Consider the following 121,896-nt stretch of genomic DNA (forward strand, 5'->3'; position numbering starts at 1 on the left):
ACGTTTTAAGAGGTTCTCTCTGCGCACCGGGAGAGCAACTAGCGTGACACGCAATCATTACGTACTGATTCAAAACGACAGTGAGAAAATAGCTTCTTTTACCATCCAAAATATTCCTAAACGTGTTCTTGATAAAAACAGATTCAAAAGTTCTCATCTGAGTGGAGGAGTGATTGATTGCTTTTTTTTTAATTCTCTATTTTCGGATTACAGTCTGACAGCTGAGAACATTACTCCAGAACCCCGCCCCAGCATTCATTTTCATGATAGTGTTAGTTTTGTACTTAAAAAATAAAAATACGGGTCCGTCGGTCGAGGCGACACAGCACGCAAAGGCGCTTACTGCCAACCCCAAAACCCTGAGTTGGATCCCTGGAGTCGAGGGAGAAAACGGACGCGCTCGAAAATTGTTCTCTGATTTCCACAAGGACGCCTCCGTGATATGCGCTCTCCTCCTCCATAAAAGAGTAAATAAATAAAGTAATGTAATTTTAAGACTTCAAATGAGAATTTTTAGCAAACTTGAATGCCTAAAGTGCACATCTCCCTCCAACTGTAAACGGTCATCTTCTCCGGAACCAGAGAGGAATCGCTGCAACTGGAAAACACCCGCGTCTTTGGCGGTTTTTGGAAAAATCTGGAAAAAAATTAAGATTCTTTAACTACATTTTAAATTTAAATACATTTTTCTTTATGTAGATAAAAACAAAAGTAGGCTTCCCGTCTTTCCAAAGGGCTTGAAACAAAGTCCTTTGGTTTTAAACAGAGTTCTCCTGGAATGATCACAAGGCTGAAAACTATGAACTAGGAAAGCAATTAAAATAATGCCCTACTGGCTATTTTTTAAGTATAAAGCTAAGATGACAACTAAGTAAAAGTTGAGAACCTAGAGGGCAAGCTTCCACACACACAAACTTTAAACACCTAACATTTCCGTAAAGTGACCAAAAGTATATAGTTTCAGATAAATGCATGTTCAGAAGGTTTCAACGATTACTTTCCTTTCATTCTAAATGGCAGTAAATTATGAAAACGAATCCATCTTCCCTTTAGTAATTGATGTTCTTCAAAATATAATAAATCCTCTGGTCTTTTAGCAAATTGATTATTCATATACAGTTTGCAATTTTTTTCCTCTGGTTTTAATTCTCAAGCCTCCAAACTATTCTAAACCAGAGACCAGAATATTGTTTATTGTTAGTGGGTTGTGTTCCCTCTCTGTCTTTTGCAAACTCAGTTTTAGTTAAAGGAGCAGAGCCACCTACCGACATTTAGCTGCAGCTACAACACTTCCCCGTGTGGGTAGACAGCATCCTTTGTATATTTTATTTTATTTTGAGAGATGCCTTTCATGTAGTCTAGGCTGGCTTTGAACTCCCTGTGTAACAGAGGACAGCCTTTACCGGCAGAGCCTTCTGCCCCTACTTCCCAAGTGCTGGGGTTACAGGCATGCATACCATGTACATGCATACCTTGCCTTTGAGCACATTATGATTCTATAAGCATAAAGCTAGCATTAGTCACAGCCTGAGTTATTCACTGTCAAAATTGATTTTTTTTAAAAAAGCATCTCTATTTTCTCAGTTGAGGAAACTGAGGCAGGTGGATTGCCATAAGCTTGGACTACAATTTGAGGGTGTTAAAAAAAAAAAAAAAAAGCCCACAAACAAACCCAATAAATAATGAAAGCAAGAAGAGACCTTAAACTATAAGTTCCCACTGGGGAGGCTAAAGCAGGAGGATCCAGAATTTGAGGCCAGTGCTCTACATTTTGATACCCAACTAAAAAACCACCACAACAGTACAAGCCCCCTGCAATCATGTTTCCTCCAGTCACCCTTCCACAATACGATATAATCCTGGGAAATTATTCCACCTGGGGAAGATAACTCTTAGGGTTCCACTGCTGCTCACTGACACCCCTGTCCCTTTTTTGAGGTGGCTGAGCAACAGCAGATTCTGACCAAACGTTGTCATTTTGAGCAAAGAGTCTTATGGGCTGCAGTTATTATGTCCATTAATCTGCACATGGGTTTGCTGGCATTGCCACTGCTTCCAGAGGAAAGAAAGGGGCATTTGAATTGAAAATGGCCTTGGTGCTCGTCACTAAACGTGTCAGCCAGTGTAGACCAATGCTGCATTCCATATAACACTGATGTTTACAAAAGCACTCATGGGTGGAAAGCATGGGCAGTGACTTATGTGGATCAGGGGGTCAGGGTGCATGCCACCAAGTCTTATGACCTAAGTTCAGTCCTTGGGACCCATACGTTGGAAGGAGAGAACTGACTCCCTCAAATTGTAAACTCACAGAGAGAGACTAAATGACTAAAATAAATAAATACTTGTGATTTTTAGAAAAAGGGAAACCAGGCACTCTAGCCGTATCCTACTGATAGTCAGTACACCCATCTTGCTTTATTAAGTAAATCAGAAGCTCTTTGAAGTTGACCCCCCCCCCCCCCCCCCCCCGGTCCCAAACTCTCAGCAGCCTGGCTGCCTCATACTGGTAAACACTAGGATTCAATCATCTGGGCTCGAGGGACCATTCTTCATGGCTTTACCAAGTATTTGTGGCTGGTAACAGGAAGTGGACGGGGTAGCTGGAGAACAAGCCTTTGAATGATGTGCAGGTGCTTCATATGGCGGAGTGAGCATGCCCACTTAAGAATTCAGGAAGAAGCCATGCGGGGTGTGGTGGTGGTGGCCATTCTTGTGATCCCAGAACCCAGAAAGCCAAAGTAAGAGAATTGCTTCATGGTTTAGGCTGAGCTACACTGTGGGTTCTGGGCTAGCAAGGGGTGCATAAGGGAGATCCTATCCCCCACCTCCACCCCAAAAAAGCAAATAAAATTTGAGACTAATAAGCCTAGATTCTGGCCCTACCGACACCTGACGAACAGTGAATGCCCACACCCACAGAACATCAGAAGAGAAGGTCATATCCTGGGAACCAAGGGAACTAGGAAACCCAGATGACTGTCCAGTGCCTAAGGCCACATTGTCATGTGTGGGAGAGCTGAGGTCCACTTAGACTTTCAAATGAGCACACGTTCTCTAAAGATAGACTAATTTGCAAATCTTCACTCAGGCACATGATCTCTATGATGTCAGAAGCTTTCTGCTAAAAAGGCAATTCTTCTGCTATCTCAAAAAGGTGTGGAGCTGAGACTATAGGTCCTTAGGACTCACTCCTTCAGCCTAGCACGTAGGAAGCCTTGAGTTCAGCCCTAGATTTACATAACAAAGAAAGACTGACCTGGGTTGGAGAATTAGTTCAAGGGTTAAGAGCACTGGCTTACGGAGGGCCTGGGTTCAGTTGCTAACATCTGCATGGTGGCTCACAAACATCTGTAACTCCTGTTCTTCTGATTTTGATGAGCATGTGGCTACAGACATACATGCAGAGTAAACATTTATACACATAAAATAAATACATTAAAAAAAGAAGGGGGGTGGTGGCACACACCATTAATCCCAGCACTTGAGAGGCAGAGGGAAGAGAATCTTCAAGTCGAGGCCAGCCTGGTCCACAGAGCTAGTTCCAGAGCAGCCAGGGCTACACAGAGAAACCCTGTCTTGAAAAACAAACCAAAACAAACAAACAAACAAAACCCATATGTGTGTGTGTGTGTGTGTGTGTGTGTGTATCCTAGGGCTTCCTTCTTTCATATATATATATATATATATGAAGGAAGGAAGAAAGGCCTAGAATACTAGTGTGAAATAGTCACTTGCCAACATTTCAAAAACCTGGGAAAAGAGGAAGTCATTTATCTTTAACATATCTGACAATATCAGTAGGCTTCTGGGCTCTCCACGAATGTCTGGTTTCTGCAGCCGAGAAGTCCTTGGTTACACTGCAGTGGACAGTTGTGCTCAAATGTAGCAGCCTAAAGGAAGGGCTTCAGTGCTCCCATTGAACCATCGAGGACCATGCACTCTGTCTTTTCCCAGCCTCCTCATAATCCATTTTGGTTTGCTTTGAGTAAATCAAAGTGTTCAGAAACGATACCATCTCTGGATGCATGAGTTGGCAAATGTAACCATGCACTCCATTCATCCTGTGTCTCTCACATACATTCAAATTAGCTGATTTTAAACTAGCAGTGACTTTATCACTTTCCTGTCCTCGGTCATGTGTATATATACTCTCTGTATAAGCTCCAAACATACATATATACATATATGTATGTATATATGTGTGTGTATATACATATATATGTGTGTATGTATATATATGGTATGATATGATATATACTATTATGCAGTATGATGCTGTAAGTAGATGTAGACCAGGCTGACCTTGAACTCACACAGATCCACCTGCCTCTGCCTCCTGAGTGCTGGGATTAAAGGCGTGTGCCACCACCACCCTGTTGTATGTGGATTTTTCTATATGGTCCTACTTCATGATGCAATATATATATCTATATCTATCTATGCATACACACACACAATAAAATGCATATATAATGTATATGTATCATGACAATAGCCTCCTATAGTCTTTTTCAAGACAGGGTTTATCTGTGTTGCTTTGGAGCCGGTCCTGGAACTAGCTTTGTAGACCAGGCTGGCTTCGAACTCACTTAGATCCGCCTGCCTCTGCCCCCTGAGTGTTGGGATCAAAGGTGTGAGGCCTGCTCCTATTTATTTTTGATACTGGTGACTGTCATGTAAAAGGCACCCCATACGTGTTTTCTTGAGACAATGATGTCCATGGTGATGATAATGAAGTTGATGACAAATGTAATTTTATGGTTCTAACTCTAGACTTTATGTGGTTGACTTCTCCTAGCCAGGGCTAATGAATTTGCCAATCTGTGCTTCAGGGTCCCTTTGTGGGCTCAGGAAGAAGGTTAAAATGCTAATTCCTTGGACTTGTCCATGGCAGAAACATCTGCTTTCAGGCTTTCTTTTCTTTCTTTGGGTTCTAGAGCTATGGATTGAAGCTAGAGCCAAGAACATAGCAGCTGCAAGCCTACTGCTGAGCTAACTCCCTATAGCAGGCACCCTCCACCTAGCGACTCAGACACTGCCGAGTTTGGGAGCATAATCACCTATTTAACACTTTATAAGTAAACGGGGATATTGTTTTACAGGCGCACACATCATAAAGCAACTGCTTGCAAGTTATCATTGTGTGAGAAAGGTATCAGAATCAATCAAAAATATTGTTTTCAAATGATCTGGGTGAAAAGCCATGAGCAATAGGTATGTGTCTGCACAACCCCACAGATGTGTGTGGGGAAATGCAAACGCTACAGGCCAGGTGTGGAAATAATGCCAGAGTCCTCTGTACAAAGACAACGATCTATGTTTTAGAAGATTTGGGATAGAAAGAAACTCCTTTTCTTTCTTTTGTTCGGAGGCAGGGTCTCTCTACATAGCCCTGGCTGTCCTGGAACACACTGTAGACCAGGCCTGTGTCAAACTCCCAGAGATCCACCTGCCTCTGTGTTCTTTGTTCTGGGTTCAAAGGCATGTGCCACCACACCCAGCTAAAAAAGGAACTCTTTTATCTCAACTAGAATGTTGGAAGATAAACTGGAACTCGGCTTGGGATGCTAAGTATATCTGTGACTCTAAGCAGAGAGTAGCTGGGCCACGCCGCTCAGATCTTTGGCTTCTGTTCTCTGGAAGAGTTCAAGTGTCAATAGGAGCATCATTAGCTGCTCACAGGACAGATGAGCATCGAGGGTGGGAATGCCGGCACAGGCTCAAAAGGAAAACGGAGAAATTAAAAGCAGAGAAATAAAATAAAACAACCCAGAAGCTGCAACAGCAGCTGGAGAGCTGGCTCAGCAGCTAAGAATGCGTGCTGCTCTTAGGGAGGGCTAGACTCTGGCTCCCAGAACCCACGCCACACAGGTCATAACTGTCCGTAAATCCAGCTCTGGGGCTTCGGAGGCCTCTGGCCTCTGCAGCACTGGCACTCATGTGCACATCCCCACACGCAGACACACACTCATACACACAAAATAATAAAATATTTAATGCTGGTAGCAGCACATAAGCTGCTTAGAGACGCGACAGGAAGTGTGAGGTCTGGGACATACTGAGCATTGAGCAAGCACTGGTGTTTAATTTGTTTTTAAATTTAGTTTTAGTGCATAAAATTGCCTGCATGTATGTCTGTTTGATACAAGTGTGCCTGGTCCCTGGGAGGTCAGAAGAGAGCATCAGATCCCCTGGAACTGGAGTTATAGCACAACTGGGAGCCATTGTATGGGTGCAGGGAATCAAAGACAGGTCCTGTCCAAGGGCAGCCAGTACTCTTGACCTCTGGCCATCTTTTTAGCCTCGGAAAACAATGTTTTTTTTTTTTTTGTTTTTTGGTTGGTTGGTTTGTTTGTTTTTGTCTTTTGGTGCCTGTTTCAAGACAGGGTTTATGTAGCTCTGCTGTCCTGAAACTCGCTTTGTAGGCCAGACTGGCATTGAACTCACAGAGATCCTCCTGCTTTGCCTCCCCAGTGCTGGGATTAAAGGCGTGCATCACCATCGCCTGGGAAAGCATGTTACTGTTGTTCGTTTTTGAGACAGGGTCTTTTTAGCCCAGGCTGGCTTAGAATTCATTGCATAATAAAGACATCCCTCAAACATGAACATTCCTCCTGCCTCAGCTTCCTGAGTGGCCACCTGTGTGCCACCATACCTGGCTTTGACTAGTCCTGTTTTGATCACCCATCAAACACAGATCAGAAATATAGAAGAATGAAGAGAAATAAATACTTTGCTACAAGATGGTTCAGCGGGTAAAGGTGCCTGATGAAAAGCCAGATAACCCGAGTCCTATTCCCAGGACCCGCCTGGTTGAAGGGAAAGAATGGCCTCCTGTAAATTGTCCTTGGAACTGCACTCACCCATCTTGCCATGTGTGTACTCACACACATGCACACAGTATAAATAAAAATGTTTTTGGACTAATCTTGTTACGTACTATGGTTACAGTGAATATTTTGCATGCATGCCTGTGTACCACGGGCATGCCTGGTGCTGGAGAAGGCCAGGAAAAGGGTATTGTTACATATGGCTGTGAACTGCCATGTGGGTGCTAGGAGCTGAACTCGGGTCCTTCTGCAACAGCAGCAAATGCTCTTAAAAGCCGAGCCACCTCTGTAGCCCCTTAATGGAGTTCTTAAGACTAGATATAGGGCCAGGACTTGGAAAAGAGTGAAGCCTCTCCTCCCAGCTAAGGAATGACAATATGGAAGTAATTAGTAGGTGTGGTGACATATTACTTACAATTTATTAAAGGTCATCTGAGGATTCAGAAAGCAAAGTCAGCCTCAAGTTGTAGAGATCAGGCTGTGGTGGCACACACTGGCGGTGTGTGTGTGTGTGTGTGTGTGTGTGTGTGTGTATGTGCGCGCGCACGCGTGCGTTGCGTGTGTCTCCAGAGACCAGAAAGGGTATTCGATTTTCCCAGGAGCTGGAGTCACCAGTCATGAGACATCACTTGTGTGCTGAGAACCCAACTCCAGTGCCCTGGAAGAACTTCGAGTGCCCTTAACCCCGGAGTCATCTCTCCAGCACTCTTTACTGAGTATTTTTATTTCAAGTTTCCTCTTGGAGGAAACCATAATCAGTGGTATTGATAAAGGTTGCACTTGGTTTCCTTCAACTGTTTTCACCTATAAACTATCAGTATCATAAACTATAAGTATCATACTGGCTGCAAGGGAGCAGATGGAGCAGATCATGCATGGGCTTCCTGGAGGGGGAGGGAGACAAGGGAACACTCTAACCAGGGGCTTTTTGATCTTGCCTGCAAGGCTTGAAGGAAGAGTGGAGATGAAGTTTCTGATTTTGTAAAGACAGGAGGGGACAGCACATGAGCCCCACGCTTTTGCCAGAAGCATTTTCTCTGCTCTTCCCAAATGACAAAGGATTAAGATGTAGACTGAGTTTCTGTTTCACCTCTGCCCTTCAGTCCCAAATAAACACACAGAGGCTTACACTTATAATGAACTGTTTGGCCAATGGCTCAGGCTTCTTACTGGCTAGCTCTCTCTTACCAATTAACCCATTTCTATTAGTCTAAGTACTTCCACGTGGTCTTGGCTTACTCCAAAATGCCCAGACCTGTTATTCCTTTGGTGGCTATGTGTTGTCTGTCTGGCGAATCCTCTCTGCCTCCTCACCCCAGAATTCTCCTCGTCTGGTAGCCCCACCCATTTCCCATCATCTCCTCTTTTCTGTCTAAATAAAAAGGAAAGTTTTAACTTTAACATTAAGATGAGGGGGATTCAGCCTAGACACAGGGATGCGGGGGTGGAGAGATGCCTTGGTCCTGCCTCAAGGAGATGATGGGACAGACATAGACTTCCTAGGGGAGGCCTTACCCTCTCTGAGATGAGGGGGATTAAAGTGACAATTTTTAACATAATTCTTCCTAATCCAGAAGAGACAAAGAGATACATTTTTCAGAGACTCATGGGGCTGGATGGCGGTGGTGCACGCCTTTAATCCCAGTACTCAGGAGACAGAGGCAAGGGGAATCTCTGTGAGTTCAATGCCAGCCTGATCTACAGAGTGAGACCCAGGACAGAAAGTAGTGTCACATGGATTATATGGTCCATCCACTGTCCCTAAGTGTCACCACTGTTTGTTTGACCGTTATGGTTTGTTAAGATGCTACCTCACTTCTTTCCCAGAATAGACTAAACCATCTTTTGGCACAAGCGCAGATGACTACTAATCCATCAGTTACTACATAAGACTTTCTAGGAACCACTGCCTGACCGCCCCACCAAGCTGGCCACTTAGGGACTCCAGTACCTCCTCACCTGTCCCTTCAAAGAGGAGTGAGGGGGGAGGGAAACACACCCCTCCAAGGGGAAGTAGAGGCGGGTGGGTTTTGGTGTGCCTGTGAACAATTATGCACATTCATAAAAAGGCCTTCTGTCTGTCATCACCTGGGCAAGGGGATAGAACACTCACCTGAGCCATCCCTCTTCCTCAAGATGTTTCCCCATCCCAAACGCTGAGAAGCATAAATAAAGACCACTGGGAATGGCTTCGCAGACTGACCTTTAACCTGAAATGAAAATAAAGCTTGGAGAATGCCATCCTGACTGCAGGCTCTGGCGGAGCAGCTCCTTCCCTTACCTGTTGACAAGCGCCTGCCAGACCTCACAGTTACCTTTGATTTAGCCGTAATGGCATCCCCACACATAGCAGAGCTCTGTCCTGTAATCCTCCCGAAGCTTAAGTCAACTTTATGGTAACCCGAGAGCCATTTCCTCCTTTGAAATGATGTCACTGTCTGTTAACACATACTAGAGTGACCACTGAATTCACTCTTTGGACAACAGAGCCGTAGATCACACTTAGAGCCAGAGCTGGCTAAAAGTAAATGCTATGTGAGTTTTCAAGATGCAAAAGGAAGTTTGGATCCCATACAGCAATACACCCCTAAAAGGTATCTCAACAGATGTTTGCAAAGAGCCCAGAGGACTTATGAATCAGAGATCTGCGAGTTTTGTTTTAGTTGGGAAAATAAAAAGTCCTGTTTTTTTCTAATGGAGTTTTGTTGATGTGTGCTGAAGGGGATAGGGTATGGGTGTGCATGCATTGGGATTCTCTCCATTTAGCCTGGGCTGGCCTCAAATTTGAAATTATCCTTTTGCCCTATCTCCCAAATGCTGGGATTATAGGTGTACACCCACCATACACAGCTTCTAATTGATTTTTTTTGTTTTATTTTGTTTTTGTTTGTTGGTTTTTTTGAGACAGGGTTTCTTTGTGTAATGGCCCTAGCTGTCCTGGAACTAGCTCTGTAGACCGGGCTGGCCTCAAATTCACAAAGATCTGCCTGCCTCTGCCTCCAGAGTGCTGAGATTAAAGGCGTGTGCCGCCGCCACCACCCAGATTCTAATTGATTTTAAATTATGCATTTTTCTCAATTCAGTGACTTCTCCCCTGAAACTGGCTTGTATCCATAAAAGTTAGGGTTAACGTAGGTTTTAGCATTCCTGCAAGCCCATCCCTTAGGAGACAAAGGAAGGGTCAGGAACTCAGCTACATCCCCAGTGAGTTCAAAGGCAGCCCTGAGAGCTGAAACCTGCATTGGGGGTGGGGCATTCTAATTGTTTTTCCTAATTGTGATTCTGGAATGAACTTAATAAATTGTACAGTAATCTGTGTGTATGCAGGATCTTCAAAACCAGCAGCAGACATCCTTAATCCCAGCACTCAGGTTGCTGAGGCAGGAGGACTTTGAGTTCAGCCTCTCTAACCCAAATGTAGGAGCTGGCTTGCTCCTGGTGGAGATGACCAAAAGAGCACCGGACTTTGGGTGACTTCACCAAAGACCGCTTATGTTCTCCAAAGAGCAGGCAGTCTCAAGCGTGGAAAGGGCTCTGATAAAGTGTGGGGAATCTTGGTTGCCAGGCAGACAGAGCTTAGTGAGAAGTTTATCATAAAGGGATGGGGTGGGGGGCAGAGAGGTAAGGAGACACAGACACACAGAGACAGAAAAGAGGGAGACAGGAAAAGTCCTGTCTGCTTGGGGGAACAGCAGGACAGAGAGAGGGAAAGAGATCAGAAGTAGGCGCAGGTCTGTCTTTTAAAGGGTCCTTTGCACCTGCCTGCAGACTAGTACTCCTGGAACCCTGGGCTGACCAGGGTACTGCCTGAGTGCACTCTGCCAGGAGGCAGGGGCAGGCCAGCGTAATGCCTGAAACCTTACCAAAGAAAATACCTTCCTGGAGGTGAGCACGAGGTGTCAGGAATGCTTTCTAAACTGTGAAGAGTGGACACATTTAGGACACAAAACATAACCAGGAGACCTGGTGTGTCTGATATGGTGTTCAGGGTTCCTATAACGTCACCAGGGACTGGGCTGTGTCTGGATGCTAGGTATCTCAATTCTTGGTTGCTCAAGTAGATTGAGCTCAGTGCAGTGGTGGTGTAGCCACTGTGCATCTCTCATGGGGCTGACGTGGTGGGTGCTACACCATCCACACTGCCGACCGGATTGTCCTGTTCTGCAGTGCTATTCAACCAACAACGAGCCAAGGCTCCAGGCTGTGGCCCCTTCTGCTCTATTTCTTTCTTAAATGATTTATTTTCATGTGTGTGTGTGTGTGTGTGTGTGTGTGTGTGTGTGTAAGGATGTCAGAACCCCTGAAACTGAAACTACAAACAGTTGTGAGCTGCCATGTGGGTACTGGGAATTGAACTCAGGTCCTCTGGAAGAGCAGCCGGTGCTCCTAACCTCTGAGCCATCTCTCCAGCCCTCTTCTCGATTTCCCATGACCAGATGCTTCCCAGATCGACTCAAACCTTAATGTGCTGTTTCCCACAGCTGCTCCTTGCTTGCTTTTCATTTTGTTTTTTTGTTTTGTTTCTTATTCCACGGGTTCTCACTCTGTAGCCCTGGCTGTCCTGGAACGCTCAATGTAGACCAGGCTAGCCTTGAACTCACAGAGATCTGCCTGACTCTGACTACAGAGTTCTCGGACAGCTCTGCTTGTCTCTAAACTCAGCCAAAGCCTGCCTTTGTCACCTCCAGGCCATCAGTTCCAGTTAAGGTCAAGGGCATATGCGCATTATATACGCATATGCTCTATTTCCCTTCTTCCTCTGGCTTTCCTTCCTTATAGATGTCACTTGCATGTTCAGTTTTGAATTGTTCATTGCGAATATACATAAAAATATAATTGAGGTAGGAGTGGTGAAATAAACCATATTCCTAGCACTTGGGAAGTAAAAGATGAAAGATTATCCTCAGCTACATAGCAAGTTTAAGGCCAGCTTGGGTTACAGGAGGCTGGATCTCAAAAAGCAAAACAAAGATTGATTTGTGTGTCGTTATACCCTATGGCTTTGCTAAATGTTCTTGTCTATCAGAACACAACTGTGAGTTCTTTGGAATTTTCCCCACAGGCAATAATGTCTACAAAGAACAATTTTTTAAAAATTATTTATTTATATTTTACGTATGAGTAGCCTGCAGGCCAGAAGAAGTCATCGGATCCTATTATAGATGGTCGTGAGTCACCAAATTGCTAGAAAGTTCACTCAGGTCCTCTGGAAGAGCAGCCAGTGCTCTTAACTGCTCAGCCATCTCTCCAGCCCACACAGTACAATTTTTATTTGTCTTTCCCAGTATGTATGCAGTTCATTTCTCTATCGTTCTATCTATCTATCTATCTATCTATCTATCTATCTATCTAATCTATCTATCCATCTATCTATCTAGGGGCTTTGTTTGGAGATGAGGATGGTATCTTATACAGTAGTACAGACCTCGGCTCACTATGTAGCTGACACTGAACTCACAACAATGCTCCTGCCTCAGCCTCCTAAATGCTGAGATTACAGGCATCTGCCATCTCCTTGGTCATGCCTGGCTCTTCTTTCCCTTGTCTAATTATACTGCATTGGCTCTCTAGTTTAATATTGAATGGGGAGGGGAAGTGGATAGCATTTTCCCCCTCTGATCTTAGAGGGAAGAATGGCAGACTCAATACTACTTGAGGAAGGGTGCTGGCTATGTGCCCCATAGAGGGCCTGGGGATACAGCTCAGTTAGTGGAGCTATGCGTGAAGCTCTGGTTTGATTCCATCACCATAGGAAACCGGCCATGGTACTACTAAGATGAATATGAACACACCATAGAGGATGCTCACCAAAACAGGTGGTAATGGATAGTGAGCCCTGTCTGTTGAACACTGATGATCAAGAGTACAGTGCCATGAGAGACAGATGCACGAGGACTAGGGAGGGCTTCCTCTGCATACCTGTCACCAACAGTAGCAAATCATTTGCAGACATTAACCTCTACAAGGAGCAGATTCAGTCAGTGAAAGACTGATGGGGTACCAATTTGTGAACAAGGACTTTTGACACAAAGTAAGCCCACGAACTGGCCAAGCATTCTGAGATGCCATCCTCTTAGTCAAGACAAGATCGCGTGTGCAGACGCTTTTTACAGACTGATAAGGGAGATGAGCCAGTACCAAATGCAAATGATCCGCATCAGTGATGGTGGCACTCAAGGCTGTGTGAGGATGCTCTGTGTGATAGAATGACATATATAGGGAGCTTTCTCATCAGAAAGGAGACACCAGTCCTGGAACTCACTGTGTAGACTAGGCTGACCTTGAACTCATAGAGATCCTCCTGCCTCTGCATACTGAGTGCAGTGCTGGTGTTAAAGGCATGCACTACCACTGCCTAGCTTTAACTTTTAAATTTAATTAATTTATTTTTTATCTCCCGTGTATGAATGCTTGCCTACATATATTTATGTGTGCCACATGCATGCCCAATGTTAGCAAAGGCCAGAAAAGGGCATCAGGCCCCCTGGAATTGGAATTACCAATGGTTGTGAGACACTGTATGGGCACTAGACATTGAACTCATGTTTTCTGTAAAAGCAGCACATGCTCTTACCCACAGAACCATCTCTATAGCCTCCACTTTATTTCAATCACGTGTCTATATGCGTGGCTGTGTGTGGCTGTGTGAGTGCAAACACCCGAGGACATCAAATCACCAGGAGCAGGAGTTACAGGCAGCTGTGACCTGATTGACCGAGGTGCTGAGGACCAAACTGGGGTCCTTCAGAAAAGCAGTGCATACTCTTAACCTCGGAGCCATTTCTCCAGCCCCTCTACATATTCTCTAAAGCATTCCAGTAACAAGGGATCTTTTAGAAACCCATGTGCTGGGAGGGCCCTAAAGGACTTTCAGTGTATTTGAAACACAATAGATACGGAAATTCTGGGGATATCAGAGGATGCCTCCAGGGAAGGCAGCATTTGATCTGGCAGCCACTAAAAAAAAAAGATGATTCATTTAGATTAGTGGTTCTCAGCCTTCCTAATGCTGTGACCCTTTAATACAGTTCCTCCTGTTGTGATGTCCCCCGACCATAAAATTATTTTCTTTGCTACTTCATAACTGTAATTTTGCTATTGTTATGGACTGTAATGTAAATATCTGACGTGATGTAAACATCTCTTATATGTGACCCCTGGGAAAGAGTCATTTGACCCTCAAAAGGGTCGCCACCCACAGGTTGAGAACCGATTTTGACCAAATAGATAATAAGGACATCGTAAAAAGAGATGACAACCAGTAGGGGCAATGAATTTTTGTCTAGATGAATAGAAATGGCAGATACGGTTGGAAACGGGGAGGCTATTCTACCTTGTAAAGTAGTCAGGGTCTTTCTGTTCAGCCATGGGTCTGTGTCAATGTGTTTGGCATCTGACAGGGCCCACACAGAGATGATATCCTGCATTGTAGAAATCCACATTTCTTTCTTTTTTAGGCTTATTGAGGTTTCTGCACCATTTCAACAAGGGTGGGCAGTGATCCGTGCACAAAGCAGGCAGGCGAGAGACTGATCACCCTGGGAAGCGCTCTGTTTATCCACAAACACCTCCCACATGCTGCAGAGCTGGAAAAGGAGAGCCAGGTGACTTGTCAGGAGGGCCACAGCTGCCTGCTGGCGATGGTGCTCTCCAGCCTCTCACCCGCCTTTGTTCTTTTCCACGGTGTTTCTGCCACTCTGGCTCTGCTCCATTCTGTGTGAGTTCGTGTCAAGGTGTCACTTTGGGCAAATGTTTGCACCCTACCCAATAATCCAGGCAGTTTCAAATCCAGGAAGATAAATAGGGTTAACAGATGTGCTGGCCGGTTTTATGTCAGCTTCCCACAAGCTAGAGTCATCTGAGAAAAGGGAACTTCAACTGAGAAAATGGGATGTAAGCAGACAAGTCTGTAGGGTAGCAGTTCTGAACCAGTAGGTCTCGACCCTTTCACAGGGACTGAATATCAGATACCCTGCATATCAGATATTTATATTATGGTTCGTACCAGTAGCAAAATTACAGTTATGAAGTGGTAAAGCAATAGTTTTATGGTTGGGGTCACCACAACACGAGGAACTGTATTAAAAGAGTCGCAACACCAGGAAGGTTGAAAATCACTGTTATAGGCCGTTTTCTTAACTAGTGATCAGTGTGTGGGAGGGCCTAGTGTTCTTTCCGTTCTAAGAATAAAAGCTGGAGAAGGGGGTTAGGGGTGGGGCTGGTCCCGTGTGAGGGTTCCAAGTGAGTGGGGTCCCGAGTGGGAGAGCATTGCAGGTTCCATAGCAGGTGAGGGTGATCGAGGCGGAAGGGAAGCTTAAATGAGGAGTTTATTTAGAAAGGGGAGTGAGGGAGAGGGGAAGAGACAGAGGCACCGGGAACAGAAGAGGAGAAAAGAAGGGGGTAGCTGGAGGCCAACTGAAAGCAGGAGAGAGCGGGGTCTGACTTTTAAAGGGTCCTTCGCACCTGCCTGCAGACTAGTACTCATGGAAGCCTGGGCTGACCGGAGTGCTTTCTGCCAGGTGACAGGGGCAGGCCAGCGTAAAGCCTGAGTCCTTACACCCAGCCCTTTGTGGGTGGTGCTATCCCTGGTACTTTAAACATTGTTTCAAAACAGTTGTATTATATATATCTCCTTGTAGGAGGCTATGGTCTTCAAAAACTGAGCCTAATAATAGTCATCACTAATTACAAAGTTTCTGTGGATTCCTTTCTTTTATTTCAGGGGAATTCCTCAGGATTGTTTTTGTTATTTTACTCTTGTGAAAATATAGACTCAGAGAAGGTAGATACATTTCCTACCAATAACAAATCCTGGTGCGGCTGACTTGAGTCAGGCTAGAAGCAAAGTTAATTCACTGTGTGCACTGGTCTTTGTTTTGTCTTTTCTGCACACTTGCAAGTGGGTTTTATCGTCCTTTTCCCTGCACATATTCCAGAAAGATGTTCTCCAATCTCTGAAGCTATTTTACATAAAAGTGGTGAAAATACTACTCTTTCCTTTTATTTAACAACTTATTAATTGCATTCACTTATTTTATCGTTGATCCTGGTGGTTGTGGGTTTCCTGAAAAAGCAGACTGATCAAGCCATGGGAGCAAGCAAGCGAGCAGCACCCCTCCATGGCTTCTGCATCAGCTCCTGCCTCCAGGTTTCTTCCATTCTTGAGTTCATGTCTTGACTTCCTTGCTGGTCAACTGTGAATCATAAACCAGAACCCTTTCCTCCCCAGGATGCTTTGGTCAGTATGTTTCATTCTAGCAATAGTAACCCTGACTAAGATACATGCCTTGATGTTGTGGTTTCTGGCTGTCATTCAAAGGGACACAGAAGAGCTGGGAATGTAGCTAGCTCAGTGATGGAGCACTTACCTAGCATGTATGAGGCCTGGGTTTGACCTGAGCAATAGAAAAAATAAGCCCCAAATACCAAAAGTACTATGGACATCCTTTTTTTCACTTAACCCAGTATACCTCACAATTTCATACCCAATTAAAAAAAAAAAAAAAAAGGTTTTGTGACCTGTCCAGATGGCTTAGCAGGGAAAGGTGCTTGCCACCAAGTCTTCCATATTGAATTTGATTCCCCAAGCTCACATGGTGGAAAGAAAAGACAAACAGCCCTCTGACCTCCATACACTGGCCATAGCATGTGCACACTTGCACACTCAGCTCCCAATGCAATTTAAAATTAACGTAAAAAGTGTTTCCATGGAGGCCGGGGAGATGGCTCAGTTGTTGAGAGCACTGGCTGCTCTTCTAGAGGACCTCGGTTCAATTCCCAGCACCCACAGAGCAGCTCATAGATGCCTGTAACTCCAGTTTCAGGAGGTCTGACACTTTCACAGACACACATGAGGCAAAACATAAATGCACATGAAATAGTAATAAATTATTTTAAAAAGTGGCTTCTATGGTGGCTACTTGCATTATACCTAATATTAGGACTATCTTCATGAACATAAAATAAAATGGTATATGGAGGAAAGAAATAGAATGGAGACTTGAATATTTTACATATCTAATTAACACTTATTCAGATCGTCAAAGAATTGCTTCTTTTGAAAGTACGATTATGGTCTAGAGATGGCTTAGGGATTAAGAGCACTTGCTGCTCTTGCAGAGTTTGGTTCCTGGTACCCACGGAGTGGCTCACAACCACCTGTAAGGCCTCTCTTCCGTCTCCGTGTGCACTGCATGTACTTGGTGCATATTCATTTAGCCAAAACACATAACATAAAAATAAATACATCTTTGAAAAACAATACCATACCTTTGACATGACATTTCTGAGGCTGAGTATGGTAGCACACATCTTTAATCCCAGCACTTGGGAGGCAGAGGCAGGTGGATCTCTGTGAGTTGCAGGCCAGCCAGGGATTCTTAAAGAGAGAAACCTTGTTCCAAAATAAAAAGTAAAAGAATTGGGTGCTAAGATAGCTCAGGGAGTAGAGGGACTTGCCCAGCAAACCTGGCCACAAGCTCTGGGAATACAGCGCCTGTACTCTAGAAGGGCAATGGGCAGTTTTACACCACTGAGCCCCCCCTCCAGCCCCAAGTTTTCCCTCTTTTAATGTTTCCAATAAATGTCCCCATAACACACCCTGAGTCTTATAAACACAGGAAATTTAGCGACACTCTTTGGCTCACATGCTATTGAAGCTATCAGGCAGGCCTGTTGATCTCAGGCCTGAATCTGTCCTTGAGCTGATTTGTAGATTTCCCACCACCTGTGCTCATCTGTCTCTAGTTCTGAGTTCCAGCTCTAGATCCACACATGTGTGGGGTTAACATAGGTCACAGCCTTGCTGCAAAAGTAAGCACCCTTCACCCAAGGGGAAAAAAAAACTTTGTAGGCAATGTAGCCCTTTCTTCATTTAGCACTTCTGGAAGATTTTGAATGCTTTACTTACATTGTCAAGTCAAAATTTGACCAGTGGCACAATTTTCATATTCCCTAAATTCACTTAGACGTGCAACATGCTTGTCTAGAATGCACAAAACTCTGGGTTCAATCTCCAGCATAATACTCTTTCTCCCTCCCACAGTGTGTGTGTGGGGGGTAAAATGAGTCCTCACTGATGATCTAATATGCTGAAGCACTGAGTTATGACAGATTTGCCATCTGCTTTGCCCAAAGTCACTCAACAAGTGACTCTGTTTCATGCTTTGTGCAGAGTGTCAGCAATCCTTCAGATGAGAAAACCAAGGTCAGAGAACTCATTCCCCAAGGTCTTACAGCTAGGAAGCAGATCAACCCTGACAAAGAATTCTACATATTCAACCTTGTCTTTCTGGCTTGTCCTCATTTTGCAATTTGTCTGGGATCTATAGTGTCTTCACTGCAAAAGAAAATGTTTATCCCATCCTTGGTGAGGGTTGCCTTTGCTAAAGCATACCATTGTTCTCATAACTTAAAGCTGAAAAAGAGGGAGAGGATATGTCATGTCAGGGAGAGCTTGACTTCTTCTTTATTATGTAGCTCTGGCTGTCCTGGAAATCACTATGTAGACCAGCCAGGCCTCAAAGGCAGAGATCTACCTGTTTGTCTCAAGTGCTGGGATTAAAAGTTTGTGCTGATACTCCCAGACAAATTTGGCATTTTAACATTGTCATACGATGTTTTAATAAGTATCTGACTATTGAAATACACATACACACACACACACACACACACACACACACACACGATGGCTCAACAGGCAACATGGGTTGACACTTGCCTCAAAAGCCTAAGGACCTGAAGTTTGATTCCTGGAACCCACACAAAGGTGAAAGGTGAGAACTGAGTAGAAAGGGTTATACCCACATACGATGTACAAATGGACACACGATAATAAAGAAATAATTTAAAAAAATAAAATGAGATTTAAAAAATAAATTTAAAAAAGATCTAAGCACAGATATACACTATAACTATCTCCAGCACGTGGGGATAGACAGGAGGGCTGAATGGAGTCTGGGGCCAGCCTGATATACACTGTGAGTTCAAGGCAAGAGAGCTACATAAAGAGGCCCTATCTAAAATCCAAGCAAAATAACAACAGAAGAACCTTCAGTATTGGGTTAGCATCAAATTCTAAAATGAGAAGTATTAGATCTGTGCACCATCCGCCTACGCTAGTTTTTGTTAAGGATCGCTCCAGCCTGCACAACTAACTGACTTTCCTCCTCAGTCCACTTCTGCTCTTAGGTAACACAAACCCATCCAGAAAAATAAAAGGCACTGTTCTAAACAGCTGCCTATTTAAACTGACACACCAATAGGGTGAGACCCAGCTTTTCCCCTAAAGAGATAATTAAACAACTGGGCTGTTTGGGTTTGTGTCCAGAGTCAGCTGTCCCCTTGATCTGTACTCCAGCGATGGTGCATGATGGGCCTCAGAGGTCATGGGAGAAGAGGGCCAGGGCAAGAGAGAAATTTCAGTCCACCTTGAAGTGCCAAGTGTTTGTTTTCCCCCAGTCGGCTCATCTGACTTCCTCTCTAGTGAAAACCTACCCTCTGTATTCCTTCCTGAAAGTTCCACGGCATTCTTCAGCTGCCCTTCCCCAAACTTCTTTCAGGGAGCTTCCAAAGGCTTCTCTCTGTGTCTTGAAGTCTGTTGAATTCTGACACACAATGTAGAGGATCTTTGTTGTTGTTTTGCTTTTTCCCAAGATACCTCCCCCCACACGCTTATTGTTTCAATGTAGCAACATGTATTTTCTGTAGCCACAGGGACTTGACTTTGGCCACCCTTCAGGGATATGCCCTGATCTAAACACAGCATCTTTATGTGATGAAGAAATAACATTCACTAAAAGTCACAAGGTTTTCTTTTAACTCTTCAGCCACAACTTCCCTTTTTGTTCCTTGCCCTGTGGATAGCACCAAGAATAGAAGATCTAGAAGATTCCACATATGCATAAGAGCCCTTTATCTGATTTAGGAGGTCCTTAGAGATTTCTATTAGGTTCTTTTGTTGTTGTTGTTGTTGTTTCAAGACAGGGTTTCTGTGTGTAGTTTTGGCTGTCCTGGAACTAGCTCTGTAGACCAGGCTGGCCTCTAACTCACAGAGATCTGCCTGCCTCTACCTCCCAAGTTTTTTTTTTTTTTTTGCCCTCTTACCACTGAAAATGCAGTAAGAAATTCTCTTCATGTGGCTTGGGTACCACCCCTAAAATGCTACTACCCTCAGGCCTCCATTAGTTTCAAAGTGACTGAACTGGAGATAAGCCTGAGGGAGCAGAGCCACTATCCTAGGAATTCTGACGACACCCTTACTGATATAAATCAAAAGCACTTTTATCCTGATTAATAAGTCAGAAATCCAGGAAGTGAGCAAGGCTGTCACTAACAAAGAGCTGCAGAAGCTCCTGTTGGTTCTGAGCAGCTCGTGTTGGTTCTGTGAGACTCCAGGCTTCTGTTCCCCAACTAGTGTAATCATAAACCAAACAGAACAGTTACCATTGCATTTTTGTTTGTTTTTGATTTTTCCAGACAGGCTTTCTCTATGTAACAGTTCCAGCTGTCCTGGAACTCACTTTGTAGATTAGGTTGGCCTTGAACTCAGAGCCATCTGCCTGCCTCTGCCTCCTGAGTGCTGGGACTAAAGGCGTGTGCCACCACGCCCGGCTTCTTAATAATTTTTACATCTATTTTTTTAAATCTTATTTTAGTGTATGAGTTTCTTGCTGCTTCTGTCCACTCATCACCGTGGCCTTCCATGGCTGTGTAGCTCAGTCCAGCTGACCATCACCACACACACACACACACACACACACATACACACACACACACCTCTTTCCCAAAGGCTTCCTGGTTAGATGTCACTCCCTCAAGGAGGTCTCCCTTCTTCATACTATTTTATATAAAATACTTATTTTTCTTCCCAGCACTAGTTATGCTTGGTGTCAATTTCCTCTATTTCTTTAACTGTTAGTGTCTGTCACCTTGCCTCTAGCATGGTGACCAGTGGGTAACAGGTTCCAGCAGAGGAATGAACAGAGACAAGCCCCTTTGTCTCTGAAGAGGGCATTATTGAACAACATTGAACTTATGTGTGCAGAGCTTGATTCCACTGGGAAATTCAAGGTGACTTGTAAAATTATAGACCACACAAAGAAGACAAATAAGTGAGAACAGGTAAAGACAGGAGCTGTGAAGCTGGCTGAAGAGGGCTGGCTGAAGAGGGATCACTGATCTCCATGGTTGAGGGCTGGCCAGCCTGCTAGGTGCCTGTTTCCAGCAGTCAGCAACTTAGAGAACAGTGAAACAGAAAGACACAGGAGGCTGTGTAACTTATTTTTTTCTCCCATGCTTTGTGGGTTTGTAGGGTCTATGAAATTAAAGCCAAATCTGCTGGATCTGGAGAAAGTTAATTCTTAAGAAAAATTTAGTGTGGAATTTTTGGAGACATGGTCTCACTTGGTAGCTCGAGGCTGGCCTCGAACTTTCTACGACAGCCCAGGCTAACCTGTAACTTGGAGAGATTTTCCTATTCCTGCCTGCCCAGTGCTGGAATTACTGGACTGAGTCACCATGCCTGAATCCTTTCTTTAAGAAAATATGTTTAGTTATCATACAAAATAATGCCTTTCATTGTGATGTATTCCTATATGGGTCACACGTGTGCGTGTGCGCGCGTGCACGCGCGCGCGCGCGCGCTCGCACACACACGATATTGCCCCCATCTGTTGCCCTTTTGCTTCTTTCCCTTTCCTGAATAGTCCTACATTCCATTATTCTTTCATGTTCCCCTTAGCATGGATCTGAATATTTTTACTTCTGTGTTAAAATTTTTCCCCCTGAAAATCTATTATGGTCGACCTAGGAAAATAACATCAAAGAAAGGGACAGGGGTCTTCTTGTTCTTTAGAAGTTTGTGTCACAGAGGAAACAGGGCCCAGCTATTTATGAGTGCCCCAATGCACTCATAAATAGCTGGACCCTTCTGGGCCCTTCTGGGCCCATGCTGCTTTTTCCTACCAGACCATTAAACCAACTACTCAAGGAGACAGAGTTAACTTGCAAGCAGGCTGGGCCAAGAAAATGAGGGCCCAGCTAAGGGCCTATGGCTATTCTACCAAACCCACCTTTCTAGATAATCAGGTGCTGGAATTCAGGCCTCGGAGCACCCCACAACCTTTGCTTATCAGTTAGAATCCGGTTCAAATGAATATCAAAGGCAGCCCCCAGGGGAGGTGAATGATTCAGCAGGGCGGCTCACCTGCTGAGACGTGAGGGGCAGGCCTCTCTCTCCTCCTGGCGCTCAGATTCCCTCCCTCAGGCATGCAATCCACCCTACAACCGGTCCCTCTGCTCCCTGCCCCCCCCCCCAACACCCGCTCCTGAGTTTGAATCCCTCTGGGTTAGCCCTACACTCAGCCTTATTCCCCGTACAGCTTTTACTTTTCTCACTGTTATTACATCATCATCATCATTATTATTTAAGACTGAGTCTCACGTAGCACAGGGTACACGATCAGGACCTTCCAGTAAAGTCTATTTTATCAAGGGTGATGTTCTGCTAACCCTCCCCGGACCTGCTGCCCTGTTTTCTGATCTCACTGTGACAGGCTTGACCTTGCCATGTCCAACGGAGGGGCCCTTGAATTCGGGATCCTCCTGGCCCCTTTGCTCCAGTGCTGGGATGCACCCGGCCTGCACCTGGTAGGCAGGGAGTTTTCAGGGGACTGGCCCAAGCCTGGCAGCTGGGGTATAATTTCAGCAAGAGCTCCATTCTAAAGGCGTGTGGTGGGATAAGCCTCCCTGCCCGCACCCTAGCTTGTCCTGGAACGCACTCTGTAGACCAGGCCGGCCTCAAACTCACAGAGAACCTGCCTCTGCCTCCCGAGTGCTGGGATCAAAGGCGTACACCACCACCGCCCATCTGTGGTCTGTGTTTTCTAATTCGTAACACAAGACCTCCCTATTTAGACCTGAATCCTTGACTTTCTGCCTCTTGCCTCCCACCTTGGGAATCACAGGTGTGCCCTGAGACTCACTGCTGGAGCCATTGCCATATACATAGGAGGCTGGTTTGGGCAGAAAAAAATAAATTTGATGGCTCTGAGACTCGAGTACCCAGGGTAGCTGAGGGACAGTGTGGAGAACATACACACTCACTCTTTAATAGTTAAAGCATGTAGCCTCGTTTTGTAAAGTTCATTTTGTAAAGTGAAATGTTTAAGGAAGAGCAGATGCCCAAGAGTCATTACTCCCCAGGTGTGGCGGCTTGTGCCTATGGCCCTAACTTTCCAGAGTCGTCTAAGCAGTAGATCAGCCACACAATGGAGACCAGCCTGGGATACATATTGAGATCCTGTCTCAAACTAACTAATGAAAAAAAAAAAAATTGAATAACCTCTGCATAATTAGAAGAAAATCTACAGTGTCTGTGAGCAAGTAGCCTAAGATGGTGGTGCTGGGTACCTGAAACAATCTGGGCTCGTTTTATCTGCGAACAGTAGGAATTGGGACAGGGTCTAAGCAAGTAGATCCACCCGGATGTGGGGTCACATGCCTGCAACATCAGGGCAAGAGTAACTGCCGTGAGTTCAAAGGCAGCCTTTACATAGTGAGTTCAAGGACAGTTAAGGCATATTGAGACTTGTCTTGAGAGAGAGAGAGAGAGAGAGAGAGAGAGAGAGAGAAGGCTGGAGAGGTAGCTCAGTGGGTCACAGCTCTTAGTGTTTCCTGTTCTTCCAGTAGACCTGAGTTCAGTTCCTAGCTTCCCGTTGGGCAGTTCAGAACTGCCTGTAACTCCAGCTCCAAGGGGGTTCAGTGCCCTCTTCTGGCCTCTTGAGGCATACACAAGGGAGACGCAAAGACGCACACATATATAAATAAATCAGGAACAAAAGAAACGGGAGTGGGGCCAGGCCAGTTCTGAGCCTGGTTAAGGCTAGCACTGGGTCCTGGGAGAAGACAGTGAGTGGTATCCGTGAATCATGAAATTGATAGGCATGCATCTACTCTGTCACCCTCGGAGACAGCATGGAAAACGTGCTCCTTACTCTCCCATGCTGATAATGATGTATAGAAATATGTCGGTGGCAAGTAGCAGAAGACTCAACCTAAACTAACTTACACAAAAAAAAAGAACTTACCCCAGTATCTGACCAGGATCTCAGTGCGTCCAGCACCTTCCGCCAGGACTCTGTTGCAGCCTTGCTTGGGATTTTGTTAGAAGTACAAATCCTCAGGACAGGTCCCTGATCCCTCAGCTGAGGGCAGAGCCTAGCAAACTCCTCCACACCCAGCTGGTGACACACTGTCATTCACGCCTGGACCAGTCAAATCCCACCTGGTATGGTCAGGGTGGTGGTGTTAATTGCACTACCTAACCCTATAAGCACTATGCCACGATGGAAAGATGTTGTGGATAGTGGAGAGATGACCATGATGGACATTGCCCTTAGTGATTAAGATGTTTAGCTCAGGGGCTGGAGAGATGGATGGCTAGCGTTTAATAGCACTGGCTGCTCTTGCAGAGAAGCTGGTTCAGTTCCCAGCACCCACATGGTGGTTCACAGCCATTGTAACTCCAGTTCTCGGGGATCTGACACCCTCTTCTGACCTCTGCAGGCATGCACATGGTATATAGACACGCATGCAGGCAAGGCAAAACACTCACATGAAAATAAAATCAGTCTTTTTAAAAAAAATGCTTAAAGAGGCTACCATAATTATATGTTTCCCTAAACGTAGTACATTATTACTAAGCACTGGGATGAAGGGAGGGAGGGAGGGGAGAAGGGAGGAAGAGGAAGGAAAGAGTTGGGATGGAATGGTGAGATCTTTGATATAATGTAATATATGTGCAGTTATTTGACGTTAACCAATAACACAATTGCACTCAAGATTTTGTTGAGAATGTAAAAAAAGAACAAGTTTTGTCTGTTTATTTTAATGTTTTGTTTTTGTTTTTGTTTTTCGAGACAGGGTTTCTCTGTGGCTTTGGAGGCTGTCCTGGAACTAGCTCTTGTAGACCAGGCTGGTCTCGAACTCACAGAGATCCACCTGCCTCTGCCTCCACAGTGCTGGGATTAAAGGCATGAGCCACCAACGCCCGGCTTATTTTAATGTGTTAATAAATAAAGAAGGAATCTCTGAAAGTGAAAGACCAAATATGCACACATACACATATATGCACACATATTTAATGTCTGAGACATACAGTATTAAATGTTTCCTAATAAAGTGAATAAGTAAAGGACATGGGTCTTTGCAATTTTTCTTGCAATTTTCTTAGTATTATTGTCACCTTTTGGCATTATGTTTGATATTGCTGAAACAGAGTGGAGACACCAGTTAAGACCAACCTCAAATACTTTTTTCTTGTTGTTCCTCTTCCTCCCCTTTGTTTTTTGTAAGCCAGGCCATCCTGGAACTCACTAAGTGACCCAGGCTTGTCCTAAACTCATGACAGTTCACCTGCCTCTGCCTCCCAAGCACTGGGATTACAGGTGTGAGCTACCACCCCTGGCTTTGTATGGCAATGTAGCAGAGCAGATCTGGAGTTTCCTGTCTGCTTGTCAAAATGGAGATTTAATCAGGCGTAATTATGTCCTGAAAGACTGGACCATGGCAGATACCACTAAGGTCTGGTGATTGCAGACTTCAGCATGCAGAAGAATTCCTGCAAAATCTCATTGATTTCCAGTTGGTGCACGCCTTTATTCCAAGCACTCAGGAAGGAGGCAGAAGCAGGTGGATCTATGAGTTAGATGCCAGCCTGGTCTACAGAAGAAGTTCCAGAAGAGCCAGGGCTACATAGAGAAACCTTGTCTCAAAAAACAACAAACAAAAAGCTAATTTCCACTCCTTCCCCCCAGGCCTTCTGCATCAAATTCTGGTTTGGACCATCTGGGCTGGGGCAGAGTCTATGTTCTCTGCTGTCGCTGAAGGAGTGCAGAGCACGTGTTAAGATCCTCACCTCCAAAGTTTCCGTGACTCGGTGTCTTTTCCTCAGCCTTCTGTGTTCTGAGGTGCAAGCAGGCAGGCTGACCCCAAAGTGACTGGCTGGCCTGTCAACACCACCCGGGGAAGATGTTCCTCTCTGTACCTTATTCCAATGTGATGGCATAAAGGGAGATGCTCTCCCAGATTACACATCCAGAGCCAGGGTGAGCACGCAGAGAATGAAGGTGTGACTTACTGATCACCTTGTCCTTTCAACATCTAAATGGCCTGACCCAGCGCTGACCCTGGACACATGGCCCAAAAAGCATTGGAAAGAATTTAGGAAAGTTGACAGAGGAATCAGGAGGCAAAATAAGCTCGGCTAATATATTGAGTAATTGCTGGACTGAGTAAGGTCTCTTAGGTGCTTTCAGCTCTCTGTGGCATAAACTCTCTGTGTTATCTCTGCCATCAGCAGCAGCAAGGGGTCCTTACTGACCACCCACACGACACATGGGGAGGGGGGATGGTACTGACAGCTATCATTGCCCATTCCATTTCCAAGCTTTTAGGCAGAAAGACCTTATCCATCTATCCTCAAGGGCATCACAACGACATTTTAATATCTTCACGAAATGGCTTTTCTCCTCCATTGCAATCCTTCTGATCGGTTTCTGTTAATGTGGACTTTATTGGTTTATGTTAATGTAGAATTAGGTACTTGCAGGTTTTTGTGATTTCAGTTCATAAAGGGCCATATCATGCCTGTCTTTGCACAGGGGAATAGATTGTCACTGTGAGACCACATCTAGGAAGGCAGTTGCTAGGTTAAAGATGAACTATTGTCATTTGAGCAGATGTCGCCGACCACCTTCAAGGTGACGTCAGTTAAGACACCTAACGAAGATGTGTGGGGAGGCAATAGTCGTTTCAATACTGAAAACTATATATCAGGAAGTAGGTGTAACTTGGATTGGATACTTTATTTGGGACAGTTTCACATAGTCCAGGCTGACCTGGGACTCACTTCATAGCTGAGGGTATTCTTGAATTCTTGAGTCTCTTGCCTCTCCCTCTCAAGTGCTGGGATTACACATGTGCACCACCATACCTAGCTTCTTTGGTTGGATAGCTTTTCTAAGTTTTATTTTAAGTGTATGTGTGTGTTAAGTCTTTGTTCACCTGTTCCCCTGTGTGGTCAGAGAACAACTTTCAAAGTCGGTTCTCCCACCATAGGACTTCTGGGTGTCAAACTATGGTTCTCAGGCAAGTGCCTTTACCCAGAATCATCTCACTGGCCCTATGACCAGATATCTTAACAGCATAACTATCAGGCAGGGGGAGTAAGCTAAACCTAAGGACACAGCAGTCTGCATTAGTAGAACAGGAAGATATTTGGTTCATTTGTGTGTCTGTCTTAATGTCCATGTTGAGCTGGAGAGGTGGCTCAATGGTTGAGAGTATTTGTCGCTTTTGCAGAGGACCTGGGTTCAGTTCCAGCACCTACATGGTGGCTCACAATCATCCATAACTCTGGCTCCAAGGGAATCTGACACACTCTTCTGGCCGCTTTGGGACTCAGGCATACAATGCAGTACACATTCATACATGCAGGTAAATCAGTCATACACTTAAAATGTGTTTAAAATGATAATGTCCATGTTTTCTCTATGCTGAGACATACTAATGATGGGGCATTTATTTATTATTTTGCAATACCTGGTATTGAATTGAAGGTCTCGTGCATACTAAGCAAGAACTCCACAACTAAACTTAATCCCTCAGCACTCTTTAATTTTTGTTGTGTTTTGTTTTTCGAGACAGGGTTTCCTTATATCCTGTGCTAGAACTCACTCTGCAGCCCAGGCTATCCTCGAACTCACAGAGATGCACCTGCTTCTGCCTCCCAAGTGCAGCGGATAAACGTGTACACCACACCACTTGGCTACTTTTGATTTTAAGGCAGGATTTCTCTCTCTGAACTCATAGTGGGGCCCAGACTGCCCTTGAACTTGTGATCCTCCAGCTTGGGTCTCTTTCTATCACAGGCTTACCTAACCAGGTCTGGCTCTGACACAGATAGTCTGTGAGATTAGTTATACTCAGCTGTGGATGGCAAGTGACCCTGAGCTAGACATCTATTGTGGCTAATTCAGTCTAATTAGGTGAAGGGATGTCCAGTTAGCTGGTCATATATTATTTTGGGGTTTGTCTCTGAAGGTGTACCCAGATAGAGTAGCATTTCCCACTGCAGATTAAGAGGATTCCCCAGTGTGAGCTTTAAATACATTTTATTATAGTCTGTTATTCTTATCTATTTTATTGTTAGGAGCTGTCTTTAATCACACACGGTGCTCCATTTATAGATAATATTTTTATCATAGGTGTGTATTTGGGGTATGGTGCTCACTAATTCAGGCCTCCTTTGGGGACTTGGAATGTACCCGCTAGACACTGTATTGAACAATGAAGGGAGAGGCTCTGCATTCTTATGCCTCCTTAACAAATTTCAGGGGCATTTGATAGTATTTTCTCCTGCGTAGTGAGCCCCCACCTGCCCTGCATAGTTCAAGATCCTGGACAACTCTGGACCTCAACTCCCTCCTCTAAGAACAGTAGAGGGCGACCGTGAGGACACCGTTTCGATTTTAAGAATGCTGAGTTGTAGAAGCGTCCTCAGAGTAGATTATTATTCTAGGGTTGGGGACAGAGAACGGTGACCGCAGACAGCAGGCCAATATCGTGAGCCTCAGGTAGCTATGGAGTAGAGGTCACTTGGCTGCTCCTGGAGAAACCTGTTCTTCGGGGACCCTCGGGGGGCTATGCTTCAGGACCGGGAAAAGACAGAGGCTGCGTGCTCCCAGTGCAGCAGCATCGCGTGGGGACAGACAGCTCTGAACTGTCATTTCCAGAGCCGCCTCCTTGAACATAAACGACCCGCTGCGGCGGATAGTACAGCATCCTTACTAGCTAGCATAGCACCTCCTAGAGATACGGCAGTCTCACAGGGGCCGTTAGTAGGTCGCTTCCTCCTGCGCTGCTGCAGGGCCCTGACCATTTGGGAAATGCAGTTTGGTAGGAGCCCCCCCCCCCCCCCCCCCGCCGCTCTAGGAGAGGCGTGGTACTTAGTAATGTGGCCTGGCTGTTTGTGTTTCTGGCGTTTGGGGAAAGGCTGCTCCTAATTAAAGGCGTAAATGCTTTAATCCCTGGCCTAGGGGCTTCCCATGGCGCATTAGCTCTGTTAGGAAGGAAGTGGATTGTAATCCCTTTAATAGAAGCCTAGGGGAACTGGGGCTTCTGAGTTGGGAGAATTCCCTCCTGTGATCCAACAATATTAACAGGCTGAATTTGCATAGATAGAAATGTGGGGGCCTGGCTCTCCCTTCGGGCTGAGTGGGGTTGAAACGTGATTCACACTAAGAAGGGCTTTTTGGGGGGGGGCATTCTGCAGCAATAATTAAACTCCTGCAGCATACTGGACCCGGAGTGAAGTAGCTAAATGCACATCACCTCCTTTGCTTTTGACAGTCAAACGCGTAAGTGTGTGTTTGGACAAGTGTTTAATCAATGTGGAGGCGCTTGTTGTCACTGGAGGAAAGAGGGGAGGACTGAAGAACAAATGATGTTCCTGAGACCCTTGGTTGTTCCCACCATCCTGTCCATGCAGCTTCCGTTGTCCCCATTCCCTATACCAGCCCCTATTTTGCAACTTTTTAAAAAATCGTTTAATTTGGCACAACCATGCTTCTACGGTTCTATTGTTTACTAATGTTTTTCTTTATTTAATATGTCTTACCCTACACTACACATAACTCTGGGTGGAGGAGGTGCACACCTTTAATCTCAGCACATGGAAGACAGAGGCAGGTGGATGTCTGTGAGTTCGAGGCCAGCCTGGTCTACAGCAGGAATTCCAGGATAGCCAGGGCTACAAAGAAGAAGAAAGCTATATAACGATGGGGACTGTGGGAAGAGAGAGAGGTGAGCACTGTGGAGATGACTCAGTTAGTTGATACACTGTTTACCACACTAGCACGAGGTCCTGAGTTCAGATTCCCCCACACCCACATAACCCCCACCCCACATGGTGGAACACATCTGTGCACTCCATGCTATGGAGGCAGAGAGAGGTGGATCCCTCCAGCTCACTGGCCAACTAGCCTGCCCAAGTTAGGTGAAACCTTATCTCAAAAGCTAAGGTGGGAAGTGATGTTGACCTCTAGCTTTCTACATGCATACAAGCATGCTTGTGCAGACACACACACACACACACACACACACACACACAGAGAGAGAGAGAGAGAGAGAGAGAGAGAACACACACACAAAGAGAGAGAGAGACAATACACAAAGGAGCATGTTCATTGCACTGTAAAAAGTTAAATGTGGTGCAATGTGATGGTTTGTGTTGTAGTCTGTGGTGGGGAACACTGTGAACCACACAGGATTTCAGTCTCCAGTAAAGGATTCTGGAGTGGGGTACCGCCAGGCTTCACTCCCAAGTGCCAAATAAATAGATTTACATCCTGTCCCTGTGCACTTGGCAATCTCATTTGTCTTCTTGTGGCTAGTTTTTGAACTTAGCATAGTGTTTTCAAGCTTCTTCCTCTGTGTAGCAGGGGTTAGAACTTTCTGAATAATTTTGCACAGTATGCCTACACCACATTTGGGTGACCCCTTCAGCTGCTGGTGGCCTTTTAGGCATCATGAATTCTGCTGCTATGAGCAGTGGCATCTAGTGTCTCTGAGTCTCTGTTTTGATTTATGACTAAATGTGAAATTTCCAAATCACATGTTCCCTCTCCCTGTGTTTTTTTTAAACAATTATTTATTCATATTTGTATGTGCTTGTGGTGGTCAGTGGGTGCCTTTCAGGAGTTGGCTCTCTTTCCATCATGCAAATCCCAGGTTCAAACACAGGTGGCACCACTTGCTACAAGACCCCCCCCCCCCTCCCAGCCATCTTGTGTGCCCCTGTGGTTAACTTTTGAGAAACTTCCAACCTGTTTTCACTGGATGCACCATTTTACGTTACCACCAACAGTATATGAGAGTTTTACTCTCTGAATCCTCAGCAACACCTGCTACTTTCTGCTCTGGGTTGTTTATTTGTAAATACCAGTAAAAGAGAGTAAGATTTTGACAAACTGGTGAGCCAGGCTCTCAGGCAATAGAAACCTGTAGGGGCATGGATTTAGCTAAACTGATGTCATCAACGAGCTACCTCTCCTGGCAGTGGCCTAACCTATAGAGTTCTGAAAAGCATCTCCTCTCCAGTACCATCCAATCAGGGTTATTCTGACCTAGTTGGTTCACACAGTTGGTTCACACGTACTGAGACTCCAGGAGGGGTAAGCCAGGGGCAGGGGAACTAACATCCAGGAGGGGTGACTAGCTATCCACATCACAATGACCAGGGCCGATGACCAAAACTGTTTCAATTGTGTAGGTCAGGGCTGATCTCAGAGGCGGGTTTGTCAGCGAGACCGTGCCAACAGGACTCTCAGACAGCGGGGACACCTGGGGTTGGAAGGGCAGGAACATTGCAAGTCTTGTCAAAAGAAAAGGTAGGCTTTGAACTAAAGAGGACCCTGGCCCAGGTCAGGAGCTGTCTCTATTCAGGAAGGAGGACACGTGTTGTATTAGCTGAGGTCTGGCAAGTACCAAGGCATGGGCCTTGGGCAGAGAAGCTCCTACGAGTGAAACTCCCTCGTGGTTGCTAGGGATGTAGCTCAGTTGGTGGGGTGCTTAGCTAGTATGCCTGAAGCTCTGAGTTCAATTCCTAGTACCGCATAAACCAGACATGCTGGAGCACACTTGCTTTTTGTTTTTTCCCCTTGGCTGGGGGTTGGCGGTGGGGTAGAGATTTTGAGACTTTGAGATAAGGTCTCTATGCAGCCCCAGCTGGCCTACAACCCACTGTGTAGGCCAGACTAGCCTTGTAGGCACAGAGATCCACCTGCCTCTGCCTCCTGTGTGCTGGGACTAAAGGTGTGCAGTGTAGACTTGTGACATAGGAAGATTGGACGTCGGAGGTAATTCTCAGCTACACAGAGGTTTGAGGCCAGCCTGGCCTACATGAAACTCAGAAAGGTGAAATACAGACAGACAGGCAGGCAGGCAGACACAGAGACAGAGAGACCCACAATATGGCTTCCTTGAAAACTTCAGGGCTGACATGAGGGACAGAGTTGAGCCATCATGTCTGGGAATGCCCCACAACTTTCTTTACCTTGGACATCCTGCTTCTGTGAGTGCTGGAGCCTCAGTCCTGGGTGCCAGCTTTGAGCAGGATGAGCCCTGGGTCACACTGGCTGGGGAGACTGTGCTCACATCTCAACTCAGCATCAGAGATGTGTTAGAAGCTCAAAATGGTCATGCTGGGGGATTTCCATCACAGGGATAGGCCGATACTGTGAAGTCGCTGCTTCTGTTCCTTCAAACTTTGGTTGTTTAATGTGCACCTTTTTTGATGCACCTTTTGGAGAGGCGGAGCTGATGTCTTGAGTGAATTCTAATTCCTAGGAATCTTGCTTATAGTTCCTTTGTCACAGGACCCTACACACCCATCCCCAGTGTCCTCTACTGGCTCCAGGGACTACGCAAGATAGAATCTTAGGGAAAGTGGAGAGGGATGAACTAGGGAACAGAGTAGAATAGTTCTGCTTGCTCAAATAGCTGTGGAAATAGTGGGATATTGCCCTTGTTTGAGGAAGAGCAGGGTTAACTGACATGTCTTTCCTAGGTCCTTGGCCATGGCACGTGTGGTGAACCCCCAAAAGGTGAGTAATGTGAGCTACGCACGCAGCAGCAGCAGGGGAAGTTTGCAGCGTTCTGGAAGTTTATTTGTTCATCATGCATTTAGTGGGCACTCATGGTGTGTGTACCAGGCCCTGGACTTCAGAGACCGAGAGCTAAAACAAGGTCTCAGTCTAGAATCTGTCTGGTTTGCTGTGGTGGTGGCTGTTTTGTTTTGGGGTGTGTTTATTTTTTGTGTTTTTGAGACTGAGTCTCATTATGCAACCCTGGCTCACCTGGAACTTATGTGTTGCTATGCAGACCAGGCTGGCCTCAAACTCACACAGAGATGCACCTGCTTCTGTCTCCTAAGTGCCGCATCACCACGCCACACTGGAAGCCAGTGTCTTTCGTGGTCTGTGTGCCTTGTACTCTGGAACTTCATGCTTCTACCCCCAACTGCTGTATTATGGGTGTTCACAACCTTGGCCAGATATTTCATTAAATTATGTTTTTAAAAAATATTTGTTATTTTTTTAATGTGTGTGTGTGTGTGTGTGTGTGTGTGTGTGTGTGTGTGTGTGTGTGAATGGAGATACTCTGAGGTCAGAGACATTGGATCTCCCTAGAACTGCAAGAAATTGTGGCTTCTTTATGTGGGTCCTGGGATTAGAACTGCGGTCAGGCTCCTGTGATGGTGGGAGGCGGGTGGTAAGGGACAGAAGCCAGATCCTGCGCAACTCCTGATGCCAGGTCCTAAAACTGGCTGTTATTTTTACAGTCAGTAAATCCTGAAAGAGCTTTAAGTGGAAGAATGATAGACCCAGGCTCTTGTCTTGTTTTCTCCCTTTTCTCTAGAAATACGTGGACCTAGACATATATCAAAGCTCATACATGGTCGACTATAAGCCCTTCGGGAAACACAAATACTCCAGAGTCACACCGCAAGAGGTAGGTAGCTGTAGGTCTGCTATACGTTACATGGTTCCCTGAAAAACTCTTTAATTTATTGTCTGTGTGTTTTGCCTGATGTATATGTATGTACTACAAGCATGCAGTGACCAGAGAAGTCAGAAGAAAGTGTTGGATCTTCTGGAACTAGAATTAAGGATGGTGGTGAGCCACCAAGCCAGTGTTGGTGACTGGACCCTGGTCCTCGGCAAGTGCAGCAAATGCTCTTAACCACTGGACCATTTCTCCAGGCCCATGATTTTTATTTTAGTGTGGACATTGTGGCTTTTAAAATAGCTAGTGATAGGAGACTTCACATAGACGTTTTGCACTATTGTGTGCACATGCATGCATGTGATATTTCAAAATGTATAGTACACATAAAATTGTAATTATACATTTATAATTTAAATAACACCAATAAGGGCCAGTGAGATGCTTGCCACCAAACCTGAGTTCAGTTCCTAGGACCCACATGGTAGAGGGAGTGAACTAACTCCTATAACTGTCTTCTGACTTCCACATGTACCTTTCTTTTGTTTTTGTTTTGTTTTGTTTTTGATTTTTGTTTTGTTTTGTGTTTCAAGACTGGGTTTTCTCTCTCTGTGGCCCCGGCTATGCTGGTAGTTACTGGCGCTATAGACCAGGCTGGGCTACACCTCAGGGTTCCACCTGCTTCTCACCTCCCTAGTGCTTGGAATTAAAGGTGTGTGCCACCACTAGCTGGCTCTTTCTTTTGTAATTTTATTTATGTTTGTACGTATGTGAGGGACATGTGTGCCAGGATGCCCACTCATATACACCCCGAACAACTACACAGATGCTTACCCAGCACACACAATAAATAAAGTGCTATAACACACCACACACACACATACACACACTCACATACACACTCACACACACACACACCACACACACACACTCACACACACACCACACACACACACCACACACACACATACACACACACCACACACACACACTCACACACACACACACTACACTCACACACACACACCACACACACCACACACACCACACACACACACACCACACACACCACACACACACACACCACACACACACACACCACACACACACACACACACACACACACACACACACACACACCACACACACACATACACACACACCACACACACACACACACCACACACACATACACACACACCACACACCACACACACATACACACACCACACACACCACACACACACACTCACACACACACAGACACACACACACCACACACCACACACACACCACACACCCACACACCACACACACACATACCACACACACACATACCACACACACACACCACACACACCACACACACACACACCACACACACACACCACACACACACACACTCACACACACCACACACACACACACATACTCACACACACACACACACTCACACACACCAAAACTGGCCGGGCAATGGTGTAGCACGCCTTTAATTCCAGCACTTGGGAGGTGGAGGCAGAGGCAGAGGCAGAGGCAGGCAGATCTCTTGGGAGTCTGAGGCCAACCTGGTCTAAAGAGAGAGTTCTAGTGCAGCCAAAGCTATACAGGGAAACCCTGTCTTAAAAAACCAAATCAGTAAAGTAAAATTAATTTTCATGTGAATGGGTCTTTTGCCTGCATATGTGTGTACCACACGTGTGCCTGGTTCCCACAGAGGCCACAGAGGGGTCAGTCCTCTGGAAGTGGAGCTATAGAGGGTGTGAGCCACCACATGGATGCTGGGAATGGAACCTCTGCCCTTTGCAATAGCAGTCAGAGCTCTCAGTACTCACGTCACCTCTCCAGCCCCGAACTTCATTTTTTTAAAGTAATGTGCATTGTGTCTGGAGTGCTTTGAGGGACACTCCCTTTCTCCGTCTTCCCTTTGTTTCTACAGCAGGCCAAGCTTGACGCTCAGCTCCGGAACAAAGAGTTTTACCGGCCTATGCCCAACCCCAACCCCAAGTTGGAGGATGGGTACCCTGCATTCAAAAGACCCTACATGACTGCAAAAGACTTGGGAGTCCCTGGCTTCTTCCCACCACAGGACCTGGTAACCCCTCCCAAGGAGGAGTGCAGGTTCACCAACACCTGCCGCTTCGCATACCCAGCTTCCCTGGCTCTGTACATGGCCCAGTTTGACCCCTACTGGCTTCATCAGAGCAAAGACTTCCCGTGCCTCATGGAGCCTGAGCTGCAGCCTGCTCCAGAAGTAGCCAAAGGCTACCTTCTACTCCCTGGCTGTCCTTGTCTTTCTCACCAGAGAGTCAAAGTCCCCATCTTGAATAGGTGGGGACCCTTGATGCCATTTTACCAGTAGAAGTGTGAGAATACCTGTTGTTTCAATGCATGAGGAAATCCATGCCATTGCTCAGAGAAGATAGTGAAAATAAACCCAGGAAGATGTTCCTGATGATAAGGGGCGTTGTTTCATCATAATCACGGACCTCTCTGTGCGGGAAGAGGGAGGGGAGGGGAGAAGAAGGGAAAATCAGTATGTGTGTATGCCCAAGTGGAATTAGTGTCATTTTTTTATAGCTTCTTTGGGGGTGTGTGTGTATATAGGATGTATGTGTGTGAGTTTTTGGGGTGTGTATATAGGATGTATGTGTGTGAGTTTCTGGGGTGTGTATGTAGAATGTATGTGTGTGAGTTTTTGGGGTGTGTATATAGAATGTATGTGTGTGAGTTTTTGGGGTGTGTATATAGGATGTATGTGTGTGAGTTTCTGGGGTGTGTATGTAGAATGTATGTGTGTGAGTTTTTGGGGTGTGTATATAGGATGTATGTGTGTGAGTTTTTGGGGGTGTGTATGTAGGATGTATGTGTGTGAGTTTTTGGGGTGTGTATATAGGATGTATGTGAGTTTTTGGGGTGTGTATATAGAATGTATGTGTGTGAGTTTTTGGGGTGTGTATATAGGATGTATGTGTGTGAGTTTCTGGGGTGTGTATGTAGAATGTATGTGTGTGAGTTTTTGGGGTGTGTATGTAGAATGTATGTGTGTGAGTTTTTGGGGTGTGTATGTAGAATGTATGTGTGTGAGTTTTTGGGGTGTGTATATAGGATGTATGTGTGTGAGTTTCTGGGGTGTGTATGTAGAATGTATGTGTGTGAGTTTTTGGGGTGTGTATATAGGATGTATGTGTGTGAGTTTTTGGGGTGTGTATATAGGATGTATGTGAGTTTTTGGGGTGTGTATGTAGAATGTATGTGTGTGAGTTTTTGGGGTGTGTATATAGAATGTATGTGTGTGAGTTTTTGGGGTGTGTATATAGGATGTATGTGTGTGAGTTTCTGGGGTGTGTATGTAGAATGTATGTGTGTGAGTTTTTGGGGTGTGTATATAGGATGTATGTGTGTGAGTTTTTGGGGTGTGTATATAGGATGTATGTGTGTGAGTTTTTGGGGTGTGTATATAGGATGTATGTGAGTTTTTGGGGTGTGTATATAGAATGTATGTGTGTGAGTTTTTTGGGGTGTGTATATAGAATGTATGTGTGTGAGTTTTTTGGGGTGTGTATATAGGATGTATGTGAGTTTTAGGGGTATGTATATAGAATGTATGTGTGAGTTTTTTTGGGGTGTGTACATAGAATGTATGTGTGTGAGTTTTAGGGGTGTGTATATAGGATGTATGTGTGAGTTTTTTTGGGTGTGTATGTAGAATGTATGTGTGTGAGTTTTTTGGGGTGTGTATGTAGAATGTATGTGCATGAGTGTTAACACCTGTAAACTATGGAACACATGTGGAGGTAGGGGACAATCTCGGTGTCAGTCCTCATACTTTAAGATCTGGCCTTTTTTGTTGCTTGCTTTTGCTTACCCTAGGCTAGCTGGTCACAAGCTTCTGGGGCAGTGTCTCCTGTCTCTGCTCCCCATTGGGCTGGAAAGCACTGGGATTAAGGGTGCACTTTGGCTCCTAGCTTCGCATGGGGTCTGGGGATTCAAACTCAGGCTTACACAGCAAGTGCTTCATGCCCTGAGCTATCTCCCCAGCCCACTATACTTTTTGTTTTTGGTGGGAGTGGTTTTGTGTTTTTCATTTGTTTTGGTAGAGGGCGGGGACAGAAGAGTTGTATCACAGCATGTTTGTGGAGAATTGAGGGCAGTTTGTGAAGTCAGTTCTTACCTGCCATCACATGGGTCCTGGGGGTTTGAACTCAGGTTATCGGGTTTAGCAGCAGCAAGTGCCCTCACCTGCTGAGCCATATAATGGGCTCTTGGTGAGAGTTTTCGAAACAGGTTTTTATTTTATAGCCCAACTGGCCTGTACCTTACTATATAGGCCAGGCTGGCCTTGGATCTTTTCTGTGTTTGCTTTTTTGTTGTTTTGTTTTTTGAGACAGGGTTTCTCTGTAGCTTTGGAGCCTGTCCTAGAACTCACTGTGTAAACCAGGCTGGCCTCAAACTCATAGAGATCTACCTGTCATTGCCTCCTGAGTGCTGGGATTAAAGGCTTGCACCACTACCACCTGGGTTGGCCTTGAATTTTATGGATGCTCCAGCTCAACCTCCCAAGCTCTGGGGTTACAGGCAGGAGACACTGGTCCTATTCTATTATAATTACATCTTTCCTTGCAATGAGTAGCGATCCCCTTCTATCCTATGCCATAGTTTAATAATCTCAAAATTTGTGTCAGTGCACTCATGTTGGGGGGGGGAGGGGGTTGTCACACTTTTAACTGAGACTATGGAAGCCAGATCAGGTTGAAAGGAGTCATAAAAGCAGTCCTGCTGCAGAGTCTTACTGATTTAGGCATTTTCTGACAGATATGATTTGAATGTCTTTCCAGAGAGCTTGGGTGTTGGACATTGACTCCTGAGTTCACAGGCTACTGGCATTTGAAAGTGAGGTGCTTGGGAGATAATTAGAATCGGAGGAGGTAATGATGAGGGGTGACCATGATGAGTGACATTTATGGCTTCATTTTTATTTAATTTTATTTGAGCATGTGAATGGATGTTTTGTCTGCTTGTCTGTGCAACCATGTACATACCTGGTGCCCTCAGAGACCACAAGAGAACATCAGATCCTGGAGTTACAGATAGTTGTGAGACCTCACTGTGGATGCTGAGAATCTAACCTGGGTCCTCTTAACCACTGAGCCATCTCTCCAGCCACATTTGTGGCAGAAGAAGAAGGAGATGAAAGGAAGAAAGAAGAAAGGAAGGAAGGAAGGAAGGAAAAATGGTCAGTGTAAATAGAGTTCTTAATTGGTTTAAATAATAAAAACCCAGAGTCAGATATAGAGTGTTGTTCTTTTGTTACAACTGTTGCCTATGAAACACAAACATGAGATTCAACGCCCACGCGGAGTTTATTGATAAAGGGAGAGAAAGGGGGGTAGCTGGTGACCAACCGAAAGCAGGAGAGAGAGAGAGAGAGAGAGAGAGAGAGGAGAGAGAGGAGAGAGGAAAAAGAGCAAGAGAAAAAGAGCAAGAGAGAGGCATGCTTGGCGGGCTTGCTTTAAAAGGGAAACTTGCACATGCGTAACTGAGTCCCCTGGCAGCCAGGTAAAGCTTGAGCAGCCAGGTAAGTCATGCCATAGAGAAGACAAGGCCATGAGCGTGCTGCCCATCATCGGGGGCGGGGTCAGCAGACTGCTGGTTCCCAACGTTGTATGGGGTATGGTTTTTTTGTCTGCCGCTGCTGGTCTTGTCCCGCCGCCGCAGCGGGACAAATACAGAGACTCTGTATTTGATATTATGTTGTTGGCCAGGTGCTAGTTTTTAATCGGCTAGCTCTGTCTTAATTATTAACCCATTTCTATGTATTTTCACGTGGTCTTACCGAGAGGGGAGGAATGGCGGTTCTGTTCTCTTCCGGCTCTACATCCTGACTCTCCTTCCTACTTCCTATTTCCTCCTTGTCTCCTAGTCCCTCCTATCTTCCTTTCCTATTGGTCAACAGTGCTTTAGTCATTAACCAGTATGAGAAACATATATAGAATGACATCTCCCATCACAACGTAGAGTACAATGTTTTTTATATTATTTAAGCCAATTAAGAACTCCATTTACAAGTGAGTCCTGAGCTGGCCCCCTGCCCCATTTTCCCAGTAATGCCATCCGCCATGGTATAACCAGGACCACAGCTTCTCCCAATCCTGTACCACATAGGCTGTCCTCCCTTGTCATTATTTGGACCTGGGAGGGATGCTTGCAAGAAGGCTGCAGAAACAGGGCTGGGGCTTGGAGGTAAGGCCAACAGTCCCTGAGTATGAATATTCCTTGATGTTTACGAAATATAGCCACAGGTCTGTCTACCTTCATGGTCCTTTCCCCCCAGACTTAGGAATTATCATTCCCATTTCATAGAAGGCACAAGGGCCAAGCAGATGGACAGTGATTCACACTGTGGATTCAGACTTCTATTGTTACAAGGCTGCTTGTAAGTGGACATTACCCCCAACCCACACTCTACACTGCTGACCACTTCCCAGAGTGCCTGCCTGGGGAGGGCACCTGAGCGCCTTGAGAACATGGCAACAGGTCCGGATAGGCATTGTAGGGTCTGGAACCAGCTCCTGGGGCTCACTCTTTCCAGTTCAGAGGAGGCTAAGCGACGGGTGCTGTGTGGGATAGGCAAGAGAGCTGGGCCCTGGGTTTCAGGGAGAAGGACACAGCAGTCAGGCTTTCCTGCAGACAAATGTGTTGGTGAGGTGCTGGATGAATAGAAGTGGGTTTGGAGGTCTGTGTTGAAATGTATGAAACCATGCAGGTGGAGCCACATTCCAGAATGTGCCCATTAATCTCCAAATGTGCAATATATATGATACATATCATATGTAATGTGTATATATTGTATATAATGTATACACACTTTTTTCATTATATATATTGTATATAATGTATACACACTTTTTTCATTATATATATATATAGTATATAATGTATACACACTTTTTTCATTATATATATTGTATATAATGTATACACACTTTTTTCATTATGTATACATATTGTATATAATGTATACACACTTTTTTCATTATATATACATATTGTATATAATGTATACACACTTTTTTCATTATATATACATATTGTATATAATGTATACACACTTTTTTCATTATATATACATATTGTATATAATGTATACACACTTTTTCATTTTATATATATATATTGTATATAATGTATTCACACTTTTTTCATTATATATATATATATATTGTATATAATGTATACACACTTTTTTCATTATTTTGGTGGAGGACAAGGGTGGAGGGGTTGTACACACACACACACATGCACACACGCACACACGCACACGCACGCACACACGCACACACTGTATATATGGTGGTTTGAAAGAAAACGATTCCCAAAGAGAGTGGTACTATTAGGAAGTGTGGCCTTATTGGAGTAGGTGTCACCTTGTTGAAGGAAGAGGGTTCAAAAGCCCACCCACACCAGGCCCAGTTTCTCTCTCTTGGCCTTCAACTTGAGGACCAGATGTGAGCTCTCAGCTCTGTGCCAGCCCACCGGCACCCTGTCATGACCATGATGGCCGTGTGGGACTGAACGCCAGCCACCAATTAAGTGCTTTCTTCTACAAGTCACCTTGGCCATGGTGTCTTCTCACAGCAATGGAACAGCAACTAAGACAGGTAGGTGTGTTTCAGGCACGGAAGATGAAGACGTGCCAGAGGTGAGCTGAATGATGGGTGCGCTGGCAAAATGTTTCCGGAACACGTGTGAGAACCGGCGTTCAGACTGCTAGCACCCGTGTAAAGCCCAGCATGGCGGCGTGCACCTGTAACCTCTGCACTGGGGGCGGGTCTGGGCAGACCCTGGGGGCTCAGTAACCATGGAAATGTGGGAGGAAGAGGGACTTTATTCACGGCTGGTGGGAATGTGGGTTTCCATAACGGAAATCAGCGTGCAGGTTCCTTAACTGTGAATAGAGCTGCCACACAGTCCAGCTATGCTGCTCTTGGGCACATGTCTTTATTATTAACCAAGTGTGTTGTTTCCCTCCCTTCTCCCATCCCTTCCCTATCCCTTGGGTATATATTGTTTTGTTTGTTTTTTGAGACAGGGTTTCTCTCTGGCTTCGGAGACTGCCCTGGAACTCGCCCTTGTAGACCAGGCTGGCGGCAAACTCTCACAGAGATCCTCCTGCCTCTGCCTCCTGAGTGCCGGGACTAAAGGCATGTGCCACCACTTCCCGGCTTGGGTATATGTCTTCTGGACTCTAAGTTGACTTGCCCGTCTGCTTTTACTCACCCTCCGTTTCTATTAGTAAATGGACGGACGGAAGCTGTGGGACCCACGATGCAGCTCCCGGCTGCTTCCCTAGCATGCGGAAGATCCTGGGTTCAAGCCTCAGCATTGCAGAAACAAGACATATGTGCCTGTAATCCAAGCATTCAGGAGGTAGAGGCAGAGGATCAAGGTCATCCTCAGCTACAGCCTGGGACTTGGAGGGGGGGAGGCAGGAGGAAAGAAAGAAAACAGCAACGAAAAAAGGTGGTACACAGTGGAATTTTACGCGTCTCTAGAGAAAAATAAAGTGACATTTGAAGGGAAGCAGATACGGCTAGAAACCACTATGTTAAATGAAATAGCTGTATTTAGACAAATAGCACATTTTCTCTCATATGCAGAACATAAACTGAAAATTATATGTGTATGTTTATGTGTGTGAAACTACAAAGCGTCATGAGGAGAAGATTTTTAAAGCAGTGAGTATAGCTTTAGCACCTCTGCTGTGTAATAGTGGGGGAACACACATTTGGAGGAAGGACTCGATTGGAGACAGGACTGCCCAGAGGCTCTGATAAGGGGATGTGAGCATTTTGCCCTCACCTGGCCAGAATCATGCCTGGCAATGCTGGTTATGGACAGGAGCCGGGGTCTGGGGACACTGTATTCTGGAAACTTACACTTGCCTTTCTCGCATGTGTATGTGGTCAAATGTCCCAGCCGCTGGGACGTGGAATTTTTTTGTCATCGCAGAGCTTACCTTGCTAAGCGGGGACTTGAGATATATTCTGAGCTCCCTGTGTTCTACAGCCCGATGCCCTTTACAGACTTGGTTTCTGCTTCCGCATCTGAGGGGAATAAAAGCTGAGCTGTTGACAAACCTGCCCACTTGGGTCATCAGACCTAGCAGTCCTTCTAACGACTGCGTTTCAATCTTCCCTTTTGATAGCCCTTTATTTTTATTATTATTTTCCCCCCCATTCCCGATCCTCTCCCTTGGGACTCTGTCTGCTTCTTCTTTGTCTGAGTATACCCATTGTGGGTACATTCTTAGACGAGATAAACTTCTGTGTCCTCTAGTATCTCTTTCTCCGATGGCCGGGTTGCGCTCCTGTTTGCCTGAGTGAGATTCCTCAACCTGAGGGCGCTGCAACTCGCGTTGTGGCAGGCTTTCCCGAGTCTGTTATCCCTAGGTAGCCAGTCTGAGTCCTTCCTTTTCCTGCGCCAGGGTCTTTACACCAGTAATTCCTGGCGCCACTCCTGGCTGAGCTGGAGCCAGATTCCTGACTCTGCTGGGATCTTTGCAAACTCCGAGGCCACTTAGTGCCCCGTGCGCCCCACCCCCAGGCATAGTCAGAAGGGGCGGGGGTGCTGCCTGGCTCAAAACCAGCTATGTCCCCTGGCGGGGATGGGGGTGGGAGGTGCTCCTCAAAGTCCTGGAAGGAAGAAGTCATCCCCTCCCCCCCACCCCTAACCCATCCCAACCCCCACTCCATCTATCTAACAGGGACTGAAGGGAAGGCAGGCTCTCTCTGGTCTCTCCACCCGCCCTTTCTTCGAGGGTGGTTCTCCACCACAGGTTGCCTTCACCTAATGCTCATTCCAGTCAATGCAGCTCAGGTGCAATCCCACGATGTCACCTGGTTTTCTATGGGGCAGATTTAAGCAGGCTGGGTTTTGTTTGCTTGTTTGTTGAGACAGGGTCTCACTACGTAGCTCTCGCTGGGTAGGAACTCAATATACAGCCCAGACTGTCCTGCAGTTTACAGGGATTGGCTGGACCCTTTGTCCGGAGTACTGGGATTAAAGCTGTGACCACAAAAGTCATCTGGCCTTAACAAGTCTGTGTTCTTCCCTTTTCCTCCCCTCAGTTTTCTTTTCTGTCCTCTCCACCTAAGAATAACCAAAGCGAAAAGCCAGGAGTTCCTTTTCTACCTTTCTATCCAACCAGACAGGCGGATACTCATAGTTCTGTGTACCTGTGTGTGGTGTTTGGTTTCTTGTTTTGAGTTTTAAATCTACAGTTTAGCGGTCCACTAGCAGGGCTGGGAGAAGGCTCTCATCTTTGAGCTGAGGGGTGTGAGCCCTGGCTTCATTCAGGGTCTCTATTGAACTCTGGGTGTTTGCAGTAGTGGAAGTAGCTTAGAGAGCTTGTTTACAATTGTAAACAAGAAGCTAGAGGCTGTGATGTCTTGTCACCTGTCACTCCAGAAGGGGAGGGAGGATGCCCTGGGGTTTCGGAGAAGCAAGAAGGGGCTTGTTATGCAAATGTGGATGGTGTCCGCAAGTGGGTTATTACAAACTACTGTTATGCTACCGTAGTTATGTTAGCTTTGTGATGTTTGCCCCCTGGCATGTAAAACAACAATGGAAACTTTTTTTTAACCAAGAACCTACTAAAGCTACAGATTATACCATTTCTATAAAACAGTACAAATCCAAGATTACTTAGCATATTGTAAATGTTTCCTTCCCTTCCTCCCTCCTTGTGTGTGTGTGTGTGTGTGTGTGTGTGTGTGTGTGTGTGTGTGTGTGTTTGAGAAAGAGCTTCAGGTAGCCCTGACTGGCCTCAAAAAATTTCTACGGAACCCAAACTGGCTTTTCATTTTTGAACCTCCCCGCCAGTGACCCATGTAGAAGGTGCATCTATGAGTTTGAGGTCAGCCTGGTCTACATATTGAGTTTCCAGGACAGCCAAGGAGACTTAGTGGGATTCCAATAATAAATAAATAAATAAATAAATAAATAAATAAATAAATAAAATTCTAAAGATTCCTGCCCCCACTTCCCAAATGCTTGATTCAGGGGTGAAATGCCTGGTTCTGGTTTTGTCAGTTTATTTATTTGACATGGTTGGCAGTGATAGAACACAAAGTAGTCACAAAACGGCTATACCTTACAGAAGTTCACCCCAAGCAGGAGCGTGGGCAGGGCTCCTATAAGCGCTCTACACCCATGCAAACTATTTCATCCATGGGGAACCATTTGGGTTGGTTGCTACCATCATGTTCTACCTCTCTGCAACTTGTACTTGCCATTTCTCTTCCTACAACACCAATCCCGCATCTGCTGACTCAGGGATCATACCATCCACAGTGTGAATGCATCTCCCTTTATCCACCGAGCTGAGTAACTCTTTAGAAGGTTCTTGAAAGCAGTGAACCCCTCTTCTCCTTCATTACATCTCGGTATCACCTCTCTGCCCCTCTGCTAACAATTCTGAGTAGTGAGCATTGTCTAGGGTTCCTGCTGGGAGGCCCCAGAGCACTGTGCCTGCCTACATTGCGCAGCTACAGTTCCTGTCTATGCTCTGGAGACTGGCAAGGAAGCTGTCGTCTCTCATGGCAGTGTCTTTTGACAGTTTACACGCTAACTTTGGGCAGATGTCTGAGCCCATGAGGAGATGGCTCAGCACCTAAAGTGCTTGTTGCTAAGCTTGATGATGTTGGAAGGAAAGAACGGCCACATGCCTGCTATGACATCCATTCACCCCCACACACATATGCACACACAAAATATATTTTAAATACATATTTTCTAAAATTGTGTTTTGTGGCCGGTAGAGGGTGGGCACATGCCACAGTGTGTGTGGAGGTCAGAAGATAACTTGGTGTAGGTGGATTTCTCCTTTGGGGCCCAAGGATCAAACTCAGGTCAACAAGCAGGTGCCTTTTCCCACTGAGCCTTCTTGCGAGGCCAATCAATAAAAAATTCAAAGTTAGTATCTATCACTCAGGAAGGCAACGAGTACTTCCAAAATGGCAAGCCACTCACCCCAACCACCATAACATCCCGTGAAGTCTCTGAAGAGTGGAGAGCAGTAACGGGGTCCAGTCTTGGGTAGCTGGGGCTGTCACTCTCTTAGTTGCTGCTGGACAGCTATGTCCTGCTGCCCTGGCTTACTTAGGCTCTCTGGTCTTTGTCTTTAGCTGAGTAGTTTAAGGTTGTGGCCTTTGCCTTCCTGTCCGGAGTTCTTTCTCCCTCTAGTCAACCCCCTTCTTTGTTCACCATGATGGCCTTAAAATCCCTCCTCATGCTATCCCCAGCTCAGAGACTTTTGACAGCTAATGACATCCCAACTCCTCCCCACCCCCACCCCAGAATCGTGAGTCTGTCTCTTACTGAAGCAACACTTGGTCTGGCACAGCACTCACGTCTGTAACCCTGGTATTCAGGAAGCTGGGAAGCCTGCCAGTTAGAGCCAGCCTGGGCTATAGGTGACACTGCCCTCAGCACTGAAACAGGACCCTTGTCCTTCTTTTTGCCCACAGCCACTGGCGTTTTTAGTGTAGAAGCCTGGGCTTGGGCAACTCCAAGAGGTTAGAACTCAGACCACAGTCCCAATATATCCCTTAAGAGACAGTAATGGGTAGGTAAAATAGGTCCGTAGTAGTAGGTAAAGGTGCTTGCAGCTAAACCCAACCCAAATTTGCCTCTTGGAACCCAGATGGTAGAAGGAGAAAATGGATCCCTGCAAGTTGACCTCTGGAATTTATTCACTGTAGCGACATTGGGAAGAGACCAATGTCGGGTGACCCCACCCCCCAAGTCTGTGACAGAGTCTCCTTATTTCCCTCAGGTGTGGGGAAGAGTGGAGGACCTGTCCCGCCAGATGCTGCTTTTTCTAGAATTCAAGGAGACCCAAAGGCAAGGCTAAGGATGATGGTTTCTCTCTGTGCCTTTAGCTGAAGTACTCAGAATGAAGGCAGAGACACCTGGCTTTCATTCTGCTTTTAGTGATTATGTGGGGCCAGGTGAGGAATCAGCGATTTTAACAAAAATGACATCCTAAGGAAAATCTATACTAGAAACTCTGGCGCCATGCTCTCCTAACCTATGGTCCTATCTAGTGTCCAGTCCTCGGTAGTCATTAGGTCATTCTACCTCTCTAGCCTTTCCACAGAGAGGTGCAATTCATGCCCTACCCATCCTATGTCTTTGCCTTCCTACAACTTCTTTTCTTTCCTTTTAGATTTTTATTCATCTATTTATTTATCTGTTGGTTTTTCAGGACAGGCTGGCTGTCCTGAAACTCACTTTGAACACCAGACTGGCCTCAAACTCACTGAGATCCACCTGCCTCTGCCTCCTGAATGCTGGTATTAAAGGTGTGTGCCACCACCCCGGCTTGTTTTAAGGCATATGTGTGCCAGTATACCACTTGTCAGGTGCCCGTAGAGGCCAGAAAAAGGAATGGGATCACTTGGAGCTGGAGTTACATTGTGGGTGTCGGCAGCTGAACTTGGGTCCTCTGAAAGAGCAGCAAGCACTCTTAAACACAACCATCCCTCCAGTCCTTCCTTAACCTTTTCTTCTTCTTCCTTATCTTTTGTTTTGTTTGAGATAGAGTTTCTCTGTATAGCCCTGGCCGGTGTGGAATCGGATTTGAACTCAAAGCTCCGCTCACCTCTGCCTCGGAAGTGCTGCGGTTAAAGATGTGGGCCTCTATGCTGTTTATCCACAATTTCTCTTAATCTTCAGAGCAGATAGAAGAACCAGGGAAGAGAGCTAGCTACTTTTCTGTCTCCCAGGGGGCGATGCTGAGGAAGGGGCTGGGGACTTGAGTCGATGGAAGTGGCTGGCTATTCCTGTGTTCCCATCTCTGCTGTTTTAGGCCGCCACACACAAGAAGGAATTGATTGCTTGACTGGTTTTTGAACTGGCTCTCATGTGGCCCAGGTTGGTCTCAAAGTTCCCTGTAACTAAGAGCGACTCCGAAATCCTGATTTCCATGCCACTATCTTCAGGGTGCTGTGGTGACAGCCATGTGCTTGGCTCCCACGTGAAGAATTTAAAGGGTCATGGCAGACACGCTCTTGGACTTGGTTGTGGGTGGATTTTGCAGAGTGCGCCTGTAGAGTTTGGCTAATTTTTGGTGAAGTTGGGGCTGTAGAGGTGTCCTTGGTGGAAATGAACCACCAGGTGGCATTTACTGTTTTCAGAAACGCAATACCCTGGGAAGGGCTTCATAAAACTGTGCTTGAGAATGTAGCTACAGAAACAACAGGTGTTCTTAGGGTGGGCCAGAGGACATGCAGAGTGCCCCTGAGACCCTTCCTAGGAGTAAGACCGAGAGACTGTGGCTGCTCGCTGAGCTATGAGTTTGTTTCATACCCTCAGACAAAAAAGCAAAGCAATGAAACAGTTTTTGTAGTAAATGTATCCCCAGAAAAAGTGACGAAAGGGAGAGGGGGGGAGGGGAGGGAAGGTAGGGGGCAAGGGCAATCCCGTTCTAACCCCACAAAGAGGGCAAATATGTAGTTAATTTAAAACTTTGTGGTAGGCTCCTTGAGTACTGGACCATTCAGTTCTGGGAGGTGAACTTGGAGGATGCAGAGATGCAGATCATTTTAACTAGGTAAAGGTGTGTTACATTTGTTTGTGCTTCAGAACATTACTTGGACCGTGTAAAGGTGTGCTACATTTGTTCCTACTGCGCTTGTTTAATGATGTAAGGCTGTGTGTTTAATTACGTAAGCCTGTGTTTCATTTTGCCTGCCTAAGGCACCTGATTGGTCTAATAAAGAGCTGAATGGTCAACAGCTAGGCTGAGAAAGAACAGGTGGGGCTGGCAGGCAGAGAGAATAAATAGAAATCTAGGAGAGAGAAAGAACAGAATGAGAGGAGGAGCAGGGAAGGAGGAGCTTGCCGGCGGCAAGAAGCCAGGCAGGGCAGGTCAATCAGCCAGACGCAAACACAAAGTAAGATGTACTTCAGAAAGGTGTTGCAGTATCTGTTCCCTATGGGTAGGACTTCTCAACAGGGCTGTGTCAGTCGGCTAGGTGATGCTGGCTCCTGGACCAGCAGCCATCAATCGTTTCAGCCAGTGAAGAAGAACGCCTGGGCCTGAGGTGGGGTGGGAGTGGGGTCTCAGAGGTGGGAATGGGCAGGACTGGCTCCTGGATCACTTCAAATGGAGGCACTAAGTCCTAAAAAGGCTCCCGGCCACAGCTGAAAGGTAAGGTGAATTCCCGCAGATGTCAGGAGTCTTTATCCGGGTTGTGCACAGGTTATGGAACTTCCTCACAGCCAGGGTTCCCAGTCTCTGTGCTGAGCCCTTCACCCTTACCCCTGCACGGGTGAGACTCCTTCCCTGTCTAGGTGGGGGTCAGGTGCCGGGTGCTTTGATTTCCTCGCTGTACTCTAGCTTCTCTATGCTTCCTGGTTGTTAGGTTGCACGCTGCTGCTCTCTGCAGAGCCCCCAACTTCACGTGCCGTGCCGCCATACACCTGGTTCTCTGAGAAGGAACAGGTGAGTGGAGTAGGTTCATTGTCACTTGTCCACCCTTGGCTCCTGGCAGCTGTGTTTGCTTTAGTGCTAGGTCCTTCTGCTTCCATTATGCATGCAGCCAATAATTTGTGCAAGACACTGGGTGGCGAGGAAGGCCCCTCCCTCTGGAGACCTTAGTGCTAGCAACGGCTGCAGACCAGTGGAGGCATTTACTGCGGCCTGACGAGGCTTAGTACAAAGAGCTAAAGTGCTCCCCCCCCCCCTCTCTCTCTCTCTCTCTCTCTCTCTCTCTCGTGTGTGTGTGTGTGTGTGTGTGTGTGTGTGTGTGAGTGAGAGAGAGAGAGAGAGAGGGGGAGAGGGAGGGAGGGAGAGGGGGGGAAGGGGAGGGGGAGGAAGGGGAGGGAGGGGGGATCTGGAGTCAGAGGGCCCTAGTTCTGACCACTATTGTGAACTTTTTGTGTTGCTGGCCTGTTTCCTCAACCTCCCTGTGGTGATATATTATTTATGATTTACTAAAGCTTGCCTGAGGATTCAGAAAGCAAAGCCAGTCTCAAGCTATAGAGACCAGGCAGTGGTGATACACACCTTTAATCCCAGCAGCCATAGAGCTGGGGGGGGGGGGCACACCTTTAATCCCAGGATTCAGGATTAAGAGGTAGATGGGTCTCTGTCAGTTCAAGGCCACACGGACCACATGAAATTGATTCAGTCCTAAAAAAACAAAAAAACAAAAAAAAAAAAAAAAAAAAAAAAAACCCAGAACCCTAAAAAAATGAAACAAACAAAAAACACAATTGAATTCACACAAAGGTGATCTCAGCACTTGGGATCATATGCCTTTAACCCCAGCACTAGGGAAGTGGAAACAGGATACAGCTGGGCAAAGAAAGGAATTAAAAGTGGGAGGAGTCAAGGAATTCAGAGCCCTTTGCCTCTGAGGATTCCTGGGGATGGGATGGCCATTTCAGCTGGGTAGGATCTACTGGCTTGGCTGCTTTGCTTCTCTGATCTTCAGCTTGATGCTTGAACTCCAATATCTGTCTCTGGGTCTTTTCTTTATTGAGCTACACCTCCCCACTCTCAGGCCTACAATTCTGATGGAATCCGCAAAGGCAATTTCCAGGATTAAAATGCCATAAGACTGGGTTATATCGTGTAAGAATTTATAAAACCATAGTTCAGAGCAAGAGAGTGGACAAATCACCAACTGGGAAGCAAATGTCAGGGGTTTGATCCACACCTGCTGTTACTTGCTTGGTGATCTTGGGTAAATCATGTCACCTTCCTGCACTTTAGTTTGGCCGTAAGTAGAATGGTGGTCACTGTGCTTTCGATGGAAAGTTCCCAGCTGTTGTGGGGGATCAAGGATATGAGTGGGATATGTCAGGAGAAACCAACTAGCTCCTTGATTGGCATAAAAATGGAGTAGAAAGCAAGCAGACCAAGCTTCCCAGCAGACAGGTAAACAGGGCTGACTGGGAGCCAAGCAGTACCTTGGGCAGCCATTAAGTATGAGTCTAATATTATCCAGATTCCTTGGGAGTATTTTCTCATGTCAAAACTGCTCCTAACTGTGTGGTAGATGGAACCATTAGCCTTTCTTCATTGTGACAAAGTGTTTGAGAAACACAATTTAAAGGAGGCCAAGATTTATTTTGCCTCAGGATTTTGGTCCATAGTCACTTAGCCCTTTTGCTGTGGACAGACCACCATGGTAGAGTGTGGTCAAGCAGAGCTGCTCTCTGCCTGGTACCTGGGGGAGCGAGGCAAATGCCAGAGATGAAATGTGCCCTTCAAATGCACACCCGTAACTTTACTTCCTCAGGTGGGTCTCATTTCGCAACAGTCCATTGAAAAACATGTGTCTGTGTGTGTGCGAGCCTGAGGGTAGTGTGGGTACCAGATGTGTGAAGGAGCCCAAGGAGGTCAGAAGAGGACCCTGGATCCCTTGGAATTGCAGTTATAGGTCTTCGAGTTGCTATGTGGTTTTGGAAAGCAAACGGGTTAAGTGTTATTAACTACTAACTTGTTTCTACAGGCCCCAATCCATCTAATTATGAATTAGCCCATTGATCAGACTCATGTCCTCATGAGCAAATCACTTTTCCACACCTCTGACGTTCTGCCTCTGAATGTCAGAGACCCAGCCCTCAACAAGCCCTTGGGGGTAGACACATCTTGTGGTTGTGATTAGTTGGTTTGTGTCTATCAGCCCAACAAGCCCTTGGGGGGGGGAGACACATCTTGTGGTTGTGACTAGTTGGTTTGTGTCTATCAGCCCAGAGTGCCACATGGCCTCAAGGGCACTGAGATGATGCTGTCAACTTGACAGTCTAGAATCACTGGGGAGACGAGCCCCTGAGCATGTGTGGAGGGTTATCTTGATTGGGTTTATCAATGACAGAAGACTCATTTTACTTTGGGGCAGGAGTATTCCCTCCTTAGGGGATCCTGGGCTGTAATAAAAGAGAAGGTAGCAAGCTGGGCACCAGCACTCAAGTATTTCTCTCTAGTTTCTGATGTAGATATGATATGACCAGCCACCCCACACTCCTGAAGAACTGACTTCCCGACTACGATGAACTGTACCTTGGAACTGAGCCGGTTTCTCCTTGAGGGTTTTATCTCAGCAACAGGAAAAGTAAGACAGGCAGAGTTGGGAAGTAGGCCCTAGCCTAATTAGCAATACCTTCCTGTTCTCTTTTAGCTCTCACCTTGGGGGCACGGTCCTCTTTATTCCCAGTCCTTGGCATGGAGTAGAGCACAGAACACTGGTCTTGAATAGCTTAAGAATAATTCCAGCACTCGGGAGGCAGAGACAAGGAGGGTGGATCTCTGTGAGCTCGAGGCTAGCCTGGTCTACAGAGCTAATTCCAGGACAGGCTCCAAAACAATACAGAGAAACCCTGTCTCCAGAAACAAACAAACAAAGTTTTCATGGAGCTGGAGAGAGAGGGGGCTCAGCAGTTTAGAGCATTTGCTGCTTTTCCAGAGGACCTGAGTTCGGTTCCCAAGCACCTACACCACATATCTCGCAACCAGCTCCAGGGGATGACATCCTCTGTTAGCCTCCGTTGGCACCTCTGCACGTGGGGCAGGTATGTAAATAAAATACACGCATACATAAATAAAATTTTTAAAAAAGTAAAATAAAAAAATAAAAGGAATACACTGTCTTGAGAGTAAGGGGCATAACTGTTTAGAGCCTTATGATCCCATTTTGTAAGTTAGATGAGCATCATTTGAGAACTCTCTAAAATAAGAGTCAACTGTAAGTATAATTTAAAAAAGTTTTATTAAATCATTTAGACTTGAAAGAAGTCATAATAGTTAACACACTTACGTGTGTTCTGTACACCACCAACCCAAATGGATTGATTTCAGAATTCTCATAAATAAAAAATAAACATATTTACAGGAAAAATGAAAACATGTTAGCAAGTTGAGATGATTAAACTTATCTATAATCAGTTTTGGGGATGTACCCACTTGTAGTATTATATATAAGATAGGATTCTATTAGGATAAAAATTACATAATTGAAGAAGTTAGTTGTAATAGATGATCCATTTCTTTCTACAGTTTTTTTTTTTTTTTTAAAAGCCCTCAAATCAGAACCTTAGACCAATGACTAAAAAGCTTCATTTTCCCATTATTGGAGGTAAAAGTCCCTAACACTCCTAGAACAACCTAAAGAATGGAGTATTCGAGGCTGCAGACTATGACACTACTGACAGGGACCGCGGCCTGGCTTGTGCTATGTGCCTTCCAAATAGTTCAGATGGGTCAAGTGCCCACCAGAGTCAGCTTTGACAATCACTTTCAAGTCACCTTTGTATCTCCAGAAAACATGTCTCTAGAGCGGGTAGTCACCACGGGAGGGTCTCTGACTCTTTTGTGCTATAAAGATATTTCCAGTCGAGGTCATTTCAGGATCACTTCTACCTCCTGGCGAAAAGGGAGGGTTCCAAAGCTGGACCTAGTTTTGGGACACCAACAAGGAACAAGTCCACATATCATTTACATAGCCCTTTCCTTGACGTTCAGAGAAATTAGGCCCATAATCCAGTCTGACTTAGAAAACCTGGTACCAAATCAAACTGATCAAAGCATAAAATCTGAGTCCACCACTGTGGAGAGCACATTCCTCAAGGTGTCTGCTCGTTGCCACCTGCCAGGGTTGCTGGCACAGCTGAAGGCTAGGTGCTGGGTAATGGGCTGTGTGACCAGCTGGGCTGTCTAGAATGCTTTGTTCCAGACGAACTCATGGATCGGGACCTCTGTCTCAGAACCGTCTTCCCGGGAAACTCCAAGTCCTCAAATACAGCATTTTCAATGATGTTTATGGCTTCAGGCCGCTCCATGGGGGATGGAGAGAGCATGTCTTGAACCATCATATGCTGAAATATAAAGATGGCTTTGTGTTAAAAAGTTCCAGATTTAGATTATTAAGCAGTGGGCCGGAGAGATGGCTCAGCCGTTAAAGACTAGCCTCACAACCACAACCAAAAATAGATTATTAAGCAGTTCTTTAGGTCATGGAAGATAACAAACATACATAGATTATGCATATGCTTATATACTCACATTTGGGTGCATATGTCCCCCCCCAATCTGCAGTGCAGGAGCTGGATTACAGGCCTCTGCAGGTGGTAGGTAAATGGTCTTTGTTTAGCTTTACCTCAGATCCAGCACAACTTCTCTATTTCAAGTGTGTGAAGCACATCTGATTAGTCCGCTGTCACAGGAGCCCCAAAGATGTCAGGGTCCTGCTCTAATGCTCTCCACCTTATTCCCTTGAAACAGGGTCTCTCACTGATCCCGGAGCATGCTGGCAGCCAGCAAGTCCCAGAGGTCTTTGCCCTCTATAATGCTAGGTTAAAAATGTATGTAAGCATGTCCAACTTCTCATGTGGTTGCTGGGGATTCAAATTTGTGTTCTCGATAAGCACTCACCCTTGCTGTCAGGCCTGATGACCTGAGCTGGCTCCTTAGGACCCATGTAGTAGAAAGAACTAAACCCCAAAACTTGTTCTCTAATTTCCATATGTGTGCATGTACATACTCTCTCTCTCCCTCTCAGGTGCAGTAAATAAATTTACAAATAGGCTTAATCCAGCCTGCTGCCTATCAGCCTGGCTGCAACCTGGCTGTACAGAGACTATTTGGGTATAAGTGGTGGTCTTATAATGAAAGGAAAGGTTGTAGAATAATCCTTGAGGTGCAGATGTCACCTGATTTTAGACATATTCAGCTGACCAATACATATGAAACTACAATAATCTCAGTAAAGCATTTTATTAGGATTTATCGTGTGTGTGTGTGTGTGTGTGTGTGTGTGTGTGTGTGTGTGTGTGGTGTAATGTTTTTAGAGGCAAGATTCCTCTGTGTAGCTTTGGAGCCTGTCCTGGAACTTACTCTGTAGACCAGGCTGGCCTCGAACTCAGAGATTTGCCTGCCTCTGCCTCCCAAGTTCGAGAATTAAAGGCGTGCACAACCACTGCCCAGCTCAATGTGTAAATATTAAAGCAATAAGCTTGTGGGCCCAAACACACTATAGGAAAAAAGTGTTACAAAAAGAAATGACAATTTTATAGAGTTTATTTTTAACGTGAAGACTAGCTTAATCTCCCCTAATCTTCTAAACCACTTCCTGTGGCCTAACTTCCACACCTGGAATCAACAGCCACTAGGGGCCTTTTGTTTAAGATAAGCCATTTAAAAATTATTATTACTTTATTTTTATGTGCATTGGTGTTTGTTTTGCCTGTGGAAAGGTGGTGGGTCCCCTGGAACTGTAGTTATAGACAGCTGTGAGCTGCCATGTAGGTGCTAGGAATTGAACCTGGATCCTCTGCAAGAGCAGTCAGTGCTCTTAACAGCTGAGCTATCTGTTAAGCTGGCCCCCAGATGAGCCAGTTACCAACAGAAAGAGTTATGTAACATGAGGGCTTCTGTGAGGGCGCTTTATGAAGTCAGCCTCAGGGGTGTTGAAGGCAGTCTGACCTCTGCAGGCCACCGGGCTGAGATCAATCCTAATAGACGGTCTTCTAGAACAGTGATTCTCAACCTTCCCAATGCTTCTACCCTCAACACAGGTCCTCATGTTAGGGTGACGCCCAACCACAAAATTACCTTTGTTGCCACGTCCTCACTGTAATTTTGCTATTGTTATGAATCTGATGGTCTTAGGTGACCACTGTGAAAGGGCCCTTTGACTCCAAAGGGGCTGAAACTCGGTTCAGAACCATTGCTCTAGGATGGGGAAGCTGACCAGTTGACTGCTAAGGACCCTTAGTGCCTTTAAGAATACTTTAAGCACTGAATACAACTTTAGAGAAAGAAGTTGACAACTATACATACCTCTCGGGGGTATTTCTCAGTGAACAGCCGTGGAAACTTTAGATTTCTTACATCAGTTAAGGTCTAAAAAGAAAGAAAAAATACTGTTTAATCTTTTAACCCTGTCTTTCATACGGAGCCACTGTTATTTAAAAAAAAAAAAAAGCAGCTCAAGAAATTTGTCATGCAACAGAGTTCAAGCTGAGGTTTTTGTTTGTTTTTATTAAGGGAAAAGGATAGTAAAAGGGGAAACAGGAAACAGGAGAGGGGAGACCAGCCTCTAGGACAGGAGCAGCTGAGGGGGGGGAGGTAGAGAGAGGGTGGGGTGGGGGAGGGAGAAAGGAGAGGGAGAGAGGGAAGGATGGGAGGTGGGCAGGATCCTTTTAAAAGGGAACGTAGTGAATGTGCACAGGTGGCTCTTAGTGGCAGCAGCTGAGAGCGTATCCTGTCAGAACCCCAAGGGCAGGCCAGTACAGATGCCTGAATGCTAACATCCACTTCTCACACGTGCTAGGCAAATACTCTCCACTGATAACCCAGCCTGTCTTTTCACTTTCTTTTTATTAGTGTACATGCCTATTGTACTATGTGTGTGCATATGTCTGTGTGTTTGTGCACAGGCTTTCAACTACTGAGCCTTTTCTCCTGCCCCCAAACTCCCCACTTTCTCAGCAGTGTCTTTGATGAACTGATTACTCACACTCTTCATTCTATTTGTTTGGATCTTTTTTTTTTGGTTTTGTTTATAGACATAGCTCATTACTTACAGACATAGCTCACTAGGTAACTAGTAGGCCTTACTGTCATGGAATTCACTATGTAGATCAGGCCAGTCTCAGACACAGAGCTCTGCCTGCCTGTGCTCCTCAGTGCTGGGACTAAAGGTGCCCAGCTAGTACTGTGTGCCTGAAAACCTATGCTCATGATTTGCTCTGAGAAGGAAAAACTAGTTATGTGTCATTTGCCAGCACTGGTCTGTGAGTGCGTGGCCACTTGTCCCCTGTACCAGTGTCCTCCAGCCAAGGGCCACTACTATTTCTTTCCCCCAACCCAGGTTACCCTTGCAGCTCCGTCTGGCTTTGGGTTGATCACAATGGTACCAAATGCAAAATACTGTTAAGGTCATGATGAACTCGTTGTTCACATGGTCCCTTTGCTCCTAGTTAACTATCTAATGGCATCAAGATAAACAGTGGTGCTGGAGAGTTCAGCTGGGCAGCTGGCAGCCCCGTGTATGTATCTCCAGCTCCAGAAGGATCGGGAGCCTCTCACTTTCATCCACAGATGTGTGCACTTCCTTGGAGTAAGATATACTTACCATGACTCGTTCCATCTGAGTGCTGAATGGGTAAAGTAATTCAAACAGAATCAAACCCAAAGAGAAGATGTCCACTTTATGGGAGTAGTTGTTTCCATGAATCTGAAATGGCATAAAAACATGTAAGAAATCACCCCAGAGAGAGAGCACATCGTCACAGCATTAACATAGAGAAGATTCAGTTGCTACGGTGACGTCATCCCTGAACCCTAGGGTTGACCTCTGGGTATAAGTGTATGTGTAAAAACGTTACTAAAGAGTTAACTGCTCTGGCCCTCTCCCCGCTGGGCCCTCTTCCACGGTGGGCAGGTATAATTACACCACTCAGCATCACAGAGGGAAAGCCCAGGTAAGGCTCAGAGATAGGCATCAGCAAAATAGGCAGAAACCTGGTGCCTTGTATGCCGGGGCCTCTAAGGGTTGCTCAGCCCCCCTGAGGTGAAGCTTTTCAAAGCCACACTATCTGAAGGCAATCTTATTTCTAATCACCATAGTCCTGAAGACTCCTGACGGTCATTACTCCAAGCCACTAATCAACCTGGGAGCCTTCATTACTCACTTAATTGCAGACTGCTTTGTATGCATAGCTCTATTTTTCATGTGTATATTTCTTGTCCTTTCCCAGTCCTGGCAGGGAGCAGACCTGCTGCTTTTGTGTTCCTTTCCCATCATTCAGCACTGGGATAAGTATAGAGAAGGCCCTCAATAAATTCCTGATACCATGAAGCAATGACTCACAACCGATCTGCTCTATTATGGAAAGCCCCATTCAAATGCAAAGCGGACTCCTGGTGCCTCCGGAGAGCCCTTTTATTTATGAACAGTTCCTCAGGCCAGTTTACTTGACCACAGGTAAACAGATCTGGACCTGGCTGGCCTCAGAACTGCTGGACTAGGGGAGGGAGAAGGCAACCAGGCTGGGTGGCAGAGCAGCTGTCTACCACTCTAGGTATCTGCCTCCCTGGTTCCTTCTATGCGAATGTCAAGGTTTGCTTCTGCTCACAAAATGGCAGGTGGAATGTTCCAGTGACTGTGTCTGCTATGTCACCCTACTTCCTACTAAAGTGACGCCAGCAATGTATCTGCATTGTTCCTTACCTGCCCCACCCCATCTCTGCGGCTTGGAAATGTACTCAAGGACACTGCCCGCAGAGGAAGGGGATATCTTCAGGCGCTGTTTGGATGGTGTAAATCGACTGTTTCACTGGAGGCACCTAGACAGCTGATGTCTATCTAATCCCATCCAATTCTGCCCATGGCAGGGTAGACAGACGCTGAGGCAGTTACCCAAGTGATGCATCTGACAGCAATAACTTTAATGTCTGAAACAAACACTGAGTGATCTGAACTGAGGGAATGCTTCACAGACAACAGATTTGTCTGTCTGTGATGGCCAAGAATACACGAATGGTCACATTTTATGAAAATCCCAACTTTGGTTTCCAACAAAACAATGTTTTATTTAAGTATATAAGCACATAGCTGAAAATGACAATATTTTATATGTATTTTTATTTAGTAAATGCCCTTTTTTTATTATATGGTCCTATATTTTCCACATTCCCTACATAGAAGACAGATTAATATGTAAAGAGAAAAAAAATTAACCTGTTACAGGAGCATAAATTTTTTTTGGACTTAATTTTTTTTTTTTTGTATATATTCATTTTAATTATATGAGTTTGTGGAGACTGAGCCCTTGCTTGAAGAGGCCTCTGGAGAACACTTTAATGAGTACAGAAGCTGGCAGTTTATTGAATATTCCACAAGAGGGCAGCAGGTAGAGTATTGCCTGACACTGGATTTGAAGAAGACAATCAAGAAAATCCCCAGTTACCAAGCTTCCTTTTGAAGACTTGCCAAGCTAAAGGAGAGGGTTCAAGGCCTGAGCTGTATGAGACCCTGTCTCAGGACCCAAACAAATATAAAGTCAACAAATTCAAGTCCAAACAGAACTTCAAAAACAAATTCAAGTCCAAACAGAACTTCAAAAACTTCTGTACATTTCAGTGTCTTTCATTTGTTTACCACAGTGCTGATGTGCATCTGTCTGTCTGTCCTCTTCCTCACACTCCATCTCTTTCTCTTTGAGGTTTTGAGATGGCTCTTATTTTATAACCTAGGCTGGATTTGAACTCATGGCAATCCTCCTGTTCCAGCCTCCCGACTGCCTGGATTACTGGCATTAGCCACCACACCTGGCTCTTTAAGTCTCTTTCCAGGTTCTTGTGCAGAGATGAGAGTGTGTTTCACGATTGTATTTTTTACTCCCTGGGGCAGAATTACTCTCCTAGTTTTTAGGCTGTGTGTTACTGGCTACTATACGGAGGACAGTACAACTATTTCACTGCCTGGCTAGGCGCAAGTCCGAGAGACTCACCTGCTCTGGGCTCATGTAGAGCTTGGTCCCCACTTGTCCTGTGTGTGTAGCGTAGGCTGGCATTGGAGTCAGAACAGTCTGCTCTTCTTCTTGGTCCATGGCGGTCACTAGTCCAAAGTCCCCAACTTTGACCACATCATCCATAGTGAAGAATATGTTGGAAGGCTGGGAAAAATAAGGAAAACAAAATAAACACAGTGAGCATATACAGAGAAGGGGGAAAAGTCAATAGAATTTTATGATTTCAGAAAAAACAGATACCCTAAAGTATAAGATTCTTTAAAATGGCCACTGTCCCCCTATGAAGAGGAGTAGCTGACCGACACAAATTACTTTCTATGGGTTTTTTTTTTTTTTTTTTTTTGAGTTTCATTTTGCTATTAAGAGAAAGACTGGGCAGTCCTGGAGCATGCCTTTAATCCCAACACTTGGCAGAGGCAGGCAGATCTCTGAGTTTAAGGCCAGGCTTGTCTAGAGAGAGTTCCAGGACAGCCAAGGCTACACAAAGAAATCCTATCTCTAAGAAAACAGCAAAAACCAAAACAAAAACCTGAGAGAGAGGAAGAGGGGGGGGGAGGGGATGGGCGGGTAGGGAGCTGGAAGGGGGGGGGAGTAAGAATATGATAAACTGTGTTAAAGGGAGAGCGAAAACAAAGTGCTGATGTAATCAGTTTACTATTACCTCATGTAATGCAACCCTTTGAAAATCACCGTCGGTCCCCATTTTCTAGACAAGGAAACCAAAGCCCCAGCCAGCAAGTGGTAGGTCCAGGAACTGAACTCAGGCAGCCTGGCTCTGGCTCCTGCATGCTTTACTCTATGGTAGATGACCACAATCTGACCATCTACTAAATGTAACACACCTGTCATTTGAACTGTGTCTAAGGGGGAAACAGCTTATCAAGGGAATCAAACTGCTGTTACGTTTCTAAATCCCAAGCTCCTAATGCTGGAGCCACACGTAGGCAGGCAGGCCTCTGTCCTAAAGTCTAAAGTTCTAAATTCCTCCTTGAATTTGCATATTAGATGGAGCTAACCAAATATGACATGAGCTCCCCCAACTCCAGGTCCCCTACATGAAATCTGTCACTTTCCCCCAAGACAAGGGTGACACGAGAGTTGTTGAAGTGGCGGAAGGGACCACGTAACTCATTACCAAATCTCCCAGTGAAACACTTCCAGCATGAGATACCGCAACCCGGCCAGAAAACAGCGCTCTTTGATTCCTAAGACGCCATATGAAATGTTAACTTGGAGGCGGCGAGGTTACTGTAACTGAAATCTGTAGTAGTGACCCAGAACTTGCTCACCAACAGCCCCATGTCAGAAGCAATAAATGACACTCCTTTCTCTTCCTTATGCTGGGCTACAAACCCAACCCAAGGCCCCATGACTATGGTAAGAGCTACTAAACGCTGGAACTCTCTGTTCCTCTTGAGTCTCAAGTAGCCGGGCTGATCTCAACCTCACTATATAGCCAATGATGACCTTAACATTCTGGCGTTTCTCCTCATGATTCCTCTTTAGGTGGTGCTGAGGACCAAACTGGCCTCATGCATGCTAGACAAGCACTCTGCTGAGCTGCATCCCCAGCATCCAGCTCCCATTTTCCGACAGCAATTCCTGGCAGAATTCTTAAAAGACAGTGTCTGTCCAGCATCTACCTCCTGTGCTTTTCCTAGAAGCATCCTGACTTCGTGAACTCACTTATTCCTGGGTATATAACAACCCCCTTTCCGGCCAAGGAGTCTGGTGGAGGGGTGGGATATGGTCCTCCAGAAAGCTTAAACGCAAACATGTCCGGAAGCCATTGGCTGCCATCCTGAGTCTGTGATGGGAAAGCCTGGCTAAAAGTAGTTAGAAGAAACAGGGAGAAGGGAATGTGTCTGATCCTGGCTGATGCTTTCCCTGAATCCTCACCGGTTTTGTGGAATGACTGACCGAGCTCCTAAGGGTTCGGTCAGAACTAATGCTTTTGGTGGCAAGCAAAAGGAAATCCAAAATGAAGCAAGAGTCCAGAACATTCCAGGCATTGCTCTGAGGCTGGGACGAGGGAACAAGGTGGGCAGGGCTTGGGTTTCTCTGAGGAAACAGAAGGGCTGTGGAGACTGTGCTGGCTGTGCTGGTGACAAACTGTGAGGAAGGAAAGCCTAGAAGATTTAACAGCGCACTCAAAGGCTTGGGTCAAAATGCAGCAAAAGATACAGGCTTTTCAGTGGGGAGAAGTTTGTGGTGGTATTTTTGTCAGCATACTAGACACCTTTGAAATGACTGCCTTTAGAAAAAGGAAAACTTAACTTTCTTTGGGGATTTTTTCCTGGTGCTTACACAAATGGAGAAGAATCTTTACACAGCGGGGTGGTGTTGAGCAAACCTACACCTTGCGCACACGAAACCAGCGTATTGCGACTGTTAGTGAAGGCACTGGCTCTGGCTTGTCTTGCTCCTTGTGCAGGGCGGGCAGTAAGCCCACGGGGAACGTGTGCACGTGTGACCGTACTCACACTGCAAGAGCTGCTGCCACCCGTCCCAAGCTCGGGGTCTCTGTGCTGTAAGACATCCTCCCTGTCTCTGTGGAACCATCCACGGGACACTTCTGGGGCAGTTACATCAGAGCACAGTGGTCCTTTCCAGTTCTTATTCCTATTTCCTCTCCAAACTCTTCATACACATTACAATTTTTAAAAATATTCTGATGATTTTAGAAGAAAGTAACTTATAGTTTATTTGAAACTTAATGGTCTCATGTAGCCCAGGCTAGCCTGAAACTCGCCTACGTGGCCAGTGATTGAGAGTGGGGACTGAACTCGGTGCATGCTAAGTAGCAGCCTTCCAATGGAGACATCCCCCAGCCCCAGAAACCGACTCCTGTTATAGCTACTTTAGTATCTGGAGAAAAAGTTTGTGGTTACATAAAACAAAACTTAAAATACTTAAAACGAAGCCAAATCTGCCAAACATTTAAGTCACTTCCCTTAGAAAAACGTTTATAGGTTCCATACACACCTACGGGGGGCTACCTACCAGCAGCATGTGGCTTGTGGCAAACAGTCAAATAGAAGTTCAATAGAATCAGCTAATTGGTTAGAGTTCTGTACTCCTGTTTTTAGGAACACACACACTGTGTGTGTATTCATTACTGAGACAGGCTCTCACTTTGAGGCCCACATTGGCCTTGAACTCACATCAATCCTCCTGTCTCAGACTCCTAAGTGCTGGGATTGCAGGAGCATACTACCACTTGGATTTGGGATTTTACGAAATTCGGCACATAGTACCGCTGCGCCGTTCAATATTGTATACTCAGAACAGGGTTTAAGTTTCATGGCTACAGCCATCTGGGTGTGCGTTTGCCACCTTCCTCTAGCTGGCTTCTCCCTCAAAGCCCACACAGGCAGCAACGGGACACACATGGACATCTGCTTCCCCAGATCAGAGCTGGCTAGTGAAAGGACTTCCGTCCCTTTCCACTCAGGCCCCTCTCACCATGTGCTGGGGAGACCCAGGGGTACCCGTGTCAAGGTTACTCAAAGTCATAGGAAGCTCAGGCCAGCAGGATGGCTTAGTGGGTAAAGATGCCTCCGCCAAGATTGGAAACCTGAGTTCAAGCCCTGTTATCCACACAGTTAAAGAAGAGAACTAACTCTCACACGCTGTCCTTTGACCCTCACACATATATCAAGCACGCACACACGTGTGCACCCTAAATAACTGTAATTAAAAAATAATTGGTTGTTTTTTTTTAAGACAGGGTTTCTCTGTAGCCCTAGCTGGCCTTGAACTCAGAGATCTATCTGCCTCTGTCTCTCGAGTATTGGGATTAAAGGTGTGTGTCACCAATGCCTGGTGACTTTTTAAAAAAGATTTATCATGTATGCCTGCATACCAGAAGAAGGCACCAGATCTCATTACAGATGGTTGGGAGCTATCACGTGGTTGCTGGGAACCGAACTCAGGACCTGTGGAAGAGCAGTCAGTGCTCTTACCCTCTGAGCCATCTCTCCAGCCCTGTAAAAAAATATTTTTAAAGGACAGGAATCGTGTATCATAACTGCTTGTGGTGGCCTTCAGTTGGAGACTCTCCTGAGGACTACTGGAAATGCTTTTTGCAATGAAACAGAAATGAGCAGCCTATAGAGGGAAATGCATGGCATGCCTGAACCTTTCAAACACGAGACCCCTTCCTTTCCTGTTTCCATCCGGGACTGCTGCCCTCTGATGTCTCAACGCCACTCCACTCTGCCGGGGACTCTGGTAGAAGACTGACAATTGTTAAGTCCCGCTTTGAACTGCAGCCGCCACACCCAAGCCCCGGTGTGCCGTCCGCTGACCACAGACCTTGAGGTCCCGGTGCATGAGTCCCTTGCTGTGCAGGAAGTCCACGGCCTCTGCGATCTGCAGAAAGATGTGCAGACACACGCTGTGCTCCCTGTCCTCCATGCTGCAGCGTCGGCTCATCCAGTCTTTAAGGTTCTCCTTCCTGCACAGCTGCATCTGGATGTACAGGTACACCTTTGGGGAGCTGGGCTGGGGCTGGTCCACAGTGTTCTTGGTGAGATCCAAACTCAGAGTGGTTGGCCTGGTAGGAGAGGTAGACAAGGTGGCTTCGGAAGAGGACCGGCTGCTAGAGTACTTCAAGTCAGTTAGCTTATTAACATAAGGGTTGCCTTTGTGCAGCCGGTTGGTTCTGGATGCGTTGTCACAGCCAGAGTCCTCAAACACTATGGAAGAGGACGTCCCCTCCCTCGACCTTGTGTAGGGAGAAGCTTCAGGAGGACAAAGTTCGAAGGAGTGTCCCTCGTCATTGCCGTCCACAGTGCCACCCTCCAGGTCGCACTCTGTCAGGCAACTGTCCTGGAGGTTGTGCGCCGCATCCACGGACTCGCTGTTGTCCCCACAGTCTGTCCCTGAGAAATCCAGGGGGGAGAACTGGCTCTCAGAAGAACTTGTCTGGCCACAGGAAATGCCCACCGAGAAAGACCGGCTTCTTTGAGGGGAAGGAGCTATGACTTCAATATGTTCTCTTGTCGAGAAAGGATCCATTCTGCGGATCTTAACAGATGGTGCCTCCACTGGGCTAGGAGAGCTGAGTGGCCAGTCAGTGCTAAAAGGGGCAGAAATACAAAGAACCGAATAAATTACACACCAATTATGTGACCCAAAACACACAGGGGAAATGGACCCTGCTACGTGGGACAAAGCACATCTCAGCCTACCTGTTCCTGTTCAGAATTTTTATTTGAAAGCTTAATTTTGTTTTAAATTTGTGTGTATTTGTGTGTACTCCCTCTTGTCCGTGTGTGCACTTCATGTGTGCAGTGCCTGTAGAGGCCACAAGAGGGCCCTGGATTCCCTGGAGCTGGAGTTACAGGCAGTTGTGAGCTTCCTGATGTGAGTGCTGGGAACCGAACCCAGGTCCTCTGCAAGAGCAGCAAGTGCTCTTAAACTGCTGAGTCATCTCTCCAGTTCTGAGAGCTCAATGACATACCACTGACAGGGTTTCCTGATGGCCACCATCCTGAAGCTGCTACGCAGATTGCAGTAGCCCATAGGCTTAGATGCAAGAGGCCACTTCCCTTCATCCTGGGGTCCCTAACAGGTGTCATTTAACAAGACCCCTCCAGGGACTGTGCTCTTCACTGTGGTTTTGAGGGCCTGCCTTCCTACAGCACATCATACATGGAGGTATCTGCAGCCTACCTAAGCATAGGTACTTTTTAAAACAGAAGTAGCCACCAGGCAGTGGTGGCGCACACCTTTAATCCCGGCACTCAGGAGGCAGGGGCAGGCGCATCTCTGAGGTGGAGGCCAGCCTGGAGGGTTACATAGACAAAGCATATCTCAAAAAGAAACAAACAAAAAAAAAACCCTTAAAATATCCTAAACCTATTTAAAATGGGAGTTATCAATCCTTAACTGCCAAGAGAAAAACCTTATTTAAAAAAAAAAAAAAAAAAAAGAATGGATAAGCACAGCAGCATTTCATACTGAGAAAAAGCCACTGTGGGTCCCTTGAATATATCATTTACACTAAGAAAATGCATGCAGGGAAAGCCTAAACCCAGTCTCAGGTACTTAACGAGCGGTGGGAAGAACAGGACGATACAGGGCAGACGGCTACCATTTTTCTTTTCTGAAAGACACCTTGCTCACAGCGAAGAACCAGCCTAGACGAAGCCACATTTGTAGGTCTGTCTAACCAAGCTACCTTTCGTCTTTCAGCCAGATTTCATCCATCTCCTCTTGCCACTTCTCTGGGGGTGTTTCCAGCCAGGCGTTGAAGTACCTCACGATGCCGGGGTGCTCCAGCTTCGCCAGGGCCTTGACTTCCCGCATCACCTTCTCCCGTGCCAATTCCCTGAAACACAGAAAGTAGTGTGCTTTGTGTTCTATTTCCAGGGGTGGAACCTGCAGAATACAAGAGAAGTCTCTTTGAGGAGGAAAATCAAGAACATGAGTTAGCAGGAGCTCCATGATTACAAGAGCACCCACCTCGTCCCCTCCCCGTGCTCCCTGACTGCAGGAGCACCCACCTCCTCATGCCCTGTGTCTGCAGGATCACCCACTCCATCCACCTCCCCATGCTCCCTGAATGCAGGAGCACCCACCTCGTCCCCCTCCCCGTGCTCCCTGACTGCAGGAGCACCCACTCCATCCACCTCCCCGTGCTCCCTGACTGCAGGAGCACCCACCTCATCCATTTCCTCGTGCTCCCTGACTGCAGGAGCACCCACTCCATCCACCCCCCGTGCTCCCTGAATACAGGAGCACCAACCTCGTCCACCACCCCGTGCTCCCTGACTGCAGGAGCACCCACCTCCTCATGCCCTGTGTCTGCAGGAGCACACACTCCATCCACCTCCCCGTGCTCCCTGACTGCCGGAGGACCCACCTCATCCACCCCCCCCGTGCTCCCTGATTGCCGGAGCACCCACCTCATCCACCTCCCCGTGCTCCCTGACTGCAGGAGCACCCACCTCATCCACTTCCTCGTGCTCCCTGACTGCAGGAGCACCCACTCCATCCACCCCCCGTGCTCCCTGACTACAGGAGCACCCACCTCGTCCACCTCCCCGTGCTCCCTGATTGCAGGAGCACCCACCTCATCCACCTCCCTGTGCTCCCTGATTTCAGGAGCACCAACTCCATCCACCTCTCTGTGCTCCCTGATAGCAGGAGCACTCACCTCCTCCACCTCCGCGTGCCCTGTGTCTGTAGGAGCACCCACCTAGTCCACCTCGTGCTCCCTGACTGCAGGAGCACCCACCTCACCCACCTCCCCATGCTCACTGATTGCAGGAGCACTTACCTCATCAACCTCCCCGTGCTCCCTGAATACAGGAGAACCCACCTCGTCGACCCCTTGTGCTCCCTGACTGCAGGAGCACCCACCTCCACCTCCACGTGCTCCCTGACTGCAGGAGCACCCACCTCATCTACCTCCCCGTGCTCCCTGATTGCAGGAGCACCCACCTCCTCCACCTCCTTGTGCTCCCTGAGTGCAGGAGCACCCACCTACTCCACCCCGTGCTCATTGACTGCAGGAGCACTCACCTCGTCTACCTCGCGTGCTCCCTGACTGCAGGATCACCCACCTCGTCTACCTCCCCGTGCTCCCTGACTGCGGGAGCACGCACGTCATCCACCTCCTCGTGCTCCCTGACTGTGGGAGCACTCACCTCATCCACCTTCCCGTGCTCCCTGACTGCAGGAGCACCCATTCCATCCACCTCCCCATGCTCCCTGACTGCAGGAGCACCCACTCCATCCACCTCCCCATGCTCCCTGATTGCAGGAGCACCCACGTCATCCCCCTCCCCGTGCTCCCTGATTGCAGGAGCACCCACCTCATCCACCTCCCCGTGCTCTGTTGCAGGAGCACTCACCTCATCCACCTCCCCGTGCTCCCTTACTGCAGGAGCACGCACCTCATCCACTTCCCCGTGCTCCCTGACTGCAGGAGCACTCACCTCATCCACCTTCCCGTGCTCCCTGACAACAGGAGCACCCACTCCCACCACCTCCTCTCCATGCCCCATTGCAGGAGCACCCACTCCATCCAGCTCTTCGTGCTCTGTTGCAGGAGAACCCACCTCGTCCACCTCCCCGTGCTCCGTGACTGCTGGAGCACCCACCTCGTCCACCTCTCCGTGCTCCCTGATTGCAGGAGCACCCACCTCGTCCACCCTTAGTGCTCCCTGATTGCAGGAGCATCCACCCCGTCCACCTCCCCGTGCTCCCTGACTGTAGGAGCACCCATTCCATCAATACCCTGTGCTCCCTGACTGCAGGAGCACGCATATCATCCACCTCCCCGTGCTCCCTGACTGCGGGAGCACTCACCTCATCCACCTCGTGCTCCCTGACTGCAGGAGCACCCACCTCATCCACCTCCCCATGTCCCGTTGCAGGAGCACCCACCTAGTCCACCTCCCCATGCTCCCTGACTGCAGGAACACCCACCTCATCCACCTCCCCGTGCTCCCTGACTACAGGAACACCCACTTCATCCACCTCCCCGTGCTCCCTGACAACAGGAGCACCCACTCCCACCACCTCCTCTCCATACCCCGTTGCAGGAGCACCCACTCCATCCAGCTCTTCGTGCTCCTTGACTGCAGGAGCACCCACCTCATCCACCTCCCCGTGCTCCCTGATTACAGGAGAACCCACCTCGTCGACCCCTTGTGCTCCCTTACTGCAGGAGCACCCACCTCCACGTGCTCCCTTACTGCAGGAGCACCACCTCATCTACCTCCCCGTGTTCCCTGATTACAGGAGCACCCACCTCATCCACCTCCCCGTGCTCCCTGATTACAGGAGAACCCACCTCGTCGACCCCTTGTGCTCCCTGACTGCAGGAGCACCCACCTCATCCACCTCCCCGTGCTCCTTGACTGCAGGAGCACCCACCTCATCCACCTTCCCGTGCTCCCTGACTGCAGGAGCACCCACTCCACCCACCCCCCGTACCCAATTGCAAGAGCACTCACCTCGTCCACCTCCCCCTGCTTCCTGACTGCAGGAGCACCCACTCCATCCACCTCCCCGTGCTCCCTGATTGCAGGAGCACCCACCTCGTCCACATCCCCGTGCCCCGTGTCTGCAGGAGCACCCACCTAGTCCACCTCTCCGTGCTCCCTCACTGTAGGAGCACCCACTCAATCAATCCCCTGTGCTCCCTGATTGCAGGAGCACTCACCTCATTCACCTCCCCGTGTTCCCTGATTGCAGGAGCACCCACCGCCTCAACCGCCCCGTGCTCCCTGATTGCAGGAGACCCACTCCATCCACCCTGCATGCTCCCTGATTGCAGGAGCACTCACCTCATCCATCTCCCTGTGCTCCCTGACTGCAGGAGCACCCACCTCATCCACCGCCCCATGCCCCGTTGCAGGAGCACCCACCTCATCCACCTCCCTGTGCCTTGTATCTGCAGGAGCACCCACCTCATCCACCTCTCCGTGCTCCCTGACTGCAGGTGCACCCACTCCATCCACCTCCCCATGCTCCCTGACTGCAGGAGCACCCACCTCATCCACCTCCCCGTGCTCTGTTGCAGGAGAACCCACCTTGTCCACCTCTCCGTGCTCCCTGATTGCAGGAGCACCCACCCCGTCCACCTCCTCGTGCTCCCTGACTGCAGGAGCACCCACCTTGTCCACCTCCTCGTGCTCCCTGACTGCAGGAGCACCCACCTTGTCCACCTCCTCGTGCTCCCTGACTGCAGGAACACCCACCTCATCCACCTCCCTGTGCCTTGTGTCTGCAGGAGCACCACCTCATCCACCTCTCCGTGCTCCCTGACTGCAGGACCGACCACCTCATCCACCTCCCCGTGCTCCCTGACTACAGGAACACCCACCTCATCCACCTCCCTGTGCTCTGTTGCAGGAGCACTCACCTCATCCACCTCCCTGTGCTCCCTGACTGCAGGAGCACCCATGTCATCCACCTCCCCGTGCTCCCTGATTTCAGGAGAACCCACCTCGTCGACCCCTTGTGCTCCCTTACTGCAGGAGCACCCACCTCTACCTCCACGTGCTCCCTGACTGTAGGAGCACCACCTCATCTACCTCCCTGTGCTCCCTGACTGCAGGAGCACCCACCTCATCCACCTCCCCGTGCTCCTTGACTGCAGGAGCACCCACCTCGTCCACCTCTCCGTGCTCCCTGATTGCAAGAGCACCCACTCCATCCATCCCCCGTGCTCCCTGACTGCAGGAGCACCCACTCCACCCACCCCTCGTACCCAATTGCAGGAGCACTCACCTCGTCCACCTCCCCCTGCTTCCTGACTGCAGGAGCACCCACCTCGTCCACATCCCCGTGCCCCGTGTCTGCAGGAACACCCACCTAGTCCACCTCCTCATGCTCCCTCACTGTAGGAGCACCCACTCAATAAATCCCCGTGCTCCCTGATTGCAGGAGCACTCACCTCATCCATCTCCCTGTGCTCCCTGACTGCAGGAGCACCCACCTCATCCACCTCTCCGTGCCCCATTGCAGGAGCACCCACCTCATCAACCTTCCCTTGCTCCCTGATTGCAGGAGCACTTCCCTCATCTACCTCCCTGTGCTCCCTGATTGCAGGAGCACCCACTCCATCCACCCTTTGTGCTCCCTGATTGCAGGAGCACCCACCTGGTCCACCTCCCCATGCTCCCTGATTGCAGGAGCACCCACCTGATCCACTTCCTCGTGCTCCCTGACTGCAGGAGCACCCACCTCATCCACCTCCCTGTGCCTTGTGTCTGCAGGAGCACCCACCTCATCCACCTCTCCGTGCTCCCTGACTGCAGGACCGACCACCTCATCCACCTCCCTGTGCTCCCTGAGTGCAGGAGCACCCACCTACTCCACCTCCCCGTGCTCATTGACTGCAGGATCACTCACCTCGTCTACCTCCCCGTGCTCCCTGACTGCAGGAGCACACCCACCTAGTCCACCTTCCTGTGCTCCCTGACTGCAGGAGCACCCAACTCATCCACCTCCCTGTGCCTTGTGTCTGCAGGAGCACTCACCTCATCCACCTCTCCGTGCTCCCTGACTGCAGGACCGACCACCTCATCCACCTCCCCGTGCTTCCTGATTGCAGGAGCACCCACCTACTCCACCTCCTCGTGCTCCCTGACTGCAGGAGCACGCATGTCATCCACCTCCCCGTGCTCCCTGACTGCGGGAGCACGTACCTCATCCACCTCCCCATGTCCCGTTGCAGGAGCACCCACCTAGTCCACCTCCCCGTGCTCCCTGACTGCAGGAGCACCCACCTCATCCACCTCTCCGTGCTCCCTGACTGCAGGACCGACCACCTCATCCACCTCCCCATGCTCCCTGACTGCAGGAACACCCACCTCATCCACCTCCCTGTGCTCTGTTGTAGGAGCATTCACCTCATCCACCTCCCTGTGTTCCCTGACTGCTGGAGCACCCATGTCATCCACCTCCCCGTGCTCCCTGATTACAGGAGAACCCACCTCGTCGACCCCTTGTGCTCCCTGACTGCAGGAGCACCCATCTCATCCACCTCTTCGTGCTCCCTGACTGGAGGACTGACCACCTCATCCACCTCCTCGTGCTCCCTGATTACAGGAGCACCCACCTCCTCCACCTCCCTGTGCTCCCTGAGTGCAGGAGCACCCACCTACTCCACTTCCCCGTGCTCATTGACTGCAGGATCACTCACCTCGTCCACCTCCCCGTGCTCCCTGAATGCTGGAGCACCCACCTCGTCCACCTCCCCGTGCTCCCTGATTGCAGGAGCACCCACCACATCCACCTCCCCATGTCCCGTTGCAGGAGCACCCACCTAGTCCACCTCCCCGTGCTCCCTGACTGCAGGAGCACCCACTCCACCCACCCCCCGTACCCCATTGCAGGAGCACTCACCTCGTCCACCTCCCCTGCTTCCTGACTGCAGGAGCACCCACTCCATCCACCTCTCCGTGCTCCCTGATTGCAGGAGCACCCACCTCGTCCACATCCCCGTGCCCCGTGTCTGCAGGAGCACCCACCTAGTCCACCTCCCCATGCTCCCTCACTGTAGGAGCACCCACTCAATCAATCACCTGTGCTCCCTGACTGCAGGAGCACCCACTCCATCCACCATATGTGCTCCCTGATTTCAGGAGCACTCACCTCATACACCTCCCCGTGTTCCCTGATTGCAGGAGCACCCACCTCCTCCACCTCCCCGTGCTCCCTGATTGCAGGAGACCCACTCCATCCACCCCGCGTTCTCCCTGATTGCAGGAGCACTCACCTCATCCATCTCCCTGTGCTCCCTGACTGCAGGAGCACCCACCTCATCCACCTCCCCGTGCTCCTTGACTGCAGGACCACCCACCTCGTCCACCTCTCCGTGCTCCCTGATTGCAGGAGCACCCACTCCATCCATCCCCCGTGCTCCCTGACTGCAGGAGCACCTACCTCATCCACCTCCCCATGTCCCGTTGCAGGAGCACTCACCTCATCCATCTCCCCGTGTTCCCTGATTGCAGGAGCATCCACTCCATCCACCTCCCAGTGCTCTCTGATTGCAGGAGCACTCACCTTATCTACCTCCCCATGTTCCCTGATTGCAGGAGCACCCACCTCATCCACCTCCCTCTGCTCCCTGACTGGATGACTGCAGACACAATGTGAACAGGGGTCTTAGAATTCCCTTCCCTGGCACAACGGATTGCATCGTTAAACCGTCAGGCAAAACAAACCTTCCTTCTTAAGCTGCTTTTGTCAGGCATTTAGCAATGAGACACAGGACCCTGCACCTCAGCCTCCTGAATAGTGGGTTATAGGCATGCACCACCAGGACCAGGACAGCTCTTGCTTTAATAGTGATAAGCCACAACCTGCAGTTTGGATATGGAACATCCCTGGAGCTACAGGGAGATGATGGCAACTTTATGCAGTGGTCCACTGAGGGTGTACCCTCAACGGGATCTGCTGAGCTCTGAGACTTCTCCTTTCTCCTCAGCCATGAGGCGAACTGTTAAGCTGTTTTCTCCACCACACATTCTCTCCCTTGCCAAAGTCTTAAAAATAACAAGGCCAACTCATCATCAACTGAAACCTTGGGAATAAGCCAAAATGAACAACTCTACAGTGAACTATCTGGTCTTTTGTTACAGTACTGGAAAGCCAACTAGTGCATTATAACAAAAACGACTCTGAAATGCTCTGACCCTTAAGAATTCACATATATGTCCATGTACATATGTTATGTGATCATGGCAAATGCTCATGTGTGCCTGAGGGAAGTCTCAGGCACCGTCCTTTATCATCTCACTCTCCCTCATGTCCCTTTTAAGGCAGGGGCTTCCTGAACCTGCAGCTTGCTTTATTTTCTCCTTTTATGTTTTTAAGTCTAGGCTAGAAACCGGGAACCCTCATGGACCCTCCTGTTTCCATCCCATTTGGCCCGGGGTTACAGGTGTGTGCAGGATGCCCAGCGTTGTTGTTTGGGTGGCAGGATCTGAACTCTGGTCTTCACGCTTTTGCAGAAACTGTGTTTAGCCTCCAAGCCAACGATCTCTCCTGATCTACAGTGCACTCTTTAGGACCAGTTTTGACTTGGCAACACTCAGAACCAAAGCGCTGGAAGACGAAACTACATTGTGACTCTGGAGCACAAGGAGGATATTTTGCCTATGAGATGAAATGAGACCCAGTTTACTAAAAGCATCATCCATTACCTATTGGGGAGACGGATCCTCTTGATAGCATAGTTGCAATCATCTACTTTGTTTTTAGCTTCAAAGACAACTCCAAAGCCACCACGGCCCATGCATTGAATTGGCTCGAAATCTGTTAGGTATCTTAAAAAAAAAAAACACAAATTTTAAAAGTTTGAAATAGTTTTAAATGCTATAGTACTTCAACATTGAACAAAACAGTTCAATATTACATTATCACACACAAATGTAGAAAGTCTAAACTCTCAGAGTGTATTTTATAAAAAGCACAGGCTGAATTTTACTTGCAGTATTCTAAGTTCACCTGTGTGCACACAGAAGCAAACTCATTTACTGTATCTAAGTAACTCTTAGCTGGGAACCGAAGCTGACCCTGGGAGGGTTGTGGGCTGCCTCACCAGGCGGACGGTGTTCAGAGAAGCTGAGTTCACTGTCAGTCACCAGCAGCCTGTCACCAGCACCTGCAGGCTCCCTCTGGTGCCTCTCAGCCGTCCTGCTCCGGCCCCCTACTGTCTGGATGGCTGCCATGAGCTAAGTTTCTTGTCAGGTTCAGAGGGGGGAGAGCGAGTTTCGTGATTGTATTTTTTTTTTTCACTCCAAAACCAGCTCAGGGTGGAACTGTGTTCCCAGCGGTGGAACTGATTTTGTAAATTTTAGGCTGTGTGTACTGGGTACGGTAACGAGAACACAGGAGGAGGAGGAGGAGGAGGAGGAGGCGGGTCTGACCTACTCTGGGCATCACACGCTCTCACGGTCAGGGTCCTTGTTCCTGCCAGGTGCTCTCCTGGATAGCTGCTTCTTTCACTGAATGAAACCTCATCCTTCCTTCCTTCTGCTGATTCACCTGTCTACAGCTCCCACTGCACCGTGCACAGCATGTATGGGACGCTTTCTTCCCCAGTTACAATGACTATCGTGCCTCTCAGCACCTCTGCGTCGTGGGGACCAGAAATGTGGGTAAAATATTTCTGTTTCTCTTTGTCTTTCTAGAATCTGGGCACCAGTTGGCAAGTCAAAGGCCTATCAAATGTCTGTCGAGTTACTGTGAGAATTAATGCATGCCTGCTGGCGTCTCCTCCAGCCTCACGGATGGAGACTCAGCTGTTCTACAGAGTGAATCTTACCAAGTACTTATACATGCATGTTAATTTAGAGGTTGCCTCAGCTGGTCAGAGAACAGCTAAGGAGGAGACATAATCGATGCCAACCCTCCCTGGGCCAATTATTTTCACAGAGAAGGAAGAGCGATCATCTGAATTCCCAAAAATAGAGTCAAGGGCCTCAGTACAAATCCACCTCTCCAAATGCAAAAGCTCTAAACAGTTCCAGGGGCGAATGTACCACCTTCCTATCTTCTACAAAGAGTGACAACCCATATGTGATCAAAGGCATAAATAAGTCTCACTTTGTTAATGTCTCAGCTGGTAGATAACAAAGCTGTGATTTGAACTCACAACTGAACACACCAGAGGCTGTATGTTTGCATTACATCTCCTAAAACTCTTACCGGGACACGTAGCCTGAGCTTTTAATGTCATTCCAGCTACTGTCGTTGGCATCAGCACTCACAGGATCATACTTATTTTCAGTTTGACACTGAGTTTCGGACTCCTTCCTTTGCTGTGAAGGCAGAAAGCAGAGTTACTATTAGTGCAAAGCTGAATGGAAGTCAGATGATCATCTTAGCTCGTGAGAAAACATTTAAACAAGCAACATCGGGGTTAAAATGAAAAGCATATACACAAGAAACAGCGATTCCCTTTTCCGTACTTCAATAGGCCTAAGTTCCCGCTGCCGACCCTCTTGTCAGTACATGGATTGTTTCTTCTTCTTCTCTCTCTCTCTAAAGGTTTTATTAAATGCATGCAAATGCTTGCCTTTATGTGTATGTACCATATGTATATGTGTGTGCAGGTACCCGCCCAGGTCAGAAGAGCATGTCAGATCCCCTGGAAATACAGTTATAGATGGATGTGAGATGCTCTGCGGGTACTGGGAACTGAACCTGGTTCGTCTTCAAGAGAAGTTAAGTGCTCTTACCCTCTCTCCAGCCCTTGTAGATGCTTTTAAAAATATCCTGACTACAAGAAATTGAACATGGCAATGCCTCTTTACCATCCTCAAAGACTTTCTAGAGGATATTATTAAATATTAGCATGGCAAAGGGCAGAGGTAATCATGGCACATCTTGTCCTGCTTGTCCTGCTGGGTGCTGTGTAAGGGACTGGAGATCTGGATAAGTAACTAGCTGTTTGCAGAATGCCATCTACAAACAGAGGAAACAAGAAGGTCCCTAATAAATGAATTAGCAGTGTTCTGCCTGCACGAATGCCTGCAGGCCAGAAGAGGGCGCCAGATCTCATCACACGTGGTTCTGAACCACCATGTGGTTGCTAGGAATTGAACTCACAGTCTCTGGAAGAGCAGCCAATGCTCTTAACCTCTGAGCCATCTCTCCAGCCTGAGGGTATTTTTGGCATAAGCAGAGAATGAAACTTAGGAATCTAAGGATCCAGGTATGGGGGAAATAAGTTCAGAACAGGCAGGGCGTGACTCACTCAGAAGCCTTGCATTTCTGAAGAGGACAAACTTCACTCCAACAAGAACATGAAGTCAGTTATTAGAGGTTTAACACTAGGACATGAGTTAAAATGGAGTGGGGGATGGAGAATGGCTTGCACACAGGGAGTAGACTAGAGGTACGAGCACAGTTAAAGGGCATTTCAGCAATCAGAACGTGAGCGAGCGATGGCATCCGCACCAAGGAAATGGAAACAGAGATAAGGAAACGAAAGTTGAAGATAGTTAGGAAGAAGACCTTGACAGATCTGGAGACTGATGAGTGAGAGAGCAGGCACTGTGGTCTGAGGCAGAAAATACCAGTGGGACGGGCTGGGGACCGGCTGGGGATGGGCTGGGGGATGGGCTGGGGGACGGGCTGGGGGACCGGCTGGGGACGGGCTGGGGACGGGCTGGGGGACTGGCTGGGGACGGGCTAGGGATGGGCTGGGAACCGGCTGGGGACGGGCAGGGATGAGATAGGCTCATTTGAGCTGTGGATAAAGTTCTAACTAGACAGTTGCTCCAGAGAAAGGATGTGGGTCTGGGATCAAACCTTGACCCCAGCACCCAGGAAGCTGAGGCAGGCAGACTGCCATCAGTTCTGGTCTGTTCGTCATGGGTTACGGGTAAGCCCCTCTCTTGAAGGAAAAACAAAGGAGGGAGGTGGGATTTTGGAATCTTTAAGATGCTTGATGCTGAAGAGCGCAGGAGAAGGAATGTGTGAGGAGACTCCGTGGGTCCCCGAATGTGTGAGGAGGCTACTGTGGTGGCCAGGAGGAGCTGAGGAGGGTGAGGTCCCGAAGGAGCCACTCAGTTTCCAAGGAGACTGGGAGGAAGTCAGAGAGGAAAAGTCAAAGGGGAAGTGCTCAACAGTGTCCTCACAGAGCCTGGGCTGGGGGACAGGAAACTCCACTACACTTAACAAAGGGTCGCCTAGTGCTCTTGTCAAGGTCAGTTTTGTGAGTTCTAGGAATGAACGTCAGAACTCAAAGGACTGAGGAGCAAGTGAAGATAAGGAGGTAGAAATGGGGTGCAGCTATGCTTTGCATCACAGCCATTCGGGTCCTCTACAGCACGCGCACACACAAGAGCGTGCTCAGAAATGCACTATTACGGTAATTTCAAAAGACTCTATACATGACCATGTGTGTGTATGACTCTATGCCAAAATAAACATGGATGCCTCTGGGGGCCAGAAGAGACTGTCAGACCCCCTGTAGGCACAATTGAACCATCTCCCCAGTCCTCCTGTAACATTGAGAAAAACAACTGTGGCTAATATATATATATTCTTTTTGTCTGTGCTTTATCCATTTCAACCACACAGACACGTAACACTGTGCTGCAAACACCCACTGTAGGAGACTGCAGCCTGGCAGTGGCAGGCTGTGTCATGCCGTCTGATATGCAGCAGCCTTGGCCATTTAGAGCGGAAGTGTCGACACTCAGTGATAACATTGCCACGTGATACATTCCCCAGAATGTACCTTCTTGGCTACGTGATGGGCGACTGCATGAGCATAAGGGATCCTGTGTTAGAATGCATTGCTCTCCTGCTCCTGTAAGCTTTCTACACAGCGGACACTTGGAGACACATTAGGTTGGGAGAACAGCTTACCCTGTGGGGCTGAGGATGGAAAAGCCTGCGCACGATAAAGGTTGTGGCTACTATGCAAAGTAAGATTGTTCCAAATATCTCCTTCCACCAGTGCAGGAGGAGGACGGGGTCCTTCTTGCGGATGCTCTTGCTGTAATGTGGGCTGTCCAGGAATCTGACTGTGATCTGTGTGCTCCGTTTATTCCTTTCTCTCTTGTAATACGGCAGATAGTATCCATTATCTGGGACAACAAACATCAAAAGGGGTTTCCTGTGAAGACTGCTATAATAATCCACCCCCACCAGCCACACATACTTTTTTTTTAAGACAGGGTTTCTCTATGTATGCCTGTCTGTTCAGGGACTTGTTTTGTAGACCAGGCTGGCCTCGAACTCAGAGACAGACTAGCCATGAAGCTTGTATTGCTTATTGCCTCCAAACTTTACTTTTTATTTTTCTATGTCAATCAACTTACCTACATTTGAGTTCTATTGATTAATTTCAAATAGTTGAATGAGACAAATGAGATGGAGAAATCTCAATTTAGGAGTAATGACACTTACCGTACGGATACTGTAGGATTGAAAGTGCACCGTTACTGTATTCTTCATGGGAAAACTTATCATTACTTAGGCATTTGTCAAATTCATCAGACCCAACCAAGACAGGAGTCCTAGAAGGAGAATCTAAAAAGAATGCAAACTATTAACCATGTGACTTTAATGAAAAGCATAGGCTCATTCATTCATTCTCTATTCATTCATTCATTCATTCAGCTATTATTCATCCACAGCTTAGTTTAAGAACAACTTAGGTCAAAGAGCCTAACATCCTGGCCACTGCAGCAAATGGTCTCATGGACATGGAAGATGGCTCACACCTGCAGTTCTAACTCAGTTCTAGCGGAATTATTTAGCTCAGGAGTTGGAGATGAGCCCGGGCAACAGATTATATCTCAGAACAGCAACAGATGCACAAAGATTCATTCAAAGAATCACTTGAGGGTCAGCAAGATGGTTAATTGGATAAAGGCATTTGCCATATAAGCCTCAAACTTGAGCTTGATCTTGGAACCCACATAAAGGTACAAGGACATAATTACTTCACAGCTGTCCTCAGACTGACACGTGTGCACAGGGCATGGGTGCCCAATAAAATTTAAAAAGTAATTCAAATCAAACATTTACAATGAAACAATCAAAAGGGGTGGAAAAATAACTAAAGGGTTTGGCTCATTACTTCAGTTCATTTATTTTTCTCAAAAGAATATGTGATAACCAGGTAACTTGTTTTACAAACTCATCCATCCGTCCATCATCCATCTATCATCCATCCATCCATCATCCATCCATCTCTCCATCCATCATCCATCCATCATCTATCCATCCATCCATCATCTATCCATCCATCCATCATCCATCCATCATCCATCCATTTGTCCATCCATCATCCATCCATCATCTATCCATCCATCCATCATCCATCCATCATCCATCCATCATCTATCCATCCATCCATCATCCATCCATCATCCATCCATCATCCATCCATTTGTCCATCCATCATCCATCCATCATCTATTCACCCATCCATCATCCATCCATCCATCATCCATCCATCATCCATCCATCTGTCCATCATCCATCCATCATCCATCTATCATCCATCCATCCATCATCCATCCATCTCTCCATCCATCATCCATCCATCATCTATCCATCCATCCATCCATCCATCATCCATCCATCATCCATCCATCCATCCATCCATTTTTTTGAGACAAGGTCTTATTGCATAGTTCTGGCTGTTCTGGAATTTGCTCAAACTTAAACTCTAGGGATCCATCTTCCTCTGCACCACCACTTCCTTCCTTCTTTCCTTCCTTTTTCCCTCCCTCCCTTCCTATTATTGTTTGTTTCTTTTGGAGACAGGGTCTTACTATGTAGCCCTGATTGGCTAGCATTCACTGTGCAGATCAGGCTGGCCTTGAATTAACAAAGATCAGACAGCTTCTGCCTCCCAAGTGCTTGGACTAAAGGTGTTTTTTTCCCCGAGTAGGGTCATCTCTTATAACCCAGACTGACCTCAGACTCACTATGTAGCTGAATAGGACCCTGAACTCCTCCAAACCTCCTGCTTCCACCTTCCAAATGCTGGGAGTTGCAGGCTGGTGCTGCCATACCTGGTACCAGATACATCAGTGGGATTTGTAAAGTCCCTAAGTGACTTACGGATTAAGGGCTTCCATTTGATGGTCGGCAGAGGGATAATAGCATTTTCGCCATTGACAGACTCCAAGGCCTTTGGGCTTGTGGGGAACTTTTCTGAGACTCTGACAGATGACTGTAGGTACAGCTGGCCTCTGTACATCCCTGGGTCAACCACAAAAGCATGTCAGTCACGCAATGGGGTTCTTAAAAGTTGGCCTTGATTTAATGCACTTAGATGAATTCCACTTCTTTGTCTGCTACACAGATCTTTCCAGAGAAGAAAGATGCTCAAAGCATTTACATTTGACTCAACAAAACCCAAGATCTACGGGGTCTCTACATTATTATATGGTAGGATAGTCTTCCTGTACACTGTCAAGATGTGTCTTTGCCACATCTGTTCAACTATGTTCGTAGCAGCATTATTTGTACTAGCGAGAACCTGAAGCAACCTAGATGTCCTCAACTGAAGGATGGATACAGAAGACGAGGTACATTTACACAATGGAGCACTACTCAGTGGGAAAAACAATGGAATCTTGAAATTCGCAGGCAAATGGATAGAACTTGAAGAAACCATCCTGTGTGAGGTAACCCAGTCACAAAAAGAGGAACATGGCATGTACTCACTCATATATGGATTTTAGACATAGAGCAAAGGATCACCAGCCTACAATTCCTGCCAGAGGAGCTAGGATACAAGGACCCTAAGAGAGACATACATGGTCTCCCACAGAAGGGGAAAGGGACAAGATTTCCTGAGCACATTGGGAGGGGGGGACAGTGAGTGGAGAGGGGGAGAAAGAGGAGGAGAGAAGAAGGGGGAGAGGAGAACACGAGGGTCCAGGAGGATTGAGTCTGGGAAAGAGTAGACGAGAGCAAGAAAAGAGACACCATAATAGAAGGAGCCATTATAGGTTTGAAGAGAAAGCTGACTCTAGAGAAATGTTCAGAGACCTACAAGGATGACCCCAAGTAACAATCTGAGCCATAGTGGAGAGGCTACCTTAAATGCCCTTCCCTGATAATGAGATTGATAACTAACTCATGTGCCATCCTAGAGCCTTCATCCAGTAGCTGATGGAAGCAGAAGCAGACACCCACAGCTAAACACTAGCCGAACTCCTGGGGTCCAATTGCAGAGAGGGAGGAGTGATGAGTAAAGGGGTCAAGACCAGGCTGGATAAACCCACAGAGACAGATGTCCTGAACAGGGGGAGCCATGGACCCCAGACTGATAGCTGGGGAACCGGCACTGGGCTGACCCAGACCCCCTGAACGCGGGTCTCAGTTAGAAGGCCTGGGTGGTATACGGGACCTCTGACAGTATAATCAGGATGTGTCTCCGGTACACAAAAGGACTTTGGGAGCACATTCCCCATGGAAGGATGCTCCCTTAACCTAGAGACAGGAGGGAGGGCCTAGGCCCTACTCCAAATGACTTGACAGATTCTGTTGATCCGCCCTGGAAGGCCTCACCCTCCCTGTGGAGTGGGTGGGGAATGGGATGGGAGAAGGGTTGGGGGGCATGGGAGGATGGGAGGTGGAGGGAACTGGGATCGGTATGTAAAAATAAGAAAAAAAAATATGTGTCTTTGCCAAGGTGCCTTCTGATTGGTTTAATACAGAGCTGAACGACCAATAGTTAGGAGGGAGAGGATAGGCAGGACTTCTAGGGAGAGAGGTTAATTCTGGGAGGAGTCTGAGATGTAAGAGATTCACCAGCCAGACTCTAAGGAAATAGGATGCATGATACAGAGAAGAGGTATGATATATATATCCACATCCACTACATAAGGCCTCTACAATATTCCTCACTGAATAAATAGAACTTTTTCGGTAACAGAAACCATTTCAACCAAACCTAAAAATAAATAAATAAAATAAAAAAGATTCCCTATGCTTCAAAGAGATGAAATGAAATGACTGTCTCCACAAGGGAAGTTTACCTAAAAACTGTAATTCAAGGGCATGACTAATAGTTTGCCAAATGCTGCTGCAGCACATGCATGGTATTTTAACTTATTTTACACAAAGGAGGGCATCCTTTGTTTCCATGAATACATTATTTAAAGATATATTTGACTTGCTCATGTTGCCAAACACATTCAGATTACAGTTTTCCATGGAGACGGGGTTGAGCTAAGGGTGACATACAGTTTATATAACTTTGTGACAATTTAATAACCCAAACTAATCCAAACATATACAAGGAAAACTCCAAAATGTATTTATACGACATGCTCAGTAGTCCAGAAGTACAGGAGAACTTTCTGTTTTTTCAGAATGGCTGTAAAGATGCCAAGGCGTAAACAAACTACAGCCGGCAACCTACAGAGATGCAAGGGAAGGGCTTTACCTCTGTCCAGTAAGAGCATTTCTGAGCCTTTCTAAACGGAAGTCTCAGATGAGAGACCCTACTCTACTAATCAGACTGCAGAGCTGGGCAGCTGGGGAACTGCAGAAGAGTGCACGGAAAGGCACAGATGTTAGTTAGGGGAAGGCCCATCGGTACTCTGGGCATGGGTGGGCGGTTCACTAGCTACATCACCAACCTAAGTACACGCTGTTCTCTGTGGCTCCGCGGGCAGCCTCGACAATGTCTTCTTCGTCTTCCAAAACTTCTTCATTAGCGGTGTAGCTTGTATCATCAAATAGGCTGATGGGGATGACCTTGCCGTCCCTCACCAACCAGGCAGATGCAATCGGAGTACAAAACTAGACAAGAGAGGAAAACGGTTAGCAACTTAAGCGGTATTTAAGAGGTTTCAACTTGTAAATGTCATTTACTTACTTATTACTTCTTTCTGTGTGTGTGTATGCGGTGTGAGTGTGCGCATGCATGAGGTTGGTACTAGCTGTCTTTAGTTGCTTTTATTTATTTGTTCTTATTTTAGGAATTTGGGTGTTTTGCTTGTATGTATATTTGCGCATCACTTGCACGACTGGTACTTGTGGAGGTCAGAAGCGTTGGGTCTACTACAAACGGAGTTATAGGCCTCTGTGAGCAGCCACGTGGGTGCTGGAAATCCAACCTGAGTCCTCTGCAAGAACAGCAACTGTTCTTGGCCACTGAGCCTCTACCTCTTCAGCCCCCCCCTCCCTTATGTTTGATCCAGGGTCTCTCTGACCGCAGGGACTCACTGCTTAGGCTTGGATGGCCTGCCAGTGAGCTCCATGGGTCTGACCTTTTTCTGCCTTCCCAGGGCTGGTTATGGATCTGGGTTCCCAGGCCTGGCTTTTCAGGTTGGTGCCGGGATCTGAACTGTAATTACTGACTGAACCATCTTGCCAGCTCCACAAAATGTCTCTTAAAGTCAGTTTTAAAGCGGAGAAGAGTTGAGAATACAAAATGGGGCTCTCCCTCTAGCAGTGTGTGTGGTCAGACAGGGACTTGGGGACATAGTCACTGAGTAAGTGGTCTCATACCTGGTACTCCCATTCCAGGTGGCCTCCCTTCTTACTAAACGCAATGACCTTCCAATCAGCAACGGAAACCTTTATCACCGTGTCCAGCATGGAACCTTCTTGTTCTTCCACATCGGAAATAATTTTAGAGTCTTCCTTGTTCCCACCAGGTTTAAAGGTGCTCTCAATAAATCCGGCTCTAGTTTCCATGTCTGGAATATACCGAAGTTCAAAGTGGCCAACACTGAAATTCCACCTTAAATTTACAAAGGTGTGTTTTAGAATTTTATATTTAAATGAAGGGACCAAAAACCACAGCACTGTTTTTTAGACTGAAGAAGAAAATAGAGCAGAGAGAGAGAACAAGTCATCATAACTTTCCAGAAAGGCATGCAATGTGGATTTCCACCACAAGAGGGCCCGAGAGAACCACCGCTGATTCTTTGCAACAACCATTCTGAGTTGCAGACTGGAAAACACCTATGGCCAGATGTTCTCTCAAAAATTAACACGTTTCACAAAGCACAACAAAACCACCTTAATATGAAGTGACATGCGGCCTGACTTGATTACCTGAGCATATTCTTTTCAAGTGCAATAAAACACTGCCCAACAACCCAACGCAAAAGGCCAAAAGGCGAGGTAAATCCTCGTTAGATCCTAACGAAGATGACTTTGCAGAACAACTTCAGCTTTCTTTCTTTTTTTCCCAGTAACCTAAACTCTATTGCCAGCTCTCTGCTAACCAAGAAACGGTGGGTTGTTCCCTCTGTCCTAGGTGTCTGTGTTCTTATCCAGAGAGTGGCAATGTTTCCTCTACAGTTATGAAACAGGAAAGCCACTTCACTATAATGTCATGTCACTTAGATAGATATAAAATGGTCTAGTTAGTTCTGGATTCTAGTAATACACACACACACATACATATATACACATATATGTATAAGCACACATACATATATGTTCATGCTTAAGGTACGTGGAACTTAGTAAAAGGCGAAAGAGTTATACGATCTGAAGAGAAGCCAGGGTATGGAACATGGAGCTTAGAAGACACACACAGAGTTTAGAACCCCACACTCTTCCTGTCTGGTAACTCACAAATCTGCTAAGCTGCACCTCTGCTCCCCGGTGGCCACGCTCCCACTGAGCTCTCAGAATTAACAGCCTTAACAGGATAGAGAGTGGCAGGTAAATGCAGAGCTCTATTCACAGGCCAGCAAAAACAGAAAGGAAATACATCCTTAAATCAGGTTTGAAAAAAGCAAATTTCAGAAGAGACACCTGAATTCTATCTCATCAGATGACAAAAATCTGCAAATCTGGTTCAGTTTCCAAAGATCAACATGGGATCTAAAATGAATTTTTTTTTTTTTTTCCTACACAGAAAACTCAGAGCTTAGTATATCAGGCTGAAAGTCTGGCCATGACAGAGGATCAGCATATCTAATATTTGAATCATATTTAAGTGGAGAAATTACATAAGGGGTTCATTCAATATTTGAGGAAATAAAGAATATTATTTTAGATTAAATTAGATTAAAAGTGAGTACTTTTAAAGAAAGCAGGGTAAATGATTATTCTAAAAATGGAGCTGGGACTGCGGCTCAGGGATAGAACATTGCCCAGCATGTGCAAAGAGCTGGGTTTGATCCTCAGCATTACAAAAACGAAAAGATAAATAAAGTAAAACTGGGCCAATGAGACAAACTCTGAAACTACCCACCAGACAATCAAAGACTACACATTAACTTTGCGTTGTTTCCTGCCATCAAATAACTTCTCTTGGTCGTTTTATATGCCAAGTGTCACTGACACAGTGAGGTCCTTTGGTATTTGTCAATACAACCAGCCTCTACTTTAGGCTTAAAAGCCATCGTATAGTAATGACAAACTAGGTTCATTCCTGTTTATGATTACACCTGTTTCTCAAGGACTGGGCTGTGCCCCACCTGTAACCTTAACTACAGATGGTTCTGTATTGCCTGTTCCAGGAAATGGCAACCACGTCTTTGTTTCCAGAGTTGTAACCCAACCTTTGTTATGATGACCTGTTGTTATGACTACCTTGTTACTGCCAACTTGCAATGATGATTTTGTTTCAGGAGGTAGCTATGCCTAACTTGTTATGTTTATGTTCTGCTCCTGTAACCCTGCCCATTTTGCATGCCAAATCCCCCATTTGGAAACCTCCCTACTCCTGAGCTATAAAAACCTTGTCTTCCTCAGGTCCAATGCAGACCTCCTGAGCCCTGCCTTAGGGGGAGACAGCCTGTATGTACAAATACAAAAGCTTGCTTTATTTAACTGTTTGCTTTAATTAACTTGGCCGTGATGATTTGGGTTGGTCGTCTTTTTCCTTGTATTTCTGGGATTAACACAGGAAGGCATCTGTTTTATCTTAAAAGTATTGTGCTTTTAGGTTAACAAATACTTCACAGAAACTCTACAAAGGAAAATCTGTGAGAAATCTTGGCTTTAAAGGAGTTTCCCTACACACATCCCCCTGCACAGCTGAACTCAAGAGATCTACAAGTATACTACCGTGCCCAGCTACCAAAACTTCTAAATAATGCCGTTAGTGATGTTTTGATACCCACTTCTCACTGCCACTGCGAGGGCCAACAGCTCGCACGGTCTTCTGTGTGCGCTGCAGAAGCAAGATGTCTTCCTCCTCTTCCATTTCATCACTATCCCATCGGCGACACCCCAGGGCAGAACAAATATACCTCAGCTGAAAAGACATATAAAATGAGCCAAGGAAGCAACACACGCACACACACGCACACCCCTCCATACAGCCCTGGCTGGCCTGGAACTTGCTCATGTAGACAAAGCTGGTTTTGAATGCTGGGATTAAAGTGTGTCACCATGCCTAACATAAGATTTCTACTTTTTTTTTTTTTTTTTTTTTTTTTTTTAAAGACAGGGTTTCTCTGTGTAACAGCTCTGTCCTAAAACTTGCTCTGTAGACCAGGTTGGCCTTGAACTCAGAGATTTGCCTGTCTCTGCCTCCCTAGTGCTGGGACTAAAGGCAAGCACCACCACACTTATAATTTTAAGAATGCATAAGAAGTACCCAAGTGATGAGCATCAGTTAGATTACTAAATCCTAAACTGGATTATTTAGAACCATGAAAGTTTTAATAATATTTATTTCAGGAAGTGAGTGATTTTAAGGGTTTACATAATTTGAGCCCTATTTTGGGAAATTCCATGGAATATAAAAGAAGAAATGATAACCAGTGGTATCTTTGCAAAAATGTCATTACTAAAATTCCAGATGAGCTGAAAAATCAATCAGCCCCACAAATTCCCATCTAGCATTATGTATACAGTTTTGAAGACTTTGAACCTTTTCTAATACCTTTTGGCTTAAGAAAAAAAGGAGGCTCCTCAGTTTGATCCAAACCAAAATCCTCACAGAAGGCTGAAGACATGCTAGAATCGCAGACTTTTTATAGCAGTGCACCCAGCCAGAGAATCGGGTGACTGGGTCCAACCCTGGATACTAACATAAAGGGAGACAGAAGACTGAAGCCCTTGCTCTCTATAAAAAAGCATCCCTGGCCTGCCTGGATAGCACGGAAGACAAAAGCATGCCCAAGAGGTGTGTGAAGGGGCCAGCACCTGGGCAAGGAACTGCTAAGCTGTGGGAACCTAAGGAGTCACATTCCTGTATAGAGCGTAAATCTACACAGAAAATGTTTACACATCCAGGCGCTAAGATTTTTAAATGATGGTTTAAATTAATTACTCCTAATGGTGGATTTACATTACAGACCCCATCTCAGGCAGGCTGATTTGTTGGAGAGAATCTAGGCCATTAACGATTTTACCATCAGCCTGATCTAAGGCAAATCAGACAGACCTTTGGAGTTTCTGAATATGTTAAAGTCCCAGTCTCCTTATCTGTTTAGTGAGCACAGGCTTTCTACAACATAACAAGCAGCAATTACTGTTATCATGAGGATTATTATTAATCTATGAAGAGCTATTCACCTGTAAAAATGTGAACAAAATGCATGATCCTTAGGAATATTAAGATTTCAAAAATAACACTATAAAAGTGTGTTAGCAGATTATATTTATTAATCCTCCTCCTGTTACCCTGGCTCTGATGTTTACTCCCATATTTTTGGTTCTAAGTCTTTTAACAGCTGGACCATCTCTGAAGTGGGTGGATTTTTCTGTCCCATCTGCAGCTCCCAAATAACCATACAGAGACTTATAATTAATTATGAAACTTGGCTGATAGCTTAGGCTTGCTCATAACTAGAGCTTATGACATAAATTAACCCATGTCTATTAATTTACGTGCTGCCACGTGGCTCATTACCTCATCTGTCAGTACTGTCCATGCCGCTTCCTCTGCATCTGGCTGCTAGTGACTCTGCCTTTTCCTTCCCCGTGTCCTCTCTGTCCGGAAAGTCCTTCCTAGCTATTGGCCGTTTAGCTCTTTTTTAATCAAACCAATCACAGTGACATATCTTCACACAGTGTAAAGGAATATTCCACAACAATCCTCAGGGGAAAATTACAATAAAGCTCACCTGCCAACTCAAAATCTTGGCGAGTTCAAGGCCAGCCTGGTTTACACAGCAAACTCTAGGCCAGCCAGCTACACAGTGAGACTCTGACTAAAATCCCTGATTCTTTTATCCTGTTGTTTTCCAACCCCCCCCCCCCCCGGCACTTACCTTCCCACTATATGCGCTGAGTCCATATGTAGTAAGAGATTTCCCTCCAACCAAAACAACATCATCTCCAAATTTATATGACGATTCGAGAAGGGACTCTACAGTGAAAGGGACGGCCTCCATGCTCTCCCGGTCTCGGTCCCACTGGAAGAGGTCTCCGTCCAGGGAAGGAATGATCATCTTATTCCCAAACACCTAGAACAAAAGCTGGCTTTTAAAAGCCTCATACCTTGAAGAGCAGCAACTAATGAATAGGGTTTTGAGCAGCACATAAAACAACATAAGTCCATCAGCCGGAAGTAACTGAAAAGAACCTTCTATCGTTTCAGAGGACTGTAGAGTCCCGTAGCCTGACCGTCAGTCCAGTATGTTTTTTTCTCAAACTCTGCTATGGGTCAAGAAAGTTTCATATTGATGAGTAAGTTGCCAAATGAGAGCCCGGGGATCCAGTGAAGTAAAAAAGGTTACTGTTGTTTTTATAGCCACTAATATGCTAAGGACCAGTATTGTTTTCTAGTAAACGGGTAAGGCATTATTTTCTAGGGTTATGCTATTCTAGCCAGTTACTGTCAGATCAAGGGAACACAGGGTGAAAGAGAATCTAATCAACCAGTGTCCATTTTCTTCATTTACTTCCTCAAATCTGCTGTGAGTTGGACAGCTGGTAACTAGGCCCCCTAAGTATTTTATGTATGAACGCATCCTTCCTTCCTTAAACAATTTTTTTTTTCTTTTTTCTTTTTGGTTGTCCTGGAACTCTCTTTGTAGACTTGGCTGGCCTCAAACTCAGAGATCCACCTGCCTCTATCTCCCAAAAGTACTGGGATTAAAAGTGTATGCCACCATGCCCAGCTCAACAAAATCTTAATGGATGATGGCCCAGGAGAAGGAAGCAAGCCAAAATCACGGCCATATGGAGCTTGAATTCTGGTGTCTTGGGACAAACATCATAAACAAATGATATGTAATATGTTGGTGATAGAGATCGTAAGGGGAAAGTAGAATTAAAGCTAAAGGGGCAGAGGAAAACAGAGGTTGAATGAGAAGAAGCTGTCAATAAAGAACTCATGGGAAAGTTAGTAACAGCAGGGCAAAGCTCTTAACACGAGACAGTAGATCATCTTGACACTCGTTGAACAAGCATGCAAAGGTCTCCGGGTAGAAATGACCTGGTCATAGTCGAGGCACCAGCAAGAAAGTGAACAGGCTGGGGACCACAGCGGAGGCATGGACATCAGGCAGGAGGTAAGGGACATCAGGCAGGAGGTAAGGGACATCAGGCAGGAGGTAAGGTAGTTAAGGGTGAAGGAAACGAGGGAGCTGTCAGTGCTGATGTAACAGGAAGGTTTCAATGGCAGCCTGGGCGAAAGAAAGAAATTGGGGTATGACCCAAGGTCTCTGCCAAGAATGTCTTAGGAATGTTAGTACAGCTCTTCATGGCATTGATCTGCTGTTGGCAATAGAAATAAAGTATCACCAACTCCAACTAGTGATAACAATTTCTGTCTTGATCAATCAGGCTTAAAACTTTGGGAAGGGAGAATATGAAAGCGTTAAGTACAAAATAACCCCTTTAAAGGAAGTCAGCCTCACTGCTTTATCGCAGAATTCCCCTGGATCCCTTTGGTCCTGAAGCAGCAGGCTTTCTTTAAGCGGTTCTAAATGGTACTCCCTCTCTGTGCTTCCTGAATCTCTGCCTTAGACGCTGGAGGTCTGGAGGCCAGGAAGACCACCGTCCTAATCCACTTTCTTACTCTAGCTCAAATCCTTATTCTGTCTGACCTGAGCTATTATAATAACCTCTTTACGGATCTCAACTGGAAATCCCTTCAGTCTAAGCTGATGTAGCTTTTAGATTAATCACTCTGGGCCAGTTAAACTTGTTATGACAACACTGAAAAATCTGCAATGACTCTTTGGTCTCTTCTTACTAACGGCCCTAAATCCTAAGGACTCGGAGTCCTGCAGAGGACATTCAAAGTCCCATGTGACCTCCAGCAACCTCTCTGTCACTTGTCTCTTTCCCTTTTCCTGTGTGAGCAGAAATCTGGCATGGTTACTTAACCAAACAAGTACCATTCCTGTTACTACTGATTAATTCACTGGCAATGTGTTTCTTCCCCCTCGAACACCTTCTTATACCACTGCCCACTAAAAACCTGCCTGGTCTTCTGCCTGGCATCACTTACCTGCTTTAAAATGTAAGAAAATACCAGCAGTGGACTGGAATATAAAATTAGTCAACTAGTTGAAAAAGAATGTAAAAAAAGAATTAATTCTAGGCAGAAATTCTGACGAGCATATTTACATGGTTTTAAAACAGTTTTCATATTGTAGGCCAGGCGGCCCTAGAACTTGCTACGCAGCCCAGGCTGGCCTCAAACCCTTCTGCATGCTTCCCAAGTGCTGTGATTATCGGGCATGTGCCAGCATATCTAGGGAACACCTGGGTTATTTTATACGTTCTCCAAAGATACTGGAATGTATGCTACCTGATATTATTTAGTTTAAAATTACTATTTGGCTTTTGCTTCCTTATATCTCTTGCTCTCTCTTTCTTTAAGACTTGACTTTCTGTGTACAGGTGTCTTGCCCGCATTTTTATCTGTGCATTACTTGCATGAATTACGGGCAGTTGTGAGTTGCCATGCAGGCGCTGAGAACTGAGCCCAGGTTCCCTGGAGGAACACTCAGTGCTCATAACCCCTGAGCCGTTTCTGCAGCTTCCTTCCTGATATTTCTTGGCAACAGCATATCATATTTAAGACAATTAGCTTTGTATTTGTAGAATGTCTGACTTAAAGTTGTCATTAAAACAAATTCGTGTTGTGATATAGATACTATACAATAACAATATGTAGATGCTAGGCCGTTTTAAGATAACAACAACAAAAAACACACAAAAACCAAAACCGAATCATTTACTGTTTGTTTGTCTTCCATCGTAAGTTAGGGATTTGACATTCTACACGACAGACTGGCAGATTCAAATTACAGTAAATTCAAAGGAGGTGGGGATCAGTGTCACCAAAGGAAGGACCTGGTGGGTCTGCCACAGCAGTGAGCATTTCCTGTGACAGGTGTCCTCCTCCACTAGCAACTCTCTCCCCCTAAAGTAGCAGCTGGCTCGTAGGGAAAGCATAGGCTCCTAACCGCAGAACCACCTGACTGACTGAAGACCTATGTCTCTCCAAAGCAACAGAAAATTAGTCTCCAGCTAAGACGGATGTTTTAAACAACCAAGACAGCACGAGACGACTGACCACACTGAATAAACGGCTTTATTTTCAGAGCTGAACCCTCAATGGTGGTAACTCGGTAAACACAAAACCTAAGGCGCAAGAACTGTGATTCAGTATGGGATCATTCTGTCACACTTCTGGATTATGATTTCAGAAGTTTGTGTTTTCAATACCTGCTCCTGGCTCACTGATTGGCTGCTTATGAGTCATACTTGAGGCTGGTGACCTTTGCACCAATCTCTGCAAAGCCTTTCAGGCTGTGGATATGAAAGCAGATGGTGCTTTTCCTGGAGAGCCGAGCAGCTATCGATATGCATGCGGTTCAGGTAGAGATGACATCACCCCTCACAATAGCATTACCTCATCCTCTAAGCAAAGGAATGAGTCACTCTGATTGATAGTCAGCTCTGAATCTCTTGACAGAAAAAAAAAAAAAAAAAAAAAAAAAAAAAAAAATGTAGGTTTCAGTGCCGGGTGGTGCAGAACCACATTCCACCCATCTGTCCCTGTGAGCAGCTATTTGTTCCGATCCGCTGCTCCACAGCTCCAGCTAATTATGGGGGGACTTGCATTTCCCTTCGGCCATTTAAAAAAGTATAAATTCTTGCTGTTTTTTATTTATTTCCTCTGTCTGTTTTCCCCTGTTCGTAATTTTAAAACAAAAATCTGTCACATTGGTTAGCAAGCCCAGTACCAAAGATTTAGAGCCCTTTTGTGTGCAATTACCAAGAATTGACAGATGCGTGGAGTCGTTTGACTTCTGTTACTGAACAGAAAGCTAAGCAGCACACATCTACGTACATGTGTCATCGGAACCACTGTCTGAGAGACTAAGGTGGAAACGAAAACTCTGACTGTCACTGCAAAAAGGGACCTCGGTTGAAGAGGAGGAAAAAGAAACATTAGAAATGAACATCAGGAAAGGAAAGCCTCCAGATGCATGGGACTGTCTTTCACTTAGTCCTTCCTCACTTTCTATGTGAGCAAATATTCAGCTTTAACTCACTATGAACTGTTTCAAACACGAATGTAACCAGGCCAATACAGCAGGCAGCCCTCCGGTACTGATTTCCACTAATGACGGATCCTTCGCCAGGCGGACCATGAAAGCGTCAGGATTCACATTTCCCACACTGTGCCACAGATTAACGAGACAGTGAGGAGTCTCACGCATACACATCCTATCTGATTCCCCACCTCCAGTAAGAGCCTGTCTTTCCTTTCTTTCTTAACATTTCTTAAAAGTTATTTCACTTTACTCTACACACATGACACATGGGCATTTCATCTGAGCATATGCCTGTATAGCACACATGTGCTTGCTGACCAAGGAGGTCAGAAGAGGGCATCAGAACCCTGGAATTTTGACATTCTCTTTGCTGTGAGAATTCTAAAGAGACTCAGAAATCAAGGGGCTGTGTGCAAGAGAGACATCTGCCAATCATATGCCAGCTGTCTCTAGTTATAAAATATTTATATTTTAAAATACTAAAAGTAGGGGCTGAGGATGTAGTTCAGTTGGCGGAATGCTTGCCTAGCATGGACTCCATCCCCAGTACTGCAGAAAACTGGGTATGATAGTGCTTGCCCATAACCCCACCATTCAGGGGTCCAAGGCTCTCCTCAGCAGCACTGTGAGTTCTCCTGAGATAAATGAGACCAGCTCAATAAATAAACAAAAATAAAGTGAGAAAAAGTAATATGTATTAGCACCAAGCAGCAGTTAGAGAAATTAGAAGGAACGCAGAAAAATCTGTAAAGCCACAGAGCCAGCCATTCTCTGAAATACTGCTATCTCTGCCTTTCCCAGACTCAATTTTAAGAAGCTGGATTCTGAAGTCTGGTCTTCACTGTCTCCTCGCTCTCCTCAAGGTGACCAATGTTCTTGGTTCCCGGGACACTAACACTGTCCTGTGTGCAACTCCAATCTCTCCTCTGGGAATACAAGGCCCGTACAGTCAGACACTTTCTTAGCAAGTGGTAAGGAGAGGGCTCTCGTTGTCATGGGACCTCAGCAGCACCTGCAACTGAATACATATTTCAGTCCTTTCCTCCCCTCCCTTCTCCTGTTCTTGCTTTAGAGACGTGGTTCCCCTGTGGCCCACAGGCCAGCCTTGACTCCTGGATCTTCCTACCTTTGCCTCCAAAAGGCTGGGATCACAGGTGTGCACCACACGCTCGGCTTCCATTCTTAATTCACTACTAAAGCCGCCTTGGCCTTGTGCGTTCATAAAAGCCCCCCTCCTTAAACTTCTCTTGAACCCATCACTCAATGTGGACCATTGTCACACGAGTCCCAAGTACCGTCCCCATCTAGTGCAGTCTCAACTGGTCCAGCTGGCTAGAAGTCCCTCTTCTTGCTTTTCTGAGCTCGGTCCAGTCCTCCCTCTCCAGTTAGACTACTCTCTCTCACTTAAATTCTTTCAGTGGTACCCAAAGCTCCAGATCATACACAAAGGTCTAACAGAGCCTACGCCCGCACAACCCTGCACACCATGATCTCATGTGACCTCAGAAACTAAGCAGGACCAGGCTGGTTAGCACTTGGGTAACAGAGGCCTAAGGTGGTTTGCTAGACCCAGCACACCCTGCCCACTTACAAACTCACCTCCGTCTGTTGCTCTCCCGTCCAAGCACAGTACAGCCCTCACCACCATTCCACACCCGGAGCCGTCCTCTCCCTCCCCTCTCTACCTCTGCCTGAGCCGTCTCTCTTCAGCATCTAATTCTGGGAGGGCTTCTCTGACCACCAGACCTGGTGAGCAGCCACCCGTGCCCTATGTCCTCTTACTACTGTCTCGGGGCAGTTACCACACTCAATTATATTATCCACACTGGAGCTGTTTCATATCAGCCTCCCTATCTAGTTCTTTACAGGACCAGGAGAGTTCTACGAGCACAGGGATCCCAGCTGTCCTGGGCACCCTTATTTTCAGCACACAGGCCTGAGTGACCGCCACACCCCACCTCGGCAGTGACTTCGATTTGCCTGTTATGTCGGGTTCCTGTGGCTATCACCACCGGGTCATCTGATACATGCAGTTAAATACTCATAACGTGCAGAGTGGCCCAAGGCTGATGAGTTATTAACCTAGATAAAATACATGAGGAATTATAATCATCAGTAGAGAGAGCACACATATATTTATAACCATTTGGGTGTCTTAAAAGAAAGCCACAAGAGTTTGGAAAGGAGAAAAGAATAGGCAAGAAGACCAAAGTATGTATTCACTTAGAGACATGTTTGTGGTATGTAACCCTTGCTTGCCTTGAACTCACAGCAATTCTCCTGCCTGGGTACCAGCCTCCACCCCCATGCTGGGATTACAGGTGTGATACCTGGCTGAGACTGTATTTGCAATTGTATGGAATATTGCAAAGGAAAAAGGAAACTCAGGAAGGCCCTGGGTTCCACCGGCTCCATGAAAAGAGACAAAGCTCTAAGCTTCCTTGAGTTATAGACGTTGAGATGGTTCTGGGACTCCAGGTCCTCCAGAAGAGCAGCCTGCTGAGCCATCTCTCCAGAACCCAGAAGTTACATTTTTTTAAAAATATTTTAATTCTATAAAGATGATGTGCTATACACAGGGCATAGAATGGCAACTTTTTAAAATTTTGAGACTAGGTCTCATGTAGCCCAGGCTGGCCTTGAACCCTTTATGTGGTCAAAGATGATAATGATCTTTGATCCTTCTGCCTCTGTCTCTAGACTGCTGGGATCACAAGCCTGTGCCACCACACCTGTTCTATATGGGGGTGGCGACTGAACCTGGGGGTTTGTGCACTCTACCAACTGAGTTATATCCTCAACCCAAAATGGCAATTCTTACCATTGGCCAACGAACCACTAACTACACTACCAGATGAACTGTCTACTACTTAATTATATATGACAATAAAAAGAAGCAGAGAGGGGTGGGTCTCTGTGACAAAGCCAGCCTGATCTATACAAAGTGAGTTCCAGGACAAGAAGAGCTATACAGAGAAATCCTATCTCAAAAACCAAAACATAAATAGATAAAATTAAAAAATAAAAAGCTCTAAGATTATTGTATTAAGAAATACTGCCTTTATTTCCCCTTTAATGCCCAAATCACTATTGCAGGGAAATAAAAATGTGACTGCTAAAGCATCCCTGGAGATTGTGCCTCACAGACGAGGGAGGGGCTTCACTGCTAACAAGAGCTGGCGTTCCAGCAGGAGGGTTATGAGAGCTTCTGGGACACACCCAGTTATTAGGACACACCCAAAGTTATGTGCTCAAAAGGAAATGTAGAGAAGGAGCCCAGAGGATGGCTCCGTGGGGATAAACAATTGCCCCACATGCTGGACATCAGAGTTCAAGCCTAGAATCCATATAAAAGTGAAAGGGCAGAACAGACTCCACCTCCACACCAGCGCGTTGGCATGCGTGACCTCCCCCCACGTCTCACACACACACACACACACACACACACACACACACACACACACACACATACACAGTACCAATGGGGGGGATGTAGACGATAAAACACTCTAGAAATGATCTGGTGTTTATTATCTTCAAAACTGTGAATTAATCACAAGAACGGACCTATAAAATGCCACAAGGAAAATGATTGCAGTATCTGTTTAAGCATAGCTGTCTCAGTCTTGATGAAATAACAGCAGTTCTAATAGCCATCTCTGCCTTCCCTCTGACTAGTCGACACTTAGAAGATAGGAAAGCAATGCACAGGAAGAGCCCACTTCCTAAACAATAGCTGGGGGGAATCTCCATTTCTCACTTGGCACCATGTGTGCTAGGAAAAGCTAGTTTAGTTCACGGAATTGCTTTCAGCCACACTAAGGGCTTAATAAAAACTAAATCAAAACCGTTTCCTTTCTATAATTAAAAGCAATTAGCATTTAGATATTGGCCTGCTGCATAATTGACAGTTGCTCTTCAAAACAGACTTCCTAGCTGATGACTTAGCTAATTCAAAAAGTACCTTTTAATGTTCAAATAAAAAGAAATGTGGGTCAGGCACGCTGGTGCACGCTTGTTACCCCAGCATCGGGAAGACTGAGAAAGAGTGGAAAGGTGGCCAGCCTAGAATACTATGTCCTAGGCCGGCAGTCAGTGTGAGATTCTGTCTGTCTGTCTGTCTCTCTCTCTCTCTCTCTCACACACACACACACAGACACACACACACAATCAATGTTTTTAAGGGACTTAGGTAACTTTAGTATGAATTAGATGATCTTCAAATATTTGTTTATTTTTATTTTATATGTATGAGCATTTGAACGTATGTGTGTGTGCCTGGTGCCCATGGAAACCAGAAGACTGATATCCTGGAACTAGAGCTAGAGATGCTATGAGCTGCTGTATGGGTGCTAAGAACCAAACCTGGGTCCCTGGGCAAGGGCTGGTGTTCTCAGCGGTTGAGCTCTCCAGCCCTACATTAGGCAACCTTTCAGAGACTGCGCAGGACTCAGTAGTAGAGTTCTCGCCTAGAGTTCGCAAGGCTTGTCTGAGCTACTTTCTCCATTATCAAAAGCAACTTGGAGAAGTTTGTTTCATCCTACAACTCTCAGTTCATACTCCATCACTGATGGACCATGGAGACAGGGCTGAAGCAGAGGAGACGGTGGACGCTGTTTACTGGCCTGTTCACCCTGCTTTCTTATACCCAGCGCTACTTGCAGAGAGGTGCTATCACCCACAATGGGCTGAGCCCTCCCATATCAATTACTAAGGAAATGATGACAGGGCATTTTCACAATTGTGGTTTCCACTTCTCAGATACATCTAGAAAGTCAGCAAGCACAAGGCCCAAGTTCAATCTCTAGCATCACACAGAAAAGAAAGAGAGCAGCTTGTCTTCTTCTTTTTCTCTTTCTTTTTCTCTTTCTCTTTCTTTCTTTCTTTCTTTCTTTCTTTCTTTCTTTCTTTTCTTCCTTTCTTTTTTTTGAGGAAAAATGGGTGGGGGTTAAGACAGTATCTCACTATGCAGTCCAGGTTGACCTTGAACCAAATCCTGAGATTATAGACATGCCCCATGCCTCCCAGCACTCAGGAGGCAGAGGCAGGTAGATCTCTGTCAGTTTGAGAGCAGCCTGGTCTACAGAGCAAGTTCCAGGACAGCTTCCAAAAGTTACAGAGAAACCCTGTAGTAGATAAACTGTTGTTGGCCTATTACTAGCATTTCTTATTGGCTAGCTCTGTCTTAAATATTAACCTATTTCTATTAGTCTAAGTATTTTCATGTGGTCTCATCTTACTGGAGAGAGAGCCCGGTGTACTACCCTATAGGTCCTACATCTTGACTCCTCCCTACTACTTCCTCTCTCCTCCTTGTCTCCTAGTCCCGCCTATTTTGCTTTCCTATTGGCCAACAGTGCTTTATTCATTAACCAACATGAGAAACATATACAGAATGACATCTCCCATCACTCCACCCACGCCTAGCTGAGTTCTAATAAAATAATATCCAGTTTCTATGAATGAGCTATTTGTGAACAAATCATAACTAGTAACTATGAAAGGTATACGATTTATGTGGGTGTGCACACACACTTGATTTCATGTTTGTGATAGGAAGGATCTCAACCATGTAGCCTTTGCTGGCTTCAAATTCACAATCCTCCTGCCTCAGCTTCTTAAGTGCTGGGATTATCATGTGCTTGGATTATAGGTGTGTGCCACCATGCCCAAATCTAGGTACATCTTTTCAAAAGCATTCCACCAAACCAGTGTGGTGGTGCAGGGCATGGTCAGTTAAGCAGGTGCGTGTGGGGTGGCTATCTCACTACGGGTGCATGCCTGTAACCCTAGTACTGTGATGGCAGAGGCAGGAAGCCCCTGTGCCAGGACGGGAGAAGGCAGCTGGTGAAACATCCTCTCTTCCCCAAGAGCACCATGCCACTGCTGTCTGTTTATGCCCTGTCTGTCTGTTCATGCACCTGTTTGAAACAGAAAGGCTCATCTCCTGGGGAAAACCATACCTGAGATATAACAAAACTCTGAATTCTAAGTACAGACTAACAATAGAGTTGTTTTTTCTTTTTAGGAGGACAAGGGAGCACAGTGCAAAAACTGAAAGCAGCATGACATGCGTAGAGTCTAAGTAATAAAAAGATAAAGTGGCCACCCAAGTTCACATTAGTTACACACACGCACACACACTTGGAATGGTCTTCATAAAGGCCTCCTAAATAAAAATAAGGATTACCTGTGTATTAACAAAAGTGCCCCAAGACACAGAAATAAGAGCTCAAAAACATTTAGTCTATTGGCATTTATTTATTTGGTTGGTTAGTTGAGACAGGGTCTTCACTTTGCAGCCTTGGCTGGCCTGGAACTCACTGTGTAGACCAGGCTAGCTTTGAACTCACAGATTTCTTTCTTGCTTCTGCTTCCTGAATGCTGTGACTGAAGACAAGTGCGTGCCTCTGTGCCCAGCCCGTTGTCAACTGAGATTTTGTTTTTCACTTACATTCACTTAATGTGTCTGTGCGCCTTGTGTGTGTACACACATGCTATGGCATGAGGGTGGTGGAGGTCAGAGGTTCTCTCTTCACCATAATGGGTTTGGACCAAACGCAGGTCCTCAGGCTTAGCAGCAAGTCCCTTCACCAACGAAGTCTCCTTGACAGCTCTAGCCTATTCAGATTTAAGTGTGGCCCAAAGGTGCCCAGAGACCTCAAAACACAACAAACAAACAAACAAACCCCTCTACAGAACAAATGGTTATTTATTAAAATAAAACTTTAAGACAATCAGTGAAGAACCATAGCCAAATCTCTAACTTTTCCAAAGTTGAGCCTGTTTTTAAATTAGCAGAGGAAAAGCAAATTAGATATCACATCAGGAGGTCCTTCTGAAAATTTAAAACACAAGTCTTAGCTACTGGGTGCCCAAAAAGTAGTGGGTTCATTACCCAGTGAGCGTAAGCCCGAAACCAGGTTCCCCGGTCATCCTAATACACACTGGGAGGCACAGTTGGAGGATGGTTTCGGATCAACACTCTTTGGAGGAAGCTTTGTAGGTGCCTTGAGAACAGGAAGGGGTGGCAAATGAGATGTGAATCCCAAGACACTTCAGCCTTCCTGCCACATGCAATTCTAAATGTAATACAAAATATTTGTTTCTAGTGGGGCTACCGCTCTCCCTTATACGTCAGGAGTTCCACTGGCATAGTCAAAACACAGATAAAGAAATACACTACGAAATAAAACACACTAAACAATAAAATAATACACTAGTTTACAGACCCTTTTGGAACAGAGAGTTCATGACATCAGAACAAGCTAGGATACAATGAAACCTGAACTTAGTGTGATAATGAGTAATGAATTTGTAATTTAATGAAAAAATAGTGTGTGTGCATATGGGTTATGCACATGTATGTATGTGGGGTGGAATACGCCTGTGTGCATGTGTAAGCAGGGGCCAGGTCAACCTTGAGTATCTTCTTCAATCACTGTGAACCTCCTGTTTGAGAAGTTCAGCTGACCAGAAAGTCGTGGGGCCCGCCAGTCTTCACTCCTCCTCTTTTCCGCCCCCCCCCCCCACACTGGGATTATAAGATTTTTATCATTACACCCAGCTATCACCTGGGTGTAGAAGATCCCAACTCAAGTCCTCATTCTTATATAGCAAGCACTTTACCTTGCCAGCTTAAACAAGCTTCGTTTTTTGTCTTTGTTTACCTTTGATACAAGGTTTCATGTAATCCAAGTTGGCCATGTAAGCCAAGAGTGACCTTGAATTCTTTTACTGACCCCCGAGTCTGTGCCCTGAGTACTGCGGTTAAAGGCGTGTACCATGAGCCTGGTTTCGTGTGTGTCTTTGAGACAGGTTCTCACTGTATGACCCAGGCTGGTCTAGAAGTCACTCTTCTCCTGCCCCAGCCTTTGGAATTCAGGTGTGCAGAGCCATGCCTGGCCATTTACAGCAGACTGACGAGGCTTCCCCGTCATTAGTACCCAAAGTCCCATATTCTGGTCCCAGCCCCACAATACCACAAAGCCTGGAAGAGCTTCAATTTCTAATCTATGTTCATGTGATCCACAATCAATTCTTCAATCAATAGGAGTTTAAATGGCCAGCCTATCCAGTACTTTACCCTTCATCTTTAACAGCTGCCGCACTAACAGCAACTCGGGCCCTGGCAGTTAAACCTGTTGCAGGTCTGAACGGTGCACAGAAAGCTGAGAGAAACCGTGTCCAGCACAGGAGGACCCCGGTGGAGCCACACATCTATTGATTGAATGTCCGTGCCCATTCTTCCTGCCCATTGCAACCAGCCCTTCTCTCACGATAGCCGCCCACTGCACACTGTATTTAAAGTAGGAAATAACACTGGGGTGACTAGGGTCTTCATAAAACATTGCTCCAGAAGTTCTTGGAAAAGTGCTACCTGCAGTTCAGGTCATTTTTATAGTAGTATTTTGCATAACCTTTTTTTTTTTTTTTTCTTTTTGAGATAGAATCTTACTATACATGTAACCTTAGCTGGCCTGTAACTCACTATGTAGAACAGGCTAACCTTAAACTCAAAGAGATCCAGCTGCCTCTGCCTCCTCCGTTCTAGGATTAAAGGTGCACACTGCCACATCCAACCCTTGTCCAACTTCTGGACATAGAACTTCTAGATGTTGAGTCGTATGAGTGACACGTGGGTCCAGTACAGAGTGTATTCCTGTCTCCTGGAAAATATGTTTATAGTGTCAAATGTCCTTATAATATTTCTATCATCAATTAGGTTAGCAACCCTTAAGCATGGTCTGTGAATTTCTTGCAGAAGGTCATTTAATTTTCAAAACAGGATTTGACTGCTCCTGTTACCGTTGCTGCATGCTCTGACCGTAAGAGCAAGGCATGCTGACATTCCTAGTACCTAACACATCTTGTGTTCCTCACTGCTGCACACTCTGAGCAACAGAAATTTTATTTTTGTTTTTCTCTGGATTTTTGAGGCAGAGCATACCTATACAGCACTGATTGGCCTCAAGATTATGCTGGCCTTGAATCTGTAGTGATCCTTCTGCCTCTGCCTCTGCCTCTTAAATGAGGGGAATATAGGAGGGTGACACAATGTCCAGCTTAAGAACATTCTTGGCAGAGGCAGGTGAATCTCTGTGCGTTCGGGGCCAGCTTGGTCTATATAGTAAGACCAAACAAACAAACTGTTCTTGATGGGCCTGGAGATAAAGGCCAGCGCTAGAGCACATGCCTAGCACGGGCAAGACTTCACATTTAATTCTTAGCACTAAAATGCTACCTGGGCACTGTGGTGAATACCTGTAAACCCAACCCTCAGGATGCTCAAACAGGAGGATTGTGACTTCTAGGAGAGCCGGGGCTCTCCAAGACTCTGCTGAAAGAAGGCTGGGGGGGAGGGGGAGGAGGAGCAGAAAGGGAAGAGGATGGAGGGTGGGGAGGGAGGACCACATGACACAGAGACAGACAGACACAGAGATAAAGAGAAAGACAGAGATACACACACAGAGAGAAATAAAAAACATCTGAAGCAACAAACGACAAATTTTATGAAATCTTGACTCTCAGGACTAACTAACTAGGAAGTGTGTTAAGCACTTATGCATATCTAAGTGTGTCTGAAACAAATCAAGGGAGCAGCACTTGTATGCCCTGAATTATTTGCTCTGTTCAAATGGCTTCACTTTGTTCAATATCCAGCTTAAGAACATTCTTGGCAGAGGCAGGTGAATCTCTGTGCATTGGGGGCCAGCCTGGTCTATATAGTAAGACCAAACAATCAAACTGTTCTTGGTGGAGATAAAGGCCAGCGCTAGAGCGCATGCCTAGCACGGGCAAGACTTCACAATAGCAATTAGACTCGGCATATTCCAACAACTGGCAGCATCTGTGATAAAATTTGAGTTTCCAAGTGAAAACTAGGAAATTAGGTAGGCTGTGTCTACAAGAGTAAACTGCAGTTTCTAGTACTTAGAAGGGTGTTTAAGGGCTGAGAGGGTAGTGCAGTGGCAGGCAGGCTAGCTTATTGTACAGGAAACCCTAAATTCTTAACGCCAAAAACCCAATCCAAACCAACCCAACAGCCAGCTTCTAATTAAATCAATGATGGTAGTGGCAAATTGAATTTTTTCCAATGTACTATGTATTAATAACTCAGAGTCTATACTTTTTAGTAAAGTCAGAAAACCATGTTGTTATAGTAGAAGGCAAGATGGTTCAGCCATTAAGAGCACTTGCTGTTTTTACAGAGGACTAGGGTTCGGTTCCCAGCATCCACACTGCATGGCTCACAACCACTCCAGTTCCAATGAATCCAACACTCTCTTCTAGTCTCTGTGGGTACTGCACAAATGAGGGACACAAGCAGGTGCGCGTGCACACACACACACACACACACACACACACACATCAGAGTGGTACATGCCTTGAATCCTAGCACTTGAGAGGCAAAGGCAGGCAGAGCTCTGTGCATTTGAGGCCAGATGGTCTACAAAGCAAGTTCCAGGCCAGCCTGGGCCACATGGTGAGACCATGACATAAAGATAACAACAACAAATAAAAACATTTGAACGATGTTAACTGCTTTGGTTTCAGACCCTTTCAGAAAGTTATAAAGCAGAAGGCCACTAAAATATCCCCACCCCCTTTTGCAACAGCTGATGTGTAGGGTTGAATTTTCTTCATATAACTGAACTAAAAATGCAATACAATTTTTGTTTGTTTTGTTTTCCTGGGACTGGTCTCAGGTATTTCAGGCCGGTCTTGAAATCACAATGTAGCCAAGGCTGGCCTGTATCTCCCCATGCTGGGACTACAGTCGTTAACGACCATGCCTGACAACAATACACTGTATTTAATAAAGTAGCCGATATAAAAATACAGCTGTCTGCTACTAAACTGCAAATTAGAGAGGTTAGCATATATGTAAAAGGAGTGTCTCTTTTATCTTGACAACATATCATGCTATCATGTACTGGAAATTCTCATTCTCCCTCCATCTCCCCCCCCCCCATGCTCTTGTTTTGCTTTAATACAGGGTCTCATTGTAAAGCTCTGGCTTGCTTGAAACTCAATTAGTAGATCAGGCTGACCTTGAACTCAGAGATCCACCCATCTGAACAACTTATTTTAATTTCAATGTTATTAATATAGATATATAGCTGGGTGTGATGGTACATGCCTATAATCCCAGGACTCAGAAGGCTGAGATAGAAAGATAAGGAATACAAGGCTGTTTTGGGTTACATGGTAAGATTCTATTTCAGATGGATGGATGGATGGATGGATGGATGGATGGTTAGATAGATGATTTGAATAGGAATGGCCCCTATGGGCTCATAGATTTGGATGCTTGGTCTTTAGGTACTTGACAGAGATTAGGAGGTGTGGCTTTGCTGGAATGGGTGTGGCCCTGTGGGAGGCTTTGGGTTTCAAATGCTCAAGCCAGTCCTAGTGTTTCCCTGTCTCTTTCCCTGCTGCCTACTGATCAGGATGTAGAATTCTCAGCTTCCTCTCCACCATGTCTGCCTGTGCGTTGGCATGCTTCCTGCCATGATGACAATGGACCAAATCTCTGAAACTGTGAGCCAGCCCCAAATAAATGTCCTTTAAAAGAGTTGCTATGGTCATGGTGCCTCTTTCACATCAGTAGAACACTGACTAAGATGTAAGTATGTATATATGTATATGTATGTACACACACACACACACACATACACACACACACACACTCATTGGAGCCCTTAATACAATTTAAAATTTAAGAGCTCAGGCTCAGGGAGTGAAGACACTTGTTTACAAGGCTGCCAACCTGAGTTTGAAGCAGTGAACCAAGTCCTGAAAGTTGTCCTGACCTCCACACTTACACTGTGCTATGTACGCCCCTCACAATACACATAACAAATAAATATAATAAAGAATTTCAAAAATAAATCCAGAAGGATCGTCAAACCAGAGAGGTTTTTTTTATGATCAGCATATTTTATGAACAGCTTGTCTATAAAGGAAGCACACATACACATATGGGAAAGGCTCCATATCAGATACACACAGTACAGCCAGGCAGGTTCTTAATCACACAGCAGAACTGCAACTTCAAGGAAACCACAGCTCTGAGCTTTCTTTTTCAATATTTTATGAAATGGGATCGATGTAGCGACATCAGGAGGGTTACTATAAGGAACATCAAGAATATATTATGATATTAAAAATTGTTGTAGTTTAGTGGTGGCGAGGGCGAATCGCATTGTACAACAAACTCTCACATTGGAGGTTTATTGGGGGAAAAGGGAGAGGGTTTGAAAGGGAGAGCCACAAAAGCCTGCCTGCCTCTTCAGAGGAGCAGAAGGGGGAAAGGGTAAACGGTAAAGGGGGCTGAGCGCATGTGCACAGAGACTACACAGCAACATAGCACATGTGCACAGACTACACAGTAATGTAGCAGCCCTAGGACCCTGAGCAGGCCAGGTATCTGCCTGACCGTTGACAATGCATTCACAGAGGGGAAGGACCCTGAGCTGGCCAGGTAACTGACTGAATGTTGACAATGCATTCACAGAGGGGAAGGACCCTGAGCAGGCCAGGTATCTGCCTGACCGTTGACAATGCATTCACAGAGGGGAAGGACCCTGAGCTGGCCAGGTAACTGACTGAATGTTGACAATGCATTCACAGAGGGGAAGGACCCTGAGCAGGCCAGGTATCTGCCTGACCGTTGACAATGCATTCACAGAGGGGAAGGACCCTGAGCTGGCCAGGTAACTGACTGAATGTTGACAATGCGATGCTCTTAGTGGCTACAGCTGAGGATCCTGGGGTCAGGCTAGCATGATACTTGAAATGCAAGCTCATGCGCACAGAGAGTGGTTGTGATATATTCTGCTGGGTCCCTAAGGGCAGGCCAGCACAATGCTTGAATGCTAACAAAAGTAGTATCATTAATATATCTACCTATTAAGCCATCAAGTCACAAATGATCAATGCCATTAGATTTTTTTTTCTTAAGCAGAGAACTAAAATCTAGATAGTGTGCAGTTCCGATTCCAGCACCCACATAGAGTGACTCACAACCTCTTGTAACTCCAGTTTCTTTTTGCCTCTGGGCTCACTCACACATACACAATTAAAAATGAATATTTATTAATTTGTGCCTGGATGGGGCACAGCCACAGGGTGAATGTGGAGGTCAGAGGACAACTTTTGGAAGTCATTCTTCTATTCCATCTTGTGGGCCCAACGTTCGAACTCAGGAAGCCAGGCTTTGTGTGTGGTGGGGTGGAAGGACAGGGCCTTACCCAGCCCAGGCAAACCTAAACTTGCTTGCTATACAGCTGAAGATGACCCTGAACGCTTGCTCACAGGTGTCAGGACTTTGGTTAGTATAGCTCTTTGCATTCTACTTGGCTATCCGGTGCAGCTCATCCATTTGTGTGTGTGGATTTTCAGTTTGCAAACTCACACGTGCTCTGAATCACTACAACACACTGAAATTGTTTCAGACATAAGTGGTTTATAATCTCATCTTCTTGTTTAAAAACAAGGAAAGTTCCAGGAGAGCACAAATAAACACCTTTATCATCTGGATGCCAGTCTTAAATTTGACTTCAGTTTAAAGACGATCAACTCACTGTTAGTATTAGTGATTCTTAACAGCAGAAGTTCACGAATCTCAAAACATACTTCAGCATACAGTCTGACAAAAACAAAAGCATAATAAATGCTGCTCACTCAAAGTCTAGCCAAGCTTAGCACACAGGAAATGTGGAGATTCTGCAAGACTGTTTCCCTAAATCCCCACCTCCGTGCAGCAGAAATGATCCAGGCTGGCTTTACTGGAAGACTCGGCAAGTGTGGTTACAGAAAGGAGGTGTTTTAGCAGTGTTCCCATCACAAAGCGCCACCAATGTACGTAGTTCATCTTAAGGCCCTCCTATCAGCTTTTGTCGCCTCCCAACTTGATACTAGCTAGGAAGAGTATCGGGGGGGGGGGGTGGTACCCACAGTTAGGAATGACTAGATGTGGGAGGAGACTGAGGGTATTCAACAGGCGACTGACTGCATGTCAGCTGACACGACTCTAATGACTGACTTACTTAAAATGGCTTAAACAACAGAGTAAAGCTCAGAAGGAGACAACCCAGAGTCAAGATTAAATACTGGAAAACAAGCTTCTCTTCTCTAAGCTTCCCCATGGCATCACCCCGAAATGGGCAGTTCCTCACTGATGGGGAACTAACCTGCTAAGGGGGTGCAGCCAGGGATGTTCTAGAATCTGTTTGTTGCTCTCCAAACTCCAGAGCTCAGAACCAGGGAAGTACAAATGTTCTGCAGTTAATAACACTGTAGTAGTACATTTTAGGCTGGTGAGACGGCGCAGTGGGTTAGTGACTGGAGCCCGATCCCAACTACACAGGGTTGACCTAGAACCCCACGTGTGCAATATGGCTCGTGTGTGCCTGAGTGCCTGGCTCTCTTTCCCTCCACTCTAATAGGATATTTTAAGTGACCTGGTTCGAACCATACAAAGAAGAATTAGGATGTACAATACTTAAGAAAAAATGTAGGAAATAACGAAGTATGGATTTCTAACTGGAAAAAAATCTCAGTTATTGTTCCTCCTTGGGGATCTTACAAAATGAAAAGATGATCACGTGATCAACCAGGTAATATGCTAAACAGATATAGTAAACACGGCTCCTTCGTTATTTATATAACCAGCACAGTTAATGCCTGCAGCGATCCTAAGAAGTGGGTGCTATCATCCACCCCATTTCATGGAAGGTAAAGTGACTGCTTGATGTCCCTAACCCAGGAAAAGTCTCGGAGCTCAAGGTTCAGAAGAAGACACCCCAGCGATTCTCCCCACAACTTGGGTTTTCTTACCTCTGGCTTGCTGAGGCTAGACGAAACCAAGGAACCAGATCCCACGTCCAAATCCCACTGCTTTTTACCATGATTCTCGGCGTCCAGCGCAGCGATCCTTCCATCTAAAGTGCTGATAATCACTAAGGATCTGTAAATGAAAAACAAATAGGACACGATTTGGAAGGCAATCTAAGACACTGTGCACTTATCCTATCACCTGAAAGGAAATCAGTCCCATCAGAAAGAAAAGAGAGGAGGCCACTGCCCCTCAACCTTTAAGGTCTTGCCCCCTATCTGTCTCTAGAGCAAGTCAGCTCACTTCACTTTGCTCTTAATCTGCTCAAGTCTCTGATGAAGAACCCTCCACTCCTAGGCCTCCCTCCTTCCACATCCTCATCCCCATGAAGATCTCAACATCCCTGGCTGTGTCCTCTCCTACTCTCTCTTCCAACCTCCTGAGATCCATTCCTTTGCAACACATTCTTCCCCAAACTTGTGTGTGTGTGTGTGTGTGTGTGTGTGTGTGTGTGTGTAGCGTCTAACCCCTTTGTGTCTTTCTACAACTAAACTGCCACAGTACCAAAGCAGTGCTCACAGGAGTCAGTACTGACCCTCACAAAGACTCACCCCAAGTATCACTTTGAGAAACAGTCTCTTTATGTGGCTTCTAAGATACCATATTTCCCTGACTTATGTATTCATTTACTTATTTTTATGGAGGCAGGGTCTCTCTAAGTAGCCATATAGCCCTGGCTGTCCAGAAGTCATTACGTACACTAGGCTGGTCTCCAACACAGAGGTTGACCTGCTTCCGCTTCCCGAGTACTGGTACTAAAAGCATGTGCCATCATCATTCCTGGATATAATCCTAATCCCACCCCACCCCCTGAGAAAGACCGAGACTACTGCAGAAAACCACAACCAATTAAAATATAAAGACTAAGAGGTCATGAGATCATGTGGTACTCAGTACCAACCGCTACATCTATAGCTCCTTAGCCTCAGGCATCATTTCAGAAGAGGGAGTGGAAAGTTCGCAAGAATCAGGAGAACGGGAGGTCTGCTGTGAGACTGTGTCTTCTAGAAATGTCAGAGAAGCAACACCCTGATATCTCATCAACATGGCTGCCTAAACAATAACCACACCAATGGGCCTGATAATGATAACTTGGAAGGGTGAAAGTTTGCAGGGACTAGACCCTAAATTAAAAAAAAAAAAAAAAAAAAACAAAACCTACCAGAAACTGGGGAGTTGTGGGAGTGGAAGAAGGTCTTCCCCAGGGAAAAGAGCTCCCCCTACCCGTTGCAATTGATTATCTAATAGCAAGTGGTCGGCCCTGAAACACAGAAGTAACTTTGTATGGAGTGGACAGGTTGTGTTTACATATTTAGGAGAGAGTAAGAACAACCAAAGAAAAAAGGGCCATGAATTTAAAAGAAAGGGGGAGTGGGAATGATTGGAGCGAGGAAAGGGAATGGGAGAGATTATATAATCATATTATAATTTTGAAAAATAAAAAACACTCTAAAAATTATTTTTTCATTCAATTCTATGATCTTCTTTCTCAGTTCCATTTTCTGGTTCCTCTTCATCCTTCTTGCCTCTTAGAATAGTCTTCCCTACGCTTAACCGTTTTGGTGATCTCAGCCAGTCTCATAGCTTTAAGCACATCTCTGGGTATAGGCCTCTCCCCTGAGGTCTGGACACACATGTCTAGATACTATAATGAAGTTCCCTAACAGGCTTCTTGGTATATCAAAATTGATTTATTGAAAGTCAAGACTATCCCGAGAATCCCTCAAATGTTCAAACAGCATGACTTTTCTTACAGTTATTATCTATTTTGCATGGGACATACACCCTGGATACACAGCAGACTGTAAATTCACATTGGAAGGAAGAATGATTTGAACACTGGCTTCAACAGAACTGTTTTCAATTCCTAGTTAAACACTAAGAATTCATCGGGCTTATTTGCTTGCTTTAGAGACCATGGAAGAGTGATGGGTGAGGGTTCATCTGGTAAAGGTGCTTGATGCTCAACCCAACACCCTAAGTTTGATTCCTTGGACCCATATGGTAGATAGGGAGAGTTGACTCCTGAAGGTTGTCTACTGATCTTCAACTGTGTATGCTCAAGCACACACAGCAGGAGCAAGCACATTCACACAAAATAATCAATCAAGCAAGCAAACAAACAAACAATCAATCAATAAAATTTTACATGTTTTTAAAAGACCACACAAATTCCAACTATGCATCATATATACAAAGTAAAGCTGTAAGTTAACCAAGGAAATAAGTTAATATAAACTCATTTGAAGTATCTCGAAGAATAATCTGTGAGGTTTAAGGTATACCCCGTGATCCCAGCACTCAGGAGACAGAAGAATCTCTATCAAGCCAGTCTGGACTACATAGTAAAACCCTGTCTAAAACAACAAATAACAGCCAGGCGGTGGTGATGTACACCTTTAATCCCAGCACTCAGGAGGTAGAGACAGGTGGATCTCTGTGAGTTCCAGGCCAGCCTGGTCTATAGAGCAAGTTCCAGGACAGGCTCCATAGCTACAGAGAAACCCTGTTTCGAACAACAAAACTACAAAAAAGTCCAAACAGCATATAAAGTAAATGTAATTACCAAATAATGCATTAATTTTCTTATTTTGAACTTTAAAGTGGTAACCCTTTATCTTATTTGTGAAAATAAAAATTTGCCCAATTCCTTTTAAGCTTTCTACCAGTTGTCGGGGCTGGTCTGCAACTCGGGGAGGCCAAGAGAGTCTCACTCACTGTCTCCCAAGTACTCTGTGGAGTGTTTAAAGAAATAATAATAAAACAAAACAAACCCTGTAAAACCCTCTGCCTCTTGTGTTACAGGCTAGGCTGTGTACGGCAAGCTGGCAGTAACAGACTAGGGGTGTTCACTTTGGCTCCTCTGTAGCATGTGTGCTCAAGGGAGGGATCCCTCGTGCCGTGGCTGGCATTGAGCAACACCCACAATGCAGACATGAGGTTCTGTAGATTACAGCCAAAGATGGATGCTCACTGCCACTGACTGGGAAAGCAGCAAGTAGCCAGACTCTGTTAAAAACCAGAGAGCTCCCGCTGAATGCAGGGACCACGAAAGGACAGTGGTGACGCCCGCATCAGGGCAGAGATGTGAAAAGAGGGAGGCCAGGCATTTATCTCCCCACGAATGCACTATTTCAAACAAGATGAAGACCCCTAACTTCTTCAAGAATCAAAGAAGTCACAGGTAGGCCCTGGAAGTCAGACCCGGTGCACGTCTCCACGGCTCTGCCTTTATTCTCCTCCAAGTTTCACTCCATGGGGTTTTATAATTTTATTTATATCTTTACCTTGTGATGAATATGTGCTTCATGCCTACAGGCGACAGCTGGTGACTTCCTCAGTTTTGCTCCATTTTCTTTAAAGATTTTTTTTTTCCTTGAACAAGATTAATTTTTAGTTTGGCTGGATGGTACATGCCTTTCTTTAATCCCAGCACTCAGGAGGCAGGCAGATTTCTGTTGAGTTCTAGGCCAGCCTGGTCTACATAGTGAGTTCCAGGGCAGCCAAGGCTACATAAAAAGACCCAGAATCCTTCCTCCATGCCCCCAAAAGATTTGTGTGTGTGTGTGTGTGTGTGTGTGTGGTTTGTGCATCCGTATGCTTTGTATGTGTAGGTCGTGTTTGTGGGTGCTTGTGGGGGTAAAAGGTGTTGGGTCCCGGAGCTGGAGTTATAGGCAATTGTGAGCTGCCTGGCGTAGGTTCTGAAAACCAAATTTGGGTCCCCGGAAGAGCATGCTTGAATGCTGAGCCCTTTTTCTTGTCCCTCCTCTACTTTATTTATTGAGACAGAGCCTCTTTTGGAACCCAGAGCTTGCCAATTCCCTCTAGTCTAGTTAGCCAGTTTGTGGGGGGTGGGGGGGAGAAGAGTTGTTTCTAGTCTTCACACCTGCAGAGCAGCAAGTGACTTATCCACTGGGCCATCTCCTGGCCCCTCACCTCGTTTCTCAACAGGTAAAAAAGAGCTATTTCACCTAGCTCAATATAACCCAAAGTGCCTGACCATAAAAAATTATGGCCAGGCAGTGGTGGTGCAGCCTTTAAGCCCTGCACTTGGGAGGCAGAGGCAGGCGGATATCTGTGAGTTCGAGGCCAGCCTGGTCTACTGAGTGAGTTCCAGGACAGCCAAAGCTACACAGAGAATCTCTGTCTCAAAAAAAAAAAAAAAAAAAAAAAAAAAAAAAAAAAAAAGGAAAAAGAAAAAAATTATGACAAACTATTAAGGGCTCACAAGACATTCAGGGTGAATTTCATGTTACTCTCAGCTATGCCAACTGAATTGCAACACAGGACGCAAAGAATTCATGACTCACTAGATATGATCTGTAGCCACATCTGGATGCGCTAGTTCCTTAGTGTAGCAGAGCCTCTGTTTGGGATTCCCAAAGCTCCACTCCAAACTTTTCCAGCTACTGCAGGAAGGGTTTCGGTGATCAACCCCCTTTTCCCGTGTCCCACAGAGGCCTCTGCTTCCCAGAGTCTGACCTGCCATTCCCACAGCTCGCCATCTCTTCCTAGCGGGCACTTTGCACCGCATGCTCTTCCTGGAAAGCCAAGGCCTAGTTTTCTCTTGGGAAAAAAATGACAGCCCCAAACAAGCCTACATGGATTTGCGGTTCACCATCCCTTTCACCACAGCTCAGCAGGTAGGTTCCACCCCTTACCAGGACGACACACTCAGAAAACAAAACCTGTCGCAGAATTTCTTCCTCCCTCTATGCTATCCCCATTCACTTTGCCACCTAAGGACGGAGACCCACCTGCTCTCTTACCTTCTAAAAGACATTAAGATAATAGCCACGTACTCTTGATACTGTTTCCAGAGCTGCCCTTAAATTTGTCTCTTCATTACCCCTGCCAGGCCCTAGGACAGACTTTCATTTTCATCAAAATACCATAGAAGCCTGTCTGATACATTTTGTGGCCTCAGGGCCCTTTCTTCCCCTTTCTGATGACTCTGAGTCCACAGAAGAGCTCTGGCTAACTTCTGCTGTGCTCACTGCTTTGTAAGGGACAGAACACTTTCACAGTTTAGCTCCTGTGCACTCTCCTAACCTGCTGCCAAATTAATCCCCTCTCCTCACACCTCTCTCAACCCAAGACAACATACACACCCCCAGGGGTTTCCAGACCTTTCAACAAGAGCCTTTGTTCATCCAATTTTCACCCTGTCTCCAGGTATTTCATCTGCCAAGTGTTTAATACTCCTCCCCCCCCCTTACATTTATTTTGTTTGGGGGGAGCATACACGTGCCACAGTCTGAATTGTGGGTGTCAGAGGACAATGTACAGGACTTGGTTCTCCACCTTCACAAAGTGGGTTCTAGGGATGGAGATTATGTCATCAGCGTTGGCAGCAAGCTCCTTCGTCTGCTCATCCGTCTTGGTAGCCTACACTGCCCCAGCTTTAAAGAAAATACTTAAAAATGGCCTAAATACTCAGGGTTTCTGGAAAGAAGTATAATTATTATCAAAGGCTTGGTGTAATTTAAACTCAAAGTAAGCAAGTTCACTCTTTTGTGTTCCTTTGGTTGGTTGTTAGGACAGGATACTTTATAGCCTCAGATCCACTGTATCTAGCACAGGATGGCCCTGAATACCTCAGATCCACTGTGTATCTAGCACAGGATGGCCCTGAATACCTCAGATCCACTGTATCTAGCACAGGATGGCCCTGAATACCTCAGATCCACTGTATCTAGCACAGGATGGCCCTGAATACCTCAGATCCACTGTATCTAGCACAGGATGGCCCTGAATACCTCAGATCCACTGTATCTAGCACAGGATGGCCCTGAATACCTCAGATCCACTGTATCTAGCACAGGATGGCCCTGAATACCTCAGATCCACTGTATCTAGCACAGGATGGCCCTGAATACCTCAGATCCACTGTGTATCTAGCACAGGATGGCCCTGAATACCTCAGATCCACTGTATCTAGCACAGGATGGCCCTGAATACCTCAGATACACTGTATCTAGCACAGGATGGCCCTGAATGCCTCAGATCCACTGTATCTAGCACAGGATGGCCCTGAATGCCTCAGATCCACTGTGTATCTAGCACAGGATGGCCCTGAATACCTCAGATACACTGTATCTAGCACAGGATGGCCCTGAATACCTCAGTTACACTGTATCTGGCACAGGATGGCCCTGAATACCTGATCCTTCAGCCTCTGAGATTACAGGTATGTGTCACCACACCTGGCTTGGCTTTTTAATTAGTGTTTTCCTTATTAAATGTCTCATTCCATTATATTATTTAAAAAACTTATAGTCCATGGATTGCCACTGGATCTCAAAGATCCCCTATACAGATCCACAGTGCTCTGGGAACTCAGGCTTCGAAGTCCTAAGTTTACTGTAAAACCCACTGTGCTCTTGCTTGTGTAATTCTGTTGCCTATTCTGAAGAAGAGAATTTCTTTTTTAAATTAAAATTTTTATTTATTATTTGTATGTGTCCGTGTCCGTGTGTGTGTGTGTGTACATATGCATGTACATATGAATAGCAAAAGACAACTTTTGGGAATCAGGCTTTCCTTCCCTCTTAGTTTTGGAGCAGGACCTCCTCTGTTTCTGCAGACGCACACTGTATTCCAGACTATCTGATCTACAAGTAAGTGCCTGGTAACTCTCCTGTCTCTGCCTCCCATCTTGATGTAGGAGTACTGGGATTACAGATGTGCCACCTGATGGGAGATGTCATTCTGTAAATATGCTTCTCTTATTGGTTAATGAATAAAGCACTGTTGGCCAATAGGAAGGCAAGATAGGCGGGGCTAGGAGACAAGGAGGAGAGAGGAAGGAGTAGGGGAGAGATTCAACATGGAGGACAGAGAGTAGAACCCCAGCCTCTCTCTCCGGTAAGATGAGACCTCGTGAAAGTACTTAGATTAATAGTAATGGGTTAATATTTAAGACAGATCTAGCCAATATGAATTTAGTAACTGGCCAACAGCTCTATATCTTATACAGCGTCTGTGTGTGTTATTTGGGGCTGGCGTGGCAGAGGGACAAGACCGGCAGGAAAAACCTACTCATAACAGCCACCTCATCTGGATTTCGGGGATCAGATGTAGTTATTGGGCTTCATGGAAGCCATTTCAGCCACTGAACTGTTTCTCTGGCCTTGGACATCTCTTTGAAAAATGTATTCTGTGTGTACAAATGTCTTACCTGCATGTATGTATGTGTACCATGCGTATGCCTGGTACCCGGAGAGGTCAGAAGAGGGTATCAGATCACCTGGGAATGGAGTTTTAACGGTTGGTTGTTTGAGCCACCATATAGGTGCTGGGAACCAAACCTGGGTCCTCTGCAAAGGCAGCAAGTGTTCTCAACCATTGAGACCTCTCTAGCTCCCACTTGTTATATTCAAGGGTTTGATAATATGACAGTGACACTCTCTTCAGCTTTATGCCATAAGGATGCCTGACTTATCTACTACACTCTAGTTCATTCTGCAAACAGAGTTATTTCTGCCAGCCTTTGGAGCTTCTCTCTACTTTCAATGCCTGTCAGTGCTTAGACTAGTAAAATAAGGAAATATTTATTACACAAAGTAATTATATGATATAAAGACATTACCCACATCCAACAGACAGGCTGAGAAAGAGGCAAAGAAATGGAAGCTGCCTAGGATCATTCACAAATAAGTTTAGGGCAGGGTTGGGGAATCCAGTCTTCCCAGCTCTGTTAGTCTATCAATTCCAAATCTGCCCTATTGACTATTGTGTTACTATAATATTTTTTTTTTCTTTTTCTCTTCCCTCCCTCCTTTTACTTCAGGGAAATATCATCAAGGTGTCATTTATCTTGTAACCACTCTGATTATGTTCTCAATTAAGCAGAGATGACTTTAGGACAAATGAATACACAGACTGTGTTGGGCTGACTTAATTTTAAAGAATCCTTGGCTCTGACTTACGTTGCTCAGAACATCTGTCTACTGACACTTACGCTTGCTGGATTCTAGTAGATGCTAAGCTCCTTCGTAAAGTCATTTCAGAGGAGTCTTATCTCCTGTGGACTTCCCAGCTGGTGATAGAAAGCACAATCTGGATCAAATAGTTTACAGATTAACAACTGCTAAATTTCTGCCCAGCACATGCCTTTAATCCTAGCGCTTGGGCAGCAGAGGCAGGTGGATCCCTGTTTGCTGGAGGCCAGCCTAGTCTACAGAGTGAGTTCCAGGACAGCTGGGGCTACCCAGAGAAACCCTGACTTGAAAACAAACAAACAAACATACAAACAATAACACTGCTTACTTTAATATTTTCTATTTATTTTCTTCTAGGGAATATACTTCACAAGCCTGAAAATGTGATTCAATTGGAATGACTATATACATATCCCAATAGGGCCAAGAATCTTCCACCAAAACATACAGTAAAAGAAGCATGTGTTTTCATACAAAAAAAAAAAAAAAAAAAATCAACCCCCAAACTGATTGGACTTGACTCCCTAGACCTCACCTCATTTAGTAAGTATATCTTCCAATCAAGCCTCCTTTATTTAAACATATCATAAGAACAGCCAGGCTTCAAATGAAAACAAATATAATACTATGCTTAATTGTTTTAATATATCAGCTAGACCTTGAAGAAGCTTAAGCAAATTTACAGGTAACAAAGGACTGACAGAGAGTCCCTTTTAAGATAGAAACATTTTACAGGCAGGATTCAGTGGCACACGCCTATAATCCTAGCACTAGGGACTCTGGATGATCATGAGCTGAGGCCAGCTTGGGCTATATATTGTAACACTCTGTCTAAAAACAAAACAACCCAACATTTGGTAGTGGAGTCCAGAGAATCATGAGTTCAAGGCCAGCCTGGGCTACATGAGGCAAATAAAAAAAGGATTTCTATATTATACAATGAAGTAATTTTACTAAAAATGGTTACTCATAAATAGAACAGGGTTTTCAAAAACTACATATTTAATTTCCTCCCCTCACATTTACAAGTTCTCCTCTACCACTAGTTATTATTGTCTTATTTTGTAGGCTTTGTTTGTTTGCTTCTGATGTTCCCGATTAAGACCTGAGCCCTACTCATATTATGCATGTGTCTATCACAGAGTCCTTCAAAGTGTTTTAAAACAATTTGTATAAACAACTGCTTTCATTAAAAAGAAAAAGGAAAGGAAAAAAGCAAGTGGAGTTGCAGCTTTTGTGGGAACTGAAGAAAAAAAAAAGAAGCAAGTGAAGATCCCAGGTAATTGGTACTGAAAAGCCAAGTTCTAACTACTGTTCAAATAAACAGCCTAGTCCTTGTCACAGACAGTCAGCGTCTACGTATCAGTTAAGTCGAAGGCAACTGTAGAGAGGAAAGACATTTCATTTATTGGTCCAAAGTATGTTTAATTTGGCTGACAACTTGTTTGGGAAATTCCATGTAAATTCTTCTTTAAATGCGATTTTTGGTTAACTTCCAGGATCTGGTGTGAGAAAAGTGAACCTTGACAGGCCTACATGATTGACAGTACTCTCTTTCAACACAGTATTTAGAGACACCATTTGTTAATGACCTAAAGAGGGTTTAAAGCAACACACAAAATACTATCTGAGGAAGACCAGCTTTCTGCACCTTTGCTTCCCATCTGCTCAGACTGGGAAAAGACAGAGTCAAAAGAGAAATAAAGAGGAATTAAATCATCTTACATTTGCAAAATCTTGGATGTTCTCTCATTTAATCCAAAAACTTCTGTTAGCAGGTGCACAGTATATAGAGACACCAGGAAGAAATGTCAAGTTCAGTGATACTCTTGTTAGCAAGTAGAGAGAACAAGCAAGGCAAAAGGAAATACACTTTGCAATGAGCGTGCCAAGCAAGATTAAATTAGTTCTTTATAACTTCAGAATGTCTTCAGTGTGAAATGACCAACCCATTACAGGAACCCCAAGTAATGTTCTACAGATCCAGACTATTGCAGGAACCCTAAGAGATACTCTGGAGGCCCAAACCACTGCAGGAACCAAGTTACACTTGGCAATTCATGACATATGTTAGAATTAGAGACGGGTTATATAAACTCTGGCAGTATCCATAAAATGCAACAGTTAAGTGTGTGGTTGAGGGGTCTTCCCTATTTTCTGTGTGTGTGTGTGTGTGTGTTGGTGGCAGACCATTTACCAGTCTAACACTTAGGAGAAAACTTTCAGAGACTGCTACTAGAAAGACAAGCATACATTTTTGGAAGAAAAGAATGTTTATCCTGTCAGTTACATGCCTGAGGTGCAGAGTGAGCATGTGCAGTGCCATGGATAAAGACGATGAAAGGCTATCAAAGGGGAAATTTAATCTCAGTAGGGCCCACCTTGCTACGCAACAAAAGACAAAGCACGAAAACACTGACCTGAATTCCCCACCTCCCCCTGTTCTGCAAGCACCATGGTTCTTCACAGCTGTTTGCAGTCAACGCTTGGTTAACTCAGCTCTGTCCCTCCAGCCCTCCCCTTGAAACAAACAGGATATAGTTCTATTATTATGGGACTGTTATCTTCAGGTTGTTTTTTTAACTTGTAAATAGCAGACAAAAACTTTTATTAAACTTTGAATATTTATCTCTTGCTGACCCAACTCACCCATGGCTTCCCACTCATTCACACCATGCTAGCCACACTACTGTGCAGTCCTGTTGGCCAGGGATCACATACACTTCTCCTGGCAGATTTCCTCCTGTTTCTGAGTAGGGAGGAAAGTGCCCCTCCCGAACACAGGCAGAGCCTTTCCTGCATCCTGTAACCCAGAACTCACAGCAGTCCTGTCTTAGCCTCCCAGGTGCTGGGATTCTAAAGGGAGCCGCCTTTATTCCTTTTGTTTTCAACCTGTCTTACACTGGCTCCCTCCTCAGAGACTCGAGGACAGGGGGGAGTGGGGCAGAGGGAGTGAGCCTTTCCCTTCTGCAGTTCATCTCCCTGTTGTACTTACACTGGTAGCGTGCTCATCTCCAAATCTTTCCAGACTCAGGCCTATACTCTACCCTAGCTAGCTGTGCTTGTCCTCCCTATAAGATAAAGGCATTTCCTGGGCCTTTTTAGTGAGCACTTCCTTTTTTCTTATACCTGAGGCTCCCCTGTCCTGCCTTCCCTCTAGCTCAAGTCATTCATTTCCACCTTCTTGCCAAGCATCAGTCTGGATGTCCTGCATCTCTGAGACATCAGGACCAACACCAAAACCCCTTACTTTTCTTTCCAGGGTCCCTAAACCTCTTGACATTCCTATGTTTGCTGTCATCTTCTGACCACCAACTCTCCATCTTTAAACCCGTGTATCAAGAGAAGAATCAATTTACTTGCCAGGAACCAAGATTTTGCTTCACCTCTCTCTCATATTAGACCCATATAATACTCAACTGCTTAGTCAGTAAGTTGGCGGGTACCTGATCTGGAGGCCTAACATGGTCTAACATGTTTCCAAGTGATGTTGTTAGGGCGGTGCACTTGCATACATACATACACACACACCAAAATAGTCTCAGCATAATTTCCAGCCCCGTGCTCCTGCGTCTTAAGGCTACTCTCCGAATTCTACCATTCTCAAGAACTGAATCATTCTGTCACAGCAATTTCTTATCTACAAACCTACCTCACCCCTTTGCCCCACACAGTGGAAACCACAAAAGCCTTGGATCACCCATGACACTTCATTTGTCCTGCATTATTCTGACCACTGGACTGCAAACTCCTCCCGGGGTCAGGGGCGACCTGCTCAACCTCAGACTGCCAGTTAATCTTGGGCTCTGATCAGCTTTAGTATGTACCTGCTGCTGTAGGTATGTGTTCTCAGGAAAACAAAATATTTCACTCTACTTCATGTAGAGTGACCAGCTACTCCAATCGTCCGGGAGAGTGCATACATTAGCAAACGTATGAAAATTGTGTAATTTACTACTTACAAACTTTTAAATCTAAGCATTCAAACGCTGTATGGAGGATTTTAGGGCTTAGTCTACTTCTAGTAGTCGCTGGGTACGTAGATCAGGGTTCTGATACTTGTTATTACTGAGTGGCTACTATGTTACAAATTTAAAACACTTTCTAATTTAGATAGGCTCTCCCTGTCTTGCTTTACCTAAAGCTCTTTTACCATTCCTTTTGTTAAAATATGCCACTTTCTACACTCGTGTTTTCTGAAAGAGACTTTACCATTAAAGTGTTTTACATTCCATGCAGACTTTGAAAATTGCTTCAAAACTTGTCTCGTGAATTTGTATGTTTATAAGGCTAAGGAACCCAACTGAAATAAACTACGGTAACTCCCTTTAAATAGCAAAGAACTGCCAGTATACCAGAACCTAATCAGAGCGCTTAAACTTTAGAGTGTTCAAGAGCTGCCAGGAGTGCTTGTACACACGCACATTCAAGACTCTCATCCAGAAAAGGTCTATTTCAGTGAAACTGGGGCGGGGCCTAGAGAACTGTCCATTAAACCAGCATCCCTCAGGCAATTCTGATTCAGGTGTCCCAGCAGATCTCAATTAGAGAAACAAAATCAAAACCTTCCATCCACTAGAGCCACAACGTACTTGGATTTGAAGGCTACATGTAGACATCTCTTTTGAAAGTCCTTTCTCAAAACAGTTGTCCAGGATAGAACGGGTTACATATCTGGGAATGGGAGTGTAAAAGGTACCAGGAGGATGGCTAAGCCCGAAGACAATGAAAGCAGGGAAGTGGAGTTTCCTCTGTAAGCCGGGTTCTCCAAGCATCCCTCATCCTCCGTTGCGGATGCTGTTGCCCTCCCACAGACGGGACCGGACAGGCAATCCAAGCGAGGCACGAAGGTGAGGCAGATTTCTGCTTGTCTGCGCTCTCTAGCATCCCTGCGAGAGGCACCCGGACCCCGGCCCACAACCCCTCACCTGCTGCGCGGCCGCAGCTCCACGTCGTCGTCGGGTTCCGTCGCGTGTGACTCATGTTCCCCAGCGGCGGCCGGCAGCGCCTCGGCGTCCTCCACGGTCACTTCGGCCGTAGCCACCGCAGGCACTCGCGCGGCCGAAGTCGGGGCGGCCGCCGCCCCCAAGCCGAACGCCGCGTCCGCCGTGGGCGCGGGCAGGCTGCGGGCGCGCGCGGCCGCCGAGATCCCCGCCGCGCAACCCAGCAGCAGCAGCAGCAGCAGCAGCAGCAGCGCGCGCGGCCCGGCCCGGGTGGCGCGCTCCATCAGCGGCCCGCCCCACGCGCGGGCATGGAGACCCGGCCGTCGGCGCCCACCCGTCCCGCCGCTCGGAGCCTCGGAGCACCGCGAGCGCGCTCCACGGACCCAGCCGCCTCCCGACTCCGCGCCGCAGCAGCAGAGCTGCCGGGCCACGTCTCAGCCAGCGCCACCTGAGTGACAGCCTAGTGCGGACATCGCCCATTGAGCGAGCGGTCCGCGCTTCTGCTCTGCGATTGGCTGCGCGTCCTGCCACTCCGAGCCAGGCGGACGCGTTCCCGGTTGTCAACATCATACCTACCAATCAAATTGTAGTTTTGCGTGTGGAAGCCGGCCCTTTTCCGGAAGCGGCGACCAATAAGAAATGTCCCTTCCCAGACTCCTATTAACTGATTGGTGAGCCCTTCTGGTTCCCTGCTGCCTTCTCTGGAACGGATTGGCCGGCCCCGTGATTGGCCTCGCCTCTCAAAGCGAGGCGCTGGAGAAGGCTTGGAGATGATTGGTGCAAGTGCATGCTTTTCAAAGGCCTGAGACAACTGCTTCCTGATTGGTTGGAAGCGGCACCTCGTACGTGGCCGATTCTGACTGTGAAGAGGACGGTCCCCAGTGAAAGGGAGAGTGGGAGTGAGTCCCAGGGGGCCGGGAGGCGTCCGACCTTAAAGGGGCAGATGCTTTTCCTCTTGCCAAGCCGAATCTATTTCGAAAGAAGAGTGGTAAGGGGAGTGACTGCTCAAGTCGTGTGCCCTTAGAAGAGGATGGAAGAGAAAAGACGAGTTTAGGAGTTGTCCAATTAGTGGCCAGCACGATATTAAGAATTACAATTGTGGCTTTGATAGAGATGACAGTGACCTGTGCAACAGATAACCCAGTGCACCGTAAACGCCTCCTACCTCTTTATAAACGAGGAACCGAGGTCTGGTGCACTTGTAATCTGCCCAAGGTCACATAGTCACAGAAACAAGACTTTATTTCAAGTCTACTGATTGCTCTGGCATGCTTTACAAACTGCCCTCAGGAGAAATAAAACTATAAACGGCCGAAGTAGCAAAGGTCTGAATGTTTAGCTAAAGCAACTAAAATTATCTTAAGGCAGTTAAGTAAGTGCACCCTGAAGATTTCTGAGCAGGTGTGTCGGACGGTAAGAGGTTGTAGCCTTCAGCAGTGTATTCTGAACAGCAACCAAGGCGCTGAGATTTTTAAAGAAAGATGTTGGCAGTTTGTGTACGCTGGTGTCCATCTGCACACAAGAACACTCAGTTTCCTCCCGGCCCCGATCCATTTGAACTCATTTCACCATTTAGTTCTTGACACATTCCTTTGCTCTTCTGTGCAACAAATCTCTAACCGCATTGCCTTTTTCTTCCTTCTCCCATCTCAAACACAAACATATTTCGCTCCATATTAGTACTCCTCAACTCCACCCAAATTGCTCAGACTCCGGGCTACTTTTGATGAATTTGAAGGAGAGACTTGTTTTCATCCCAGCTGTCTTGGACTTTGGAACTCAGTCTTTCCTCTGTGAAGTACTTCGTCACTTATTTCACCGACTCCCCGTAGGGAAGTATGACCTTCAAATGACCACTCTCCCCTCCCCCCCCCCACCGTTTTGCTCAAGAAAACCAAAGACCTGATGTCCTTAACCCTGTATATTGGTTCTCTAGGGTTGTCATAGCAAATCCCTCAAAGCATATATTCTCACACTGTTCTAGAGGCCAGAATTGCACCATCAGGAGCCATCAGGATTGGGTTCTTCTGAAGCCACTCGATTGCCTCTTCATGTGGACTTTGCACTACTTGTACAGCTTCCTTTTCTTTTTAAATTTACTTTTAAACATTTTACTTTAAGTTCATATGTGTACCAGTCGTGCTGTGTGTGGAGGAGACTGTTCCCTCTGAGTTATCTGCCATCTCTGGCAATCTTTCCACTTCTTCTGTACAGAACTCAGAGCCTTGAGGGAAGGGGTTTGATACAGACATCCCATTTAGGGCTGAGTGCTCCAAAGTCTCTCACCCCTTGCACTTGTCCAGCTGTGGATCTCTTTGTTAATTACCACCCACTGCAAAAGAAGCTTCTCGGATGAGGGCCAGGCAATGCTCTACTCTATGGGTGTAGCAATATGTCACCAGGAGTCATTTTATTGCTGTGTTCCTATAGAGAATAATAGTAGGTTTGCCCCTACGCTTTTGACCTGAGTGCTCTCGGGTTCTGGGGCATTTCAGTGATGTCAGCTATGGGTTTCATCTCATGGAGGGGGCCTTAAATCCAATCAAAAGTGGTTGCTTACTCCCATAACATTTGTGACACTATTGTGTGTGTGAACTCAGAGACTGTGACAGGCTCAAACCAGACACAATCCAGCACTAAAAAGGGGAAGTGGACACAAAATCCCACCCCCAACAAGAAGCTATTTGCAACTGCTACCTGCTGAGGAAAGGAAAGTTAATTTTTTCCAGTGGAGTCTCACTGGGTCTATCAACC

The 121,896-nt window shown here is 46.2% G+C and overlaps 2 protein-coding genes across 2 annotated transcripts; one reads left to right on the top strand and one right to left on the bottom strand.

Moving 5' to 3' along the window:
* The first annotated feature begins 32,464 nt into the window (after window positions 1-32,464).
* Window positions 32,465-35,814, top strand: Tex37 (testis expressed 37). The gene is made up of 3 exons (XM_051202997.1): window positions 32,465-32,497; window positions 33,312-33,404; window positions 35,338-35,814. Exons 1-3 carry the CDS (start codon window positions 32,471-32,473, stop codon window positions 35,758-35,760), a joined length of 543 nt encoding a protein of 180 aa, XP_051058954.1. The 5' UTR covers window positions 32,465-32,470; the 3' UTR covers window positions 35,761-35,814.
* A 16,350-nt stretch (window positions 35,815-52,164) lies between these two features.
* On the bottom strand, window positions 52,165-119,550 carry Eif2ak3 (eukaryotic translation initiation factor 2 alpha kinase 3). The gene is made up of 17 exons (XM_051202862.1): window positions 119,128-119,550; window positions 106,199-106,328; window positions 87,104-87,298; window positions 85,004-85,137; window positions 82,425-82,659; window positions 81,551-81,713; window positions 79,017-79,157; window positions 77,349-77,471; window positions 76,806-77,026; window positions 74,133-74,245; window positions 72,626-72,748; window positions 65,137-65,286; window positions 63,267-64,032; window positions 58,929-59,093; window positions 56,549-56,650; window positions 55,252-55,314; window positions 52,165-53,288 (listed from the first exon to the last, which is right to left on the bottom strand). The coding sequence occupies exons 1-17, from the start codon at window positions 119,424-119,426 to the stop codon at window positions 53,088-53,090; spliced, it is 3,324 nt and encodes a 1,107-aa protein (XP_051058819.1). The 5' UTR covers window positions 119,427-119,550; the 3' UTR covers window positions 52,165-53,087.
* Window positions 119,551-121,896: the final 2,346 nt, after the last annotated feature.

The sequence above is a fragment of the Phodopus roborovskii genome, unplaced genomic scaffold, assembly GCF_943737965.1.
Source record: "Phodopus roborovskii unplaced genomic scaffold, PHOROB, whole genome shotgun sequence".
NCBI lineage: Eukaryota > Metazoa > Chordata > Mammalia > Rodentia > Cricetidae > Phodopus > Phodopus roborovskii.

Excerpts from the sequence above, each read along its gene's own strand:
- Tex37 (XM_051202997.1), top strand. The coding sequence starts at position 32,471 with ATGGCACGTGTGGTGAACCCCCAAAAG. Across the intron at positions 32,498-33,311 it reads GTGTGGTGAACCCCCAAAAG|AAATACGTGGACCTAGACAT; the intron begins GTGAGTAATGTG and ends CCTTTTCTCTAG. Across the intron at positions 33,405-35,337 it reads CCAGAGTCACACCGCAAGAG|CAGGCCAAGCTTGACGCTCA; the intron begins GTAGGTAGCTGT and ends TTGTTTCTACAG.
- Eif2ak3 (XM_051202862.1), bottom strand. The coding sequence starts at position 119,426 with ATGGAGCGCGCCACCCGGGCCGGGCCGCGCGCGCTGCTGCTGCTGCTG. Across the intron at positions 56,651-58,928 it reads TCTACATGAGCCCAGAGCAG|ATTCATGGAAACAACTACTC; the intron begins GTGAGTCTCTCG and ends ATGCCATTTCAG. Across the intron at positions 53,289-55,251 it reads CTGAGAAATACCCCCGAGAG|CATATGATGGTTCAAGACAT; the intron begins GTATGTATAGTT and ends TTTATATTTCAG.